We start from the raw sequence: 144,179 nt of genomic DNA on the forward strand, positions 1-144,179 counted from the left end.
CACTATGGGGCCTATTCATCATAACTAAACTTTCTCTGGAGGTATTTAGGTTTAGAACTCGCATGGAGTTCTAACTAATTACCGGAGTAATTCATCATTCCTCCTCCCTATAACTATCTACTCCGAAAAGCTGTAATTTTTGCGATGACAGCTTTTCAGGAAATAGATAGTTATCCCTGTCTACACTAACTTATCGCAGCTGGAAGCAGTGCTGCACATGCGCTGTTACATCTGTAAAACCAGCGCATGCGCAGCACTGCCTACAGATGCGGTAAGTTGGTGTCCCCCCCTCCGCTCACCTGCCCCCACCCGCTCACCTCCCCCCCGTCCAGCACTTACCAGCCCGCGCAGCAGCCTCCCGCTCCGTGTGCTATGCTGTCAAGTGGTCTCCCAACAGCACACAGTACTGTTTAGCAAAAAATAAAAAAATTTCTAAACTTTATTGTGTTCTGCTGGGAGAACACATGACAGCATAGCAGACGGAGCCAGAGGAGAGAGCAGAGCGCCGGAGGGAGATGCCGGGGGACCAGCCCAAGCTGACATAGTTAAGTGTTACCTGCTAAGGAGCAGAGAGGACCCACAAGTACAAACCCTGAGGACCCATCCCCACTTCCTAAAAGGAAACAATAGTTTCCAATTTGAGGGGTCTATTTACTAAGCCGTGGATGGAGATAAAGTAAATGGGGATAAAGTTCCAACCAACCAGCTCCTGTCATTTTTCAAACACAGCCTGTAACATGGCAGTTAGGAGCTGGTTGGCTGGTACTTTATCTCTGTTCACTTTATCTCCATCCAAGGCTTAGTAAATAGATCCCACAGTATTTGCTGACAAAGTTTACATTTCAGCATACTTCCCATAAAAAATTTAATTTGTTTATTTATTTATTTACACTAAAACTGTTTTTTAGCAATGTTTCACACAATGGGGGGGATGCAAATGCTTGTGATGCCTGTAGCTCATGTCTAAAGTGACCAGGAGATACTTATCGAAGATTTCTGCTCTCGCCCTACTTCGGTGCTAGCAGAAATCCGCACGAAGTAGGGCTTTTGGGTGCTTTAACTGCGCCACGCCCCCAGCATTTGGGCGCCTTGACTGTCATTTTATACAGGAGTAGCCACTTTACATGGCTAGTCCCCTGCATTTTGGGCACAACATCCGTTATAAGTGATGGGTGCCCAGGAACAATTGTATAGCTCCCGCCACTTTAGACAGGAGGTGTAGCCACAATAATACAATTGAATTCCTCACATTATGTTTCAATAGGCAGAGTTTATGACAAACGTTTCAATTGTATTTTTTATTTTTAAACAATTGCCAGTGTAGCTATCCATCAAGAATCTATCCTATACAAGGTAACATTACTGTATTTTTAGTTTTGCAATAACAAAACACAAAAGAAAACTCAAACACGCCTGTCAGTTGGCAGTCTATTATTCGGGTGGATTGGTCATCAGTTTGTGGTCGGTTTGCAAACCGTTGCTAAGTAAATCTGCGGTTTGTATACTTGTAATAAAAAATTTTCAAAAATGTATTCATTTGCCCAATGTTCTACATAACATTACTTCCATTGCTTCAGTAGAGATCTGCATTCTGGAGTGCTGTTAGATTCTGTAAAGCTTTATCCCAAGTTATAACTTCCACTTTTGGTCTGCTGCATGCCAAACACATCAGACATGGCCTGACCACTTCCACATTACACAAACCAGGCACACATCGAGTCTGCCCACATCTTAAGAATGTCTCACTGACAATTTTATAAATAGAGAATTAAACAAGATACAGCCTCTACATTAGGATGGGTACACACTTGGCAATACAACTCATTCTATCTGAAAGATATATTGGTGCATCTGGCTGTGTGTACAGAAGACACGCCGTCCCGCACATACACTTGCCGCAGGGACCTCCGACACGGACATCTCAACTGGGCAGGCAAATTTAAATGCACGCAAAGTTGTGATGTCAACCCAGACACATCGAGAGACAGATTGGTAACTGTGTATTGGCTTACAAATCTCTGATCTGTCGTCAGACTGTGTACCCAGCATTAGATGAAGTCTGGAAAACTCTTTCAGTAATTCAGACAATGGAATTAGCCTGTATGAAGGTGGGTAAACACCTAGCAGATATATCCGTAGATGATGGTCGTTTATATACACTGAACGACCATCATCTTCCAGGCAACCGTGGGTTCCAATGGCCGAGAGCATGTCCGCCACCCTCCCCACGGCTGCCGCTGAATGTGCGACCGCCCCGTACACACTTGCCGATGGACAGATATGTCTGTAGATATATATCGGTCCATCGGCTGTGCAGCACAGCCAACGCGATATGTCTGTCAATGGCATCGTTCACAGACATAGTGCTGAACGGCCAATATATCTGTTAGTTTGTACCCAGCTTCAGTGTAATACACTTTCTTTTTTATGACTCTGACAAGGCTATTTGACATCTTCAGCAGAGTCTATTTGAGTACACTAACCACAGTAGGCGCTGTAAACAATTATCAATTGCCCCTGATGGACTTCATTTACACAGCACAAAACTGGCAAGGCAAACACTAGCTCAAAATGTTTTTGTATTTCTTGGACAATATTCACATAACATGTCAGTGTGTGCGCCCATCATTACACTAATTCATAAAAATTGCAGTGAGTTATTTGATAACAGTTTTAAGATGCAAATTTTCTAGAACCATAGCACGTACACAAAAACGTGTTCTTATTGTGTACCACTCTAGACAGACAATAGTTGATGATTGAGCACAGTAATTAAACAACTTTAACCAGTGTTAAAAAATAACCTATATTTATAACTGTTTTTCTTACCAAGATGTGGGACAGGCCAATAGGTATGGAGAATATAAGTGATGACAAACACAAATCTTAAAATTTATTCTTTGCTCTTACAAGTTGAAAATTAAACAGTTGGGCCGATTTTTGCTTTAAAAAAAACAAAAACAGGTGTACATAGCGTAAAAAAAATTAGTACACATTTTAATTTTTAGTAATTTACACAAATTCTGTAAGATACATAATTTACGTAAGGTACAGTACCCAATAATTTACTACAGTGATAATAATCAAGGGTGCCACTCAGACCATAGGAAAACCCTAAAATAGAGGTACTAGGCCACTACTAACTCTTTTTCATCGGGCTCTGTCAGGAGCAAGTAGCATTGTCTACTGGTTTCATGGATGCCCAGCAGTGGGCTGGTACAGTGTACCATTATGAAATTAGTAGCTGGTACACCGTACCGCCCGAACACCTTACCGCCGCGGCACCAACATTCGCTACACAGCTGAGCAAGTCACAGTGTTCGGCGGCATGATCCCTGCTCTTAGTTTTGCCTAGCTGCATGCGTGGGAACATGACTTTTTTTTGTCAAATTATTTTTAATACAGTGGTGTTTTATTTTTGTTTTTTTTTCAGCCCTGCAAAATAACATTAATTCCAACTCTACACGCATCCCAGTGGGGTGATTAAAATTTTATCGGTGGCGGCTGTCAGTGCTGGGTGTCTGACAGAGCAATTCAATTGTTGCTCTGTTTGGAAGCGAACAGCCACCAGCATCGGCATTTCTGCTCGCCCCCTCCTGAGAAGGCGAGCAGAAGTGTGCGATAAGTCTTAATTCTGGCACCTAAACGGAAGTTTGGGCACCCTTACCTGGACTTTAGGCCAGTGTAGCCGTTTTACACAGCTAAACCTGGTCTAAATTGGTGCGACAAGCGCGATAGTTAATGGGCGCCCAAAACACTTGAATTGCAACATTATGCCACATGTTCAAGGGCGGAAGGGCACAATTGCCCTGCTCCAGCACTATATGCAAATAAGCCAAAATTAAAAACTAGAACAATAAAAATATTAGTATTTGACTTACGGGAGCAACAATACAAAACATATAATATGGCATAAAAGTATTATCTCAGAGTCATATGGCCTGAGACGATGATGAGGCTGCACCAGTAATGGATTGATATAAAGTCCCCGCTCAACTTAGATGTAAAAGTAATATAGTACATATTTGAGAGGATTGAAACTGCTGTAGAGATATCACAGTTCACTATAATGCGGGATGGTGTGTCCCTCCAAAATTCATAATAAATCGTACACCTGAATAGGAATTCCAGAGGTTACAGGGTTAGTCAGATGATGTAACGGACACAAATAAGCTCATCGCTGCAGAGACGAGTATCCAGTGAGTGTCCCGGCAAAGTCCAATGGTCTGTAAGTGTGACTGATGGTAATCTTAGCCGTATGGAACGTGAAGTCCATCATGACACTGCACTCAGTGGTACATGCACGCAGCGGTACTCAGTCAGGTGAACAATGAATGGCTGGAGATGGAGATGCCTTGGTGCAGCACTCCAACCCTTTGCTAATTATTTGTTTTTCAATTCTGTATGTACATATGGTCCATATTCAATTTACCAAGTTACTTGACCCTAATGCAGTGTTCAGTTTTTGTTTAAAAGCACTGACCCTTCCCTTATGAGCAGGCCACTCTAGAATGCATCGACTCTTGAACATGCCTCTTCTCAGCTGGATGGTGGGATATAGTTTATAATCTGGGATGTCCTCAAGAAATAAGAGAATGATGGAATCGCGACTCTGCTCAATAGCTTGCCGGAGGGCATGTTGAACCTTGAATCTTATAGAAACAAAATCAAAATAATTTATTATATGCATAACAAGAGACTTACTTCATACACAGGCAGAAAGTTATCCATTTTACCAAAGGAATCTGAGTGCCATATGCTGCTGAATACATGTTGAGCTCTGGAGGCTGCTGAAGCCACAGGGGCCTCTTGGGATAATAATATAATTTGATATCTCAAAAATGGATCAAGATATTTTTGTTAAGGGAATGGATGCTGCAGAAAAGGACTCATCTTTCCCTTTCATGTATTCTTTACCTATTGCTGCTTGCTCACCATCTATATGTCCTGTACATGAGGCCTACTAAAATGGTACCTGACCTATCTCCCTCTTGCTACTGATCCTTGGACCAGGCTGTTATTCACACTCTTTGGTCCCTGTTTTATTACTTTATGCGAATATGAGAATCTGTTCAGCTATAGTGGGAAACCGGCGCCGGCCATTGATTTTACACCGGCTGCCGCAACAATCATCATTAGTATATACACTTTACACCAATCCCATTCTAGGTGCAAGAGATGCATCAGAAACAGGCTTCTCTGCCCTGTAGACACGACTCAAAACTGCAAGTTCCATTTGATACTCTTCCCACAAGTCAGGGCGATTCTGTGTGATTGCTTTGCCACCTCATAGCTCACGCCCCAAAATGCACTTTTTCGCAGACAAACAAATCCAGCCAAGTTGCGCGTTTGACTCAGAACAGGACTGACATATGCAAAACTGTGTATAATCGCTTCTGTGCATGCGCTATATGCAAAGACTTGCCATTTGCGCTCGTGAAAAGAGATCCATGGGACTCAGATTGAGCCCATGTAGGTGCAAGCGCAGAGAGTCGGGTGCCTCTAAACGGACTGGACTCACTCTGGTGAGCCAGTCCGATTCTGTGTACACATGGACTCTGATGACCAGGTACCTAAACACTAAAGCGTAGTTGCCATAGTAACATGGTAACATCACTGTGATGTCACTCCAGCAAGGACTAGCCAAATTATGGCAGAAGAGATGTAACCCAACTCCCACCCGCTCCTCAGCGGCAACATCATCACTAGTCACATTGAGATAACATTGTTGAGGCATGCCATGGTAATTACAAGTAAAAATAAATAACAATAATAAATACATAAATAAAAGAATACAACATGTAAAATAAAACATGCTCCTTCTACTGGCAGCCCCTTTCACAACTAAAAATGTCAGTGATACTTATTTTAATGCATTCTGTGTGGGGTAACAGTCATGCAAGACTGAAACACAGAATGACCGTGGCTCTAACCCTATATAAAAAAAAGGTGCGTCCACCAATTTCTCGCCTCCACCGTAAGAGAATTGAGCTTGTGCACGTGGAGGCATTTCACGTGCGTTCACTTGCAGTACTAAGAGGAAAAGTAAACTCTTAAATTTAAGCAAAGTACATTTGTTCATGGATTGTATAACTGCATTAGATCAGGAGTACTGTTCATATTTGTTATCACTATGCAAGAGGTTCCAGACAAATTAATTTAGTGATAAACTGGGGTTGCATTAACTATTTAAATATTGCTGTGGATAAAAAAAAATAATAATGGAAAATGGTAGCTTGTCTGTTATGCATACACAATGTCCAAAAATAAATAGATTACATAAACTTCTAAAAGAAAGACGAGCCATCGAAATGGATGAAACTGAATAGACATGGATATTGGTCTGATCATGTGACACCTCCTGTGATTCTGTGGCTACACTTCAACTATTGTATCATGTCTATAAGGAAATAGTTCATTGAGCATCTTCCTGATGAACCCAGGGCACTCACAGTATTGGGAAAAATACTATATATTTCTCAAACATAATAACTAAGAAATTGTATCAAAGGGTTTTGTTTCCAACAAATATTCTCAGTGTGAAGCTATGTTTACAACCCTATTTTATATTTAAACAAGTTTAATAGTCTCTAATGAGCCTATTTTCTATGCCCTTGTAATAACCTTACCACAGCAACAGAAAATTTAGATTCAACCCACAACACACTTTATCAAGTTCCCTGGGGCAGCTGAATTACACTTAGGCGATTCTAGGTCTTACCATTTTTCCATCAAGTTATCAGTTCAGGGCCCATGCATACTGGTTCACACAAGCGCAGTGGCACTGGATGTCTGTACATAGGACTTCCAGTTCCAAATTAATTTTAAAAAAATAAATAAATAAATAAATTTTAAAATAAGCAAAAAAATTATAAAATAAAAAAAAATGCTTTATTGGAACAATAAAGCATTTTTTTTTCAGTTCTGATCCCGGTTTTCAAGATCCTGAGCTGATAATAACGGTACTAGGATCTGTAACTGTCCATGGTAATTAGGGTATTTTTTTGTGGAAATCTTTAGCATAGAGATCTATTCCCTGCAGTTTTCACCAGCAGGAAGAGATGGATTTTCCCTATATAAATAGGCCTTAAAAATGTTTATATATTATGCCACTGGTTTAAATTAGTCACACTTACCTTTTACACCATTGATCTTTTAAAAAATAATGAGTGATAACAAAAATTATCTTTCTGCTTTGGTGGATGCTGTTGACTATTGATTGTAGAACTGATAATCCACCTTCGAAATCTCTTTCCTCAAAGCAGAATCTAACTTGGCAGGTCTCGTCTTCTTCAAGAGGAAGCAAATGTCGGTCCACCCAAGTCTTGTCTTTACTGGCATGAATGATATAAGCATCATAATCAAACATTCTATTACCCGGATCAATTTCTCTAAAGCCAAGAATTTTGTTTTCCAGAATACTCCAGTAAAACTTCAGTCTCCAGCCTTGGAAATGTAGAAACAAAACCAAAAACATAAAACAACTTGTAAAAGTGAAAGTGATGATAAAAACTGTTTTAAAAGGAGCAGTATCCTTGCAAGGTGAGCTATCAAATGTTTGTACTAAACCACCATGGTAATTCATGGGCGTGTTACAAACGTATTGCAGAGGTCGGCCTTGGACAGTCGTGTTGGTACTGTTAAGCCAATTTGCAAACCACATTATGCTTTCACATGTGCAATCAAATGGGTTCAAAGCCATATTTAAGCTTTTTAGGTTCCTAAAAACATTATTAAATGTTTTTTCTTCAACTGAAGTTACGAGATTCTTATGAAGATCCAATGCCACAAGTGAGCTTTGATCATCAAATAATGATGGTGGCAGTATGTATACATTATTTTCACCCATTTCCAAAATGTTTAAGCTTGAAAGTCCTTTGAAAGCATCAGCAGGTATCTCATCAAAGCCGTTGGACAACAAGTCAACTATTTCCAGCCTATTGAGTCCTTTCAAAAACAAAACAGGCCCACCAGGATTAGCTTTTTTCCACAGTCGTGCCAGGTTGTTGTGCTGCAGATTTAGAATTCTAAGATTATGAAGCCCAGCAAACATATCCTCACCTATGTTAGCAATATTGTTGTTACTAAGGTCCAAAAATGTTAGGTTCTGCAGGTAGCTAAAAGGAGATGTGCTCAGACTTTTAAATGTTAATGCTGACTTTCTGAGATATAATTTTTCAAGAGTTGGAACGGAAATAAATGAATTGCTTGTAAGAGTCAGTTGTTTGTTGTACGATAAATAAATCATTTTAATACTGCGAAGACCTTCAAATTCATGTCCCGTAAATTCTTGGTCAATCCTGTTCAGGCCTAAATCAAGCACTTGAAGATGTTCCAGATAGGAAAAGGCTCTATATTCTAGTTTAGCTAAGCTTGTTTTTGTCAGATTCAGCAATATTAATGGCGACTTCGAAAAAGATGAAAATGTGTTATTAGTAACAAATGGAAGAGTACATTCACTGAAGCTTACATTCTTTAAGCTGGTCAGACCTGTAAAAGTGAGTTCTGTAAGGGCAAGGTCTTTATTATTTTCAAAATTTAAGTACTCCAGGTTTTTGAGCCACTGGAATGAGAAGTCATCAATTCTATGGTCTTTTGAACTACTGAAAAAGTTTTTTAAGTTCAAGGACTGAACACTGACTAAACCCTTAAATGTTCCGGAAATTAGATGACTGACTTGATTTTCCTCCAAGTTTAAAATTTTCAAATGTGGCAAATAAATAAAGGAATCATTATCAATCTGGGACATGCTGTTTTTGGAGATATCCAAACTTGTTAGATTTGTGGCTGATAGCCCTTTCAATGTTGTATTGTGTATCTTTGAAAGTTGACTGTTAAGTAGAATAAGGACTTCAATTTTAGTGCTGACTAATTCTGAGCAAAGTTGTTCTGTCAGCTTAGGCCCAAGTGTCATGTTAGCCATTACAAGTGTGCGAAGATTTCCTAGTTGCTGAAAACAGTCTTGTTGAATCTAAGAGGAAAAGAGAACGAGTTAATAAAATGCACGGGGCAAACATATGGATTTTTTGTGCATTTATTTCAGTTAATATTAAGGGGTCTATTCTTGATGTTAATTATCGGGGCCCGAACGGAGCAGTGACACTAGTGCGCTTGCAAGACCTACAGGTTACGCATGTGCACAAGAGCCCCGACATCTAGCAGAAGGAGCTGGACAGGGGTGGAGGGATCCGAAAGGATTCCTCTTTGCAACCCAGGAACTACTTCCCATAGGGAAGGAGCGGGTTGTGAGCCCAGAACGGGAGCACTTGCCATCTGAAGATGGTGAATGCTCCCGCACTCATGCTCCGAAAATATTGTATTTTCTGAGCTTGATGAATTCTGTCCCCATACTATAGGGACAGCGGGCCATTCTGCAAGAGGAAGGTAAGCAGGAGATATCTGTGATACTAGTGTATGGGGACAGCGGGCCATTCCGCAAGAGGAAGGTAAGCAGGAGATATCTGTGATACTAGTGTATGGGGACAGCGGGCCATTCTGCAAGAGGAAGGTAAGCAGGAGATATCTGTGATACTAGTGTATGGGGACAGCGTGCCATTCCGCAAGAGGAAGGTAAGCAGGAGATATCTGTGATACAGTATCTGCTGCTTTACCTTCTTGATGAATGGCCCGATAGAAATGAAGTGATGATGAATAGGCCCCATAGAAAGAAAGCTATAATAAAACCACAACCATTAATGAGAACAGTGATGCAATAATATTGTGAATAAATTATATGGGGTCAATATATAGAAGTGCCAATTTGCGGTACTCGCGGCGAGGTTGCATGACTTTTCTACAAATGTGCATGAAAAAAAATGGTGGAAAAATGATAGTAAGCAGCATTTTGGGGTATTAGCTCAGCAATGATAGAGCGTTATCAGATAGACTGGAGCTGATGCGGAGTTGCGGAGCATATCTGCACTGAAGTATAGGCGATGCAGAGGCGTAGTGGAAAAGGCTTAACTGGGCTGTAATGGGGTGTTCTCAGGTAGGAAAAGTCCAGTAATTGTGTGTTGATGAAGCTGCAGGCTATGCAGAATTAGTAAGTGTAAATGTTTCCAGGTGTATCTTTTGCACCTAGTATACTACCAGTGCAGCTGCGCACTGATGCTGCTGACTGGCATGGAACAAGCGGATAGGGGGTGGGTACATAGCAAGATGGGTTCATTCTTGCATGCATGCACTAAGGCCCTCATTCAGAGGCGGTCGGAGGATGCAAGCGGTCGCTCAGAAACTGGGCGGCCGCTTGCATCCTGACCGGCCGCCTCTGTTTCAGTCGTTAGAGCTGTGGATGTAAATCCACAGCCTAACGACCGCTAGGGTGATGGTCGCGATGGTCATAGACCATCGTGGCTTACGACGAGACCCTAGGGTAGGGTCTCACTTGTCGTAAGCCCCGGAGAGCTTCTGGCTCTGTCAGAGCCGGAAGCTCTCCACTGATCTCCCCCAAACGGCAGGCGTTCCCATGGGAACGCCTCCATTTGGGCTGCCACCCCCCGGCCCGCCTTCCAAACGGGGCGAGCTGTCAAACAACATCGACAGCTCGCCCCCTTTGGAAAGAGACCCGCTACGACCAGCGCTGTCGGTCGTAGCGGGTCTCACGCATGCGCACGAAGGAGCCGGCTACTTCGTGCGCATGCGTGAGACCCGCTACGACCGACAGTGACGGTCGTAGCGGGTCTCACGCATGCGCACGAAGGAGCCGGCTCCCTCGTGCGCATGCGCACTGGAAAAACATTGAGGCGGCCGTGCGGTCGTAGACCGTACGGCCGCCTCTGAATGAAGCCCTAAATGTGGGAGCATATACACCCAAATATCATCCAACTCTGAGCCAGACCCAATCTCCTTGAGTTAAACCAGCATTACTAGTTTATTTACAACCATATTATTATGGGGGTAGATGTACTAAGCTTTGGAGAGTGATAAACTACCAGCCACTCAGCTCCTAACTGTCATCTTGCAGTCTGTGTTTGAAAAATGAAAGGAGTTGTTTGGTTGGTAGTTTATCATTCTCAACAGCTTAGTACATCTGCCCCTTAGTCCTATTATGCCTAAATGTATCCATCTTCTGCTGGTAAGCAATACAATAAAATCTACTGAGAACAACATTTCAAGCAATAAAATACATTCATAAAGATTTAGATGCTGATACTTCTGAGCACACCAAGCCGGAAATGTACTCCAATATGTGCAAAAATTGAAGTGGTGTACTCAGACTTCCTTATAATACATTACTTCAAGTCATCCGCATCCTAATGAGCTCGGTCACAGATTCCAAGGCCCCATTAACATTCTGAAAAGAATAAAAGATCTTTTGTTTTTGTCTGTGTGAAACGCTACCGTACAATATGTACATCTGCCAACTGTAGCCTCAGGAACACTATTACTTCCCTGTGCTGCGATAATGGGAATGAGGTGCTGTCTAGCTGTCAGCAGAATTTCCAATGTCCCCTGTGTAACTCCCCTAGCAGTGCACATACTGCACATCCAATTATTTAGCTGGGACTCCAAGTATCAGTATTCCATTGCAATGGGATCCCAAAAGAGGCACTTCCCAACAAGGGTTGGGTATGGGACACTGGCACTCGGGATCCCAGCAGGCAAAATCCCGACGCCGGCATCCCGATACGGTTAGGATACCCACACCTGTCGGATGGTACCCTAACCCTCCCCGGGGCCTAACCTCCCCCCTAGTGCCTTAACCTTTCCTCCCCCTTCCTTCAACCTAAACCTCCCCCTTAATGCCTAACCGTCCCTCTAGTGCCTAACCCCTAACCCCACAGCTAACCCCGCGATTTACCTTTGGGATGCTGGTAGTTGGGATGGCGGCTCCGGGATTGTGACAGGTGTCGGGATTCCGGTGCAGGTATTCTAAGCACCAGCATCCCACATGCCAGGATATTATCCTCATCCCCCCAACAGAATATATTGCACATTTGGTGATTAGGAGGATCCCAAATAAAAGGCCATGTGTCCTCATTTGGGTCCTTGACCAACAGTACAATGCACTGGCCCAGTCTACAACTTGTCCTGATCCTTGTCATTGGGAAGCTGCAGAATAAGAAATGTATAGTTAAAGAGCAGCTAAACCTAAAATGAAAATTGACTAGTACAGAGCATCTGTTAATGACATGTACAATATATCTGTAGCAGCTTTATTACCCTGGCAGAACAAATAACCACAATCTACTCTATTATTTAGTTCTGATATGTTCCTGGAACGGTTTCTCTAATTTGTCCCTGACTTGATGGCGATTGTAGGGTTCCAGGTTCTGTGACCGTAGTATTGCCATGTAGAGGTGCACCAGCTCAGCAGCAAAGTGTCCGTGGAAACGATTTTAAAATATTAGCAAATGTATCAAATATATTTGCTAACAATTTTAGTTTCCAGGAGCAATATGAGCCGACTTATATATATATGGTTTAATTGTCCTCTAATAATTACTGCAAACAAACTGTATATTAAGTCCTTTTTCAGGCAAGGGCATACATGTGGTAGACCCATTTTATCATCAATTATTTGTTCAGTGTTACTAATGTCACGTTCAACAATTTCTCAACCCGAAATAAGGCAGGGTGTGTAACAGATGACATGGTGGAAATGTGATGCACTGTTACACATGAGCAAACAGTGTGAAACTGAAGATTTCTCAGTATATCATGTAGTAAAAAAGCTGGATTTTATCATTACCACGTCACAGTGCAAACACGAGTTACTTAGCTCCCTTGTTCATATTTTTCAGGAAGGTTCCTCTTTGGTCTCACTTCTACAGGCATTTTCCCATTGCTCAGAGGTTTGATGCTCCCCTTACACGCTGTAGTCAGGGTTATGAGGGTGAAAGAGTTAAGTCACAGTGCTATCTAACTGCACATTTGGACCTCCTGATTCAGGTCTTAAGTAGCGTCCTCACGTGCATGTTGTCAGGTGGAATGACAGGGCTGAGGCTGCACATACTGTATGTTGGTATCTCAGGATATTTCAGTGGCATAAGGTGTGGGGACAAAGGAACGGTCACCACTCCCTTCATGATCTTTAGGAGTGCTATACATAACAGGTTGTTTAGGTGGAGTGAGAGTAAGATTATATGCCTGCAGCAGGTAAGACCTGTTGCACAAGTAGGTTCACTGTTCTCTCTCCTACAACAGCTGTTTCTTAGCTATATCAGCAGCTCTTCCGGAGTACAATGGTCTCTCGGTAAATCTCTCTTGGTATTAGACAGTGCAGCACGGAAAGGTAGACCAGTTGGATGAGAGGTTACATTATTTAATAATGGTGTCGTACAGAGGTGTCCACATACATCTATCCTCCCCGCGCTATCGTGGGCACCGTGTGACTCAAAAGCGCTGAGCGTATTTTTGTGAAAAATGTTCCCTTCATATGCATCTTATTTGCAGAACGATGTGAATAGAATGCTAATTAAAATGATATTTATTCAGCATGCCTATAGTCTGTGTGCCACTGCGGGTGTATCTGCATTACAGTGTCAGCAGCTAGAAGCAGCAAGGGGTTCAGCTATGTAATGCACTGAAGGACTAGTTTACAAAAATAATAACAGAATCTTTATTTCATCCATTAAAACAAATTTTCACTACAAATCTAATTTCCAAACCATCTAAATATAATAATGAAAGTCAGGGCCGGCTCCAGGTGTTGCCACATCCTGCGCAAGTTCCGGACTGCGGCGCCCGGTTATCCTGCACATGGCAAAGTTGCGCTCCCCTAAAGGGGTGTGGTCTACTTTTCATCAGCCACACCCCCTTAATGGCATATTTGGGGGGCGTGCCCATATGGCACGCCTCCCATTTAACGTCAGGCTGGGGGCGAGCCCAGCACTCCTTCAGTAGCTGGGCTGCCCCCAGCACCCTCCCTGCGCTGATAGGCGCGGCATCAATTCAGATTCTCTGGGGTCCGGCACCACTGCGGCGATGGGGTGCCCAACCTTCCGACCCAAAAAATGGGACTGTCCCGCTGAAATCAGGATGGTTGGGAGGGGTGCACCCTCTATGTTCGACTGCGCCACTTGGACGTGCCTTGAGCCGGCCCTGATGAAAGTGGTGTAGAAGTAAGAAATTTGTGATGAAAAGATGCTGTTTGTGTATACCTCATATTATAAATCTATCTGTAATGTTGTTAATAGCATTTAGAGGGGGGGGCACGGTTGTCTAGAAGCCCCCTACAGGTGTGTCCTCATACACGATTGCCGCGGTCAAACAGCCCTACTCTGTGCGCCAGGTACCGTGCGACATGGCTTGCATTAAGCATCATTTTCGAATACGCTTCCTAATCGCAATGTGATGTGACAGAAACGCTTAATGAGACTGCACTAATTAATTTGATGTGTGACACTTGTATATCTGTGTGTAACGGAGTCTAAATCTGTGTACAAAGTTTTACCATGCATCAGCCTCAGCTTTTTTTTCACGTCAAGTTCCCCTTTGCTTCATCTGCGATTGTACATATTTATGCGACTGTACATATTTATAACTAATTTCTGTGCGGGTAAAGTCGCAGCCCGGCGTCTCTGTTTCGCTGCATCTGCGGTGCCAATAAGATGCAAATTTTAAGAAAAAGTTGCGCGGCATGGCGTACTGAGGATTGGTGAATGAGGACACATATATATATATATATATATATATATATATACATACACACACACACACACACACATACATACATACATACACTACCTTGCAATTGGCCAAATCGCGGCTATAGAAGAGGGCAAAGCTTGGTTGAAAATGGGCAATTTCAGTAAGCAACTGGAAACAGGTCTGGGTGAGTCGATCTACATGTCTATATGTTGGCAGCTACTGTATGTACTGCTAAAGGTAAGCCAGTGGGGGGGTGGGTTAAAAAGTGGGAAAAGAGAAGCAGTCAGTAAGAGGCATGAGATGGCAATGATAGGGGATTAAATTCTATGTTAATAAGGGGAATGAATAGTCAGACAATAGCATGAAAGGCGATGGTAATATGTCTATAGTCACATCTTGAACACAAATGTAACCCCTCCTCTAGAAATCCTGCCTTGTCCCTGATGGGATGTAGTCAGCATCTCGGCGTGCAGGATGCCGATGGTCTAAATACCAGCGCCGGAATCCCGACAACATCAGAATCCCGACAACCCAAAGCTAAGTATCGGGGGTTAGGAATTAGGGTTAGGTTTAGGGGGCAGGTAGGGAGATTTTAGGTTTAGGCAATAGAGGGTGCGGGAAGGGGGAAGAGATTAGGGTAAGGCATCGCGGAGGGAGGGTAAGTGGTAGTATACTTACCTACCACTGTCGGTATTCTGACCGCCGGGAACTCCAACCCTCCCTGACTAGAGCTATAACTCGCTCACCCTTAGGACTTTCCCTTAAACGACCTATGTAATATTGCTGATATTAACGTTACTAGAGCTCACTAATTTCTGTGTGCTGTTCTCTGTAAGTTCACTTGCTTACTATTCCCATACCCTTGCATATTTATCACAATCCCCTTATTATTCACCTATGATGTAAGAAAAGGCATTCATCTAAGTAGCCACTTGCTTTCTCTTGGGGCCCTAACTAACAGCTTCTGTCCATGACATATAGCGATTTCATTAGTTCATATATAGTGATGTATAAGAGAAACGACTGATCTGAATAGCTGAAATCTCCCTCTGTAAAGTGTTGCGGAAAAATGTGTGCGCTATATGAATAAATGCTAATAAATAAAATAAATCTATGTTAATGTCGAGGCAAATTTTTTAATAGACCTGTTCTAAAACAACAAATTATTTAATTAATAATTAGTTGGTTTCAGTGATCCCTCTTTGTTAATGCCTTGTTAAGATGTATCGCTGCGACACTTGACAAATAAGCTCCACCCAAAAATAACCGATAATACCAGTGAAATAACCAGCTACATATATCGCTTTTCAATCCCTGGGGCGGACACAGGTCTTTTTTCATGACGCTTCCCCCTTTCCCAGCTCATACATAAATTACAGTATATTATTACTAAATGGACTGCTCTTTACCTTGCATACTGTCACCACTGTCATGGGAGGAATGGGGTTGCTGAATATAAATACACAGGTTATATTGCATGAAAGTGCAAAAGCGGCTTTTTTTTTTGCCTGAGCCTGTAGGAGGACCAGGTGTTTTCCAGATGTCTCCTGAGGCTCAGGCATCCACGCTTACTTATCTGAACACGAAAGCAGCTGCACAGTCATTTCTACATACTGCTGACATTCTTTGTCCTTTCAGGAATAGACTTCTGACACCTCTGCACCCAACAGGGTGTAAGTGCCAGCACTTGGTCTCTCACACCAGGCAATGGTCAGGTACATTGTTGATAGTCATTTAAAAAGAGATTTAACAATACACAAGTTTGACGCTACTGCAGCTACAGTATAACACTATAACGCATTAAACCAATTCTCACCATTTTCACAGGGTTAGATGAAAGATCAAGTTTCTGCACAGTGCTGTTGTTGCCAAGAAATGATAGCGCCTCCTTCTGTAATTCTGTTATCATATTGTGGGAAAACAGAAGTTCAAAAAGATTCAACAACTGTTCCTTGTCTCCTAGAGCAGTAGATGTCATTTTATTTTGAGATACATCCAGAATTTGCAAACTCTACAGAGACAAAAATCATATAAATCAGACTAACTGATAACCAGACAAGACAATTCTACAACTGAAACATAGTGTATATTTATTTACCTGTAGATTTTCAAATGGGTTCCCAGTAATTTCCCTGATTCCATTTGAACTCAAGTGCAGCTCTACAAGGCTTTGGCAGGAGGAGAAGCCCTTCTCAGGAATCCTGACAAACTCATTGTGCTGCAGATTTAGAATTTTCAGCAATGGTAATTTTTGACACAATTCCGTTTCCAGAATGTGTAGTGTGTTATAACCAACATCCAGGTGTTCTAGTTTGTCGTATCTTGAGAGATTAGCTGCAGGCAGTCTCTTCAGTCTGTTATGGGAGAGGTCTAGCGCTTTAATACTGGCTGGGAGATCAGGTGGGATTACAGACAATTCCCTGTGACTGCAGTCGGCTTTTTCTAGAGTGACCGTACAGCCATTTTCAGCCATAACACATAATGCACCTATTACATATGCAAAACACAGCAAGTGTGCTAGAGAAAAATATGCAGTTTTCATTTTAATTTTGAATTTTTAAAAAAAAAAGTTTAAGAAGGTCAGTAAAACAATATCAAGTTCAAAAATATAAAGTTTCAATGAAAATAATGCTTGTAAAATATAATAGAAAATAGCCACATGTAAGTAAGGGCACCTCCACCGAAGCACAGGAAATTTTACATTTAGATTTGTGATTACAAGGCAGGAGATACTTTAAATGATACTGAAGCAGATTGTGATCATTTGCTGGATCCCCAATATGACATAATATTTTTTCAACCGTACGACTGAAAATGGATTCCTCTACTGCAAGGAAATGTATCAACCAACTTAATTCTTCAAATGTTAAGTTGCATTACTGGCAAGTGGTAGAATATTTCAGTTTGCCTTTTAAAATTGGCTGGAGAGGAGATGTGTGGGTCACAATCTCTTGTGGGCTGCTGCTGTGGTAGAGTGATTTCACTTTAGCTGATTTTGACCAGGAGAGCTAGGTGGAATATGTCTGTGTTGTGATCATCTGGTTGGATCTTCTATGGTTGGATTTGATCCTCGGGTTGAGTCCGGTAAGCTGACTGCAGTAGATAAAAAGTTAGAGGAGGTTAATTATAAATTACAATAATTAGAAACCATATCAAGTGAGAAAAAATAGGATACAGTGTAAAGTGCTGTAAATGGGGTCATAGAATAGAACTAAAGGAATAAAAATAGCACAGAAATCTGCCCCCGGGGGGTATATTTACAAAAGGCCGATTTTTGGTTGATTTTGTATTTCAGGGTCTAAATCATACAATTAGTAACAGATGATTTTTTGACATTGTTTAAAAAAGATGTAAAAAATCATCTGTTAGTAAATGTGTGATTTAGATCCTGAAACACAAAATCGACCAAAAAGTAAATATACCCCTGGGACTCACTGAAGTATTCCCATTGAAAAAACTGCAGCCAGCCTCTACCCATCCAGAAATGACTGATAACAGAGAACAATAGCTGAGATTCAGCTACACAGCCAGTGTTGATGTAATGTGGAATATCTAATCATACTTGCCTAACCTTAAAATGCCAGGAATCACGACATTGTATAGCGGTGGAAGGGATGAGATTTTTACAAATATATCCATTAATAGTTTCTTATATATAAAATCAATATGGAATCATTTAGGTTAGCTGCAAGCTCGTCTGAGTTCAGAGTTTGCAGCCAATACAAAGTGCAAACACTATATGACCTGGCAAGCTCTATTTCTACATTGCCTGCTACAGTTAGGCCATGACACGCAGCTCACACATCTCAATCAGGTTGTGTGTTTTACATGTGCCCCCTGCAGAACAAAAAAGAAATATCAAGGTGTTGTTTTTGCACGCAGTACTGTAGCTGGATTTCTTCCTAACTGTAAACCAGCCACTTTGTTGTAAAGCTTTTCAAAGTTGCTGTGTCTTCGGCAGTTTCATCTGCTGGATTTAAAGTGACAATCATATTAAATACACAACCAGGCATTGCACTTAGTACATTTACTCCTTTGTGTTCTGGGGTTAGTGGCCCTTTAAAGCATTGCATCAGGCACATCCATCTGAATCACAGAGGGCCTTCAGCATGGATCACAATTCTGCATATACGCACGCACCGCAGCTGTTAATATCAGCAGTGCTATTTAAATGTTTGCATTCACATTGCGTACGCAGCCTGACATAAGGACGCTCACTTCCCCTTACCCACATCCATATACTAGGGGAACATTGGGGAAAAATCGGTAACATTGGACCCATACGCAGTTAAGGAAGCCAAGACCTCACTCAGGAATTGCTTACTCCTGTGCACGCTATAAGTCTTCAGTCTGCGTCTGGTAGCGCAGTGGCTAATTTATGCACACCCCTGCAACGGCATTGAGACGCACTGGCACGCCTGCGTTCAACTTACCACCCACAAATGGCACTTCCTGTCAATCACTCTGTAAAGTGTCTGTGCAGCCTCTGCGTACGCAGTTCTGACTGGAGCGTCTGGCTCGCGCACTGTGATGCTGCCTGATGTTCTGCGCTGCTATACCAGTCAGCGGTAGTGGGGGCAGTCACTGACCTGGCCCATACTTGCCTACACTCCCGATGCTCCCAATTCTTCATGTAGCCTCCTGCACCCCTGAAAGAGTAGGCAGATCTCCCGCATCCTGCCCACTTCCTAGTTAAGTGGGCAGGATGGGCAGACTTTACTAGGAAATCACAGGTCTGTCGGTAGGGGGCGAGCTAAAATAAATTTAGCTCCGCCCCCTCCTCACAGACCCACGAATCGCTGCCTTTTCCTGTGGTAGGGCGGGGCCTAATGACACCCCTCGAAGATGTTTGCAGAATCTCCTCTCCGGGCTGCTTCCATAAGGAGTTCTGTAAAGTCAGCAAGAATGACCTGGAACCCCTCCAACCAGCCCGGATAAGTAGTACAAACTCCTCCCCCTCTCGCCATCCCTGCGAGGAACATCCAGGTGTTAGACACATAGCAGTCAATATAGCTCGCACCCAATCGTCCGTGCCAGTAAGTGCTGCTATATGCCGCACTTGCAGTATTTTTGTTTGCAGCCCTGCATAAAATTCCACAAGTCTGGGGAGAGATTGGGCTGCGTGGAGAACAGAGTTCAGCTGCCATATTTCTACATTGTTGTAACGGCAACTCTCCCCCCTCGCATGTAAATGGATCGACTCTTTAGGGAATTAAGTGTTTTAGGCACCTCTGCCCCCATGCATCACAGCAGGACCCCAAAAAGCTGGAAGATACAGTGACATGATAACTGGTGTATACTCTGTAAAGGGGCCTATCCATTAGCAGATGTATTTCTGAGAGATGAAAGACAAAAGATATCTATTGAAAATTCTGGTGGCTGTGCTGAACAATATCCGTCATGTACATGACAGATTTTGGCAAAAGACGAACGATATCGCATGACATCATTCAGGGAGTGGATTTTTTTCTCTCTAGTGCTTTGTAGCTGCTGCTAATATCGTTCGTCATTCACCGCATATAAACTACCAGATATTTCTAATATCTGGCAGCGATATGCGATAATTGACCAACATGTTGGAGAGATGAAAGATTCAATTTATCGGCCGCGGGAGTGCGTATCTGTCATCGTTCGGGGCCTGTCCATAGCAGATAAATTGAACAATATATCATTCTATCGTTCAATTTATCTGCTAATGGATAGGCCCCTTAAGAGAGATTATCTGGGTTTAGTGATCAGTCTGTGACATTGCATGCTATTATGTGTTACCAGTTTCTAGTTGATTCAAAATAATAATAAAAAAATATCATTAAAGTAAAAAAAAAAAAAAAAGGGAATTTGAGGTAAATTCCCCGAAAACACCTGTTTTCGGGGGTTTACCTCAAATACTAAGTATCCCCCGGATGTGTGAAGGAGGGACCGCAGCAGGTATCTCCGATACCTGCTGCGATCCCTCCATTGCTGCTGGCAGCCGCCTCCCCCATAGGTTTCTATGGGGGGTGCGATGCTGCCAAATGTATGAATATCGGGAATGCGAAGCATTCACGATATTGGAACCAGTAGCTAAAGCCATCTGAAGATAGCGTTAGCCGCTGTAGCCTATGGGGACTTACCACATGTCAGCCGGCGGAGGGATCTCCCAGATCCCTCCGCCAGCAATGGGCGCCGCTTATGTGCAGACCGCGGGACTGTGCATGCGCAGCAGCCTCTGGCCACATAGCAGGAATGGGCTCCTTTAGGACCCCGTCACCCTGCATGTGCCGGATCATACATTCGGCCGCTATGATCGCATTTTGCGATGCGATCATGGGCGGTACCCTACCCTCCAACATGACCGGTTCCATTAGGTACAAACACTCTGCTCCTGGACTTCCCACCGAATGTATGATTGCCGCCACCTGTGCTGAACTAGGTAATAGATGAGACAGAAACTATGCAGCTGACAGTAAATAGGGGGGCAGAAACTGGTGAAGGGTGAACTTAACTTTCACCCTTACCTTCAGCAGGTTTCTTAGTGACCAGTGTGGCAGCAGCACTTTCCTGCTTCACAGCGCTAGCAGGCGAAGCAGGAGCGGCATTACTCACGGTATGTGGAGTGTTAGTAAATAGAGTATCATATAAGAGAACCGCATTGCAATAACCTACCTTCCAACATGACTTCTTCCATTAGGTACAAGAGGGAAGTCCAGGAGCAGAGCATATTGTACCTAATGGAACGGGTCATGTTGGAAGGTCTGCGGTACTGCATGCCCTGATCGCATTGCAAAATGCGATCATTAATAAATTAATAAATGGGCCCCTCTGTCTCCCTGTAATTGTTAGAATATAACATAACACAATTGTAAAGCGCAACGGAATATGCTGCGCTATATAAGAAACTGTTAATAAATAACCTTAAACATTACTAAGAAAACATGAGGATTATCGTTTTGTCAATTTTTGATTTTTCTTAAATTGTAATATGTGAGAAATATCTATGTATAATTCATTCTATTCTTGAACCATTTTTGCAAACACTTGTTTATTGTGTATTTATTGCTTGTATATATAGTGGCATCTAAAAACACTTAGAAATTATATTCATTATTGTTTTGCTCTGCAGATATTGGGGGTAGCCAAGAGGGATCCAGGTCTACAATGATTGAGAACCACTGATATAGATTTTGAAGGTGAATTAAAGTTTCCATTGCGCTGCAGAGTCACATGGACTGGTAAATGCATTAACAAATGGTTACTCACAAATCAGTACTGAGCCGTGTTATTGCACTCTGTGCACTGAGAGAACCCCCTCCCCCTATTCCCAGGACCAGTCTGTTTGTTAGAAAGTCAATGTTCATGCATTTCGCCCTGGCACTCAAAACCAACCTAGCCCTATTTTATAATTATATATAATGCACTGGATATCTGGTGAGAAGCAGGTTTACACATATCTACAGTACAGTAACTGACTAAAACATTGAGAAAATCAAATTAATGTTGTAGAAACTTACAGATCCTGTTCATGGGTGAAGAATTCTGTACAAAGTTTGCAGGAGCAGCAGTATAAAAGAAAGCACAGTGACAATGACTGAGCAAGTACATTAACGGCAGGCGGAGGCCCAGGAGCTGGCAGAGCTTACTTACATCATGCTGGAGTGAGGCTCTCCCTCTGATAGGGAGTGGTTACACTGTGTTCTGCAGCTGCATATGAAACTGCTTCCAGGGCTCAATCTAATTAAGAACTGAAGCCCAATTGCACACAGGGATTACATTTACACGTTTAATGTGCATGCAGCATCGGTAATGTAAGTATTCCTGAATGGCTACAAAACATTACTAAATCACATCAACATGATGAGATATATAGTGATATTTTCCGGTAGCTGTTTCATTATGTACTGTACATGACTAGAACCCTTGACGAGGAGCGTTTGCTTCATTTTGATACAGTTTGGGGGTTGGGACCAGGAATCATGCATCCCCCACTGCCTGTGCTCTGTTAAGTATTTTTTATGCACTATTTTTGCACTTTATATGGACAATTGAATTTGTTACACTTACTGCATCATTAAAATTAAGTAAGTATTGACCCTGAACAAATGGAGTGCAGATCTGTCTTTTATCATGTCTCAATATGTTGAGCTGGAAAAGGAACCAGAGCCGTAACAAGACTTTTTGGTGCCCTGTGCCAAATAGAGCATTGGCGCCCCCCTCATTTTTCAAAGGGACATAAAGCACCCAAAAAAGGGCCATGGGTTCATGAGGAAGGGCCAGGGAAGAGATAGGAGAGGCCAGGAGATGCTGGGGATGAAATAAGGGTTAGGTCTAGACAATACAGGGCTGATGGCCCTGTGACGTCACACCCACGTGACTTGGCCTGAAAGGGGGAGGGGTGGGGATAGTAACGGGGGACCAAAAGTGTCCCCTCGCGGGCTCGCTACGCTCGCCATGCTTCGGGCACGGTGGCTCGCTGCGGTCGCCACAAATATATATTCCCCCTCTATGCCCTAGTGGATGGTAACGCAGGAGCGGTCCAGCCTCCTGCAGCGGTCACGTGGTGTCTACGTCACTGAGGTCCTTTCTCCAACTTGGAAATAGCAGCAACCATGAAATAAGAGGAAGCTACAAGCAAGAATGATAATAAACAGAAATTTGACAGGCCCAAACAGTGCCCCCTGACCTGTGGTGCCCTGTGCGATAGCACCGGCCGCACTACCCTAGCTACGGCCTTGAAAGGAACATATATATATATATAAAATGTCCTGACTACTGGTTCACTAACTTATCAATGTCCAGCCCAAACCCCTGGACCTAGAATCATCAATCATAATTGGGGAGTATATACCTCCCCCTGTGCAATGTCCTGCCTGGCTGTCTCATAGTGGCTGCAGCACAGTTCAATATTCAAGCACCAACTCACCCCAAGTGTTGCCAAACATCACTGGCAGATGGTGTGGCTCGCCTATTTGTATAGTGAGGGAAGGAAATGTGTTACTACACAGGTATGGGAGGGGAATGTGTTTGTACAGGTGTGAGGAAAATGTGTTACAACAGCAGTGAGAAGGGAATGTGTTATTGTACAGACGAGGGAGGGGAATGTGTTACTACACAGGTGTGAGAGGTGAATGTCAAATGTATTACTACGAGGTAAGGGAAGGGAATATGTTGCAACAAGGGCGAGGGAGGGTAATGTGTTACTACAGGGGTGAGCGGGGATAATGTGTTACTACTGGTGTGTGCAAGGGATTGTATTTCTACTCAAGTGAGGGAGGGGAATGTTGAATGTGTTACAACACGGGCGAGGGAGGGAAATTACGGAGGTGTGGGAGTGGAATGTGTTAGTACACAGGTGAGGGAGGGAATGCATCACTCTAGAGGTGAAGTGTTGTTGGAGTGGTGAGACGGAAATGGAAACAGTAAATATCTAAGGTCTACCCGGATGAAACCAGGTACATCAGCTTATATATATATATATATATATATATATATACGGTATATTATTATTATTTATATGGCGCCACAAGTGTTCCGCAGCACCTTACAAAGTACATAAACAAATAGGTTGACTTACAGAGACTTACAGTACAATACAGGACATGGATAATATACTGTACATTGCTACATAAGTGACCATAATACCCAGATAAGCAACAGAGCAAAGCAACCAAGTGTTAGGTGCCCCAGTGGGGAGTAAGAAGTAGCTGAAAGTAGAGTAAGGAGAAGCACAAGAGGGTAGAGAGCCCTGCTCATAAGAGCTTAAATTCTAAAGGGCAGGGCCAAATATTAAAAATATTCTTTAATAAATCCACAGCAGTTGTCACAATAGGTCATCAATATTCATGATTGTAATCCATAGTCTGCCAAAAACAAGTAAGTTGTCTGTCAACGTTACGGTTAAATTATTAACCTTTCTAAAGATTGGCACAAATACGCAATTCGCATATAATGCACAATACAATGTTTCACATTACAGCTAAAAAAAATGAACAAAAATAACACAATAAGTCAGAGTATATAAAATAAGCATCAATAAATAGACAAAAATATTGGAAATAGTGACACCGTCTATCAGGCTCTAACTTTAATCATCAAACAACACATATTATAAGTCTCTCTGAGATAGGGTCTCATAATACCCTTACCCAAGCACCCTGTGGGGTGGCCACAGAAACACTACAAAGATTGATTTAGGTATTTGGATCATAGTCACTGATCCATATAGTAAATAAAAAATATACACCATTATACATAAAATGTATCTCATATCCGCAGAGACAAGTATCAATATGGTATACCCAAATAATTATATGCAGACCTGTGCTACCAGACAGAGCGCACCTATAACTGACATACGCCATCTGTACTGTTTACCTCGTCCAGCTTACCAGACATGCCGCTCGGCCCCCCTGTTGTGTGGGAGCAGTGGCGGTTCTAGGGGTGGGCTAACAGGGCTGTCGCCCCTAGAGGACACCACTGAGTCCCCAGAAGGTAAAAAAAAATAATCCCATAATAAAAAAAAAAACCCAGCGCCGGATATTTGTTATCAGCAGGCACCCGGCTCCCTCCCTGCAGCAGCAGCCAAAGCTCACTCCAGAGCTCCGGCTCCCACATAAAGCACTATGGGAGGGATGTCTTGACGTCTTTCCCATAGATCCGTGGTGGAGCCGTGGTCGGACCGGACGGCAGCGGACGCAGGAGCGGGCCTAAGGTAAGTATTGTGTTTGTATTTTTTATTTTTCAGAAGGAAGGCATGGGGGCATGTCTATAAGGGGGCATTACTACTGGGGGCATGTCTATAAGGGGGCATTACTACTGGGGGCATGTCTATAAGGGACATTACTACTGGGGACATGTCTATAGGGGGGCTTTACTACTGGGAGCATGTCTATAAGGGGGCATTACTACTGGGGACATGTCTACAAGGGGGCATTACTACTGGGGGCACTACTATAGGGGGCACTAATGGGAGCATTACAACTTTGGGCACTACTATAGGGGCATTCCTACTGTGGGCACTAATATAGGGGGCATTATTACTGGGGCACTACTAATGTGGCCACTACTATAGGGGCACTACTACTGTGGGCATTGTATTAGGGGCACTACTACTCAGTACTGTGGGTCTTGCGTATAAGGGGCACTACTGTGTGTCATAACATGAATAAGGGACTAATGTGTGGCGTAATTTGAATTGGGGATACTGTATTATAAAGGGAATTACTGTGTGTGGCACAATGTAATATACAGGGCATTACTGCATGTGGCATAATGTGTTTATAAAGGGCATTACTGCACATGGCAATTATTCGCCATGAGGGGAGAGCTTGGGGGAAGCCCAGCACCTTCATAAGTGCTGGGCACGCCCCACAGTGTGAATTGGGGGTGTTCCGCAAGGACACGCCCCCTTTCCGGAAGCGCGTGTGCTTTCAGTGCGCGCATAGAAAAGTCATCTCCAACAATTTTTTTTTTTTTTTTTTTGGGGGGGGGGCGCAACTGTGAACTTTCGCCCTGAGCTCCACAATGTCTAGAACTGGCCCTGTGTGGGAGACACCAGCAGCACGTGTGTGCATAGAATACTGGCCGCCCCGCTAACCGCTCATGTACCAATCAGAGGGGAAGTGGTCACGGTGCTCATCATTACTCAGCCCGGCTCCCACATGTCACGGGATAACCGGAAGTTGTCCGGCGAGTGAGCATAGGAACAGGCTGGACGCGTTATAGCATATATGGGAATGGGTGGTTCCTGCTAACAATACCTCCCCTAATCATATGGTCACTTAATAGTACAACTCCAAGGCAGAAGTCCAAAAAGTAAACTAGCCATATATGACCCAAGCAATTCAATCACACTATAGGTCCATCTTTAAAAGTATAGAGCCTGAGCTACACAGAAGCAAATTGCAATCAATGACATATATATAATAATGCAAGGCAGTCTCACTCTCTGGACTTGAAAAAAAGAGGTCTCACTCCAGTCACTAGCAGTCAACGTTTCGAGTTTTAATAACAACTCGTCATCAGGACATAAAGAAACATACAATGTGTTCATACCTTTATACCCCTTCCCTCATTGCGTGTGCCGCCAAACTGACCCACTTCCGGGTCAGTTTGGTCAAATCTGATATCACTGAGCTTGTCAATACATCAAGGAATATCCAAAGAAAAAGTGGAGGTTGCCACAAATGTATTGGTTGCATCACATGCAGCCATATGATTTGTGGTAAATATTTTGTGTATATTTTGCACAGTTGAAGGCTATGATGTCAGTACAACACACTTGAATTCCGCCCATAAAGGTGAGGAGCAGCTTTAGCATATATATACACACAAGTTTTATATTGCATAATTTTACTGTGTACATAAATCTGAGTATATATGTTGCTAACAAATGCTAGCTTATTAAATCCAATATAGAACATTCAATAGGGAAAATTTAACAAGTCTCACTAAAATAGGTTCACAGAAGTATGTGAAATAGACTTGTGAAATAACTTAATACAATCATGGAAAATTATCTATAGGAGCCGAGCTATGTCAATGAAAAATCATAAAGCGGAAAGAGGTAGCGAGAAAGATCCAGGGGGCTCTGTCTAAGCCAACCCAGTGATTGTGGAGATTCTTCCCCCTATTAAGGAGACACCTGTGTGCAATAATTAATATTGTATACTTTTTTTTTGTTTAAATATAAAATTGACATATTATTTTATATGTGGTTATATTCATTGATGGTTATATAAACAAAAAAAAAAGAAATAGCCAGGAAACACAGAGGTCAGTAATATAGTGTAGGGTATAGAGAGGTCAGTAATGTAGTGTAGGGTATAGAGGGGTCTGTAATGTAGTGCAGAGTATAGAGGGGTCAGTAATGTAATGTAGGGTATAGAGGGGTCAGTAATGTAGTTTAGGGTATAGAGTAGGGGTGAGCGGGTTCAGATTTCCAAAATCCGAACCCCCCAAGACCCCCCCTGATCCGAGCCGGGAACCAAGTCAGACTCGGGTTTTCCCGCCTAGCTCGGAACTGAAATCGAGGCAAAACATCATCATCCCGCTGTCTCGGGTTTTGGTTTCTATAAAGGCCCCGCGATCGCCGTAATTTTTCTTTCCGGCTGTGAGTGAGGAGGGAGCTGGAGCTCAGTGTGTTAGACGGACTAGTCTGACTCTGTTATAAAAAAATAATAATAATAAAGTACGGCTGGCTACTGTGAAGAGGGAGGAAGGGAACTGTTGCTGACCCTGACCATAGGGGCTGGCTGGCTGGCTACTGTTTTTAAATCTTATAAAACATATTCATAATTTCATATACAATACATAGGGGATGGCTGGCTACTGTTGTCCTTGTCCATATAGGGGTTGGCTGTTGTCCTGTCCATAGGGGCTGGCTGGCTGTAGTGCTGCTGTGTTGTCCAGGGGCTGCCCTGTCTGCTATAGGGGTACACTCATACAGATAATTTTTTATAGGGGGTGCCCTGTCTGCTGTAGGGGTACACTCATACAAATAATTTTTACAAATGCTGTTCTGTTTGTTGTGGTGTAGGCCACTGTACTTCTTCAATTTTTACAGGTGCTATCCTGTGTGGTGCAGGGCTACGCTGCCCAAAAATTCCCAAGGTGGGTGTTATAGCAAGACACTTTGAAGGCTGTAACTTTGAACTGCTTTATAGAAAACATGTGAATGAAACCTTTCCACACTGCAGGACATGATGGAGAAATCCCTTGAAGTTCAACACCTAGAGCATCTTTTTTCATGTTCTCTGAGGCCTCTCCTGACTGTGAAGAAAGATTCTCCACACTGTAGTCTTCCATTGTGACTTTTAATGGTGATTTCAATGTTGTCCACTGGCTGAGATCCATCCCATCTGAGGGTTGGGTTTTCCCCGTGAAAATGAGACAATTCACATCCAGAAGGTGACTCTTATGTTTAGCTGTGGTGTCAGTCTCTCTTTTGGCAGAATTTGCACAATCTTGGGGGCACCATGATGAATCAGACAGATCCTCCAGAGTAAACATCTGATCTGGTGTTGTATCTATTTGTTTTAAACCTTTGTGTGTGGGTTTAGTCATCTGCCGCTTGTGGTGGAGCTCTTTTTCTGCTTTCTCAATGATTTCCAGACACAAAACTTAAACCTTAAACTGAAATGTTGCAGTTAATACTCTGTTCCGCTTGTTCACATATTTAAGTAATATGGTTAAGTGGACAGTGGGAACAACGGCAATTTCAAGACCACTAACTAACTGTTTTTTTTAATGTCCCTGTACAGGTTGGGAAATTCCTTTACAGAACAGAAGGTTTGTAAAGGATTATCTAAGGCAATTGTTTATTTATTTTTGGAAAGCACGCTTCCTGTTCCTGGGATGAAAAAAATCCACTCCCAGCAAGCAGGCATGGCGCTCAAGAAAGAATTCCCAAGAAAGACACAACGTAAGACTTAAACCTTAAATCTGAAATGTTGCATTTAATGCTCTGTTCCGCTTGTTCACATATCTAATATGGTTAAGTGGACAGTGGGAACAACAGCAGTTTGAAGGTCACTAACTAACTCTTCTTTTTTTAATGTCCCTGTACAGGTTGGGAAATGCCTTTACAGAAGGTTTGCAAAGGATTATTTAAGTCAATTGATTTTGGAAGCACTCTTCCTGGGATGAAAATCCACTCCTAGCCACAGAAGCAGGCACAGGATTCTCAAGAAAGACACAAGGTAAGCCTTAAATCAGGTCCTCGAGAGCTCGCGTTTAACAGACAACCTAGCTGGTGCACAGGTGTATTCCTTACTCAGCACCATATTTGAAAAGATCCACAGGTGGAGTTAATTATTTATTACAGTTGTTATTCTGTGAGGAGACCTGGAAAACGTGCACTGTTGGTAGCTCTCAAGGACCAGGGTTGGCTACCCCTGCCTTAAAACATAGATTTTACACTTGTCCACATATCTGTGCTGGTTAAGTGGCACTTTGAGGCCACTAACTATGGTATGTTATGTCCCTGTACAGGTTGGGAAATGCCTTTAGAAGGTTTGCAAAGGATTATATAAGTCAATTGTTTATTTGTTTTTGGAAAGCACTCTTCCTGGTCCCCTTCTGGGATGAGAAAATCAACTCCCAGCAGCAGCAGCAGCCATGCTCAAGGAGTCTTCTGTGGCAAGGCTGCTGCCCGAAAAATAAATAAATAAAACAATTTTTTTTGTGTGCGTGTTAGCCACACCTGTCACTGTCATCGGCACACCTGCCATGACATCTTGCCTCTGTAGAGCCACTTTGTGCAAGGACAGATTAATTGCCAGCTTGTTTTGTGGGGGCCCAAATGAACCAATCATTTCAGCCACAGTCATGTGACAGACCCTGGCGCTGAAATGATTGGTTTGTTAAAGTGTGCATGTCCTGTTTATACAACATAAGGGTGGCTGGGAGGGTCCAAGGACAATTCCATCTTGCACCTCTTTTTTTCTTTACATTATGTACTGTTTGGGGCCTAGTTTTTCAAACTACCATCCTGTCTGCCACTGCAGTGTCACTCCTAGATGGGCCACGTGTTTGTGCCGCACACTCGTGTCGCTTAGCATAGTCATCCAGCTACCTCTGTGCAACCTATTGGCCTAAAAACAATATTGTGAGGTGTTCAGAATAGACTGGAAATGAGTGGAAATTAATGTTATTGAGGTTAATAGTAGCGTAGGAACAAAAAAAAAAACAGATTCTGTGACTTTAGCTGTTTCTATGCTTTTTTCCAACAAAGGGCACGATTCTATTTAGCGCGATGTAAATAGCGCCGGGAGTGAGCTCCCGGAGCTATTCAATACACCGAGCTGCCAAGTCCGACTAATGATTTGATTCTATTTAGCGCGATGTAAATAGCGCCGGGAGTGAGCTCCCGGAGCTATTCAATACACCGAGCTGCCAAGTCCGACTAATGATTTCTTCTCTCATCCCTCCGGGGATGAGAGAAGAAATCCGACAAAAGTCCCGTCGCGAGGCTGTTTTCTGCCCTTCGCGCCTGGAAAACAGCCTCGCGCCGGGAAGTTAGGTCGGGGAATGCCCGGTATCGCGCCTAAACACTCTGTTTAAGGCGCGATAACGAGCCTTCCCCGACCTAACATCGCGATGAATTGTATAGCTCCGGGAGCTATCTCCCAGCGCTATTTACATTGCGTTGAATAGAATCGTGCCCAAAATACAGATCCAAAACCCAAAACTAGAGATGAGCGGGTTCGGTTTCCAGAGATCCGAACCCACCCAAATTTAGCAGATCCGAGTCGGATCCAAGCCGGCTCGGATGTTTCCAACTTACTCGGATCTCTTAAATTGAGGCAAAACCATAGAGATGAAATATCGCAGTTCGCGAGCTTTCGTCTCTATAATCGGTGTAGTATATAAGGGACCGTGCAACAGACGCCATTTCACTCCAGCTGTGGAGACTGAACAGGGAGGGTGGGTAGTGCAGGGCTGGGGAGGTGCTGGTGCTGTCTGCTGTGTCCTGGGCTGGTGACTGCTGACCCATTCTGGGCTGGTGCTGTGACAGCGCTCACTGTGCTGTCTGCTGTGTCCATCTGGGCTGTTGCTGATCCATCTGGGGCTGTCTGTGCTTTCTGCTGTGTCCTGGGCTGGTATTTTTCATGTCTGCTGTGTCCATCTGGGCTGGTGCAGAACTGCAGATACATCTGGGCTGGTGCTGTGTCCATCTGGGCCCAAGTTCTAGACTCAAAAAAAGAAAAAAAATATATATATAGTCAAAAAAAAAATCAAAGTGTCTTTTAGATTTTTTTGTGTACGTGCGTGTTAGGCTTAACTGCTGTACCGCACAAGATCCAGCCAGCAACGCAAGTTGCAACCTAGTGCTGCCCGACTCCAGTCGTGCTAAAAAAAAAAAATCAAAGTGTCTTTTATATTTTTCTGTGTGTATGTGTGCGTGCGTGTTAGGCTTAACCGCAGTACCGCACAAGATCCAGCCAGCAACGCAAGTTGCAACCTAGTGCTGCCCGACTCCAGTCGTGATCAATTTGTGCTCTGGGCCCTAGTTCTGGAGCTGAAAAAAAAATTAAAATAATTTTTTTTATTTTTTTTTATAATAATTGTCTGTGTGTCTGTGCGTGTTAGGCTAGCAAGTCGGCAACGCAAGCTAGTGCTGCCCGACTCCAGTCATCACCAATCTGTGCTCTGGGCCCAAGTTCTGGACCTGAAAATAAAAAATAGTGGCCATTGTATATTTTTTTCTGTGTGCGCACGACTGCACGTGTGTGAATTTTGTAACCGCACCTTGGCTACACTATTGGTGCTTGTGACACTGATTCAAGACCGCAGAAAATATGGAGGGCTGTCACATGACAGGAGAGCAAGGCCAAGAACCACATGTTGTAGCTGCCACCAGCAGTCATCATGATAATGCAAAGCCGTCAACTTCCTTGTCCTCTATGAAGGCCCATGCCTTCAATCCTCAAGAGTATCCCAACCATCATCTTTGCACAGTCCTCAACTCTATTAATAATTATATCAATCAGTTTTGAACCAGCAAACAGGATGCAAAATTTTGGCCATTTAACTAGATGAAAAAATCAATATTGTGAGCTGTGAGGTAACCAAAATTGACTGGAAACGAGTGGAAATAAATGTTATTGAAGTTATTAATACTGTAGGAATGAAAAAATGCACATTTTATGTGATTTTAGCTGTTTTTTTTTTTTTTTTTTTAAGAAAAAAATCCAGATCCAAAGCATGTGTTTACATGTGCAATTTATCTGCTTTGATCAGCTGACCATTAGAGGTCACCTGAAGTTTGCCATAATCAGACAAACTATTTCTTTAGGTGCATACACACACAACGATTGAGTTAATGAACGACTTTAATAAACGATTTTCTACTTCAGGGTCCATAGGGTATCCACAGGATACCTTGGGGTATAGGTGTGACGTCAGTCGCTGGGCACCATAGAGTTAAGCTTTTCAGCCTCCCAGGATGCACTAGGGTCCCCCTCCTATACCCCGCCCCCGAGCCAAGGCACCTCAGTTTAGTTTGGTGCCCGGCCGGCGTCGGGTGCACCTGTCGGAGTGGGGGCTAGAAGAGCCCCTGAAGCTTTCTTCAGTGCAGCTGTGGCTGCACATCTGGATGTACAGCATGGACAGTCAGTCCTGATGTCCATGCTGTCTTCCCTACACCCCCGCCGGTACCAGAACGCCGGTACCGATCCGGGGATGCTGGTGAGCATCTGGGGTCACAGCTAGCGGTGACCCCAGATGTTCCGGACCATGGCCGGATCCAAGGGGGACAAAGGTAAGCAGCGGGGTCCCGCGGTGGGTCCCCGCTGGTCACATGGTCCTAAGTCCCCAGGCAGGGGGCTCCCTGGGGACTGGCTGCAGCGTGGAGCCAGACGACCAACCTGCGCTTTCCACTACCCCCTGGGACAGCGGACCGCAGCAGAGCGGTAGCGCTGCGGCATCCCAGGGGTTAAATGCATGCCAGGGGAGCGCGCCTTCCCTGTCTCACAGTCGGCGCCTCCCCCGCTGCACACAGCCCTCTCTGCATGCTGCCGACTGGTCCTGTGGCAGCGCTCCTCCCCCAGGCCAGCCTCCTCTCTGCTCCTCGGCGGCCATCTTCTCCAGAACGCATGGTGAACGCTGCTGGAAGCGCTGGACGGAAGCATCGTGGTCTGGGTCCCCCCGCATACCTCTCCTCCGCTGTGGCTCAGGTCTGTGTATGCAGCGCTGTGTCCTACCAGGCCCTGTGTCTGTGTAGTTGAGTGATCAGCGCTGTTAGTGCAGGAATTGTTATTTCTCTGCATTGTATGTGACTGTGCTAGCGCTGCCTGTAACTTTTCTTCTCTAAACTGTCAGCTTTATTACTGTCCCTGTTCTTTCTGCTAAAGCCCTTGCGGTGCGGTGCTGCAGGGTGGTCTCTCGCCTATTTAATACTTAATTGGTGAGAGTGGTCACATACGTGGTGCCATCATGTCTGAAAGTGATTTTCCCCTTCGGCTACAGTGTACTACGTGCAAAGTACCGTTAGCGGAGGGGGAGGGTAGCGCGGAGGGCCTTTGCCGGCAGTGTTTGTCCATGGCGCGGCCTATTACGGTTACAGCACCGGTACAGGAGCCGCCCTGGGCTTGTTTCGCTCAGGCGTTAACAGCTTTAGTGGGCCAGTTAGCTCCGCAGCCCGCGTTTACTCCGATGGGTTTGTCCCAGCAGTCTGTGGTGTCGCCACCCATGCAGGGGTTCCCACGACAATTGGTGGTACCCCACAGTCTCCCTATTTCCCCGCTCCCGGGTTCTCAGGAGCCAGCGTGGGTTAACTCCCTGACGAGTTCTGTACAGCACTTGTCGGATGTGTTGCAAGGGGAGTCTGTGATGCGGCCTCATAAAAGGCCGGTGGCGTCTCTGTCCGCTCCTTATGAGGATGACGAAGGGACGTCTGATGATGGGGAGATTCTGGATCCTTACGATCAGGAACCTCTCCATACTAAGGACGCTGATGCTAAGTCCAAAGTATATATTCCTGGACTTATTCGGGCGGTCCGCACAGCCTTGGTGATTGAGGACGAAGTTCCCCCAGCGGCTAAATCTAAGTATGCCTTTTTCAAAGATGTGAAGGGCGATGCCACAGTCTTTCCTCTTTCGGGTCAGTTGGTGGACCATTTAGAGGAGGCGTGGAAACAGCCTGGCAAGCGATACCAGCCGCAGAGACGCCTGGCGGTGGCTTATCCGTTCGCGGATAATTATTTTGCTAAGTGGGAATCCCCTCCACAGGTGGATTCTCACGTGACCCGTCTTGTCCGTAGTGCCACATTGCCGATGCCATCCATGTCCTCCCTTAAGGATGCTACGGACCGCAAGGTAGAAATCTGCCTGAAGTCCGCTTATTCCCTTGCAGGGGGGGCAGCACGGCCGGCTATGGCCATTTGCTGGGTTGCCAGAGCGATGGAGCGCTGGGCGGATTCATTAGAGGCTTCTTTTGAATCCGACTGTCCGGCCGAACAGGCAGAGTTGATTGGCAATCTCCGTGATTCGGCCACCTACATCAACGAGGCGGCTCTAGACATTAGTACTCTGGTGTCTAGAATTTCTTCAGCAGCGGTAGCTGCTCGTCGCACCTTGTGGCTGCGATCCTGGAAGGCGGACGCAGATTCCAAGAAAGGTCTGGAAGCGTTGCCATTTACCGGAGAAGTTCTCTTCGGTCCGGATCTGGATAAGATTGTGGCCACGCTGGCGGCAGCCAAATCTGCTTGTCTCCCGTCGGCCACTGCTCCTTCTGGTTCTGGACCATCGTCCTTTCGGTCATCTAGGGCCCAGGGCAGGCCCAAACCACAGTCGTTTCCTCGACAGGCTGGCTCTAAGAAATCGGTCAAGCCCCGGAAGCAGGCATGGAGTACCAGACGTCCGGCCCCCAAGCCAGATGACAAGCCTGCGGCCTGACGGTCCGGGCCTCCCTTTGGGGGATCCCAGGGTGGGAGGCCGCCTGCTACAGTTCGCCCAGTGTTGGTCGACCACTACGACAGACACTTGGGTTCTGGAGGTGGTTTCCCACGGATACGCCCTCTCCTTCCGGCACAGACCCCCGGCTCGCTTCTTCACCACGGGTCTACCATCAGACTGGAACAAGGCTACGGAGCTGCGGAAGGTATTGCACACTATGCTCCAGGCTGGAGTTATAGTGCCTGTTCCATTCTCCCAGAGGGGCCAGGGTTTCTATTCAAATCTATTTTTGGTACAGAAACCCAATGGGTCATATCGTCCGATTCTCAACCTCAAAGCGCTCAACAGGTCTTTGCGGGTCCCGAAGTTTCGGATGGAGACACTACGGTCCATCATTCTGGCGCTGGAACCTGGGGACTACAAGGTGTCATTGGACATACAGGACGCTTACCTGCATGTCCCTATTCTTTCCGCCATCAACAGTTCCTCAGGTTTGCAATCCGCAGCGACCACTTCCAGTTTCGGGCGTTACCTTTTGGCCTGGCAACAGCACCACGTGTTTTCACCAAGGTGATGGCGGTCATGGCGGCTTCTCTGCGGCTGCAGGGAGTCCGCATGTTGCCGTATTTGGACGACCTGTTATTGGTGGCAGGATCTCCAGAGCTCCTGTTACGCCACTTGGACCTGACCATTGCACTGCTGCAACGGCACGGCTGGCTAATCAACTGGCAGAAGTCCACTCTAATCCCGTCTCGGAGGATTCTGCATCTTGGAGCCTTATTGGACTCGGGACAGCAAAGGATCTTCGTGACGGAGGACAAGATCTCTGCTTTACAGTCAAGGGTGCGCAGTTGCCTGCACAGCCGCCGGGTGTCCTTACACTCGGCGATGAGGTTACTGGGCTCCATGGTGTCGGTGTTCGACATGGTGGAATACGCCCACTTTCACTCCAGACCTCTGCAGCACCTGATCCTGTCCAAGTGGAACGGGCTGCCTCAGTCTCTGAAGTCCCAGACGATTGTGCTCACCCCGGAGGTTCGCCTGTCCCTTGCGTGGTGGTTACAGACGATCCACCTCAACAAGGGACGTCCGTTCTGGGTTCCAAATTGGGTCCTGTTGACAACGGACGCCAGTCTTCGAGGCTGGGGAGCAGTTTCGGGTCCACACTTGTTCCAGGGCAGGTGGACGCCGACAGAAGCGGAGCTTCCAATAAATATCTTGGAACTCCGTGCGGTCTTCAATGCTCTCCAGCAGGCACAGCGGTTTCTCCAGGGTCGCCCGGTGCAGGTCCAGTCGGACAACGCTACCACCGTGGCCTACATAAACAGGCAAGGAGGAACTCGCAGTCGGGCCGCTCTCGTAGAGGTCTCTCGGATCCTGGTTTGGGCGGAGTGCAATCTTCCGGCCATATCAGCGGTCTTCATCCCGGGAGTGCTCAATTGGGAGGCGGACTTTCTAAGTCGCCAAGACGTTCATCCGGGGGAATGGTCCCTGCACCCGGACGTTTTTCAACTACTGGTGGACAGGTGGGGTCTTCCAGAAATCGACCTCATGGCGTCCCGGCACAACAACAAGTTGCCGGTGTACGGGTCTCGCACAAGAGACGAAGGGGCGTCTCTGGTGGATGCTCTGTCCGTCCGGTGGACGTTCCGGTTCGCATACCTGTTCCCTCCGGTCTCCCTTCTTCCACGGGTAATCCGGAAATTCAAACAGGAAGGAGGGACGCTCCTGTTGATAACTCCCGCGTGGCCCAGACGGCACTGGTTCTCAGACCTTCAGGGTCTGTCCGTGGACAGTCCTCTGCGGTTACCGATACGACCGGACCTTCTGTCTCAGGGTCCTTGCCTTCACCCGGACCTGACTCGGCTGTCTTTGACGGCGTGGCTGTTGAGACGGCCATGCTGAGGTCCCGGGGGTTTTCCAGCTCTGTGGTGCGTACCATGTTACGAGCTCGGAAACCGTCTTCCGCGAGGATATACCATCGCGTGTGGCATACGTTCTTCCAGTGGTGTCGACCGAGAGGTTATGCACCGCGGGAGTTTCGTCTGTCTCGGATTCTCGCCTTCCTGCAAGCGGGACTAGATCATGGGCTTTGCCTTGCTTCTTTGAAGGTACAGGTTTCGGCCCTATCTGTCTGGTTTCACCGTAGGATTGCTACAATCCCGGATGTGCGCACCTTTATGCAGGGTGTTCTCCGCATTCAGCCGCCCTTTGTTCCACCTGTGGCGCCTTGGGATTTGGCTGTGGTCCTGAGGGCTCTCCAAGGACCGCCGTTTGAACCACTGGGCTCAGTGGATCTTAAATGGCTAACAGCTAAGACTGTTTTCCTTCTGGCCATTGCTTCGGCCAGACGTGTTTCTGAGTTAGGGGCTCTTTCTTGTAGACCGCCTTTCTTGGTTTTTCATGGGAACAGGGCAGTGCTCCGCACTCGGCCCGAGTTTCTTCCCAAAGTTGTTTCCCAGTTTCATGTTAACGAGGAAATAGTTGTTCCAGCCTTTAACTCACCGGGTCTTTCTGTGGGTGAGGCCTCTTTGGATGTTGTGCGGGCCTTAAGGACTTATGTTGACCGCACTTCTTCGTTTAGGAAGTCGGACGCTTTGTTTGTCCTCTATGGCTTCCGTAAAAAGGGTTGGCCTGCTTCAAAGCAAACTTTGGCAGCCTGGATCCGTATGGCTATTTCTGAAGCTTATCTTCATGAAGGCCTACCGGTCCCACCTTCTCTGAAGGCTCATTCCACTAGGTCTGTGGGTCCTTCGTGGGCAGCTCGACGTGGTGCCTCGGCAGTTCAGATCTGCAAGGCTGCTACGTGGTCCTCTGTCCATACCTTCGTGAGGTATTACAGGTTTGACACCTTCGCCTCTCAGGATGCTTCCTTCGGGCGGCGGATTCTCCTTTCTGCACAGGAGCGTCCCCACCCTTAAAGGATACTGCTTTGGGACATCCCCAAGGTATCCTGTGGATACCCTATGGACCCTGAAGTAGAAAATATGAGATATGGTAAGAACTTACCCTTGTTATCTCTATTTCTACGAAGTCCATAGGGTTCCACAGGACTCCCGCCCTGTCGCACCTGTGCTGCAGATGGGCTTTGCTCTGGTCACCGGTTTTCCGTCTCCCTCTGGTGAGAATGTGATTCTTGTATGTGTCCAGATCTTTTTTCCTCTCTCTTCCTTCTCCTCCTCCGGCCTATGGCTTGATAACTAACTGAGGTGCCTTGGCTCGGGGGCGGGGTATAGGAGGGGGACCCTAGTGCATCCTGGGAGGCTGAAAAGCTTAACTCTATGGTGCCCAGCGACTGACGTCACACCTATACCCCAAGGTATCCTGTGGAACCCTATGGACTTCGTAGAAATAGAGATAACAAGGGTAAGTTCTTACCATATCTCATATTTTCTCCCTTGTAAAAATGAACTAAAATCGTTTACTAAAGTTGTTCATTTACTATGTTCATTTAAATGTAATGAACGATTTTTATGAACTACAAACGATTTTTGCATATTAACTTAGTCTGACTGAACTACAAACGTGAACGCGCATGAACAATAACCGTTCATCATTTGACTCAGAAAGTGAACGATTTTTTGAACGATTATCGTTAAACGATATCGTTTAACGATAATCGTTCAAAAAATCGTTGTGTGTGTATGCACCTTTTAGAATTAGAAGGGTCATCTGTGGCCCTTGGGTCAGCTGCATGTTGAAAGATATGTGATATGTATAACAGTTAATCAAACAGTTGAACAAACTTTGAAAAACATTTGAGACCAGTTTATATCAACTAAGGGCCTGATTCAGACCCACTCGCGAGCGGCTGTCCGCTCGCAAGTGGGTCGATGTTCTGGACTGAGCATGCGCCAGACGCGACGAGCGAAGGAAAGTCCTTCGCTCGTTGTGTCTGATCAAAGGGGGCGTGCAGTCGATGTTGATTGACAGCACGTCCCCTTTGGTAGGCGTGCCGGGGGCGTGCCTCCCGTCAGAAGCCGGCCCACTGACATCACTAGTGATGTCAGTGGGATTGATTTTGGCTCTGATAGAGCCAAAATCACTCCGGAGCTTGCGGTTGAAAACCTCAACCGCAGGCTCCGGCTCGCAGTTTCGATGGTCGCGATGGTCACTACCATCGCGGCCATCAAAATGCACGCTCGTATAGCCTGTGGGTGGTGACCCACAGCTATACGAGTGTCCAGGAGGACGCTCCATTTTCATGGAGGCCGGCCCTCATTCAGAGCGTGTGCTCTGCTCAGAGCGTACGGCTCTGAATGAGGGCCTAAATTTGTCATTGTTTTATGTGTTTGCTGAACATGGTTTGGACTACGGGATGCACTAACAAAACTCTTAGGGCCGTATTCAATTAGTTTTGCACCCGCAATACTTTTTCACATGCCGGACTTTTCGCTTACATCGCGTGTTTTGCATGTGGAAAAGTATCTGGCACGCTCCCGCTATTCGCCGTATTCAGAAAGGGCGCGAAAACGGCACTGAAACGGAAACTGAAACAGGCGAAAAGTCCTGTCAAAAATAAGGAACTCAGCCTGACACCCCCAAAAAGATGCACTAACATTGGGGATCACTATAGATGCCCCCAATTAGCCCTAATGAAAGTATTTGGGGTGCTTAAGTTGTGCCAATTGGTGACAATTAGCGCATTAACACAAGTGGTGAGGAATAGCATTAAGCAGTATTTTTATGTGAAAATAATTACTCCCAGCAAATTTCGGGTACTTCAAAATTGGTGCTAGCATATATTTAAGTTGATAAAGTGAAGTTTTAAATTACGTTAAATATCCACCTGCCGCAAGCACCTGCAATCGGAAAAACACCTGGGGCATACTTGGGGACCACCAGAAGTCTATTTCGCTAGTTTTTAAGTTTGTCCCCCAACTTTGCACTTTTTCACCACCAAAATTAAAGTACTTTTTTGGGGTGTTCTAAAAGTCCTTTTTAAGTTTTTTTTTTACACAGTTTATCTTTGGGGGACTGTCCCAAGGGTGCAGGGGGGTATCCCGAAGTCTGCACCCCAAAACCGCAATTCTGCACTTTTTTCCGCCTGCTATTCATAGGCGAAACTTTTCCGCTGATTACATTGCATTGACTTTTCGCGTACGCGAAAAGTCTTTGGAATTGAATACGGTGGAAACTTTCCGCCTGGCGAAATTACATCATCTGCGATAATTTTCCGAAGATTTGGACTTTTCGCCTCTAATTGAATACGGCCCTTAGAGCTATGTATGCAAATGCTAGGATCTGTGCTGATAAATTATTCAGAATTAACTGCAATAGTAACAAGGTATGATCTGGATATTGTGCCGATTACGGAGTCATATCCTGGATACTCTCATTAGCTGGAACTTGGTGACCTGGCCGTGAGTATATCCTCCCCATCTACCCCATCTGTGTCACACCTGTTTGTCTGCCCCTCCCCTTTACAATGTAAGCTCTTACAAGCAGGGCCCTCTACCCTCTTGTGCTTCTCGCTACTTCATCTACTTCTTACTCCACACTAGGGCATCTAACACTTGGTTGCTTAAGCTCTGCTGCTTATGTGGGTGTTATGGTCGTTAATGTGGCAATGTATATTATCCATGTCCTTGTCCTGTAATGTATTGTATTGTTCTGTAAGTCTTTGGGCACCTATTTGTTTTACATACATTGTAAGGCACTGCACCATATAAATAAATGATAATAATAATACTTTTATATGCATTGTATGTGTATTCTTTTTAATGGAAACCTTAGTTTATTTGCAGATTAAGACTGCAGGGTGCCATAGGGTAGCAATGGTGCCGTCACATTCACACCCCCGTTTTCATAGACCATCCCCTGACACCACCCACAAACGGCACTATCTGTCACTCCAATGAGCGCTCAGTCTGTGTACTTTGAGCGCCTGATTCCTGATCACTAAGACTGGCTTGCGCACACGCACTGTGGCTTATACGCATGCGCAGAATGTGAAAATTGGCCAGCTACGAGCGAACGCCGCGTTGCGTCTGGGTCTAAATCAGGCCCTATGTTCATTATCATCTTTACTAACAGATGCACTGCATATGTATATACATTTTAGATTTACAAGTGTCAGAATATAATTATATGTATAATAAATGTTATTTATTTTATGCATGTGGGCATATTTTCAGGTCATTTATGATCAATGTTTCGTTCTTCATCAGTGCTGTCTATCTAGTTAATTAGTTTCTCCTTTGGTTTGCTACCATATTTGACAGCTGCAGGGGGTTAATTGATTTCTTTGTGAATTCATTGAGCGTCGGAGGCTAATTAGTTTAGGAGATGTATAGGAGACTATCTTGTTTTGTCATTTTTAAATTGGTGTATTAAGAATCACTGTATGTGTTCTGCAAGTATGTTCTATACAGCACTGCGTTTAAATGGTTTCTGTATGTGTACAACTAACAATATCTGATTTGGGGCAATATTAATACCCCTTTTCCACCAAAATTCCGGGTCTGACCCGTAGTTGGAACAGGGAGCCTGTTTCAGACCCGGCACGCCCACCTTTGGTGGGCGTGACGGGGGCGTGGCTGCCCAGACAGAGGCGTTCCCATGGGAACGCCTACCGTCTGGGGCCGGCCCCACTGACATCACTAGTGATGTCAGTGGGAGTGATTTTGGCTCTGATAGAGCCAAAAGCAGTCCAGGGCTTGTGGCAGCGAGACCCTACCGCAAGGGTCTCGTCGCAAGCCCGATGGTCGCAATGGTCTTGACCATCGCGACCATCATTTTGGCCGCTCACTATAGCTGTGGGTGGTCACCCACAGCTATGCGAGCGGCCTCCTGGCCGCTCCAAAGAGTAAGAGGGCCGGCCGTGATTCAGAGCGAGCGCTCTGTCAGAGCGTCCAGCTCTGAATCAGGGCCTGGGTTCCTATCCGGATCAGACCCAGAATTTAGACGGCGCCGACTCGGGATATTCCCGAGTCGGCACCGCTCACACCGCAGTCGGGTCTGCATGGACACGGCTTTTCCGGCGTGAAAGTGGACGCTTGGAGATGACGTCATCTCCAAGCGCCACTGAAGCTGGACCAATCGGCCGGCTTGCGGCGTACTGCAGGTCATCAAGACCCGGAGTGCGCCGTACACACAGCAGGATTTCACTGGCTACGCCCGTGTTAAACCCTGCTATTTCCCTGAGTTGGATTGCCGGGTCACTCAACCCGGCGATCCAACCCTCACCCCTTTTACACCAAGGAGCTGCCCGGGTTAACCCTGCAATAACCCAGGTTTTAGCTCCGATGTAAAAAGGGTATTACTGAGCTGCTTTGTCTGATATGCCTCAAAATTAATAATGTCTCTTAATTTGAAAGTCTGCTTATTAGAGCTAAGCAATGAAAATGGCGGTAATATAGTGTTTCCACACATGTGCAGAGCCCGGCCCATCCCACAAGTCATTATCATTAGCGAGTGTGCATTGGCACCTTCCCTATATGACTCCTAAGAGGCATATATGTACATAATTGATGGACCATGCAGCATTACTGAACATTGAGACTGTCCCTTGCCATCATAGTTCCGAGTCTCTGGTCATAAGGTTTGATATGCTAAAAGTGCGTGCGAGTCTGTACATGTTCACTTCTGAGCATGTGCAGAGCAATGTACCGCAAGATATGGCTGGGGTCACAGAAGGGGTCTGGCTGGAGACACCACACCCCTTGTTTGAGTGGCGATGCCCCTTTTTTGGAGCGTGTGCCTGCGGCGTGTGTAAAAGTTACCTCTTCCCTATCAGGCACCCTGCAGCTCTAGAAACAGTGGCACAATATCTGATATGGTGCCAAAACTGGGACCACTCATTACCAGATCTCTAGTTTCGCCTACGGTTAGCAAGTAATTAAAGCTAAAGTTTAGCTCTTACAGCAAATTTGGGTAATAGGCTATTGGAGAGGTCGCCACTTGCCAATGCTAATGCTTAGTGTGGGAGTCTATGTCACAATCCTGGCCAGGGGCTGGCTTGCAACTTTTAGCCTGAGGGGCAAATGCATGCAGGCGGCCCTGGCAGAGGAGTAGCGTGTAGCCAGGGTGCCCGAAAGAACGTGAGTGCTACGGCGCCCCCCCCTCAAGTGTTCTAGGGAGGAGGCGGGTCCATATGGGATTAATGTAAGGTAAAAATAAAGATTAGGGGCAGCCCCCTGTCGTAGTGCCCATATGCAGTGCCACCCTGTGCCACAGGAGGACACCCTTATGCAGGCCTCAAGTAGTGCCCCCAGTAGTGATCCCCCCTATGCAGTGCCCCTTGTGCCCCCAGTAGTAAGCCCCTTATATAGTGCCCCCAGTAGTGGTAACCCTTATGCAGTGCCCCTTAAATAGTGGCCCCAGTTGTAGTCTTCCCCCTATGCAGTACCCCCACTATTGCCCTTTATATAGAGCCCCCAGCAGTGGTCCCTCGATGCAGTGCCCCCAGTGGTAGTCCCCTCCCCCCTATGTAGTGCCCCTAGTAGTAGTCCCCTCCCCCCTATGCAATGCCCCTAGTAGTAGTCCCCTCCCCTTGTAGTGCCCCTAGTAGTAGTCCCTCCCCTTGTAGTGCCCCCCATAGTAGTCCCCCCCTTGTAGTGCCCCCAGTAGTAGTATTCCCCCCCTTGTAGTGCCCCCAGTAGTATTCCCACCCTTGTAGTGCTCCCAGTAGTCCCCCCCTTGTAGTGCTCACAGGAGTCCCCGCCTTGTACTGCCCCCAGTAGTATTCCCCCCTGTAGTGCTTCCAGTAGTCCCCCCCTTGTAGTGCTCCAAGGAGTCCCCCCCTTGTAGTGCCCCCAGTAGTATTCCCCCCTTGTAGTGCTCCCAGTAGTCCCCCCCCCTTGTAGTGCTCCCAGGAGTCCCCCCTTGTAGTGCCCCCAGTAGTATTCCCCCCCTGTAGTGCTCCCAGTAGTCCCCCCCCCTTGTAGTGCTCCCAGGAGTCCCCCCCTTGTAGTGCCCCCAGTAGTATTCCCCCCCCCCTGTAGTGCTCCCAGTAGTCCCCCCTTGTAGTGCTCCCAGGAGTCCCCCCCTTGTAGTGCCCCCAGTAGTACTCCCAGTAGTCCCCCCTTGTAGTGCTCCCAGGAGTCCCCCCCGTAAACCCCAGTAGCCCCCCCATGTAGTGCTCCCAGTAGTCCCCCCCTTGTAGTGCTCCCAGGAGTCCCCCCCTTGTAGTGCCCCCAGTAGTATTCCCCCCTTGTAGTGCTCCCAGGAGTCCCCCCTTGTAGTGCCCCCAGTAGCCCCCCCTCTAGTGCTCCCAGTAGTCCCCCCCTTGTAGTGCTCCCAGTAGACCCCCCCTTGTAGTGCTCCCAGTAGTCCCAGTCCCCCCCCCGCAGCAGAGACATAATAAAAAACAAAAAACACTTACCTGATAACCGCTCCTGGTCCCGCCGCCGAGATCAGCTCCCGCCGCTTTGCATTATGGGAGTGACGCGTCACTCCCATTACCCACTGCTGGAGCCGGAAGATGTCCGGCTCTGGCAGTGGGAGCAGCAGCCGATGAGAGTCTATCTGACTCTCATCAGCTGCTAAAGCAAACACACAGCTGCCGGCTCCGGCGGCTGTGTGTTTGTGCTGTGTAGCGCTGACCGAACTCTGTCCGGTCAGCGCTACACACGTGGTGCAGTCTGTGTCACAGTGACACAGTCTGCACCGCGGCCCGCATGACGCTGCGGCCCGGGGGTCACATGGCACCCTGCCCCCCGGCCCAGCCCGCCACTGATCCTGGCTAGTTTTTACCTTTTGTGACTTACCTCTGCCAGCTGCTCCATGGATCTGTGTTTGTAATTCTCCTGGGACATCTGCTCTGGCTGAATCATGCTGGCTGTGTGTGCAGACTACTCTCCTCCCCACACTGATTAATCACCTGGACCCTGTTCTGTCTGTGAGCATTGCTAGTCTTAATTGGAATCACAGGTGTGGTCCTGATTCTCAAGGGCTGCAGAGATGATTACTCCCTCTGCATGTTGTGCCTTGCTCCACTCAGAATGCCACTGCCAGACCACCTGTCTGTATCCACCAATCGCTGCCAGACTCTAGGTATATAGATCCTCCTCTAATAGCACTCAGTGCTTGAACATCTAGTTACGTTCCGTGGTGTACTACTTGTGCTATAGCTGTACCTCTGTGTACCAGTATGTCCCAGGCTCCTGCTGGTTCCTAGACAAGTGCTATCCGTAAGCCTGCTGCGCTCAGCTATCCACGCTACCATTTCTCACCCACGGCTCCCAGGCCGCACCAGGTAGCTTCCACGCTACTATCTCTCACCTACGGCTCCCAGGCCGCTCCAAGTAGCTTCCACGCTACCAGCTTCTCCACACGGCTCCCGGGCCACACCAAGTAGCTTCCACGCTACCATCTCTCACCTATGGATCCCAGGCCGCTCCAAGTAGCTTCCACACTACCATCTCTCACCAACGGCTCCCAAGCCGCTCCACGTGGCCACCCAGCTACCAGCGTCTACCCACGGCTATCCAGCCGCTCCACGTAGCCACCAAGCTACCAACGTCTACCCACGGCCTCCCAAGCCACAACAAGCAGCTTCTACGCCACCATCCGTCTGCAAGCCCGTCTACTAGTAACCCGACCACCTCAGTCAGCCTACCTGCCGGTCCCAGTCCAGTCCCTCCAAGTTCCTTCTGGTCTCATTCCTACGTCTCAAGTTTCCAGTTCCAGTCACTCATCACCAAAGGCAGTTCTCACTGCTACCCACTTCTTCTAATAAAAGAGCTATTCATGTTACCCATGGTTCCAGTCCAGCCGGCCTCCAGTGATTCCAGTTCATCACCTGATACAGGTAACTCTCTAGCCCCAACTGTGACAGTATGTTCAAGCCTAACGATGGTGGCGGATCAAGCACCTAATCCTGGATCAAGTGCTTTCCGTAACCTAATCACTCGTTTGGATTCACAGGAGGCGGTACAGCATCAAGTACTACAGCTTCTGCAAATTCTGACTAACCAGCTAGATGATACCCAAATCTTACCTGAACCCCTAACTACTTTCCATCAACTGCTGGAACAGCTACAGGCTCTACTCAGCAAAATTTTTCAGATTATTCCTGAATTTCTTATAGCTACCTCTGTCTCAACTAAAAACTCTTTCTTGGAATCTCTAAGAACCAAAGATCCTTCCATGCCAAGTAAAGTGAGACATCGAAGTTACCCGCGCTCCAAGCTCTCTGTGGCTGAACGCCAGCGGCGTAAAGTTTTGTATCTCTGTCGATATTGTGGATCTTCTGACCACTTTATCAAAGACTGTTCCCTTTGCAAATCCAGCAGTGGTTCCAGGTGTCAACGTCTCAGTGCCTGTTCCGGTCCCGTCCCAGATTCTGCCTGTTCCGGTTCCGTCCCAGATTCTGCCTGTTCCGGTCCCGTCCCAGATTCTGCCTGTTCCGGTCCCGTCCCGGATTCTGCCTGTTCCGGTCCCGTCCCGGATTCTGCCTGTTCCGGTCCCGTCCCGGATTCTGCCTGTTCCGGTCCCGTCCCGGATTCTGCCTGTTCCGGTCCCGTCCCGGATTCTGCCTGTTCCGGTCCCGTCCCGGATTCTGCCTGTTCCGGTCCCGTCCCGGATTCTATGTGTTCCGGTCCCGTCCCGGATTCTGCGTGTTCCGGTCCCAGCCCGGATTCTGTCTATTCCGGTCCCAGCCCGGATTCTGCCTGTTCCGGTAGGGAACTCTAGTTGGCAACCCCAGGAGGGGTCTCCAGAGTCTCAACCCCAGGAGGGTCCTTAAGTCTCGTAACCCAAGAAGGGGTTTTGAGTCACTCACCCCAGGAGGAAGTCTCTGTCCTCGCATCCCAAAAGGGGGGTTCATGTTCCATACCCCAACAGGAAAAGTCGAGTCAGCTTCCCCAGAAGGGGATTTTGGGTCCCATAGTCCAACAGGCAGTGTCAAGTTCTGTACTCCAGGAGGGGACCTTAAGTCTCTCACCCCAGGAGAGGGTTACAAGAATTATGCCCCAGGTGGGGATCTCAAGTCTCATGCCCCAGGAGGGGGTCTCAAGTCTCGTAACCCAAGAAGGGGTTTTGAGTCACTTACCCCAGGAGGAAGTCTCTGTCCTCGCATCCCAAAAGGGGGGTTCATGTTCCATACCCCAAAAGGAAAAATCGAGTCAGCTTCCCCAGAAGGGGATTTTGGGTCCCATAGTCCAACAGGCAGTGTCAAGTTCTGTACTCCAGGAGGGGACCTTAAGTCTCTCACCCCAGGAGAGGGTTACAAGAATTATGCCCCAGGTGGGGATCTCAAGTCTCATACCCCAGGAGGGGGTTTCAAGTCTCGCACCCCAGGAGGGGGTCTCAAGTCGTGCACCCCAGGAGGGGGTCTCAAGTCGTGCACCCCAGGAGGGGGTCTCAAGTCGTGCACCCCAGGAGGGGGTCTCAAGTCGTGCACCCCAGGAGGGGGTCTCAAGTCGTGCACCCCAGGAGGGGGTCTCAAGTCGTGCACCACAGGAGGGGGTCTCAAGTCGTGCACCCCAGGAGGGGGTCTCAAGTCTCGCACCCCAGGAGGGGGCCTCAAGTTGCACACCCCAGGTGGAGGTCTCAAGTTGCGCACCCCAGGATGGGGTTTCTAGTGCTATTCCCCAGGAGGGGAATTCAAGTGCCTCATTCCAGATGGGGATCTCAAGTCTCGTACCCCAGGAGGGGGTTTCAAGTCTCGCACCCCAGGAGGGGGTCTCAAGTCTCGCACCCCAGGAAGGGGTCTCAAGTCACGCACCCCAGGAGGGGGTCTCAAGTCTCATGCCTCAGGAGGGGGTTTCAAGTTCCAGTTATCAGGGAGAAGAGTCTTATACTACAAAATCTGATCCTGGTTCCTGTTCAACATCTCCTGCTAATATTGTTCCAGAGGATGACAGTTCCTGTAGTCTGTTCTCAGCCTCGATTGTTGAAGCTGCTGTCTCTGGCTCCTCAGGACTCCTTCCAGTTCCTTTAGTTAGTCCAAGTACCGAACAGCTGTCAACTTCAGTTTTTTTGACTCCTCATCAATCGGAGCATCCTCAAGTCTCTTCCAGCCCTGCACCTGAGTGTGCTCCACAATCTTCGAACACACAAACTTCATCGGATACTCCAGGATGCATATATTTCGATGGGGACTTATCGCAATACTTTGCATTACTGAAGCATTATGCTGCAATCATGGAAGCAGATCCAGCTTGTGGTATCACTCCTACCAACTTTACTAAATACCTTTTCGCTTCTTTTAGAGGTAAGGCGTTGGACTGGGCCAACCCTTTCATCGAGTCAAAAGATCCTGAGCTTCTAAGTATAAAAACTTTCAGTGAAGCTGTTATTAAAGAATTTGCTCCTATGTGTCCGTCTCCAGATACCTGTTCTGGTAAATATTCTAAAGTTATTTCAGCACCTTCAGATATTAAACTCGCATACACTGCTGTACTCCCTTCTCAAAATCATATGGTACAGGATCAATCAGTCCGAAAGAAGAAGACTCAAAGAACTTTTAGAGACCAACAACATGATACCATGAGAGTTGGTTGTGTTTCCCTCTACCCATCTTCAGAGTCCTCTAGGTTTTCAAGTCATGTTAACTCCTCTGATCTTCCGTTGGACATGGATTCTGATTCTGAATTCGATCCTGTGCATGACAATACTCCTTTCCTCGACAACCATTTGGTATCAGACCATCTGCCATTTGACCCTGTCCTTTCCAGTCATGTATTTCCACAGGACTTACCAGAGATCCCATGTCTGTTGATTGGCACAAAATGATCTCGCAGCAGAAAGAAGAATCGACGAAGGTCTTGAATCATCCCCTTTGAAGAATTTCCACTCCTGGTATCCCAATAATGTAGAATTAAGAAGATGTCTAAAGAGATGTTTCTAGAGTGATGGTGTCCCTATGTTTGAAGCTCCTGTAATGTCATGTTTGGAAGAAAGTTTTTCAGTTTCCTGGGTGTCTCATTTTTTCATGTTCGCCTATGTATTTATTTGGGTGTTCGGAGTCCACCCTTGAAGAGGGGGGTACTGTCACAATCCTGGCTAGTTTTTACCTTTTGTGACTTACCTCTGCCAGCTGCTCCATGGATCTGTGTTTGTAATTCTCCTGGGACATCTGCTCTGGCTGAATCATGCTGGTTGTGTGTGCAGACTACTCTCCTCCCCACACTGACTAATCACCTGGACCCTGCTCTGTCTGTGAGCATTGCTAGTCTTAATTGGAATCACAGGTGTGGTCCTGATTTTCAAGGGCTGCAGAGATGATTACTCCCTCTGCATGTTGTGCCTTGCTCCACTCAGAATGCCACTGCCAGACCACCTGTCTGTATCCACCAATCGCTGCCAGACTCTAGGTATATAGATCCTCCTCTAATAGCACTCAGTGCTTGAACATCTAGTTACGTTCCATGGTGTACTACTTGTGCTATAGCTGTACCTCTGTGTACCAGTATGTCCCAGGCTCCTGCTGGTTCCTAGACAAGTGCTATCCGTATGCCTGCTGCGCTCAGCTATCCACGCTACCATTTCTCACCCACGGCTCCCAGGCCGCACCAGGTAGCTTCCACGCTACCATCTCTCACCTACGGCTCCCAGGCCGCTCCAAGTAGCTTCCACGCTACCAGCTTCTCCACACGGCTCCCAGGCCGCACCAAGTAGCTTCCACGCTACCATCTCTCACCTACGGCTCCCAGGCCGCTCCAAGTAGCTTCCACACTACCATCTCTCACCAACGGCTCCCAAGCCACTCCACGTAGCCACCCAGCTACCAGTGTCTACCCACGGCTATCCAGCCGCTCCAAGTAGCCACCCAGTTACCAGCGTCTACCCACGGCTATCCAGCCGCTCCACGTAGCCACCCAGCTACCAGCGTCTACCCACGGCTATCCAGCCGCTCCACGTAGCCACCCAGCTACCAGCATCTACCCGCGGCTATCCAGCCGCTCCACGTAGCCACCCAGCTACCAGTGTCTACCCACGGCTATCCAGCCGCTCCAAGTAGCCACCCAGCTACCAGTGTCTACCCACGGCTATCCAGCCGCTCCAAGTAGCCACCCAGTTACCAGCGTCTACCCACGGCTATCCAGCCGCTCCACGTAGCCACCCAGCTACCAGCGTCTACCCACGGCTATCCAGCCACTCCACGTAGCCACCCAGCTACCAGCGTCTACCCACGGCTTTCCAGCCGCTCCACGTAGCCACCAAGCTACCAACGTCTACCCACGGCCTCCCAAGCCACAACAAGTAGCTTCTACGCTACCATCCGTCTGCAACCCCATCTACTAGTAACCCGACCAGCTCAGTCAGCCTACCTGCCGGTCCCAGTCCGGTCCCTCCAAGTTCCTTCTGGTCTCATTCCTACGTCTCAAGTTTCCAGTTCCAGTCACTCATCACCAAAGGCAGTTCTCACTGCTACCCACTTCTTCTAATAAAAGAGCTATTCATGTTACCCATGGTTCCAGTCCAGCCGGCCTCCAGTGATTCCAGTTCATCACCTGATACAGGTAACTCTCTAGCCCCAACTGTGACAGTCTATTTTTATGATTTAGTCCATGTGGAGGCAGCAAATGGGGCACTGTTTACTGTACACAATTTACAGCCTATTTGAGCCTTTGTGCAGATTTGTTTGTATGTATTTTGTACATGTTACATACATTGGGTGGTGAAATCTAAAGATAATAATAATTACCTTGTAAAGGTATACAACCTCTGCATTAGTTATGTTCAAAGGGAGCTGTCTTACATTGTATGGGGTATCTATCTCAGAGTGTTCTCTGATGAGACAATCTTAGGTGGCTAATGTCCCGACAGTGGGCCTGTGTTAGCTTTGTGAAAATAATTTGCAGCACAAGAGGGAGTTTTTTTATTTTCAGTTTTTGACAGTTTTTCCCTAAATTTGCCAATATGAGGGGCCTGTTCATCATACCTTAAAAATCGATGGAGGTAATTAGGTTTAGAACTCGCATGGAGTTCTACCTAATTACCGAAGGAATTCATCATTCCTCCTCTCCATCAGTATTTATTCCGAAAAGCTGTCATTTCTGCGATGACAGCTTTTCGGGAAATAGATACTTTTCCCTCTCTACTCTAACTTACCGCAGCTGGAAACAGTGCTGCGCATGCGCTGTTACATTCGTAAACCCAGCGTATGCGCAGCACTACCTACAGCGGCGGTAAGTTTGTGTTTTGTTGATTTGAGCACATTTAACTGTGAGTAAGTGTATACAGAGAAAAACAGATTGCAGTATGCACTGTGCCGGCCCTGTCCCTCTAATCCTGTGATGTCACGTCTACATGGCAGGTCTGCTACATGGCAGTGTTCTGGGAAGTAGAGCACTGCCTGGAGCGTCCTAGGTGGCCCTGCAGTAGTGCTACCGACAACCCACATGCAGGTGCCGTGGGGCAGCGATGGTGACGTCCCCAGGGCCCTGCACCCTGTGCGATGGCACTGCTCACACACCATTGTTACGGCCCGAGTGCATATGCATTTGGATGTAGAATATTACAAAATTCACAGAAGACCAAAGTGTGACTAGAGCATTACAACATTCATAGGGTAGACCAAAATGTAACCAATAATAGAAGTAGAGCAATTATGTGACCACTTTGAAAACCAATCAGAGCCTGCAAACAATCACTGGGGGAATACAATTCAACGCGAATTGAATAGCGCCGGACGGGGAATCCCGGAGCTATTCAATGCAATGCGCTGTTATGTCAGAGAATGCCAGATCTCGCAATTTAACAAGGGTGTTAAAGGAGTGAGAACCAGCATCTCTGACTAAAGTGCCGGGCGTGCGGTTGTTAGCGGCGCGCTAAGCAGTAATACAGCTGCGAACCCGGCACTTTTGTCGGATTTTTCCTCACATCCCCAGGGGGGTGCAAGAAGAAATCATTTGCCTGCTCAAACAGCGCGGTGTATTGAATAACTTAAAGAGCTCCCTCCCGTGGCTATTAATCATTGCACTGAATTAAATTCCCCCCACAGAGTCAAGTTGGGTACACACTACAGTATAAGATCTTGCCCAATGAGGCTAATAACTAGATTGATTCAAACCAATCAAGATGATCCTGAAAACAGCCAATGTATAGTGTACACACTACTCAATAATCGATTAGCTCCGTCCTTTCAATTCCAAATTGTCTCGGCAAAAATATAGTGTCTCCTTACACACTGTCGCATAAATATGCTTTTCAAGGTGGAAAATGCTAATGAATTATAATAATGGGCTTCATTGAATGGACAACACAAGAAGAAGAAGCACAATATTCACCATTACGGTATTACTCTTGTATTGTGTAGAAGCTAATTATATAGTGTGCTGTTGCACTCTTTTATTGATACTGTTGATTTTACTTTGGTACTTACACCTGACAGAATGGATTGTGAACATGTTGTTGCTGCCTATTTGGTCACTACAGTCAGCTTCCTGCAAGCTCAGAAGAGGAGGTGTAGAAGAGCCTTTTCAATAGGAGCTGCTGGACCAAGGACTGACTACTGATGAGAGAGTCCTTGTCACATATGCCCCATTACACCAGATTCAAGAAAATAATCTGATGACTACAGGAATTTCCTGTGAATAGATGATCCCACCTTGCAGGAGCTGCTGCTACTTTTCCCTCCCTTCATAGAGAGGATTATTTTTATTTTAACTATTATAATTTAATTACGTAGGCAAGCATAAAGAAATCACAAAGCACAGTAAGAGCTGTCCTTTGTGAATGACAACTTCTGGGTCAGTGCCAGAGGGATCAGTATGATCCCCCCAGCCTGGCCCTAACCTCCCGGGGGGGTGCCTAACCCTAAGTCTCCCCCGGGAGCTCTAAACCTAACCCTCTCCCGCGCGGCTGTCCGCGCACGGCGCTCGGCACCCCTTCGGACGGGATGCCGGGCGCCGGTCTCCCGGTGTAGGTAAAATGACAGGCTGTCATTTTAACTCTTGCCGGGATTAAGCAGTCGGGAAGCTGGCAGTCGGCATTGCGTCCGTCGGCTTCCCGACTGCTTCCTGTGCCAGAAGTCCCTCTGGCATCCTTCTGCGTATGTGCAGAGGACACACGTATCGTGGGGAGTGCTGGGAGGGATCCAATTGGATAGCTCTCATATTTCTTTGCGATTAGAAGCCATAGGCATCCAAGCATTCCGGGGATTGGTGCATATGAGAAATGTCGTCAAACCTCAGAAAATGCAATTTTCGGGGGTTGACCGCATCTCTGGCTTTGTTGCATCTCACCCCAGTGGTGCATCAGCATGACACCAGCTCTAGCACTGGGAAAGGCAAACGTGTGTAATTAATTCTTTGGGTACAGTTGCACAAGAAGTTGCAGAGTTTGGTGATGTATACACAAGGTGATATTTATACTTGTAATAATGGCAGGCTGCACCAGGAAATGCAGGTTTGTATAGAAATAGTAAACATATTGGGCATAAAGGTGAGAGTCTGAGCACTGAAAATCACTGGTCACTGCTACGATGGGTTCACATAGATTTAATCCACAGTAAGAAAATTGTCCTGAGTGGAAGGATGTAGGTTTGTGGAGGTGCTCCATTGAGAGTCTAAAAAGTTTATCTAAACAACAAGGAGAATTTATGTCCGAGTATGAGTTAAAACTTTTTTTTTATTAATGAAATCTAAGAACGTCCATATCTGGACTAAACACATACATACTGTATATAACAAACATTAACATCAAAATGTATAAATAAAATCGCTTAGCTAGTGATTTCAAAACAAAAAGTTACCTAGATCAGGAGAACTCAAAACATGTTGGCAGGGCTGCCAAGAGAAATCCTGGGCCCCCGGTACATCAAGTTCCCGGGGCCCCCCCAGCCATACACCGCACGTGAAATTTTCCCCAACTATTGGAGGGGGAGACAGGGCAAGATCTTATTGGTCGCACCGCATAGCAGCCGGATTAGTGTTCCCTCTAGACCGCGGGCAGAGCAGGGAGTTGAGGGTGCAAGCAGGGAGTCTCTGCAATCGTCTTGGGCGCTTGAGCTGCCGAAAAGGGAGTGTAGTCGGCTTGGGAGGGGGCGTGTCCTTGTGACAAATCGTCACACTCTGGGGCAAGCTCCACCCTCACTGCAACTTTTCGCACCCACAGGACACTGCAGCCCATGGATGGGGAAGGCACAGGGCAGGCTGTTTTAGCGGGGCACCCCAAAAAGGGCAAGGTGCATTTTGCCCTTTTAGAATCGGGTAGCCTACTGGGAACAGTACCAGATACTGCTGTGCATCTCAGCTGTCATTGGTTGTAGAGTGCATCCCCTAAGACCCCATTATTTCGCGACAGTAGGTCCTCCACTGTAATTTTGGGGTACAGGATGTGCTAATATATATATATATATATATATATATATATGTTGCTATGAACCGGCACTCCACTGTATTTAATGAAAAGGTGCTCCTGTGCCCTCTGCAGAAATGTAGATAAGTGAAGTCAATCAGCGGCACTAGGAGACTCTGTAGAAGTTTCTTTAATGTGACACATTACATCACACCACCAACGTTTCGGGGCTCACATGATGGTAAGGTGTCACATTAAAGAAAACTTCTACAGAGTCTCCTAGTGCCGCTGATTGACTTCACACACACACACACACACACACACACATATATATATATATATATATATATATATATAAAACACATATTTTGCTATAGATATCCTACCTATCTATATTAAATATATATATATATATATATATATATATATATATATATTAATTACACACACATCACTAATATATGTATATATTTATATATGTATATATATATATATATATATATATATATATAAAACTCACATATTTTGCTATAGATATACCTATCTATACTATATATTATGTGTATATATATATATATATATATATATATATATATTACACAAGGATGGATGCATTTAGATTTATAAAAGAAAAAATATACAAAATGCAGCACCATCTGTTTCACTCACAGTTACTGGCACACTCCTCGGCTCTTCCCTCAGTCACACCAGTCTCACACCACACACAGAGCCCAGGATAACAGCCCAGGCTTCCTTTCGGTTGTGTCTCCCAGTCCCCGCCCGCATCCCAGAGCCTGGTGAAGAGTGAGAGTCTCGTGAGATGATGATATCATCATCTCGCGTGGCTCTCACTCTTCAACAGGCTCAGGAACAATTAGCTCCGCAGCGGCGTGGTGGCTGTGAGTTAGTTATGAGCAAGATTAACACTAGATTAACACAAGTTAGTGTGAACAAGATTCCCTAACTACGCCCCCCCCCCCCCCAGCCACAACTGCCGCCCGCCGCCAGCGGAGATGTAATAGTGGTGATCGCTTCTTTTTATATATATGTATATATATATAAAATAACGGCTGCTGGTGTGTGCTGCAGCCCGGGCCCCCTGGCATGGCCGGGCCCGGGTAATCAGTACCCGCTCCCCCCCTCTCGGCGCCCCTGCATGTTGGCGTAGTATTCATAGAAGTGTTTTGAGTGTTGCCAGTTTAATAAGGTGTTGGCTATTGCCCCTTTAAGTTTAGCTGGTCTTATGCAGCCAATGAATGTTCATGGGGAGTGGACATGGGGTATTTAATGGAGTGATGTATGGAAATCTGTCTCTTTGTTCCAGTTTTTTTCCAGGACAGAGAAATGCATTTCAGTCTATTATCCTTCATACTCTCTCAGTGCTTTCAATTTCAATTCTTCTCCCTTTTGTCTTGCATGTCACCCAGGCAGCAGGGCTGCAGCTGAGGCCATCGACCCTGCCTGTGCCTCATTGGTAGGGAGGTGGGTGGCACGGCCTTCGTATACCAGTTTGTAATAGGCCCGGGGTCGCAGCCTTCATTGTGTCGGTGGGCGGAGCCGTGGCTGGGGAGCTTGCTGCTGGCTCCGCCTCCGTATTTGAGGATCAGCAACAGGCAGTGGTAGCTACCGACGAAAATCCGAGTCACGCTAAGCCCCGCTGTGCCCTGTCCAGTAGCAGCCCTGGGGTCACGGCCATTGTTATATCAGGAGGTGGACCAGCGGCTCAGCAGCTTTCCGTTAGCTCCGCCTCTAGGTTTGTGAATCAGCGGCAGGCAGCAGTCGCTGCCACCATTGATCACGTGCAATCTAGGCCCGTCACGTGCTCACACGTCAGGCCCGCGCATTGGGTGTGTTGTGGCCACAAGTCGCGGCAGAAATGTTAATGAGGGGAGGGCTGCTACTGCACGCTCTAGATGCAGAAGGTAGCCCTCCTCAGTGCCCCCTGCTACCCCAACATTATCAGGGTCACTCAGGGGTTCTCTCAGGCCGCCCCTGTCCCTCCTCTCAGTCAGGCAGTATTGCTGCCCGTGGCCACATGTTCTGCAGCACCTGCATCCATAGTTGTCCCCACGGCTTTAGCTGTGGGGCACAGTGGTACTCAGGTGGGTGACAGGGTTAGGCCCACAAGGTCCGTATGCTTTGCGGCTGTGGGCTGAGGGTTTGACCCGTCGGCGCCTGTGTCGTCCATTGGGCTTTCCTCCCTGCATAGAGCTAGATGGTCCTGTTTACAGCGGGCTCAGTTTCTCACTAGGTGTCTGTCCACCCAGGCCATCTCAGTTATACCTACATTGCCTCCGTTAGTCCCGCATTGCTGGCCTGTTCCTCGGACTCTAGCGAAACCATGACTGCCCTACGTACGCTGGTGTCTTTGGCAGACGTGCTGACTCCTTTGTTGTCAGCGACATTGGTCTCTCCGGGTGCTCTTGCAACACTGTCCTCGTCTCCGCCCTCTCAGGTTCCTGCGCAGTTGGGCCCTTTGGCTCCTTTCTGCATTGGGCATCCAGGCCCCCATTCTCTCGCCTTCTCCGAATTCTCCTACATCTGTACCTGTTATGTCTCTCGTAGCCCCAATGTCTGCTGGTGTTGCAGCTTTTCCCGCAGGTACGACTTCCACATCCATGTTTGTTGAGCCTGCTGGTGCCTATTTCGGTCCTCCTGGTAAGTCTATTGCGCCTGTTCGTAAGAGTGGTTAGTGGGCATGTTCTTCATCCTCTCCGTCCAGCTCATACACTGATAGCTCAGGGGATAGGGGCGGGAAACAGTCACATAGATGCCACCACCATCCCCGCCATCGGTCTAGGAGGTCACACTCCTCTAGCGAGGATGGTTTGGTTTCCCCGGGGGTGTCTAAAGGTTGAGTGGTGCACTGTGATAAATACGGCTGTGCTTAGTGGGCTGCGTCAGAGGATCCATGACAAGATTCATAAGGGAAAATATGTTAATGTTTTTTAGGGATGAGCAGGTTAGGATTTCTGAAATCCGAACCCCCCCGAGCCTCCCCGATCCGAGTCAGGCATCGGCGCCATTTCTCACTCCGGCTGTCTACAGTGAAGAGGGAGGATGGGAGCTAGGGCTGGCTGGGCTGTGTTGTGCTGCTGTTGTCTTTAAGGGCTGTGTCCACTCAGTCCATAGGGGCTGACTGGGCTGTGTTGTGCTGCTGTTGTCCATAGGGGCTGGCTGGGCTGTGTTGTGCTGCTGTCATAGGGGCTGGCTGGGCTGTGTTGTACAGTCAGTTGTCCATAGGGGCTGTGTCCACTCCAAAGTCTATAGGGGCTGGCTGGACTGCGGTGTGCAGTGTCCCATAAAGGCTGTAGTCCCAGAGGGGTGCTGTAGTGTTGTCCAGGGGGTGATCTGTGCATGAGGGTTGCTCCCCCAAAGTGCACTCCAAAAAAAAATTATTTTTTTTTTCTGTGTTTGTGAATTGTGTGCACAGTAGCCGCACGTGCATCAACAAAGGAGCGCCAAGCGTGCGCCTGTGTCATAAGTAAAGGGCTGGCTGGCTCGTCTGTTAAAGGGTGGTGTAACCCCCAAAGTGCACTCCAAACAAAATAAAAAATTATTTTCTGTGTTTGTGAATTGTGTGCACTGTGGCTGCACGTGCATCAACAAAGGAGCAGCGCCAAGCATATGCCTGTGTCCCATAAGTAAAGGGCCGGCTGGCTCATCTCTTATAGGGTGGTGTAAGCCCACAAAGTGCACTCCAACAAAAAAAACACATTTTCTTCTGTGTTTGTGAATTGTGTGCACTATACATGCATCCTCAAAGCAGCAGCGCCAAGCATGCGTCTGTCTGTGAAAGGGTGGTGTAATCCTCAAAGTGCGCTCCAACAAAAATAAAATAATCTTTTTTTCTGTGTTTGTGTGTGAAATGTATGCACAGTAGCCGCACCTGCATCCTCAAAGCAGCAGCGACAAGCGTGCTTCTGTCCGTTAAACCCCAAAGTGCGCTCCACAAAAAATAAAAAATTCTTTTTTTTACGTCTTTGTGAACTGTGTGGGCTGTAGCCGCACCTGCATCCTCAAAGCAGTAGCGACAAGCGTGCGTCTGTCTTTTAAAGGGTGGTGTAACTCCCAAAGTGCGCTCCAACAAAAATAAAATAATCTTTTTTTTCTGTCTTTGTGAATTGTGTGCACTGTAGCTGCACGTGCATCAACAAAGGAGCAGCGCCAAGCGTGCGCCTGTGTCCCATAAGTAAAGAGCCGGCTGGTTCATTTCTTAAAGGGTGGTGTAACCCACAAAGTGCACTAGTCTGCAACAAAAATAAAAAATTATTTTCTGTGTTTGTGTGCGCCTTAGCCGCACGTATATATCAATATAACATAAATGGAGGACCAAACTTTCTCCGATAAAAATAAAATAGGGAAAGATCAAGAACCACTTCCTCCTAGTGCTGAAGCTGCTGCCACTAGTCATGACATAGACGATAACATGCCTTCAACGTCGTCTGCCAAGGCCGATGCCCCCATTGTCATAGCAGAGGGCATATACAATCCCAAATGACAATGTTCAGGAAAATGACCTTAAAAAAAATATTGAAATCATCTGAGGAGAAACATAAACTTGACAAATATGCCATTTACGACACGGAGTGGCAAGGAACGGCTAACGTCTTTCCCTATGTTAATGACTAGTGGTTCAGCTTCATAAGACGATGTAAGCCCTCCTCCCGCTAAAAAAAATCAAACAGGTTAAGCTGGCAAAAGCACAGCGAAGAACTGTGCGTTCTAAGAAGATATCACAAATCCCCAAGGAGAGTCCAAGTGTGGTGGCGGTTGCGATGCCTGACCTTCCCAGCGCTGGACGGGAAGAGGTGGCTCTTTCCACCATTTGCACGCCCTCTGCAAGTGCTGAAAGGAGCACCTACAGTCCATTTGCTGATATGCAAATTGAAGATGTCACTGTTGAAGTACAACAGGATGAGGATACTGGTGTAGCTGGCGCTGAGGAGGAAGTTGGCGAGGCGGATTCTGATGGTGATGTGGTTTGTTTAAATCAGGCTCCGGGGGGAGACAGTTGTTGTCCATGGGATGAAAAAGCCTGTCACGGTCATGCCTGGGCAGAAGACCAAACATTCCACCTCTTTGGTCTGGCAATATTTCTATCCAAATCCGGACAACAACTGTCTTGCCATATGTACCATATGTAAAGGTGAAATAAGTAGGGGTAGGGACGTTAACCACCTAGGAACATCCTCCCTTATACGGCACCTGCAGCGCATTCATAAAAAGTTACTGTCAAGTTCAGAAACTTTGGCTAAGACCGTAAGCAGTCCAGGGACACCTAAATCCCTTCGTCCTGTTGTTTCCAAGTGCCTGCAAACCACACCGTCAACTCCCTCCTCGTCAATTTCCTCCTTAGTCAGGATCGGAAGTATTCCTGCAGGCCATGTCACTGGCATGACTGACTCTCCTATCCGGGATTCCTCCGGAGGATCCTGCATTGCTACGCATACTGCTGCCGCTGCTGCTGTTGCTGCTGGGAGTCGTTCATCATCCCAGAGAGGAAGTAGGGACACCACTACTTTTACTAAACAATTGACCCTCCAACAGTCCTTAGCGAGGAGGATGAAGTACGACAGCAGTCATCCTGAAGCAAAACGTATAACCGAGGCCTTGACTGCTATGTTGGTGTTAGACGTGGTCCGGTATCCGCCATTAGTGCAGTGGGATTTAGACAATTGATGGAGGTAGTGTGTCCCCAGTTCCAAATCCCGTCTAGATTCCACTTCACTAGGCAGGCGATACCGAGACTGTACAGAGACGTCAGAAAAAGTGTCCTCAGTGTCCTGAAAAATGCGGTTGTACCCAATGTCCACTTAACCACTGACATGTGGACAAGTGGAACAGGGCAGACTAAGGACTATATGACTGTGACAGCCCACTGGGTAGAGGTATCACCTTACGCAGCAACAACAGCAGCGTCACCAGTAGCAGCATCTCAGAAACGCCAGCTTGTTCCAAGGCAGGCTACACTGTGTACCACCGGTTTCAGTAAGAGGCACACCGCCAACAACCTCTTAGAGAAACTGAGGGAAATCATCGCCCAGTGGCTTACCCCACTTAGACTCTCCTGGGGATTTGTGATATCTGAAAACGCCACCAATATTGTGCGAGCATTACATCTGGGCAAATTCCAGCACGTCCCAGTTTTGCTCACACAATAAATTTGGTGGTGTAGAATTTTCTGAAAAGCGGCAGGGGCGTGCAGGAGACGCTTTTCGTGGCCCGAAAAATTTCTGGCCACTTTCGCCATTCAGCGACTGCGTGCTGAAGACTGGAGATCCAGCAAACACTCTTGAACCTGCCCCGCCATCACCTGAAGCAAGAGGTTGTGACGCGGTGGAGCTCAACCCTCTATATGCTTCAGAGGATGGAGGAGCAGCAAAGGCCATTCAAGCCTATACATCCACCTAAGACATAGGCAAAGGAGGGGGTATGCACCTGACTCAAGCGCAGTGGAGAATGATTTCCGTGTTGTGCAAGGTTCTCCAGCCCTTTGAACTTGCCACACATGAAGTCAGTTCAGACACTGCCAGCTTGAGTCAGGTCATTCCCTCATCATGCTTTTGCAGAAGCAGCTGGAGAAAGTGAAGGAGTAGCTAAGACGGAGCCATTCCGCTCGGCATGTGGGACTTGTGGATGAAGCCCTTCATTCGCTTTGCCAGGATTCCAGGGTGGTCAATCTGTTGAAATCAGACCACTACATTTTGGGCACCGTGCTCGATCCTAGGTTTAAAGCCTATGTGGTGTCTCTCTTTCCGGCCGAACACAAGCCTGCAGAGGTGCAAAAACCTGCTGGTGAAAACGCTGTCAGCTGAAGCGGAACGTCACGTCAACAGCTCCTTCTTCATTTTCTCCCGCACCTGGGGCTGCCAGGAAAAAACTTAGGTATCCTAAGCAACCCGCTGGCGGTGATGCAGGGCAAGCAGGACCAAGTTTGGACATCTGGTCCGGACTGAAGGACCTGGCAACAATTTCTGACATGTCTACTGTCACTGCATATGATACTGTTACCATTGACAGAATGGTGGAGGATTACATCGGTGACAGCATCCAAGTAGGCATGTCAGACAGTCCGTACCTGTACTGGCAGGAAAAAGAGGCAATTTGGAGGCCCCTGTACAAACTGGCTCTATTTTACCTGAGTTGCCCCCCCCCCCTCCAGTGTGTACTCCTAAAGAGTGTTTAGTGCAGCCGGGAAGGCGTAGGAGGTTGCTTCCACAAAATGTGGAGAAGATGATGTTCATAAAAATTAATTATCAACTCTTCCAGGGAGACCAGCCTCCAGAACGTACAGAGGGACCTGTGGTGGTGGATTCCAGTGGGGACGAGTTAATACTCTGTGAGGATGTACACAACACTGAAGAGGGTGAAGAATCAGTGGATGAGGAGGATGAGGACGACATCTTGCCTCCGTAGAGCCAGTTTGTGCAGGGACAGATTAATTGCCAGCTTGTTTTGTGGGGGCCCAAACGAACCAATCATTTCAGCCACAGTCGTGTGGCAGACCCTGGCGCTGAAGTGATTGGTTTGTTAAAGTGTGCATGTCCTGTTTATACAACATAAGGTTGGGTGGGAGGGCCCAAGGACAATTCCATCTTGCACCTCTTTTTTTGTTTGCATTATGTACTGTTTGGGGCCTAGTTTTTCAAACTGCCATCCTGTCTGCCACTGCAGTGTCACTCCTAGATGGGCCACGTGTTTGTGCCACCCACTTGTGTCGCTTAGCATAGTCATCCAGCTACCTCGATGCAACCTTTTGGACATAAAAACACTATTGTGAGGTGTTCAGTGTTCAGAATAGACTGGAAATTAGTGGAAATTAAGGTTATTGAGGTTAATAATAGCACAGAAATTCTGTGATTTTAGCTGTTTTTATGCTTTTTTTTCCAAAAATACAGATCCAAAACACAAAACCCAGAACCCAAAACACGGAAGGGTGGTTTTGGCAAAACCAATCCAAATCCAAAACACGAAGAAAGATCCAGATCCAAAACCAAAACACAAAACACGAAAAGTGGCCAGTGCACACCCCTAATGTTTTTACCCTGACGGGAAAAGATATGAAGGATTTCAGGGCGGCTAAACACCTCGGGGATATGGGGGAGGAGGCGTTGCTCATATCTGAATTGGCAGGCGGGTTTCTTTATATTTGTGGCATGCTATCTGTAATCCCGCCCGCAGGAACACTTGAAGGTCATCAGGTATCTTCACTTGCTGCATTCTATGTCCCATTCTGTGAGTAACTCCTCCTGGAGGACATATGATGAGGAATTCTGACATAAACACTCAGGACCATTGATTTTGGCTGCAAGGACGTGGAGGTCTGGCTGGAGGTGACTCAGTTGCCCCCACCCCTTCGGTACCTCCCCCTAGGAGTCCTCAAACTCCCTTTCGTGCATACCCCCCCCCCTATCGCTTAGCACTGGTCGGTGCTATGCCTTCAGTGGTTCCAGCTGCACAGCTTGCCTTTGATGTGGGGGGCCTCACCCTGCAAAGGATTGCTTCCTTGCCAAGTCTGGTTCCGCCCCCGGCCGTCCAGCTACCTACATAAGGCGACAACCCCTATATCTAAGAATCGTCCCCAAGAAGGAACCGGGTAAATTTAGACTCATTCAGCTCCTGTCTTACCCACAGGGATCCTTGGTCAATGACACTATTCCTTCGGAATTGTGTTGTGTGCAGTATCAGTCCTTTGACCAGGCTTTGGAGCTTGTACAGGCATCTTGCCCTGGGTCCTTGTTGGCTAAGATAGATGTTGATGTGGCATTCTGCCTGGTGCCACTACACCTGGATTCTTTTAGACTCATGGGGTTTGCCTGCGGAACGGTTTCTATGTAGACAAATGCTTGCCTATGGACTGTTCCATATTGTGTACCTTTTTTGAGCGTTTCTGCACATTCCTGCATTGGTGTGTTGTTGTTGGTACAGGAGAGGCCGGGGTGGCCCACTACCTCGACGATTTCCTGTGTATTGGCCAGCTGATTACCCCTGCTGCGGTAACCTATTTTCAATGCAGTAATTGTTTGAATTTTTGGGGGGTCCGTGTTGCGTGTGAAAAAACGATAGGTCCAGTGACACAGCTCTCCTTCCTGGGTATTTAGATCAATACTTTGGTGGGTTACTGTTGTCTCCCCATGGACAAATTGAATAGGTTGTGCGGGTCTATTGTGGTTGCGTTAGGCATGGGTAAACTCACCCTGCGTCAGGTGCAGTCCATGCTTTGATTTTTTCCACTTTGCCTGCAGTGTAATTCCCATGGGCAGGATCTTTTGCCAGAAATTGGAAAGGTCTATTGCTGGAGTTCTTCACCCTCATTATTGTTGTGTTGTGGGTCACTGAGCTCACTGACTATGGAGAATGCATGGATGGATGCTTGATTTTATGCTAGCAATGGGTGTATCTGAAATGGGCAAACACACTAATGTCCCATACTTTTGGCTATGTATTGTATGTATTATAACTAGAGGTGTATGGGGTAAAATTGGCAGTATTTGCCAAAATTTTCATTAACAACATACTTGAAACCCCTTATTTTTGCAGTAAGAGGATGCTGTCAGCATGTCGGCGGTCACAATGTCTACATTAATAACATTAACAGTACAATGTTGACAGTTATGATATCAACATTGTTAAAATATGCGAAATGTCGCCATGTTCACAATATCGACAACGTAAATGTCTACAAATGAAATGTGGACATTAGGGTCAGGGTTTGGATTAGGGCTAGGATTGCGGCTAGGGACATACTTACAACACTTGTAAAACTGTGACTAAAGCTGCAACCTCCGAAACATTAACCACAGTTGCAGTGGCGCTGTAAGAGAGGACGGGGCCCGTGTGCAGGTTCTGATCGGGCCCCCACCTCTCCGGCGGTGCAGTAGACCCTGGCATTGTGACAGAGTCTACTGCGCATGTCCAGGTCTCCGGGAACATGGCGCCCGCATCGCGTTCCCGAGACATGTCTACTGAGCATGCGCAAATCACCAGGAAAAAGGCCACCGCAATTTCTGCAGGGCTGCAGCCGACGGAGAGGTAAATATAGCACCACACACCTTGCACCCATTATACAGTAAATACGCCCCTGTGCAGCCGGAGGGTTAGGATACTTCCTGCCACAACAGCTGCATCATAGCACCGCCTATTGTCCACATTGTTAGCGTGCCGACATTTCATCAGTGTCAACATTCTCAATATCTGCTGAACATATTTGACATGTTATATGTCGATTTTATGACCATGTCAACATTCTCATATTGGACGGGATGTACTAAGCTAAAAAATGTAGTAAAACCCAGACAATGCAATTTTCATTGTTATACTGCATTACTCATACTCCGGAATGCGATATTATTGTCGGTATGTATGGCATCGCAGATGCGATGCTTGGTACATCCTATCCATCGACATGAGGAATGTCAACATATCAACAAAATGTACCAGATCGCTTTTTCACACCATTGCAGTCAAGTCAGCATAGCTAATGGCAAAATTTAAGAATATGAACTTAAATAAATCCAATGAGGATTATTAAAAAAAAAAATGCAATAAAAAAAGTGTACATAATGATAATACTTTTTTGGAACTAACATTTGGAGAGTCTGTGAATTTGATAGTAATTAGATTTTTTTCCCCCCAATACATGTTTGTTGTGCCTTATTTGTGAAATAGAGATAATGCTGTAATTTAGCCTGTGTGTCTCAAATGCTACACTAAGAAAAAAAATAAACAATAATGTTATGCAAGGCTTATGTACATTGATGGACAAAGACTTTTATGTTTTTTCATCTAATAGCACACTGTGAAACTGCGTACCAGTAAATGATAATGAGCATGCTTTATCACAGCCAAACACTAGGTGGCGAAATTTGCTAACAAACAATTACACATTCGCACTTATTAAAAGAGCATGCTAAGTACATTTAGAATGTATTTTCACTTATTTGTGCAAAAGAGTTTTAAATCAAATAGGAAGATTTATAACAAATTATTTTTTCCTTTAAATGAACACTTCAAATAATATAATTTTTTTTTAAAATTTTTATGGAAAATGTGGCATATATAATTGCACAGATCATTCTGATAAGCTGGTATATGAGTCACCAGGAAGGTTCCATGTAACACCAAGGGCTCCATTTAAGAAAGAGACATAGGGCCTGATTCAGAGCCGGACGCAATTAGCGCTCGCTCGTCCAAAAAATAGGGGTGGCTATTCAAATGAACCGTTCGCTCTTTGCTGCCTGTTCACCCCTCTAGGTCTGAACGAGCAAACAAAACTTCCGGTCGTTTTTTGGATAAATACGCCCCCTGGCCGCTCGCATCCTACGTCATGTCTGCTATTTATTAGATTAATCGAGTACATCGACCAGCGTATGAACTGCTCGCTATTCTTGTGGTTGGTTTTTGCTACCACAATCTTGCGAGCAGTTCTGGCTATAAAATAACCCAGTGACGTGGTCAATGACGCTGCTGTTTTAATTATGCACACCCATAAAACGCCCGTTTTGACCTTTAAGCACGCCTGCGTTCTGATCTCCACTCCCCATTTTCAAGCACCTTCCCCTGTTACCATCCACATACGCCTCTTTCTGTCACTCAAAGTAGCATGCATTCACTATTTAGCGAACAAATGATTTTCGGCCGTACTGACTGGTTCGCGCATGCGTATTACGATCCGTACGCATGCGCAGTTGGGCAAACATCGCTCGGAATGAGCGTACTGCCGCTTACGAGCGGCTCTGACTCAAGCCCCTAGCCCCTTTAGCACTCTTGTCCGCTATTAACAAACAAAGCTTAGCTGACCGCAGGTTGTCACTATAGATGACGTTAGTGATGTGATCCCCATTGAAAGCAACAGCTTTCCAGGCTTTGCTGAGTCCATGCTGGGTGGAAGCGCAATGGGCATAGGTAGACTACTGCCGTGTTTGCACATTAGTGAACAACCATCACCAGCAGTGGTAGACTGCCCTAAGCTGGGCAGAGGACATTGCTGGACCTCGCAGGACTGGTAAGTAATGTTAAATACCAGTGGCACAGACGTTAGTATCACTGTGATACTGACTGAAGTATGCTGCTAGGAATTAGTATCGGTAATAAATGGAGCCCCAAATCTTATATACTGTACATCAGAACTACTTGTGGATAAATGCAGTGCAATTTTTGTCACAGATTTGAGGAGATGTTATAGTAACTTGTCAGTTTAAAAAGGTAACACATCCCACTGCAGAGGGAATAGTCACTAATACCCCTTTCACACCGGAGCTAAAACCCGGGTTATTGCAGGGTTAACCCGGGCAGCTCCCTGCTGTAAATGGGGAGAGGGTTGGATCGCCGGGTCGAGTGACCCGGCAATCCAACCCAAGTAACTAGCAGGGTTTAACATGGGAGTAACCCGTGAAACCCTGCTGTGAGAACAGCGCACTCTGGGTCACGATGACCTGGAGTGCACTGCTAGCCGGCCGATTGGTCATCTCCAAGCGTCCACTTTCACGCCGGGAAAGCCGGGTCTATGCAGACCTGACTCCAGTGTGAGCGGCGCCAACTCGAGAATATCCCGAGTCGGCGCCGGCTAAATTCCGGGTCTGATCCGGATAGGAACTCTGGCCCTCATTCAGAGCCGTACGCTCTGAACAGAGCGCACGCTCTGCATGAGGGCCGGGCTCTTTTTTCATGGAGCGTCCTCCTGGACGCTCGTATAGCTGTGGGTCACCACCCACAGGCTATACGAGCGTGCATTTTGATGGCCGCGATGGTCGTGACCATCGCGACCATCGAAACTGCGAGCCGGAGCCTGCGGTTGAGGTTTTCAACCGCAAGCTCCGGAGTGATTTTGGCTCTATCAGAGCCAAAATCACTCCCACTGACATCACTAGTGATGTCAGTGGGCCGGCTTCTGACGGGAGGCGTTCCCGTGGGAACGCCCCCGTCAGGGAGGCACGCCCCCGGCACGCCCACCAAAGGGGGCGTGCTGTCAATCAACATTGACAGCACGCCCCCTTTGATCGGACACAACGAGCGAAGGAAAGTCCTTCGCTCGTCGTGTCTGGCGCATGCGCACGACGGAGCTCCCTCCGTCGTGCGCATGCTCAGTGCAGACCATCGACCCACTTGCGAGCGTACAGCCGCTCGCGAGTGGGTCTGAATCAGGCCCTCTGTTCCAACTCCGGGTCAGACCCGGAATTTTGGTGGAAAAAGGGGTATTATACACACTGAAGCCCCAGCTCTGACCCGTGTCTGACCTGGGATACAGAACATGGGTTGAAGGCAAGCTGGGACTTCAGATGACTTACCCCGTTCAGACTGCCGGTTGGACCAGGGTTATTCCTGGTTTGTCGCCGTTCACACAGGACACTTTCATATGATGTTATCTCCAAGTGTTCCTAAGCTGGTCAACTAGCAGCCTTTTAGGCATGATCCGAGTCATACCTTTCACACCACCACCTGGGTTGGATACGGGAATAACCCTGCTCGCTACCCAGGTAGCGGACCCAGTATGCACGACCCAGGTTGACCCTTTCACACTGAGCCAAGTTCCTGGTCTCACTGGCTTGCCTCGGCAATAACCCGGGTTCTCTGCGCCGTGTGAAAGGGATATAAATGGGAGAAAAGCAGCTTTCAGCTATATCCCCATAAAGACAGGTCATTTTTCAGCATGCTTTTTCCTGATGTCTGTATTTTGAAATGCAATGTCAAAGGGGGGCTCCTGATCTCATCAAAGCGTGGACAGACTCCTTTCATTCTCTATTTTGTGGGCTCCCAGAATAAAAGAATGGGACTAAATTGTGGTCCAATTTACCAGACCTGAACAACATAGGCCGTGGCCTACCTGTCCCTGCAGTGCATCCATTGTATTATTATTAATATGGCACCACAAGTGTTCCGCAGCGCCTTACAAAGTACATAAACAAATAGGTGACCAGCGACTTACAGTACAAAACTATGCAGGACAAAGACATGAATAAAACACATTGCTACACGCAAATAAGCAACATTGTAGCAAGCGCCGGCACTGCTTAGGGGTGCTAACCACTAGAGGGCGCCTTTGAGTCCTCCTACCAGAACCTACCCTCCAACATGACCCGTTCCATTAGGTACAGAATGCTCTGCTGCTGGACTTCCCACCTAATGTATGATTGTAGTCACCTGTGTTGAACTAGGTAACTGATGAGACAGGTGTTTCACCACAGGTGGCTGCAATCATACATTAAGAGGGAAGTCCAGGAGCCGAGCATTTTGTATCTAATGGAACGGGTCATGTTGGAGGGTCTGCCAGAAGCCTGAATGATGTCTCTGATCGATGGAGACATCATACATCTACATGCTGCCGGCAGCAACTGCGGGGGCTAGCAGGTTCTGCCACTTCTTTCCCCTGCTCTGAGCTAGCCTCATGTGCTGTGCAGCTGTCCAGACTGTTAATCTAGGACAGGTCAGTTCCCGTCCCTGCTGTTTCCTCCTCTCCCCTTCCCTCACTCGAGTCCCAGCTAGCCAGAGTAGCTCCGCCCCCATGATGAAACAGTCTCTGAGATAGGGATGGGCATGCCTTGAAAAAGAGCCAAGAAGCGCTTGAAACGCGTTGGATGAACTGTGCCAGGACCTAGTGGAAAAACCACCTACCTGACTGGAGTTGATTTTGGGGCCTTTGCAGTATACTCCGGAGCTGCCTTGCATTGTTTTCCACCTGTGGCTCCAATACCTATGCTGGGTAGGATCTCTCCATTCATGTTTACATTTGGATTGTTGCACTTGCTCAGAATTATTTAGAAGTGCTAATTTGGATTTTGTCACTTCAAGATCTTATTGATTGTATTCTTGCACCTTATATTATTCATTTTAGAAGTGCTCAATTGAATGCTTTTTCTTTTTATTTCATTTTAAATGATCTACTCACACCATTGTTTATGGAATTTTATATGATTGTTTTTACCTTATGTCACAATTAAATCTCTTTTCATAAATACCATTATTTATGTATGGGGTACTTTTTGTCAGCGCCATAAGGGTCAGTTATTTATATAGCTGATGTGGATGTGTCTGTGAGCTGGGGCGGAGGGTTGGGGAAAGCAGGGGGGGCATTGTGAACCTTTGCCTAGGGCGCCATGAAACCTTGCGACAGCCCTGATTGTAGCTTCTCATCCTGCTCCCACACAAGTGGTGTCCCATTATACAGCCCAGTAGGCTCCTTAACATCACGAAGAGTTAAGTTCCATTTTTTGTGGTCATATTGGGAGATCCTACTTCTCTTCACCGGAGATTAGCTGGCCTACCTGCTAGGGCCTGACTGGGATAGGGATGGACATCGGATAGCCGATGGTTAGCAATCATCGATGTTCCTGATTTGATAGAAATACTTTTTCCATTGAATACAGGATTTGCGATGGCTGCCAGCCATTAGATGCTGCTTCTGATGCCCATCCAATGGCTGAAGGTTTGAATAGTGTTGAGAACACCCAGCGATGTCAACACAGCTCTACTTCTGTGTGCATGCGCAAAGCTCTGGGTGGTTCTGAGTATGCGCGCAGTATAACCATCGATGATTATACCATCGTAAGATGCAATGGCCACTAGGCATGGTTTGACCATACACTGCTGAGTATCTGGTGTCCATCCCTAAACAAAGCATCAAGGAGCCACCTTGGGACCTAGGGCCGGATTCAGCTTGAGTAGCAGGTCTGCATTCGCACTCACCTGGTCGATGTTTTCGTTCTGCGCATGCGTATGCACCAAAGTGCACGTGCGCGAAGCAGCTGCTACGATCATGAATGTGAACCAGCAGCTGCGATCGCGAATGTGAATGCAGCGGATACACAGAGACACAAGAGAATGTGTGACAGCAAGTGCCGTTTGGGGGTGGTGACGGGGGATGGTCGGTGGGACGCAGGTGTGCCTGTGCGTTTGAACACCGTTGCAGGAGCATGCATAATTAAGCCCCAGCGACAGCATACACAGCCAGAGCTCTGCATGACGACAGGAAGCTTTACAGGTTGTGAGGCATGTCAAGCTCAACCACAACCCTGCGTATGGGTCCGATGTTACTTGATGTTACAGATGTTTTCGCTGACTTGTGGATGTATGTAATGGGAAGTGGGCGGCTTTATAAGCTGGGGGTCATCTTGGTATAATGCTTTGATCGCATCACGATTGCATTCATTTGCATATTTTCAGAGCGAGTGGGTGCGTGCGATTGCAGACTTGCGATCCGTGCTGAATTAGGCCCCTAGTCCTCTTGAATTGCTACTATAACAGCACACAGGAGAGTGATTCTGCATTTGGTCAATGAACTGTAAACTGTAGACCTCATTCAGACCCACTCGCAAGCGCTGAGCGCTCGCAAGGGGGTCGATGTTGAGGCCCTGTGCACGCGCCCGCGACTGCACTGCGCGTGCGCAAGCCCTGGAGCGAGAAAGAAATTCTCTCGCTCCGGGGCTCACTACAAAAGGGACGGCTGTCGATGGTGATCGACAGCTTGCACCGTTTTGTAGGCGGAGTGGGGGGGTGGCTGGCCAAACGGAGGCATTCCCGAAGGAACGCCTGCCGAAAGCTCACTGGGGCTTGCGGCAGACGAGACCCTACCACAAGGGTCTCGTCGCAAGCCCCGATGGTCGCGATGGTCGCGATGGTCACCCACAGCTTAGCGAGCAGCCAGGAGGACGATTTTCAAAAGAAAGCAGCCGCCCTCATTCAGAGCGAGCGCTCGCATTTGCAAGCGGCTCTGAATAAGGTCCTGCATATATCAGAAGCCAGATACTATTTCCCCTGGCATCTCCTAGCTATACCTGCTCAAAATAGTATTTCACATGCCTGACTGTTTCTATAGCACTTGGTATCAAAAGATACTGGGCCTGATTCAGACCCGCTCGCAAGCGGGTCGATGGTGGCCCAGTGCGCACGCGCGGCGTGCACACCGTGGACCTCATTCAGAGTCGGTCGAAGCGGCCGCACAGTCGTATTGAAAAAGGGGCCGGATATGCAAATGATACACACGCATGTTGCGTCCCTAAGGTTGGATTGTTAGCTGGCCGACCAAGGGGTGGATGCGGTCGGATCGCTAAAAATACGCCCACATCTCGTACGCATAGTGCGTCATCTCCGGCTACATAAGGATTAATCGTGAGCATCGTATGCCATCGGAACTGGTCGTAGAGCTAAAGGTTGACCTGACCCTCTCTTAAGCTCTACGATCATGTCAGTGTAAAACCTCCCATGTCACATGTGCCATGACACTACTTTGTTAATTACGCACTCCCATAAAACGCTGTTCGCATAATGAGTCACGCCTGCGTTCGGATCTCCACACCCCCGTTTTCAAGCACCTTCCCATGTTACCACCCACAAACGCCGCAATCTGTCACTCAAACTACCGACCTGGCTGTGTTCAAGGAGAGAGAAATTTCTGATCGTAGCCGCTAGTTTGCGCATTGCGAACTTTACGCATGCGCAGTATAGCGAACATCGGTGGCGTACGACCGTGCGGCCGCTTCGACCAACTCTGAATGAGGTCCAGTGTGTGTGCGAGCTGTCATTACAAAAGGGGCGGCTGTCGATGTTGATCCACAGCTCGCCCCATTTTGTAGGCGTGGCGGGGGGTGGCTGAGCAAACGGAGGCGTTCCTGCAGCACTAGTGATGTCAGTAGGTGGACTTCCTGCTCTAATAGTGCAGGAAGTCCACTGGGGCAACGAGATCCTACCGCAAGGGTTTCGTCACAAGCCCGATGGTCGCGATGGTCTTGACCATCGTGACCATCATCATGGCCGCTCGCATAAGCTGTGGGTGGTAACCCACAGCTATGCGAGCGGCCAAGAGGCCGCACCGAAAAAAAAAACACATGCCCTGATTCAGAGCGAGCGCACGTTTTTTGCGAGCGTCTCTGAATCAGGCCCACTGTGTGTTGGACTCACCAATCACCCTCTACATTGCAGGACACAGCAGTAGTCAGATTATCCACGGCCTCTTCCCACCAATTCATAACATGGTGCCATGTTGATAGCTGCAGGTCCAGCCTCAAGGTACTGTAATTGAATCCTAAAAAAAACTAACTGCACCCACCAAGTCCTATTAACGTAAAAGTTAAACCAGGGATGTGTGCCGGACCATTTTTGCTGGATTTGGCTTTGATTCATCATCTGGCTTTGGATTTGCCAAAATCACGGCAGACTGGTTTTGGATTTGGATTTTTTACAAAAATGTACAAAAAAAAGCTAAAATCACATAAGTTGGGCTTTTTTTATTGTTCCTTGAGTATTATTAACCTTTATAACAATTTTCAGTCATTTACAGTCAATTTAGCCCACCTCACAGCTCATAATATTGCTTTCACCATTGTTGGCCAAAGGTTGCAGTGAGCTGACTGGTTACTAAGCGATAGAGCAGCGGCACAGACACCGCAGTTTAAAGCACATCTATGAAACATTGCCACACAGCAGTGGTAGAAATGAAAGGTAGTACAAGATGGAATTGTCCTTGGGAAATGGGGTATGGCCAGCAGAGTCACAGTACTTGTATACATAGGGCCTGATTCAGACCCGCTCGCAAGCGGGTCGATGGCCGGGCAGTGCGCACGCGAGCCCCTGAGCGAGCGAGAAATCACTTGCTCCAGCGCTCGCATCCAAAAGGGGCATCTGTCGATGTTGATCCCGAAGGAATGCCAGCCATTTGGGGGCGGCCCTACTGACATCACGAGTGATGTCAGTAGTGAGCTTCCGGCTCTATTAGAGCCGGAAGCTCACTGGGGCTAGCGGCAGTTGAGACCTTACCACAAGGGTCTCGTCGCAAGCCCAATGGTCGCGACCATCACCTGGCCGCTCACAAAAGCTGTGGGTGGTCACCCACAGCTTAGCAAGCGGCCAGGAGGCTGGACCCGTAAAAAAAAAAAAAAAAGCTGCCCTGTTTCAGAGTGAGCGCTCTGAAAGAGCGTCCGGCTCTGAATCAGGGCCATAGTGCACTACGGTCCAAAGAGTCACAGGACCTCATTCAGAGTCGGTCAAAGCGGCCGCACGGTCATACGGAAAAAGGGTCCGGATATGCAAATGATTCCCTCGCAAGTTGCGTCCCTAAGTTCGGATCGGTAGCTGGCCGACCAAGGGGAGGAAGCGGCCGGATTTAAAAAAAATATGCCCCCTTCTCGTACGCATTGTACATCATCTCCGGGCATATAAGGATTAATCGAGACCATCGGGAACCATCGGAACTGGTCGTAGAGCTTAAGGTTGACCATACCCTCTCTTAAGCTCTACGATCATGTCAGTGTAAAAACCTCCCATGTCACATGTGCCATGACGCTACTTTGTTAATTATGAACTCCCATAAACCGTATGCACTCCCATAAAACGCCGTTTGCATAATTAGGCACGCCTGCGTTCGGATCTCCACTCCCCCGTTTTCAAGCACCTTCCCCTGTTACCACCCACAAACGCCTCAATCTGTCACTCAAACTACCGACCTGGCTGTGTTCAAGGAGAGAGAAATTTCTGATCATAGCAGCTAGTTTGCGCACGCGCATTGCGAACTTTACGCATGCGCAGTATAGCGAATATTGGTGGCGTACGACCGTACGGCCGCTTCGACCGACTCTGAATGAGGTCCACAGTGCTTGTATACACAGAGGGCTACTGCCAAAGGAGTCACGGTGCTTGTATACACAGAGGGCTACTGCCCAAGGAGTTACGGTGCTTGTATACACAGAGGGCTACTGCCCAAGGAGTCGCAGTGCTTTTACACACAGAGGGCTACTGCCCAAGGAGTCACGGTGCTTGTATACACAGAGGGCTACTGCCCAAGGAGTTACAGTGCTTGTATACACAGTGGGTTAAGGCCCAAGGAGTTACGGTGCTTGTATACACAGAGGGCTACGGCACAAGGAGTCACAGTGATTTTATACACAGAGGGCTACTGCCCAAGGAGGCACGGTGCTTTTATATACAGAGGGCTACGGCCCAAAGAGTCATGGTGCTTGTATAAACAGAGGGCCCAAGGAGTCATGGTGCTTTTATACACAGAGGGCTACTGCCCAAGGAGTCGTGGTGCTTTTATACACAGAGAGCTACTGCCCAAGGAGTAACAGTGCTTTTATACACAGAGGGATACTGCCCTAGGAGTCACAGTGCTTGTATACACAGTGTGCTAAGGCCCAAGGAGTCACGGTGCTTGTATACACAGAGGGCTACGGCCCAATGAGTCATGGTGCTTTTATACACAGAGGGCTACTGTCCAAAAAGTCATGCTGCTTTTATACACAGAGGGCTACTGCCCAAGGAGTCACGGTGCTTGTATACACAGTGGACTAAGGGTCCAATTCAGAGTCACTCGCAAGCGGCTCGATGTTAATGCCCTGCGCATGCACTGCGTCTGGCGTGCGCATGCGCGAGCCCCGCTGAGCGACTGAAGTTCAGTCACTACGGTGCTCGCAACAAGATGGGGCGGCTATCGATGTTGATTGACAGCTCGCCCCGTTTTGTGGGGGGTGGCCAGACAAACGCAGGTGTTCCTAGTGTTTGTTGGGAGGGGTTACTGACATCACTAGTGATGTCAGTAGTGGACTTCCTGCTGTATTAGAGCAGGAAGTCCATTCGGGCTTGCCGAAGCTAGACCCTACCCCAGGTATACCCGATGGTCGCAAGCTGTGGGTGGTCTCCCACAGCTTTGCGAGTGGCCGGAGAAAAAAAATATAAATACGCCCACATTCAGGACCTCATTCAGAGTCGGTCGAAGCGGCCGCACGGTCGTACGCCACCGATGTTTACTATACTGCGCATGCGTAAAGTTCGCAATGCGCATGCGCAAACTAGCCGCTACAATCAGAAATTTCTCTCTCCTTGAACACCGCCAAGTCGGTAGTTTGAGTGACAGATTGCGGCGTTTGTGGGTGTTAACATGGGAAGGTGCTTGAAAACGGGGGTGTGGAGATCCGAACGCAGGCGTGCCTCATTATGCGAACGGCGTTTTATGGGAGTGCATAATTAACAAAGTAGTGTCATGGCACACGTGACAGGGGAGGTTTTACACTGACATGATCGTAGAGCTTAAGAGAGGGTCAGGTCAACCTTTAGCTCTACGACCAGTTCCGATGGCATACGATGCTCGCGATTAATCCTTATGTAGCCAGAGATGACGCACTATGCGTACGAGATGTGGGCGTATTTTTAGCGATCCGACCGCATCCACCCCTTGGTCGGCCAGTTAACGATCTGACCTTAGGGACGCAACATGCATCATTTGCATATCCGGACCCTTTTTCTATACGACCGTGCGGCCGCTTCGACCAACTCAAAATGAGGTCCTCAGAGCGAGCGCCCGCCAGCAGCGAGCGGCTCTGAATGAGGTCCTAAGGCCCAAGGAGTTACGGTGCTTGTATAAACTGAGGGCTACGGCCCAAGGAGTCACAGTGCTTTTATACACAGAGGGCTAAGGCCCAAGGAGTCACGGTGCCTGTATACACAGTGGGCTACAGCACCAAAAAATAAGTTGTTGTTTTTTTTAAAAAAACTTTTAACTTTCTTGCAAGTTTTGTTTGCTTTTTAAACTTTTTTTTTTGTACACACAGCCACTTGTGAGTCTCGACAATTTAATCAGCAGAGTATAGCGCAGCATATATCAGTGTGCAGTGTGCCCCCTATACACAGACACTTTGCCAGTACAGCCACTTGTAAGTCTGGACACAGTCACTTTAATCAGCAGAGTATCACGCAGCATACATCAGGGTGCAGTGTGCCCCTTACACAGTCCCTTTGCCAGCACAGCCACTTGTGAGTCCCTGTACACAGCCAGTGAGTATCACTATCAGCAGAGCAGTGCGCAGAGTGTGGGAGTGAAATGGCGCCAAGTCCTGCTCTCTGTGCCTTATGTAGAGGCGAACTCTTGCGAGAGTCCGATGTCAGGAGGATGACATTCGGCCTCGCAGTGGGATCCGAGTCAGGGTGGAACACCCGAGCCACAGATTCCAAACTGCTCATCCCTAAATTAAACAGTTAAACAGGTTAATTACAGATATTGTATGTCCACATATACCTTACTTCCATGCGCAACAGGTCGCTTTAAACATAACGCATGAGCGCCGCGTGACTCGTAGCGTCGAGCATCTTTTCATGCAACCTTTTCCTTCAAATGGGTCTTAATTCGCATTTGAAGGAAAAGGAGATGTGATAATGTAACGTAGCAATTCGCATACAGATGCACCCCCTGTTGCACACAGAATATCGGCATGCCACATATAATTTTAATCAACAAAAGCTGCTTGAGCGTCCTATTTGCATCAGTTTACAAATAAGATGCATTAGAAGGTAAAAAGTTGCACAAATAGATGGTAGGTGCTACTGAGTCACGCCGCGGCATGGCGCGACTAGACGTGCTGTTTAACGCACAAGGCAGTAAAATCATACTTACCAACATCTGAGATTCCCTTCTTGGGAGAAGCCCGGGGAGGAGAAGCAGGTGGACTGTGTTGGGGCGGGACCGGATGAGTTGCGTCGTTATGCCCTGCCCCCTCACAGGAATTTGCAGCGAACGCCGGATATTTAATTAAGGGGCAGGGCTAAATGATGCCGCCTACTCACAGACCCACAGATCCCGGCGATATTCTCCCCATTCTGCCCACTTCACTAGGAAGTGGGCAGAATGCAGGCGAAGTGCCTACACTTCAAGGGGTGAGAGGGGTTACCCGAAAAATCATGAGCCCTCCGCAGGTAGCGGGAGGGTAGCAATTACGAGTTCACTGGGTGCCGTTTTCACTGATTTCTAATTGAATATGGGGAATATGGGGACATGGAAAACCAGCGATGACGGCGAAAAGTCCGGCATGCGAAAAGTTCAGGACTTTTCGCACCTATTTGAATATGCCCCTTAGAGTGAATATCCCTTATGCTGTTTCACCCCATACACCTTCAACCTTAACTTCAGTGCCTCATCAGTGTGCCTGATTCAGAGCTGCTCGCTCTGAATCAGGGCCGGGCTTTTTTTTTTTTTGGAGCGGCCTCTTGGCCACTCGCATAGCTATTGGTAACCACCCAAAGCTATAGCGAGCAGCCATGATGATGGTCGTGATGGTCAAGACCATCGCGACCATCGGGCTTGCGACGAGACCCTTGTGGTAGGGTTTCGTTCATCGCAAGCCCCAGAGAGCTTTCGATTCTGACAGAGCCGGAAGCTCTCCACTGACTTCACTTGTGATGAAAGTGTGATGTCAATGGGGCCGCCCCCAAACGGCAAGCGTTCCCTCGGCGTTGCCTCCGTTTGGGCAGCCACCCCCCCGGCCCGCCCACCAAAGGGGGCAAGCTGTCACTCAACATCGACAGCTCGCCCCCTTTGGTGCGAGACCCGGAGCGACGGATTGCCCGTCGCTAGCCGGGTCTCGCGCATGCGCACGACGGAGCCGGCTCCGTCGTGCGCATGCGCTGTGGGCCACCATCGACCCAGTTGCGAGCGCTCAGCGCTTGCGACCGGGTCTGAATCAGGCCCAGTGTCAGGTAGCTCCTTTTTTATACATAAAATGCTTGGGTCATATATTCTGCTGCTTGCAATTGTCTCATCTACCACAAGAGGGTACCAAAATTTCAGCTTTTTCTACATGAAGGGCCCCATTTAATAACGAGACATAATCCCTTCAGCACTCGTTAAATCGGTCATGTCCTCCTTTCAATATTTAACAAACAGTGATAAACTAAGATTAACACTCTTTGTCACTGTATAGCTTACACCATCTGTAGATGATGAGAGCAATACGGTCTGGCAATGGGGACCAAAGAAACAGCCTTTTCCAGGCTTTGCTATGGCCTGGAAATGAGGTGCCGCGTGACCTCCGGCATCTGAGGTAAACACAAAAACAAAAAGCAGCACTGTTTTTTTTATTTCAAACACAACTTTATTGACAAAGACTACAACAGACAAGCAGGGACTAGTAAAGACAGAAGAGAGGAGTTACCTGCAGACGGGGGGCGCGATGCGGCGCTGGAGATGCAGGACACGGTAAGTGTAAAAAAAATCTTGGTAACATCCGAGGCACTTATCTCTGCCATGGGAGTCTATGGTAGCGCCATAAGAACCCTCAGAAATAGCACTAGAAACAGAACATAACAGAAAATCCATTATTACATATCAAAAGGCGCTATGTACTTGGATTTTCTATGCCTCTGAGCTCTTTTCACCCTTAACTCCTGTTAGTAAATAGACCCATCAGTTCAGTTATTTCTTAAGCGTACAAACAGGGCCATTGCTAATTGCTAGGGTGTTCAGAGCCTCCCTGCAAACTACAAATATGTTCTCTTGGAAAATTTACTAAGGTGAGAGTTTTTTGAAGTGGAGATGTTGCTTATAACAACCAATCAGATTTTATTTAACATTTAACTAGTAGCACCTTCTAGAAGATTGCTAGAATCTAATTGGTTGCTATGGGCAACATCTCCGCTACTAAAAACTCTCTTTAGTAAATGTACCCCCTATACTGACATCATGAACACTCTGAGGAAATAGATTTGGACACCAATCCTCTGTCATATCCAGGATTCAGCTCTTACATTGCAGTCGGACACTTTAAATGTGCAGGAGCAAATTGCTCGATGTGTAATATGTCTGACTGCAAAGTGTGAGTTGATGGGTTTGAGTTCTGGTTGTGACAGCATTTTGAAATGTGTTTAGTTAAGGAGAATCTTCATATAATTAGAATTCACAGGTCTCCTTCACAAGAGCAAATAGCTCAATGTGTAAAGTTCCTGACTGCAAAGTTTGAAGTGTTGGGTTCAAGTCGTGGGTAGGGCAGTATATTGAAATGTGTAAGATTAACAAGAATCTTCATCTAGATCAAATTGAAAGGCATCCTTTGCAGGAACAAATAACTCCATGTGTAAGATGTCTGACTGCAAAGTGTGAGGTGGTAGGTTTAAGTCCTGGGGTATGACAGTATTTTTAAATGTGTTAAATTAAGGAGAATGTGACTGAAGTGGTGATGGCCTAGGAGAAGGGGAGGAGTGGATAAATTTGCTAACATTCGATTTTGCATTTTGAGTGATTTGGCATTCGATTGTATTCGATTTTGCATTTGGTATTTACTAAAGGCCAAATCGAATTTAAAATTGAATTTAAAAAATAATTTTTCTCACATCGAACTCAAATTGACCATCGGAAAAACATCGGTACTTTTTTATAGACCAACACACAAATACCTTATTTACTATTATTCAATTTGAAATCGACCAACAAATTAACCAACGAATCAAACTTCAAATCGCAAAATGAATAGACCTGCTTCATGCTTTCGATTTGAGCATGAGCAGGTCAGATTAACACAGATGCATGCATGTATCTTACTGTAAATAGCTTGTAAATAATGATTGGTTATAACTTAAGTGTGTGGTTCGCGTTTGTTGTTTTTTTGTTTTAAGAAGACCATGGATGCCTACTTTGGACCGAAGAGGACCGAACCACGCATAGGAGAAGGTGAGCATGTTTTTTTTATCCACAGGTACCCTATGGAATATCTACTGGAGAAGGGGACCGATGCTACAGGGATACATAGGTGAGTATGAGCGTGTGCATGTGTGTGTACATGTGTGAGTACATGTATGTTTATTAAAATGATACTGTGTACGGTGTGTGTTTCCTGGTTTTTTTTTTAATATTGCTTTTGCAGTGGAATTACAGGAACCAGTGGGCCCTTAATGCCCCGCATGCTGGTACTTGTGGTTCTCCAAGTACCAGCATGCGGGGGAGGCTTGCTGGGACCTGCAGTTCCACAACAAAAGACAATATTTCAAACTATATAAAATGCACTACATTTACACTATCGACCAGCCACCCACCGCCCAGGGGTGGCAGGGATAGCCTCGGGCTAGCAACCTAGGCTAGGGGTGCCCTGGAGAGGGGGACCCCTTTATTGGGGGTCCCCAACTCCCCAGAGATCCCTGGCCTGGGCTGACTAGCGGTCAAGACTGATGCTGCGGCTGGGGGACCCAGTGATAGGGTTCCTCTGGCTGTGGCATCAGTCCCCCACTAGAAAGGGTCCGGTGCTGGTTCTGGAGCTTACAGGGGAACCCTACGCAATTTTTTCCCCTGTAATTCTAGAACCAGGACTGGTTCCCAGAGCTCAGTGCTGGTTGTACTAAGTACAGTGGAGCCCTACGTATTTTTTCCCTGTACTTCGACAACCAGGACTGGCTATGAAAAGTCCGGGGCTGGTTCTCTTTTTGGGGGTGCCCCACGTAATTTTTTTTTCTACATTTAACTATTTATAAGCTTGTTACAGTAAGATAATGAGCAGTGTGCCCACCCCCACTCCCTCCTATAAACCGCCTGGAAGTTTCTAGGACCATTCCTTTATTTGGAGCCTTATTGGTTCATATAGTTTTTAGTTGTAATCTTTCTCCCTCTGCTATCAGCCCCTCCCACTCCACGAAGAACACTGTAAAACACTCATGGACTGGCAATAGTACCGGTACATACAAGGCTTATCCCTTGGGTGTTTTTTGAGATTTGGAGCCTGATTCAGAGGTGAGTGTCGGACACAAGCGGCTGATGTTTTCAGACTGCGCAAAAGTCCCGATAGTTATTGCTAGAAACCACAATTTGGATGCAGAGAGAGGCGATTTCAGTGAGCGTTCCTCGGGGGTAACAAAGGGATGGGTAGCCAGACACGGGGTGTGCTATGGTCAGCGACTGCTTTTGCAGCAGTTGCACTGTTCAGATGGACATTCTGCGCCTATATAGGGCTATGGTGAGACTGATGTGGGGCCGATGATGCGGGTTAATATGCAAAGCGTTGGATTAGCACTGCAGCTGTTGGGCATATGTGTGCAAATCCCATCGGCTGCTTTATTAGCATATACACGCAGTCGTGCTGCGCATAAGTTGCAGTCATGGCTGAATTGGCATCCATCTCTGAATCACGCCTTTTATCTCTATGGCTCCTATTTACAAATGCAGTTGTAGTGTGATATTTTTGCCTAAACTCACATTGTGACTTTAGGGAATTTCATAGGAATGTATAAAAAATCCCTTCTTGCAGGGACAGAGCTTGCGATAAAGCTGTGTCCCATACGAAACACCCCTATTGCCACTGACTCCCTTTCCCATCTGTCTCCCCTACCTTTGTGGCTGCTGCCCTAGCACCCCTGCTCCTGGTTCACACTTACCTGCATTGGGGGCCGAGCGGTGACCTCCCTTGACCGACCGATCAGCTGATGCTGCAGTCAGCTGAAATGCAGGAAAGTGCCCGCCGGCACTTTAATGCATCTCAGCTGGCAGCAGTCATCAGCTGATAGGCCGGTCAGAGGGGGTCATCAATCGCTGGTTCCGGTGCAGGTAAGTGTGTATTTTTTTTTTTTTTTAAACTATTGGTTTTTTGTTATATTGATCAGCTTGTAGTGTATTTAGGGCCTGATCATAATTGGGCTTGTGCAAGTGCAATTGCGACCTTGCAGATATGGTAAGAGGCATCACGCTTTCTGTACATTGCTTATCCAAGCTGCATTGTCCGATGGAGATCCTGGCTTCTTCCCTCCCCCGCAAAGGCGGTGACACGCCTCCATTTCAGGAAACGGAGGGCATCGCGCGCCCCCTCCCCGCCCACAAACGGCAGCAGACTGTCAATCACTGACAGTCTGCTGCCAGTCTGCGAGCAAGTTAGCATGACCAATTCTGCACATTCACAAACATTGAGAATCTGCGTTCAGACCCTTAGACCACTAACCTAATCACTGGGGCCGGCTCCCGACTCTGCTCTGTCTGTCAGAGCCGAGCAGGATTCGGGGAAGCTGGCGTTATTATCACAGGGCTTTCCCACTTATTTTTTTTTTACAATTAATTTTTAGCAAATGTTAGACAGATCGCATTTCCATTGTGAGGTATCAGCTGACACCAATTAGGGTGTGTGGCTGCAGCTATTCGACGCAGAAGCGGTTCCAAGTGCTGATAGAAGGAGCTCGGTGGTGGCAGCATCGTTACACGCCCACGGCACAATGGGCGGAGTCAGTGACAAGCAGTCACTGACGGTAAGCGGGAATCCCCAATGCCCCAAGTTCCAGTGGGGATCGAAACCCCAATCTATGATCGGGAGTCGGCAAGAGGCCATCCGGGCACACTTGGCAAACCGTAGCATATGGAGCTTACAAACATCAGGGGAGATTGATCGCAGCCACACAGTGCTAATGTGGGTGGGACCCCTTCTGTCCGGGAATGGCACTCCAATCCCAGCATTGCTCTCCTGATTGCAGCCCTGCTAGACGTGGTCTTTAATGTTGGTCTGCAGAATGATTTCAGGGGGTGATTCAACTGCAGATGCAGTGGCAGGGTTTCCTGATTATAGGGAATTTGCGCATGTGTCTGAACCAAACTGCGCATGTGTAGTATTGGCAGTGGCGGGCTGGGCCGGGGGGCAGTGTGCCATGTGCCCCCTGGGCCGCGGGCAGTCTGTGTCTCTGTGACACAGACTGCACCGCGTGTGTAGCGCTGACCGGACGGAGTTTGGTCAGCGCTACACAAGTGACAAACACACAGCCGCCGGCTCCGGCAGCTGTGTGTTTGTTGTAAGCAGCAGCCAATGAGAGTCTGTCAGACTCTCATTAGCTGCTGCTGCACCCACTGCAGGAGCCGCTCCATCTTCCGGCTCCCGCAGTGGGCAATGGGAGAGGCGTCATGACATCATATGACGTCTCTCACATAATGCCCGGGAAGGACAGACGGAGGAGCGGATGGCGACGGTGGGAGCGGGGATTCAGGTAAATGTTTTTTGTTTGTTTTTTTACTACGTGTGTCTACTGGGGGGGAGGCTGGCACTACAAGGGGGAGACCACTACTGGGGGCACCACAAGGGGGGAACCACTACTGGCGGCACTGCAAGGGGGGACTACTACTAATGGGGGCAATACAAGGGGGGGACTACTACTACTGGGGGCACTACAAGGGGGGGGACTACTGGTGGCACTACAAAGGGGGAACCACTACTGGACTGGGGACACTACAAGAGGGAGGGAGTACTACTGGGGGCACTACAAGAGGGAGACCACTACTTGGGGTACTACAAGGGGAAGCTCACTACTGGGGGCACTACAAGGGGGGACTACTACTGGGGATTGTAACTGGGGGCACTTCAAGGGGGGGACTACTACGGGGGGCACTACAAGGGGGGGACTACTATTACAAGGGAGGACTACTACTACTAGGGGCACTGCATAGGGGGGAGGGGACTACTACTAGGGGCACTACATAGGGGGGAGGGGACTACCACTGGGGCACTGCATCGAGGGACCACTGCTGGGGGCTCTATAAAAAGGGCAATACTGGGGGTGCTGCATAGGGGGGAGACTACAACTGGGGCCACTATTTAAGGGGCACTGCATAAGGTTTACCACTATTGGGGGCACTGCATGGGGTGTGGACTGCTACTGGAGGCACTATATAAGGAGCACTGCATAGGGGGTACCACTAATGGGGTCACTATATAAGGGGCTTACTACTGGGAGCACAAGGGGCACTGGACAGGGGGGACCACTACTGGGGGCACTACTGGAGGCCTGCATAAGGGGATCCTCTCCTGGGGCACAGGGGGGCTCTGCATATGGGCACCACGATGGGGCTGTTCCTAATCTTTATTTTTACTTTACATTAATCCCATATGGACCCGCCTCCTCCCTGGAACACTTGAGTGTCTGCTCATTGACTATAGTGCATTAACCTGCTGTTTAGGTTGTATGAATATATCACTCTGTTATTGTGATGTATAAATCCCACCAGTAATTAGTAATGCTGTCTCACAGCACTGGGTTCTTGGGTTTGTTTCCAACAACAAGTTTGTATGTCAACCCTTCGTTTGTGTGGGTGTCCTCTGGTTTCCTCCCACAATCCCAAAAAATACTAGTAGGTTAATTGGCTTCTGACAAAAATTAACCCTAGTGTGTATGTGTGTGTGCATGTGGTAAGGAATATAGATAGAAAGCTCCACTGGGGAAGGAACTGATGTGAATAACTAAATATTCTCTGTAGAGTGCTGTACAATATATGTGCACTATATAAATAATGCTTAATAAGTAAATACATTATTAAATGCTATCATGCACTTACATTGGTAAAAGATCAAGACGTATATACATTTGTTATTGCTACAGGAATTTGCAGATATTAAGGTTTATCATTGTCCATTCATCTCAGAAATAAATGATTGCATTACTGGTGTGCTTGCTGACTTCTGCGCCCCATTACAAGCAAGCAAGTCTCAGGACAACCATTGACTTTACAATTTAATATATAGATTATCAAGTCATTGTCATCTGCAATGTCAGCAAGTAAGAGAGAAGACAATTCAACTTGTATTGATCTGCGTACAACAATTGCTTCCTTGAAATACCATAACCTTTAAATTGTTAAAAAGAAAACCTTTTCTAGGGTTCAGCTGAAATAATCTATGAGTAATTCCAATGTTCTCGTCTATATTTCTAGAGCGTTTGTCCCAATAAATGCAATTTACAAACTCTGCATTGGAATTCTGTAGCCATAAGTAATGACTTTCCGTAATCCAAAAATGGCAGAAGATGTTGCAGCCCGAGTTCCTGTAACTGGTTATTTGCAGGGATTCCAGATATTCAGGATTAAAATGATATAAAAACAATGTATAAAAGATAAATTGTAAAGAGGACTTTGCAAGCTTACGGGAAGAGTAGGAGAGTGTGGGCTGAATGTGTGGGCCGTGTGAAGGCTAAATTGGTTGAAAGTGTGTTAGTTAGAAAAAGTATCATTGACATTTAGTAGAGAGCTAAGATGAGTCAGGAAAAGCTTCACGGATAAGCAGAGATTTGAATAATTATTTAGTAAAAATTCCGAAATTGAGTAGACAATTAACCGTGTTTTTCGCTGTATTTCGCTATGTAGATTTTTCCTTATTCATAAAAGAAATGCTGAGACAGTCTACTTGAAAAGGACCTGTCCGGGCGGAGAGAAAACTGGCCTGCTGTGTGCTTCTTTAGCCATCCATTGCAATCTTATCTTTATTAATACCGGACCTGCACAGCCCCCATTGATACCTATGGGGTCAACAGGAATGTAACAAACTAAATTTAAATGCTGGAGAAAACCCTATTTGTGCTTTTATTAATGAACTCCTCAGTGTTGAGACAACTCGAGAAAGTCTGGTCATATTTGAGCAGAGTTCCAGAAAAGATATGCAGAAGAGGTGCAGCTCTAGAGAAGTTCTACATATTCATGAAAGATTTAAGAAAATGGCATGAGAGAATTAAAGTACAGTAGGTGGCAGTGGTATAACAACACGAGCCACATTAGTTGCAACTGAGACTGGGCACCAGAGAAACAGACCACAATTCATATGCATACCTACTAGACACTTTCTGGAATCTGTTTAGCAAAATAGAAATGGGATCGGTGCCACTAAGTTGTGTTCCAATCTGCGACCTAAGGAGAAGGGTCTCCTAACAAGACCCTAGGGGAGGTCTGTAAAAAGAAAAGTACTCTCCAGCGCTGATAGGAACACTTACAAAATGTATTTTGTGTTCAAAAAGTACTTTTACTTTTTGGAATCTATTATGTCAATAAACATGTCCCTCTCCCTCAATGACTGCTGCCAGGCTGGGAAGTGGGGCTTGTGTTTTCAACAGATGCAAGACTTCAACCCCAAAACCTTGATGAGTCTCTGCGGAGCCTCCAGGTATAGAATAGCCTCTCAGATCATAGAAATCCTTACAATGCTAAGTGATTCTCTCTGATCATAACGAAGTGCATACTGTAGTTCTGCATGGATCCAGAACATCATATTGTCATATGGTGGTTTAGAGCAAATGTGGAGGCACCAAGGAGACAGTAAGACAGAAGATCAGGCAACAACCTTGGTGCAGAGCTTCAAATGCTCTCTAAGTACCCACCTACCAATCCACAGCTTAACCTCTCCCTATCCCTCTTATACCTCCCTGGTGTCATGAGTGCCTTCCGTACCCTTGAGCCTACAAAGCCAACTTGCCGAGGAGTGCTTCAGCTATAACAGCCCCCTTTCCCGGAACTACTATCATTCACTGGTACTTGGTTGCCACCATGACTTCTACTCTAAGCAGGATAAGCTCAAGATCACAGCCATATATTTAAAGGGAACAGGGCAATTCAAAAAGACTAACTAAACTTAAAACTATATACAGAAAACAGCCAGCCAGATCCAAAGCATAGCACTGGTTATTTCCAATGAAGAGTATGCTAGCAAAATGCGCAGATAATTACACAGCAAATAATTGCTGGACAGATCTTTCAAATAGCACAGGTTTTTTACCACAGTAGTGTATTAATGATAAGTAACAGATTTTCTGAATGCACAGGTAATTGCACTACTAGAGAAATACTAGACCAGTGGTTCCCAAACTCGATCCTTAGGACCCCACATAGTTCACATTTTCCAGGTCACCTAGCAGGTGTACAGGTGTATTCATTACTCACTGTAGCATGTTAAAAAATCCACAGGTGGAGCTAATTATTTCACTTGTGATTCTGTGAGGAGACCTGGAAACATGCACTGTTTGGGGTCCTAAGGACAGAGTTTGAGAACCTGTGTGCTAGACAGTTCTATTGCATAGCACAAGTATTTTCCACAGTGGAGAATTGCGGACAAGTAACAGATTTTTCTAATGTACAGGTAATTGCACTGTGGAGAAATACTGGACAGTTCTTTCAAATAGCACAGATAATTTCCACAGTGGAGAACTGCGAACAGGTAATTCTGAAAAGCACAAATAACTTGCACAGCAGCAAGATATTGAGTAGCTGTATTGAATAGCTCTATACCTAACTGTACATACTCCTCCATCCTGGGTACCACAATTAAATTTGATAGTGTCCAGTAGATGTTGTACTACAGGTGACAATCCATCCTTGGGCATAATGGGGTAGATGTATGAAGCCCAGAAACGGTATCAGCGCACGTTATGTGCGCTGATACCGCTTCTCCCCGATGTATGATCGGGGGTCTGGGTGGTAAATGACAGGGGCGCTGTGCGCCCCTGTCATTATCGGCGCTGCTATCTACAAGATAGCACCACCGAGCTGCAGGGCCATGTACGAACGGTCATACCGCATGACTGTTTGGCCGGCTGTAGCTGTCGTTATCGACAGTTACAGCCTAGCGCTAGCCTATCCCCACAGCAGGGACAGCGCTGTCCCTGCTGCCGGCTCCAGGCTGCACGCAGGGATCTCGCGATATTTGCGAGATCCCGCGCATGCTCAGTGGAGATGGCCGGGACAGAGACACAGGGCATCAGCACTAGGCTGATGCGCTGCTGTCTCTAGCGGTTAGCGCCGGAGGGGGGAGTTAACGCTCCCCCTCTCCGGCCGATGAGATGTTCTTACATCTCATCGGTAGTGCTTCCTGCTGCGTCTCGGTAAAGAGGCGAAGCAGGAAGCGTTATTGCGGCACTTAACGTGCCGCTTTCATACATCTACCCCAATAGCTCTTATCATTGTCCTATATATCAGCTGTCTTGATTCTACAGCATCAAGTTTTCACCACAATAGTGAAGTGTCCCTTTATCCTCTAGTCAGGGATATTAAATAGATTACAGGTAGCCAAGCTCTGCTGTTATACTCATGCTCCCTAGCTTCGCAGTCATGGCGGGTCGATAGTTTTAGCCTCAGGCTTATATTGACGCTCCAGAATGTCTTTGTTGACGGGTGCAGCAGAGAGCTCTCCGCTACTGCATCTGTCAGGACATAATAAAGAAAAGGTCAGGACAAGGGTTGTAAGCGTGTGGACGCTTATCGTGGTACTTATGACACCATTCAAAAGCCTGCGCCGGTTACACTTTGAAAATACTGTAGGGGGAACATTTGGCATATATATAAGCAGGTCGGCATTTTACAAATATCATTTATAGTTCCTGAGAGATTTAAGAACATCATATTTATTCTCATGAGCCTTGTAATGTAGGGCAGATTCACATTCACTGCACTTCTTTCTGTAAAATCTAAAAAACTGGCATGGAATATAACAGTCATGAAAATAGCTTGCATTTGTGGTGTGGCATATACCGCCAATTAGCCAAAGGAAATTACTATTAATTGCTTAATAAATATTGATATACAGATTTTGGCTTTGATCACATTCATTTTTAGATATCTTATAGTTTTTTATGTATGTTTTTAAGAATTACTGTATATAGGGTACAGAGCAAGATGAAATAACAGCATAAAAATAAAACACATACATATACATACAGTTGTAACGTGGTTATATGTTGTATTTCGTACAGTTTAGTAACCCAATTCTAAAACATGCTTTCACAATGGCATGACTAGGCACTGGACAGGTGAAAAAAAAACTAAAAAAAATGAACACTTGTTTTTAAAACTTATACAGTCTATTCAAACATGTGATGCAAAAGTATTTTATGCCAAAAGATGGTACATCAGTATTATATAGTATCAGCTTTTGCTGACTGGTATTTGACATAATGGGGGGAATTAAATTTTTTTGGGGCGTCTTATCAAATAGGCGTCTATCAGAGCAATTCAATTGTTTCTCTGATAGACGCACATTAGTGTTTAACGCGCACAGAAGCACCAGGTTTAGAGGCTCAAAACAGCTAAACCCGACTAAACTCCTGGTTTGGGTGACTAAAGTCCTTGTTTGGGCATCTAAAGTCCTCAGGATGCTGCGAAAAAAAACGTGTCTGCCACAGCAATTGGGTGTCTATCACACAAACAATTGAATTGCTCTGATAGACACCCATTACTTAAGACACCCAAAAAAACAATTGAATTCACCCCAATGTCTCTCAAAGAGAATAATATAGTACAGCATATACTGACAGCTTATATTTACACAGCTATGCAATGCAATCCTAAAATAGCATTAGCTATACCCAGCGTTGTACACCAGTGAAGCCATTATAACAACTACAGTATATGAATATGCGGACATCAGTCGTGTATGCACATTTCCCAATACCTTTTGCAAGCAGATAAGCATATTGGGGGTGATGCAGTTACACGCTCAAATCTAAATGTGAATATTTGCCCATATGCTCAGTTGCGTGCACTTATGTGACTGGGCTTCCCTTATAAATCCACTTGCTAACATAGCTGTCATCATTATCAGTGCTCATTTACACCATACATAGCTCCATATACATAAACTCTACATGGCTCCGCGTACACCCAACTCTACATAGCTATGCATATTCCCAACTCTACATAGCTCCATATACACCCAACTCTATATACTGTAGCTCCATATACACCCAACTCTATATACTGTAGCTCCACATACACCCAACTCTACATATTGTAGCTCCTCATGCACCCATCTCTACATAGCTCGGCATACACCCAACTCTACATAGTTCCATATACACCCAACTCTATATACTGTAGCTCCATATACACCCAACTCTACATAGGTCTGCAACTCTGCATACACCCAACTCTACATATTGTAGCTCCTCATGCACCCAACTCTACATAGCTCGGCATGCACCCAACTCTACATAGCTCCATATACACCCAACTCTATATACTGTAGCTCCATATACACCCAACTCTACATAGGTCTGCAATTCTGCATACACCCAACTCTACATATTGTAGCTCCTCATGCACCCAACTCTACATAGCTCAGCATACACCCAACTCTACATATTGTAGCTCCTCATGCATCCAACTCTACATAGCTCGGCATACACCCAACTCTACATATTGTAGCTCCTCATGCACCCAACTCTACATAGCTCGGCATACACCCAACTCTACATAGCTCCATATACACCCAACTCTATATACTGTAGCTCCATATACACCCAACTCTACATAGGTCTGCAATTCTGCATACACCCAACTCTACATATTGTAGCTCCTCATGCACCCAACTCTACATAGCTCGGCATACACCCAACTCTACATAGCTCCATATACACCCAACTCTATATACTGTAGCTCCACATACACCCAACTCTACATATTGTAGCTCCTCATGCACCCAACTCTACATAGCTCGGCATACGCCCAACTCTACATAGCTCCATATACACCAAACTCTACATAATGTAGCTCCACATACACCCGACTCTACATAGCTCCTCATACACCCAACTCTACATACTACACTTCCTGTCAATCACTCTGCGATGGGTCTGCGTAGTCACTGTGATTGCAGTCCCGATTGCAGTGGCTGGTTCGCGCACACACATTGCGATGCATACGCATGCACTGAACGCAACAATCGGCCGAGTTGCGATCCTTGCTGAAATAGGGGCTGAAATAGACTCCTCAAAGAGCTGGTATATCAGATGTGTCACTTACACTTCATATATTTTACCTTATAGAGTGAATTAAATTAATTCACATTCTAATTCAATCTATGAATTGACTAATCTGTTCTCCTCTCATTTAGAAATCATTAGAGCATCCTAAAATATTATGCACTGCCTGCCATGTTTAACAGTGTGGTATCTAATGAAATATTATAGCCTAATTCAAATATAATGCAGAGTAAGGATTGTTTAGTTTGAATAATTCAAGTGTAACATTTAACTTCGGTGAAGAATCTACCCCTTTAAATGGATTAGACAACCATGTATAATTGTATAGTCTAGAGTTTTTAATCATCTCAGTATATCCCGTTGTTTCCATCTGCTGTGTCTAGGAATGGCAGTCACCTGACCAGCACTGACTGTGTTAAACAGATGTCAGAGTCGTATCTCCTTAGGATTACCAGGCTGCTATTCTTACACTATCTATTTTATCTTGTTTAACGTTGCTTGGTACGCATGGAACCTAGGGAAACTAATATTAGTCGTGTCACATGAATAATGCAAAAATTACTGAAGATGGCCTGCTGCTTATTTTTAATATGTATTACAATTTATATTCATGCAAACGGAAGTGTATTAAATTCTCAGAGACGGTAATTGAAAAAATATCTCTGCCTAAAAAGATTTTAAAAGGCTAGGAGAAAAATCTTTTTAATTTATTTAATAAATATTGAGTGAGTTTAGTAACTCTTTCCAGGCTGGTCAGTAACCGCATTAAGTGTATGGAAAGTATCCACAGCGCAAACAGTCCTCAATAAATTGTATCCATAGTTTTCAATATCCATAGCAATATTAATTAAAATAGAAACATAGAATTTGACAGCAGATAAGAACCATTTGGCCCATATAGTCTGCCCATTTAGGGTTAGCTTATTAGGGTTAGGGGTTAGGGGTTTGGTTAGGGTTGGGGGTTAAGGTAGGTTGTTAGGGAGTTAGGGTTGTTTGGGTATAAGTGTTAGGGTATTAGAGTTAGGGGTTAGTGTTAGGGACCAAGGGTATTAGGGTTAGTGGTTTGTTAGTCAGGGGTTAAGTTAAAGTTTATTCGAGACAATTAATTGTCGAAGCTTAAATTGCTATATTGAAATGTATTATTAAAAGTTTTCGCTGTGGACAGAGAACTGAAGCTGTTTAACTTTTTTCTAATGGGGGGAGGGGAATAAATTCTCTCAATTAAAGAGACAGCACTGGTGTGCACATCACACGGCCTGTGCAAAGCATGACAGGCACAAGGAGACCTGGGACAGAACTAAAACTGTAGCAAATCCCCAACGTCTCTTCACTACCTTCAACTCCCTCCTCCGCCCACCCCCTCCTCGCCTCCCCTCCTCGCTCTCTGCCCTTGACTTTGCTACCTACTTTACATTTAAAATTGACTCCATACGTCAGGACATCATATCCCACCAGTCCCCCTGCTATCCACCTCCTTTCTTCCCAGATCACCCCTCTCCTTCCATTTTACCGGCTCTAACTTTCTTCTCCCCTGTATCTGGAGAGGAAGTCATGTCCCTCATCCAGTCCTCCCCCCCCCCTTCCACCTCCCCCCTTGACCCTATCCCTTCACGTCTCCTCCGCTACCTCTCTCCTTCTGCCTGCTCCCATCTTGCCCACCTCCTTAATCTCTCCCTATTGTCAGGCACTGTCCCGGCTGCATTCAAACATGCCCTTGTCTCCCCCATACTAAAAAAAACCCCTACCCTTGATCCTAACACTCTCTCCAACTACCGTCCCATCTCTCTCCTCCCTTTTGCCTCCAAGCTTCTTGAGCATGTTGTTTACAAGCGCCTTACCACCTTTCTTTCCTCTCACTCCCTCCTTGACCCTGTTCTCTCCACTCCACTGAAACTGCCCTCACTAAAGTCAGCAATGACCTCCTTGCTGCTAAATCCAAGGGCCACTACTCTATGCTCATTCTCTTTGACCTTTCTGCTGCTTTCGACACTGTGGACCACCCTCTCCTTCTGCAAATCCTTCACTCCCTTGGTCTACATGATACTGCCCTCTCCTGGCTATCCTCCTACCTCTCTGACCAATCCTTCTCTGTCTCCTCTCATGGCTCCTCTTCTCCCCCACAGCCTCTTACAGTAGGTGTTCCCCAAGGTTCTGTTCTTGGACCTCTCCTTTTCTCACTCTATACATCCTCACTAGGTGAACTCATCAGCTCTTTTGACCTCCAATATCATCTCTATGCTGATGATACTCAGATCTACCTTTCCTCCCCTGACCTCTTTCCCTCTCTCTTCACTTGTGTCTCCAACTGTCTCTCGGCCATCTCTTCCTGGATGTCCCAGCGATTTCTTAAACTTAATATGTCTAAGACTGAGCTAATCATCTTCCCTCCCCCCTATATAACCACACTTCCCACAATTTCCTTATCAATTGATGGCACAACTATCTCCTCTAGCCCTAAAGTGCGCTGTCTTGGAGTTATCCTGGACTCCTCCATCTCCCTCAAACCACATATCCAGAATCTCTCATAGTCCTGTCGTTTTCATCTTAAAAATATTTCCAAGATTAGACCCTTTCTCATCCCTTCTCTCCCCTCTCCAGTCTGTCCTCAATGCTGCTGCTGCTCAGCTCATCTTCCTCTCAGAATGCTCTGCATCTGCCTCCCCTCTCCTACAAGCTCTCCACTGGCTCCCCTTCCCTTTTAGAACCCAATTTAAGTTTCTCACACTCACTTACAAAGCCCTCAGCCATTCCTCTCCCATTTACATCTCTGATCTCATCTCCCTTCACTCTCCTGTCCGCCCTCTTTGTTCAACAAATGCATGCCTCCTTTCATGCCAATTGATTACTTCCTCCCACTCCCGCCTCCAAGATTTTGCCCGCGCTGCTTCCCACCTTTGGAACTCTCTCCCGCTTCCCATCAGACTCTCCACCTCTCTTCAATCCTTCAAACGGGCTCTCAAGACCCACTATTTCATCAAAGCCTTTCAGCTCTCATCTTAACTTGCTGCTACATACTCCTCTCTCCCTGCCTACCCCATCTGTGTCACCCCTGTCTGTCTGTCCCTCCCCCTTAGAATCTAAGCCCCTATGAGCAGGGCCCTCTACCCTCTTGTGCTTCTCCTTACTCTACCTTCATCTACTTCTTAGTCTCTACCAGGGCACCTAACACTTGGTTGCTTTGCATTGTTGCTTATCTGGGTGTTATGGTCGCGAATGCAGCAATGTATATTATCCATGTCCTGTATTGTATTGTACTGTACTATAAGTCACTGTAAATCAATCTATTTATGTACTTTGTAAGGCGCTGCGGAACACTTGTGGCGGCATATAAATAAACAATAATAATAATAATTATATGGCACTTACTGCGATGCTCTCTGTATTATATGGCACTCACTACAATGTTCTATGTTTTATATGGCTGTCATTGCGATGTTCTTTGTAGTGTACGGTGTTAACTTGGATGTTTGGTGTATTACAGATGTGTCCTCACTCGTCTTTGTTGCAGTCACGCCAAACGGGATCGGTATTAATGACCGCCGGACGAGAGGCTAGCGGTCAAAATCCCGACACCGGCAGGTCTAACAGCGGAGATCCCGGCGGAGGTGAGTAAACTACCTAACCCTCCTTTAGGGGTGCCTAACCCTAACCTCCCCCCTTAGTGCCTAACCCTGACCCCCCCTCCCCGCACCATAAACCTAACCCTCCCTGAGGGGTGCCTAACATTAACCTTCCCCCAGGGGGTGCATAACCCTAACCCCCCTTCCCCTAGCCTGACCCTGAGGTTTAGGGTGTCTGCAGGAAGGTGCAGTTATGGTTAGGCTGAGGAAAGGTGGTTAGGGTTAGGATACTTACCTGTCAGGATTCTGACTGTCGGGATGCCACTCTCAGTATTCTGACTGCCGCAGACCCTCCAACATGACCCGTTCCATTAGGTAAAAAAAATGCTCTGCTCCTGGACTTCCCTCTTAATATAAGATTGCAGCCACCTGTGTTACTTGAAACACCTTTCTCATCAGTTAACTAGTTCAACACATCATGGAAAAAACAAACAATACAATATGAACAGCGCTATGTTGACTAAAAGGTATTGAATTATTAAATTGACATATGATCATTAGTATTCCTGCATCAAGATATGATACCCATAAGCAGCAGATACTGTAAACATGAATATGTTTAGCATTGGAGAGTGAAGACTATATGGCTTGATTGAAAGAAAGAACCCTCAGTGTCACCCTAACCCTCCACCCAGTGCGTAACCCTAAACCTAACCCTAATAATTACCGTTGGGATGTCAGCGGTCGGGATTCAGATCACCTGCATCCTGACCGCTGCGAGGCCAACTACATCCTCTCACAGCACAGAGGCCATGTATTATGAGTTATGGCCAATCTGTGTGTTGTTTCTATGCCCCCCATGTTCATTTGGTGCGAACACAGTGCGTGTATAAGCTCACAGGCGTACGCCGCGTGCCATGCATGGTGCGATTAGATGTATTACTACAGGGGAGAGAGCGGAGCGTGCGATTTATTGTTATTATCGAGGCCATCTGGGATGTGTTACTATAGTAGTCAGGGAAGAGGGAGTAATGTGTTATTAGAGGGGGGGTGTTAAATACAACAGAGGTGACAGAGGCCAAATATGTATAGGGGAGGGGCACGGCTTGCTCATTTTGTAATGTGGCCACACCCACTACATGGGGTGGCCATGACACCTCTGATGTTGAGATACAGTAAAGAGTGTTTCTATTTTCTATAGTAAATTTGATGAATTATACATGTTTAAGCAAGTGAGGTTTTATAGCGAGCCCTGCAAATGAGTATTATCTACAAATCATTGGAGTATATTTATAATGGGTGCTGGGCCCTCCTGTAAAACACCTCCTGCACCCATTATAAATTAAAACCCCATTTATGTAGTGTCACAAAATAGTCTTCTTACAGCACGCCGGAGCCCGGCTCCTTGTTACCGTGTCTGACAGTGCTGGTCTGCCGGGGCAGAGGTGGCTCTAATCAGAACCCATTGCTGTGAAAATCTTCCTCGCTGCCAGTGGTCCGCTGCGGAGACTAACAGCATCATCTGCTGCATGTGGCTCTGGCTACAAGTGGCTGCTGCTTTCTAGGGACTTGAGCGCCATTTTGTTTGAAATGTAAAGTGATAGCCTGTCTGTACACTTTTAAGCCACGCCTCCCGGTCTAATCCAAATGCATACACTAATATTTTCTTCTAACGCAAATCTGGCACTGATGTTATCCTTGTAGATCTGGACTCATTTTGAGATGCATCTGACTCAGCATACTGCACAAACTGCTTATTTTTATCAGGTGTGTTTTAAGTCTTTTTAATACAAGGTGGATCTAACTCTACAGAAGGCCCAATGCAACTAAAACAAGTGAAGAGCATGGTAGCATAAATAACAGTGCTCTATTATGGTGGCAGAGACTGGAGGTGATCACAGATCAGTGGGGATGCACAGCTGTACAGTGTGTGTAGGCATAACCTGTGTCTTACAGAATTATTGTGGACTGTGGTTGCTTGGTGGAAATAGTCCACAGTAACATTATATACTGTATATAACCCAACTGAGGTGGAACTCCCTGCATGCCATGTCTTTGGTTGTTATGGTATTCTGGGACATAGGATTTTACAGCACAGACATATTTACTAGTTTTTTTATTGTTATGATTTATATTAGAGATGACCGGTTCGGTTCTGCTAAAAACAAAAAGACCCGAACTTTGGGGTCTTGACTCGAACTGAGTCCTAGCTTGCGTCCATTGGGGGGTTTTGAGTAGAACCGGGTCCTGGCTCGGGTCTTCCCACAAGTCAGATCTCTGATCTAAAAACCAGATCTCCTGTGTTTTTGATTGCAAGTAAGTCCCTCTCTCAAGATTTCAGGTGCAAACAAATTTACAAAATTGACTGGAAATTACTGGAAATTAATGTTATTGATGTTAATGTAGGAACAAAAACAGGTCCAAGTTACATAATTTTAGCTGTTTTTATCAATTTGTTAAGTAAAACTAAAACCAAACCAGAACACTTTAGGGTGGTTTTGCCAAAACCAAAACACGGGGGGCTGTCCACTTCTCTAATTAATATACTGGTTATATACATCAGTAAAAAAAAAATCATATTCTTTAAGCTCTTTGGGACTGAAGAATGGGGCATACACCAGATTGTGTAACATAAATTATGCACAACTTCATATCAAGTCCTTTATATATAGCTAAAAAACAACACTACTCTTTCTGTTAAGATCAAAAGAACATACAATTTTTTTTTTAATTATCACATAAAAATAGCACATAAAAGATGATTTTTTTCAACACATGAAACATGCCTGTAATGTCTGTTTAACACCATTTGAAATGTGCAGTTGTTAAGTGTTAGTTTCACATAGGGGTGAGCGGGTTCAGATTTCTGAAATCTGAACCCCCCCCCGAGACCCCCCGATCCGAGGCCGATCCGAGTCAGGCTCGACTTTTCCCGCCTGACTCGGATCTGAAATCGAGGCAAAACGTCATCATCCCGCCTTCCGGGTCTCGCGGGTTTTGGATCCTATATAAGGTACCCGCGTCGGCGCCATTTTCTCACTCGGCTGTGGACAGTGAAGAGGGAGGGTAGGAGTTAGGGCTGGCTGGGCTGTGTAGTGTTGTGCTGTGCTGCTGTTGTCCATAGGGGCTGTGTCCACTCCTCCAAAGTCCATAGGGGCTGGCTGTGTTGTGCTGTGCTGCTGTTGTCCATAGGGGCTGTGTCCACTCCTCCAAAGTCCATAGGGGCTGGCTGGACTGTGTTGTGCAGTCAGTTGTCCATAAGGGCTGTGTCCACTCCAAAGTCCTGTGCAGTGTCCCAGTCCTAAAGGGGTCCTGTAGTGTTGTCCAGGGGGTGCTCTGTCTATCAGAGGTGCTCCCCCCAAGTGCAAAAAAAATAAATATTTTTTTGTGTTTGTGAATTGTGTGCACTGTGGCTGCACGTGCATCAACAAAGGAGCAGCGCCAAGCGTGCGAATGTGTCCCATAAGTAAAGGGCCGGCTGGCTTGTCCGTTAAAGGGTGCTGTAACCCCCAAAGGGCACTCCAAACAAAATAAAAAAATATATTTTTTTGTGTTTGTGAATTGTGTGCGCAGTAGCCGCAAGTGCATCAACAAAGTAGTGCCAAGCGTGCGCCTGTGTCATAAGCAAAGGGCCGGCTGGCTTGACCATTAAAGGGTGCTGTAACCCCCATAGGGCACTCCAAACAAAATAAAAAAATATTTTCTGTGTTTGTGAATTGTGTGCACTGTGGCTGCACGTGCATCAACAAAGGAGCAGCGCCAAGCGTGCGTCTGTCTGTTAAAGAGTGGTGTAACCCCAAAAGTGCACTCCAACAAAAATAAAACATTTTCTTCTGTGTTTGTGAATTGTCTGCACTGTACGTGCATCCTCAAAGCAGCAGAGCCAAGCGTTCGTCTGTCTGTTAAAAGGTGGTGTAACCCCCAAAGTGCGCTCCACAAAGAATAAAAAATTCTTCTTTTTTTTCTGTCTTTGTGAATTGTGTGGGCTGTAGCTGCACGTGCATCAACAAAGGAGCAGCGCCAAGCGTGCGTCTGTGTCCCATAAGTAAAGAGCCGGCTGGCTCATTTCTTAAAGGGTGGTGTAACCCACAAAGTGCACTAGTCTCAAACAAAAATAAAAAATTATTTTCTGTGTTTGTGTGCGCCTTAGCCGCACGTATATATCAATATAACATAAATGGAGGACCAAACTTTTTCCGATAAAAATAAAATAGGGAAAGATCAAGAACCACTTCCTCCTAGTGCTGAAGCTGCTGCCACTAGTCATGACATAGACGATAACATGCCTTCAACGTCGTCTGCCAAGGCCGATGCCCAATGTCATAGTAGAGGGCACATACAATCCCAAATGACAAAGTTCAGGAAAATTACCTTGAAAAAAACATTTAAATCATCTGAGGAGAAACGTAAACTTGCCAATATGCCATTTACGACACGGAGTGGCAAGGAACGGCTAAGGTCTTTCCCTATGTTCATGACTAGTGGTTCAGCTTCACATGACGATGGAAGCCCTCCTCCCGCTAAAAAAAAAATCAAACGAGTTAAGCTGGCAAAAGCACAGCGAAGAACTGTGCATTCTAAGAAGATATCAAAAATCCTCAAGGAGAGTCCAAGTGTGGTGGCGGTTGCGATGCCTGACCTTCCCAGCACTGGACGGGAAGAGGTGGCTCTTTCCACCATTTGCACGCCCCCTGCAAGTGCTGAAAGGAGCACCCACAGTCCACTTGCTGATATGCAAATTGAAGATGTCACTGTTGAAGTACAACAGGATGAGGATACTGGTGTAGCTGGCGCTGAGGAGGAAGTTGGCGAGGAGGATTCTGATGGTGATGTGGTTTGTTTAAATCAGGCTCCAGGGGAGACAGTTGTTGTCCGTGGGATGAAAAAGCCCATCACGGTCATGCCTGGGCAGAAGACCAAACATTCCACCTCTTTGGTCTGGCAATATTTCTATCCAAATCCGGACAACAACTCTCTTGCCATATGTACCATATGTAAAGGTGAAATAAGTAGGGGTAGGGACGTTAACCACCTAGGAACATCCTCCCTTATACGGCACCTGCAGCGCGTTCATAAAAAGTTACTGTCAAGTTCAGAAACTTTGGCTAAGACCGTGAGCAGTCCAGGGACACCTAAATCCCGTTGTCCTGTTGTATGCAAGCGCCTGCAAACCACACCGTCAACTCCCTCCTCGTCAATTTCCTCCTTAGTCAGGATGGAAAGTAGTCCTGCAGGCCATGTCACTGGCATGACTGACTCTCCTATCCGGGATTCCTCTGGAGGATCCTGCTGCCGCTGCTGCTGTTGCTGCTGCTGGGAGTCGTTCATCATCCCAGAGAGGAAGTAGGAACACCACTACTTTTACTAAACAATTGACCCTCCAACAGTCCTTAGCGAGGAGGATGAATTACGACAGCAGTCATCCTGAAGCAAAACGTATAACTGAGGCCTTGACTGCTATGTTGGTGTTAGACGTGCGTCCGGTATCTGCCATTAGTGCAGTGGGATTTAGACAATTGATGGAGGTAGTGTGTCCCCGGTTCCAAATCCCGTCTAGATTCCACTTCACTAGGCAGGCGATACCGAGACTGTACAGAAACATCAGAAAAAGTGTCCTCAGTGTCCTGAAAAATGCCATTGTACCCAATGTCCACTTAACCACGGACATGTGGACAAGTGGAACAGGGCAGACTAAGGACTATATGACTGTGACAGCCCACTGGGTAGCTGTTGCTGCGTAAGGTGATACAACAGCAGCGTCACCAGTAGCAGCATCTCAGAAACGCCAGCTCGTTCCATGGCAGGCTACGCTGTGTATCACCGGTTTCAATAAGAGGCACACCGCCGACAACCTCTTAGAGAAACTGAGGGAAATCATCGCCCAGTGGCTTACCCCACTTAGACTCTCCTGGGGATTTGTGATATCTGACAACGCAACCAATATTGTGCGGGCATTACATCTGGGCAAATTCCAGCACATCCCATGTTTTGCTCAAACAATAAACTTGGTGGTGCAGAATTTTCTGAAAAGCGACAGGGGCGTGCAGGAGATGCTTTGGGTGGCCCGAAAAATTTCTGGCCACTTTCGCCATTCAGTGACTGCGTGCCGAAGACTGGAGCGCCAGCAAACACTCTTGAACTGCCCCGCCATCACCTGAAGCAAGAGGTTGTGACGCAGTGGAACTCAACCCTCTATATGCTTCAGAGGATGGAGGAGCAGCAAAAGGCCATTCAAGCCTATACATCCACCTATGACATAGGCAAAGGAGGGGTATGCACCTGACTCAAGCGCAGTGGAGAATGATTTCCGTGTTGTGCAAGGTTCTCCAGCCCTTTGAACTTGCCACACGTGAAGTCAGTTCAGACACTGCCAGCTTGAGTCAGGTCATTCCCCCTCATCAGGCTTTTGCAGAAGCAGCTGGAGAAAGTGAAGGAGGAGCTAAGATGGAGCGATTCCGCTCGGCATGTGGGACTTGTGGATGAAGCCCTTCATTCGCTTTGCCAGGATTCCAGGGTGGTCAATCTGTTGAAATCAGACCACTACATTTTGGCCACCGTGCTCGATCCTGGGTTTAAAGCCTATGTGGTGTCTCTCTTTCCGGCCGACACAAGCCTGCAGAGGTGCAAAGACCTGCTGGTGAAAACACTGTCAGCTGAAGCGGAACGTGACACGTCAACAGCTCCTTCTTCATTTTCTCCCGCAACTGGGGCTGCCAGGAAAAAACTTAGGTATCCTAAGCAACCCGCTGGTGGTGATGCAGGGCAGACAGGACCAAGTTTGGACATCTGGTCCGGACTGAAGGACCTGGCAACAATTTCTGACATGTCTACTGTCACTTCATATGATACTGTCACCATTGACAGAATGGTGGAGGATTACATCGGTGACAGCATCCAAGTAGGCATGTCAGACAGTCCGTACCTGTACTGGCAGGAAAAAGAGGCAATTTGGAGGCCCCTGTACAAACTGGCTCTATTTTACCTGAGTTGCCCCCCCTCCAGTGTGTACTCCGAAAGAGTGTTTAGTGCAGCCGGGAACCTTGTCAATGAAAGGCGTAGGAGGTTGCTTCTACAAAATGTGGAGAAGATTATGTTCATAAAAATGAATGATCAACTCTTCCAGGGAGACCAGCCTCCAGAACGTACAGAGGGACCTGTGGTGGTGGATTCCAGCGGGGATGAATTAATACTCTGTGAGGATGAGGATGTACACAACACTGAAGAGGGTGAGGAATCGGTGGATGAGGAGGATGAGGATGAGATCTTGCCTCCGTAGAGCCAGTTTGTGCAGGGACAGATTAATTGCCAGCTTGTTTTGTGGGGGCCCAAACGAACCAATCATTTCAGCCACAGTCATGTGGCAGACCCTGGCGCTGAAATGATTGGTTTGTTAAAGTGTGCATGTCCTGTTTATACAACATAAGGGTGGGTGGGAGGGCCCAAGGACAATTCCATCTTGCACCTCTTTTTTTTCTTTGCATTATGTACTGTTTGGGGCCTAGTTTTTCAAACTGCCATCCTGTCTACCACTGCAGTGCCACTCCTAGATGGGCCACGTGTTTGTGCCGCCCACTCGTGTCGCTTAGCATAGCCTTTTGGATATAAAAACACTATTGTGAGGTGTGAGGTGTTCAGAATAGACTGGAAATGAGTGAAAATTAAGGTTATTGAGGTTAATAATAGCATAGGAGCAGAAAAACCAACACATTCTGTGATTTTAGCTGTTTTTATTCTTTTTTTTTTTTTTAAAATACAGATCCAAAACCCAAAACACGGAAGGGTGTTTTTGGCAAAACCAATCCAGATCCAAACCACGAAGAAAGATCCAGATCCAAAACCAAAACACAAAACACGAAAAGTGGCCGGTGCACACCCCTAGTTTCACGTGCAAGACCCGACTTCATCCCTTCATAGGCTGTCCATGCCCTCTTCAGCCAAGTACCACACATGCAATTATGTGAACCCCTGCCATTGGTTCCTTGATCTGGCTCTGGCCTATTACTCCAATCTGACAATGATTCTATTTTATGTTGCTGGTAGTTTGTTCTGAGGCTACAGTCTTAGCATGTATATGTACTGTACTGTACTGTTATTTCCATTAGTTGGTTAAGTTGAAAACAGCATTGGCTCAGCATAAGCATGAGGGGCTGTGAATTCAGGAAACAGACCTATATAAGGATACACTGTATTTGTCTGGCACTGTTCAAGGAAAGGTTAATAATAACACTAATAATAATAATAATAATAATAATGTCACCCGTCGTAATCATTGTAATTAGAGAGATACTAAGATACTAATATAATAAGTAGCTTATATGGTTGCTGCATTTTTAACTCTGATAAATGTAATCCATAGCACTGTTGTGTCACTCTAATAATAGATAATAGTAGCCTTGTACAATATTCTGCTCAGGAATGTGGTATTTAAGGAATGTTCCTCCCTGTAGACAGCTATTTCTTCTACATTTACATAGAGACTCTATAGTGGTTTTCCTGGTACTCACACTCTAAAACAAAAGCTATTGTGTTATCAGGGAGAGAAAAAATAACACCATTATCTGAGGCTATAAATGGTCTTCAACACACAACTGGATGGGAATATATCTACCTGTGCCATATAATGGGAATTCACCCATCGAACAGTTCCGAAGTAAGTGATTGTGCCCGCTCAGTTGATGCTATACTGTGAAACATACATTTGTGTTTTGGGAATTAAATCCTATTTCCTTCCTTTGAGACCTAGCAAAGGGAATGTTTCCATTGTATAGCTCTGGCCTGCAGTCATTTTATAAATTGTTTTCATTAAATTGAGTTTTTTGTCCACTGGTTTTTCTTCTATTGTAAAGTTAGTTGTTATTGATTAACTGTTCATTAGAAAGAGTCCCGGAATGGACAATTTTTAATCCAGACAAGCAAAGGGAGATGTCATTATTTAATTGCAGAAAAGAATTTACAGTGGGAATCCTTTCAATGCTCAGCATGTGATTGCACAAATTCCTTTTTCAAGCACATTTCCTATTTAATATGCCATGGATTTACACCGTGGTAATAGACTAACAGGCTGAGGTTATTAGTTATTCATGTTAAAAAACAAGTTATTATTTAAACTTCATTTAATATAGTATAAACATCTGTCACCACAATCTTCCAGCACCAGACTGACAGCAGTATGACTCCCAATAGTCCTGATTAGGAAATAATGATACATTAGGCTACACAAGCACAAGTCACAATTGCTTGGTGGAGATATTATAAATGCATGTTTTAAGCATAACAAATAAATGAAAAGTACGCTACTATGATCCAACTTGATTATGCCATCCCATTTAAAGAGACATAATTGAGATGCCCCTTCCTGGAGAGGAAGAAATACACAGAGCTGTAACTAGTCTTTTTAGTGCTCTGTGCCAGAGAGTGCACCTGAAAAAGGACCATGGCCTCATGGGGAAGGGCCAGGGAAGAGATAGGGGAGGCCAGGAGATGCTGGGGATAAAAGAAGAGGAAGCTACAAGTGAGAATGATAATAAACAGAAAAATTGACAGGCCCGAATAGCGCCCCCTGCCCTGTGGTGCCCAGTGCCATGCCACATGTCGCACTACCCTAGTTACGGCCCTGGAAATACACTTAACATATGATTGGATAACATTGTGCTTTATTATTAAGTATGCTTACTACGAGGCTACATTACCATTCAGTACTCACAGTGGACACAATGGAGACAGCTGCATAGTGAGATAGGAGCATTACCAAGTGACCCTCCTAGTGACACCATCATTAGTGATTATCTGCAACAGATTTACAAACCACTGTGTTGGATGCCCAAAAGTTTCCAACCCAGCTGACCCTCTTGGTATGCAGTTTTTACATTCTAACTGCTGTATTGCAGCAGCGTAGAAGGGCTCCAGAGCACCCTGTGCCAGCCCCACCCCTAATCACATGAAATCATGATGTCACACAGAGGGTGCGAGGCCATCGGCACTGGCAACTGCAGCACTTTCCAGAGCGTCCTGGGAATGCTCTGAGCGGCTGCACAGACTGCAGGTTGCCTGCCTGGAGAATCCAGAAGCAAGGGCCGTGGGGCAGCAATGGTGCGGTGACACCGGTCGGACACCTCTAGTTTCAACACTGCTGTATGGTATAATGTATGGTATATGTATCCAACCTTTTTTTGAACACACATATGGGGTACATGTACCAAGCCTTGGAGAAAGATAAACTAGAGAAGATGGACAAAGCAACCAATCAGCTTCTAACTGTCATTAATCTAGCACAATCTTTAAAATGACAGTAGCTGGTTGGTTGCTTTGGACAACTTCTCAATACATCTTCCCCAAAGTAATTACTGTTCTATTCAAAGCGAACAAAAATGGTCAGATTGGGTATAAATATTCCTACCTCTGTGATCAACTTAACACCGACTCCTGAATCAACTGTATATATTTCAGGACCAGGCGTTAATTAAAACACGTTTTTACCTTTGGAGAAATCTTGATGCCTTTATATACAATGTAAAAAAGAATCAGATCTCTTACCACATCTACAGACAACAAACGTAAGCAATCTGCCTGAGCCAAACAAGGTCTATTCCTACTCTGGTGGATTCAGACTGTCACAAAGCTGTATTTTCTGTCATGAAAAAGATTACTAATGCTATAATAGGGTGTCACCAAAGCACAGGTAAAGGACATTAGCAACATCCCTGTCTGTATAAGCCATTGGTACAGTAGCCAAAATGATAATGTGGGTGTTAGAACTTTTGTGGGTAAATCCATAAAGTTACTTTATATGTTTATAAATAGAGTGTAATGAAAATTATATAATACAAAAACCTAATAGTCACAAATACTGTAGATCAGGACATGCTGGGATGTGTAGTTCAACAGCAGCTGGAGGGTCACTTATTGCCCACCCCTGCAGTGGATACATGTCTGCTTATAATGTGAATAAAATGTTATTAAAACATAATAGGAAAAAAATAGTATACTGGTATAACTAAGCAATATATCACAGAATCCTAGGTAAATGAAAGACCCACTATGTATAAAAGTTCTAAAACAAATCACATAAATCACATCCCTAATCAATGATATGCAACAGAACAACCAGATTGAATTGAGTCTCCGTTTAAAATGACGAATATATTTCTGGTCATAAGGAACTCTTACAAATCACTGTGTATATATTACACCTTCAAGGTCATATTGTGGCAGCAGGTTCAACATATCCATTTAAAAACAAGGTCCAGCCACCCATTGTTAACTCTATCTTAGCAATGAGACCTCACAGGTCGTAGCTTCAGCCTAAGGTATTATAATCCAAAAGAGTAGATCTTAGAGACAAAACACTGATGTCGTAGCAATCTCACTATTTAATAGTCAGTTTCATTAGAACCTTCATTTACATGGTTCTTCTTTGATGAGTGTACTGTACATAATATCTGGTACTGGCCAAAACATAGCCCCTCACACATTTCCTGCTTATGGACTGTATTGTTGTCTTCTCAAGAACCCTGATGTGGGCTAAAATAAGAATGCTACAAACACAAACGTTCTTTTCATGTGTATTTTATTGCGTTATGATGAAATACATGTCCAGTGTGTCTGGGGAGTTACCTGGAGCTAACAAGTCTTCCCAGAAGTTCCAAGGTCCAATGCTGCTACTAAGGTAGGTCAGAAGCATTGTTGAAGCTCTCATCTATAAAATCACATTAATGTAATGGGGAAAGGCATCAACAACCTGTTTGTACAAGACAGGGGTAGTAGCAGATAAGAGAGCAGCACTGGGCCATTGGGCAAGGCGTTGGATCAAGGGAATGCTGCATCTCTGGAAAGTAGCACTACTGCATCTATTTTATCATAATGAAAATACACCCGGAATGGAATTGTAAGCAAATTTTTCATTTTATAATAGTTAATGGTTTTTGTGATAAACAATTTTGTAATTCAAATATTTACCATTTTCATAGATGGATCATAAGCGTAATATCATAATCTGTGAGCCTCCAAAACCATATTGAGTTTATTAGTACAGAGTGTAATGGATCTTGTACATCCCATTATATATCAGAACAAATTTTCATTGAGATAATTATATAACATTACATTTATTTGAATATTTTTAGCAGGATAAGTTTTATGTGGCTTCCTCCTAATCTGTATGACCCAGTGGTAATTTCTTTCCATTTGATACATTTTGGTGGAAATTTATTCATAATCTTTGTGACAATACAAATGAGCTTTTCGTCTTATACATGAGGAGCTGTGACAATATGAGGTGACAAAGACATGACTAGCATTCCATAATTACACTGAAAACATGTATTACGCTGAATGTGAGAAGTGCAAACGTCTTCTTCACCAATGCTGGGGGGATTTGTGTTCTAAGATTGACTGAGATAATAAACAACATATGTCATACGCAAAATAATTCCCTTATTAAAAGATAAAACCTCTTTAAACTAGATAATTCTACTGTGATTTGATATATATTTACCATGTGTGATTTAGCATTCAATGAATTCTCGCAAACTCTTTATTTTATGTACATGCATACCAAGCCCATTCTCCATTACTCTTATAACTTCTATTGCCATTTTTTTTATCTTATCTGTATAGACATGGACTGACCTTACCTGATTAGACCTTTAAGTCATTGAATGTCAGGAGGTCACACAAGACTGTGCCTTATTGGTGAAGAGATGGGAGGGTTTCCATTATTGACCCATTGATCAGTGCTAACTTGTATTTATAGTAGTAGTATTAGTTTTATGTATTGGTTATGAAGAGTTGTTTTTTATGTATTGGTTTTATAGTATAGTATTGGTTTTATAGTATTGGTTTTATGAAGAGTATTTTTGTTATGTTTTTCACTTTTTCTTTTGTGAGCGACTTATTTTAAGATGAGATTGAGGTTAAATAATAAACACAGGTCACTGAATATATAGAATTACTAACAAAGTTGTAACTCTAGAAATCTCCTATTCCAAAAAGTGAAAACTGGAAACCCATCAATGCTCACACAACCATGATCATTGGCCCATGATTGGTAAGAGAGCAGCATCATCAGGTACCAAAATTGCCAGGAGTCCTTTTACCAGCGGTTTACCCATTTAAGCCATATATGACAATGTGGATTAGATTAAGTATTAACCACTTATTTTGTTCAAAAATGTTTCTATGGGTTGGCATACCTTTGAAATATCTATTAAAGTGATATCAAGCTTGTACATGATGTATCACAAAAGGAACCCATCAGCCGGCTGAAAGCCAATGAGTTTCTTGTTAGAGGCAATAGCTCTTAGTCCTGCTTCCAGTTTTGTTCCTGAAGAAGAGGAAGACCATCGATAGTAGTAATGTATCCAGTATTTCTTCATGGATGTTCCCAGACACCACAACAAATGCTCCCAGAGACCATGTCACATGCTCCGTAGAGATGTCATCGAAAGTGGAGGAGGTCACCATATTGTTCTGCCAGAAATGTGTCAGCTTCAGCATCAGGCTAGATATAGGGTGTTCAGTTACTAAGGAACTGATTATTACTAGCGAACATAAAGTTGTCAGTTTTCATTGTTGCTCTTGGAAATAATCAAAGTAGCAGAAACAGAATTCACAGGATTCAAATATGTACTGTAGTGCAAACAGTGCAGCACTGATTGACATAACACTTTATGAATAATTGTCTTCAATTTTATAGACGGTGAGTGTTATTTATTTCTTTCTTTACTTAATACATTTTTATTAAAGAAAGCGGCAGTACATGTTATATACAACAACAATCTAAATTACAGTATAGTATTCAATAAAGTACTATATTTAGTGTAACTTCAAAAAGAAAAAGAAATACAGAACGAGAGGGAGGGGAAAACAATTAGGAAATAGAAAATACCATCAGTACATCTATAAAAATAAAGGATAGTACAGGAAAGAACAATACAAAAACAATTAGAACCCTAATCCCCTATGTCATAGAGAGAAAATGGACTTCAATTAAGGGAGAGTCGAATTTGAAGAAAGGCAGTTAGCATAATAATTAGACCATGAGAGCTATTTAAAAAATGGGGGACAAGAGGGACATAGAATACTTGAAACCTATCGTTTCCATTTCATAACTACGACGAATCGTAGAAATACATTTTGGTAATAAGGGAGGGTCAGGTCTTTTCCAATATTGGGCCAGAGCTGCTCTTCTGGCGATGAAGGTATGTCTAATCACGTATTTGTTATGTTATTGGACTGACAGGGGGAAGTAGTGCAATAGTGCTACTTCAGGCAGACGTGGAAAGGTTTCCGAGGTGACCTGTTTCATCAGATTGAAAAACCTCGGTCCAAAGTGGTCGTATCACAGGACATGACCAAAAAATATGGATCAAGGTACCTTCCAACTCACAATTCCCCCAGCAGAATTTAAATGAATCTAGTCAAACGGAATGTAATGTAGCTGGAGTATGATATAAACCATGTATAAGTCTAAACAGCATTTTGGAAGGGTTTATACATTTGGACATTTTAAAGATGTTTTCAAACAACGTAATCCAATTCTCTTCAGTAAGGGAGATTTGAAGTTCTGTCTCCCATTTAGTTTGAATCTCTTAACTTCTTGTCTCCAAAGAGGATAGAAAAGTTTTATACCACATAGAGATATCGCTTTTATGATTCAATGAAGAGAGTTTGGAAGTTATGTAGGAGGGGGGAATTTGGAAAATATCTAATGTCTAATTTGAAGATATTTGTAAAAGTTGTTGGAGGGAAGGGAATATTGTTCCTGAAGCTAGAGGAGTGACGTAAGATGTTTGTTCCTATATAGATCCTGGACTGTCACTATTTCCCATTCTGATCATGTATATAGAGATAAATTGGGAATTCATTTTGAAACTGCTAATATAGAAATGGAAGAGGTTTGGAGAGAGACTGTAGGGTATATTTACTAACGTCAGAGTTTTTAGAAATAGATGTTGCCTATAGCAACCAATCAGATTCTACATAACATTTAACTAGCACCTTTTATAAGATAATAACTAAAATCTGATTGGTTGCTATGGGCAACATCTCCACATCTAAAAACTCTCACTTTAGTAAATTTACCCCTGTGAGTGTTATTTCTGAAACATTAAGATATCTAACTGCCTTCTACATCTGTAATGCAACCAGTGTGGTGGGCTTGAAATAAACATCCCCATATGCTTATAACGTATGTATAAACTAAAGTCTGTAAGATAACATTATACGTGAAAATGAGTCTTTCTTATCTATTATAATGTCTGTGTACCTTGTAGAAATTGGGCCGCAACATACAAATTGATGGTGCTTATTATTAAAAAATAAATGTTGGTGCGTATTGTTAACAAATTGTTGGTGCGTATTATTAACAACTAGATCTACAATTTACAAATCAAATCACTTTATTTATAACTTGCCATTCATTTTCCATTAGTTTCTAGATAAAACTGTATCTAGTTGAGTCAGCAGCGGAGGGCAACAGTTTATTATTTGTAAATGAGTACAATAACCTCTCTGTACCACTGTGTGTGGTCCAAAAGCCATTCTCAAATCACTTTGAAATTCTCTATCAAACCTAGCTCTGTGTTTCACATCTCGCATGCTAGGCTGCGTTTCAGCTGCAAATATACCTGAAAAGAAGTTTATATGTTTGGAACATGCAGAGTGTTGGAAATATGCATGGAATATACTTTTAGATTGGTTTAGTGGTCGCAAGAGCTGCTTAAATGTTTGTTGCTTGAAACAGCTATAAAATGTATTACTTTGTTCTACAAAATTAATTACAAAAAATAAAAAATTAATGGAGAGGAAAGCATGTAAAAAATGTCTGCTTACTGTGAGTAAAACATTCACTAAAGTTTAATACATTTATTCAATGTACCGACCAGTACTATGTAGCCCTGCTGCTTGATTTAATGTTGGGATAAATTGATATAAAAATATGTATGTGCTGTGCATTCAATATACAAGCAGGGTGAGTAATCTAACGTTTCAGTGTCTTTAATTCACTCTGTCATCAGAGATATAAAAATACTGTAGGCAAAAAAAAACATATTACCTTACCTTGACCCTGCTGAACACCAAATGCACAATTCTGGCATCGGGACCTCTGTCTGCATGGTTCTAATAGATGGTGTCACCACGTGACACATAACCAAGACAACATACCATACCTAAATTAGTTGGTTTTGGAAGCACAGTTATGTAGGAAAAACCATGTGCCAGTTTAATGAACTGATAGCCCTTCGTAGATTGGCCATCTGAGCTGCCCTTAATACTGGCTCCATTAAAAAAAACTGTTGCCAAACATTTTTGCCAAGCTTGGCTACTTTAGGCTACAGGATTAATGGCAGGAACGCCTCCGTTTGTCCAGCCCCCCCCCCTCCCCGCCTACAAAACGGGGCGAGCTGTCGATCAACATCGACAGCCGCCCCGTTTGTAGCGAGCCCCGGAGTGAGTGAATTTCTAACTCGCTCCAGGGCTAGCGCACGCGTGTGGCATGCAGGGTGCGTGTGCAGTGCCCCACCATCGACCCACTTGCGAGCGCATAGCGCTTGCTAGCGGGTCTGAATGAGGGCCCATGTCTTCTGTTTAACTCTAAAGTGATAGCAACTGAGCGCTGGGATAGACCAGTGGGGAAGACTTTGGTGTAGTTGATCAGCTTAACAAATGTTGTAACAATTGAAACTAGCGTTCTCTGAGCCTGATTCAGCACGGATCGCAATTGCAACTGCGTACGCAGATCGAGCGATTGTTAGCCTTTGCGCATGCGTATAAGCTGCACTGCGCATGCGCAGCGATTGCACTGTGCTTACGGATGCAAATAGGACTCCATCCCAGAGTGAGTGACAGGCCGTGAGCATTTGGGGGTGGTGATGGGGGAGTGGTTGCAGAAACACAGGCGTGCCTGTCCGTTGGAACGCCGTTGCATGGGCATGCTTAAATTAGCCACTGCGATTGCCTATGCAGCTTGAGCACTCACTGCATGCGACGAGACTTGCAAATTCTGAGACAGTTAAAAAATATATAGATCTGCAATGCACACACTTATGGCTTCATTCTATGGAAACACAAAAAAGAGCCTTAACCAAAACCCCAATAATAATCCACTTAATATAAATAGTGTCCCACAATGGTGCTGCCAAAGGTAAATCAAGTATCAGAGTCACCGCGGGATGATGTCCTTTTGCTAAACACGTTTCAGACTTTCCCCTTCATCAGAAGCATAAGGACATTGTCTCCCAGGACCCCTTTAAATACCCCCATCAATCAGAAATCATCTGTCCCCGTTGTGACCGTATGCTACTGTCCGTGTCCCGGAAGTGTGTCACCGGAAGTGATGTAATGTGTTCGATTCACGGCCACCGCTACAATTACTTCCTGCCAATGACATAAGAATTGTAATTTAACAAGAAAAGAATGGTTAGCATTGAGATCTTTTAATGTGATAAAGATCTAATAATAAAGCCGGCCAACAAAAGTGGAGCGGTGGTCCTTATGGATAAAGGGGATTATATAGCAGAATATGATAAACAACTTAATGATGGGAATACATACAGTAAACTAAAAACTGATCCTACATCCAGAATAGCAAAAGCTTTTATTAATTTAATGGATAACTCTTTGGAAAAAGGAGTAATCACCAAAGCTAAATCTGAATATATTAATTGAAACATCCATCAATCCCGACGATTTATGTTTTACCCAAGATCCATAAGGACCCCTCCACCCACCTATTGGTGCCTGTCAGGCACCAATAGTATCACATCTAACCTATCTGCGGTTGTGGATTATTATCTACAACCAATAGTAAAGAGTACTAAGGCCTAATTAAAAGACAAAAGGTGATATGTTAAATAAATTGGATAATATTAATTGGAATAATAAAAATATATCTTAGTAAGTGCAGATGTCTCCACATTATATACTATACGGCGATGGGCACCAGGTTCGCACCTAGCTATGCTAATCTCTTCATGTCATACTGGGAAGATCAAGTGGTTTGTCATGGAGAGGAGCTGGGGGCTGTCCTGGTGCTTTTTCGTTGTTATATTGATGACGTTTTCTTTGTGTGGGAAAATACAATGGAAGAATTAAAATATTTCTGTGAATCTCTAAATAGTAATAATTTTATTATAAATTTGTCCTTTTTAACTAGTTTTTAACTGAAATTGTCTTTTTAGATCTTGTTTTATATATTAAAGAGGGAAAACTAAAATATACAGGAAACCCACTGGCTCCAATAGGTTCATAGAACGATCCAGTCATCATCATGAAAATTGGCTGGATGGAATTACATTCAGCCAATTTTTGAGGGTTAAACGCAATTGTACAGAGTCTGATATTTGTAAGACAAAAATTATGGAGATGGGAAATCGTTTTTTGGAAAAAGGTTACTCCAAAGAAAGTATTTTAAAAGAGAGTAGATACGATTTAAAGGAAAGATTTAATATCAGGGGACAAAAAAAAGTTAAGAGATCAGAAAGAGAAAATACAATGGTCATTTATAAGTAAGTTCCATTCTCAACAAAGAGAGATTGAGTTTATTTTCAAGGAACATTGGAAAATTCTTAAACAAGGTCCGATTATATTGTAGGTAAAGAATTACCTGAGAAACCAGGTTTCATATATAGGAGAGCACTTTCATTGAGGGATAAGCTTGTCCGTAGTGCAATAGAAACTCCCAAAGGAGTAGTATACAGAGCCAAGGGTTAAATCGGTGTGGGATATGTGCAATATGTAGAACAATAAAAGGAAATAGTAAAATAAAAGAGTTCACAGTGAAAAATATCAGCTATCCAATAAAGGATTTCAAAAAATGTGTAACTCAAAAAATATTGTATATGCCTTGGAATGCCAATGTGGATTGGTATATATTGGCAAGACAAGTAGATGTTTAAAAATAAGATTGGCAGAACATTTGTATAACCTTGGGAATGGGGTCTTGAAACGTACATAATTCCAATCCATGTTTTCTAAAAGCCTTCTGGGGTATCCAACAGATAAATCCTACCTGGCAGTGTTAAAATATATATTTATAGATTAAAAACCTTGGTTCCACACAGATTAAACACGGATTTTGAAATATAATGGTTTTTATAGAATATACATTTTTTTAATCTTGTTATTGGGGAACCTCTTATAATTTTTTCTACTTCTTCCTCACCTCTTTTAATTACATTTTATTGTAAATTTCAGGTATATATTTGTATTTTCATGTGTAACTAATTGTGGTTTTACATATTTTTGGATCAACAAATGTACCATCATTATGTTGGATATAAATAGAATATCATCCCTTGGACATCCGGATAGTACCCTGATATATATGGAAGACAAATGATCTACTTCCGCATTCCGGGAAACAGCTTGGAACACATTTTGCAACGCTGATGACATTTCCAGTTATGCACATCCACGTGTTAATCATTGCCAGGAAAAAATGGCAGCGGTGGCCGTGAATGGAACATATAACATCACATCTGGTGAACAGTGGCGTAGTAGGGTATTTGGTGCCCAGGGGAAAATGGAGCCCCCCCTCTCCCATTTGCGCACCCCAAAGGTACGTGCAATGAAAAATTGGGCGTGGTTACATACCACAAGGGGCGTGGCCACTGAAAAATGGGGCATTTCAACATGACACACACCCCTTTCTCGTCACTCTGGGAACATTCATTTCCATTACATATGCACCTTAATGCCCCAAGTAGTAAGGCCCCTCTTGCAATGCCCACTGTAGTAGTGCCCCTTATACAATGTCCCCAGTAGCAGTGCCCCATGTAGTAGTGCCCTTTATACAGTGCCCCCAGTGGTGCACCCTTATACAGAGCTTCCAGTAGTGCACCCTTATACAGTGCCCCTAATGGAGTGCCCCCAGTAGTGCACCTTATACTGTTCCCCCCTATGCAGTGCCCCTTATACAGTCCCCCCTATGCAGTGCCCCTTATACAGTCCCCCCTATGCAGTAGTAGTGGTCCCACTTATGCAGGCCCCAAGTAGTGTTCCTTATACAGTACCCACAGTATGCAGTGCCCCCAGTAGTTGTCCCTCTTATGCAGGTCCCCAGTAGTGCCCCTTGTACAGTACCCCAGTATGCAGGCCCCCAGTAGCAGGGCCGGCTTTTGGGGTGTTCGACCAGTGCAGTTGAACAGGGGCACCACGCTATAGAGGGTGCACCCCTCCCAACATCCCGATTTCAGCAGTACAGCACCTCTGTCCCGTGGGTGGTCTGGTTGGGAGGTTGGCACTGCCGCAGCTGTATGGCGGTGCCGGACCCCGGAGTAGCTAAATGGATGCGCAGCATTCATTCAGTGCCGGGAGAGGGCTGTGGAAAGCCCAGCTAGTGACGGAGTGCTGGGCTCACCCCCAGCCTGACATTACACGGGAGGTGTGCCACGTGGGCACGCCCCCAAATGATGTCATTTAGGGGGCATGACATATGGTAATTAGACCATGCCCTCATTTTCAGACTAGTGTGCGATTTAGAGGACTTCGTCACAGGGAGTGGCTACCCCTGGAGCCAACCCTGGCCAGAAGTGCCCCTTATACAGTACCACCAGTATGCAGTGCCCCCAGTAGTGGTCCCTCTTATGCAGGCCCCCAGTAGTGCCCCTTATACAGTACCCCCAGTAGTGGTCCCCCTTATGCAGGCCCCCTGTAGTGCCCCTTACACATATACATACACACTCAAAACACTCACTGACTTACCTGAATCCCCGCTCCTGCCACGCCACTGTCTGCTTCTCCGTCCTCCCGCTTGAGACCGGTCAGACCTGCTGTAATTGTGCATGATGGGCCAATGTTTTTTGATGTTGCCGATGTATACGCAGGACTGCGAGGTATCTTGGATATGAGAAAGCAGCAGTGGGCGTTTCCATGCTGGCTACATTAGCATATTTCCACAGCTCATTGCGTGTGATTATGCAGCTGTGATCGCAATTGCGATCCGCGCTGAGTCAGGCCCTCTGTTTATAAAGTATATAGAATACAGCTTGGAGTCTCTCTAATGTATATGGTGAGTGCAGAGCTTATTTTTCTTTAAACAATGTTTTCACATACCACATGCATCCAAGATAGAAGAGAGGTGAGTGTAGTGGATCAAGCCTTCCTGTCCTACAGTCTGTCTGATATCGCCCTTTCCTTTGCTGTTCTGACCCTGCTGCTCCGTCCTGACCGACATCACCCCCCATCGCTCCGTCCCAAACGACACATTACCCCGTTGCTCCAGTCCAGCTGTCCCCACCCGGTTCCTCCTCTTCTAGGTGTGTCTCCCTCATAGTGGGAGCCGTTGAGGTGAGCGCCCAGACTTCCACTGCACACACAATGAGGGAACAGGACAGGCCTTACACAATTATTATATAGATACAGTATATTACAGTGATTAAGAGAAAATGTAGAAGTGGTTTTATGGGAAAGGCAATTAAGCAGCCGCTATTCCTGCCAGTGTCTTGTCTGTTTTATACTCACCCTTCCCTCCATGTCTGCCTGTCCTGCCTTTCCCTCCTCCTATACCTTGAAACCCGCTACGTTGCCCCTCATACCTTGGGCCTGATTCTGAGTCAGATGCAGAAGTGCACTCATCAGCATTTACTGGCGGTCACCTGACTGTGACTTTATGCAAATGTAGCTACAGACTCCTTCCCCTGTGTACATCCCTGTGCAAGGACTGAGACAACCACTTTCAGCAATGTAACATCTCCAGGGCGTCAAGTGGTTCTATAATTTGGGGAGAGGGGGGAAGCTTCAGGGATCAGCCTCCTGCTATTAGTTAGTAAAATGTGTATACTAGGTGATAGTGATTTAATGCTAGAAATATGTATTTATTTTTATCTTGGAAATGTCTTATCTTTTAATAGGTATTGTAATTCAACATCACACAGACAGTAGTTGTTGTACACAGGTGTGTGTCAATTTTAAGAAAATGAATCAGCCTAGATGTATAACAATGTAAGACTCCTGGGTATTGTCCATGCCTTTCAGCACCATTGTGCACTACTGGCTTCTAGTTACATACAGAGTAACTCGCCGTATATGACAAAAAGCCACATTACCACTGAGATTACACAGAGCTGGGGACAGAAGGTGCTCTGTGCAGAGTAAAACAATCTCCTCAGGGTGGCAGGAGAATTTGGCACATCGACCTCAACTGATTTAAGAAATGGTGGGAATTGGCTTAAACTCAGATTTTATCTCTTATGTCAAAGATTTTTAGGGACTTTTTTTTTAAGGTGGAATTTTAAGTATAAAAGTCTCATTCTGTCCGTAACTGAGAGATAATCTTACAGATGGGCTTAAAGGGAGGTTGTAATTCAAATACATTCTGGTAAAAGAAGGAAATTGCTCACAGTGCCAGTATAATACTTATCTATAATGTAATTGAGACCATTTTATCCCTTTCAGTGTTTAAAGTAAAAGGTTTTGCTTGTCATAAAGTGATGTAAAATAATTTTCTGTGTGCACAGGATGTTATTCATGGTTATATATTCAATTGTTTTTGTTTTGAAATAAAGCTTGTTACTGCAATTGTATAACAGGGCTCTGCCAATGGCTGTGATAGCTCCATAACACACTTGTACAGATAACAGACATCCCATAGGGCACAGCTAGTGTGGGCGGTGGCTACAGGAACTGGCAGTTACAATGTCAAAAGCAGTTTCGCTTGGGATTTGTAATTTTTTTTACAGTATGTTTACAAAGAATGATGTGGCATTGACATAATAGACCATTACAACTTGCCATATAATTTATTAAACCTTCTGTGGTTTGGCCATTCAGGAACCTACGACCATTTAAAAGAGGACATTTATTACAGCTGTGCTGGTGTCCAATACTAATTAAAGTACATCAAATAAGTTGCTATATATTAATATAAAATATATATATACAGTATATTTTATAAATTATCCATGACGCTTGCTTGAGACTTAGGGGTCAATCCAATTAGGTGCAAATTGCGAGGTGCGAGTTTCTATTCTCTCTTCGAATTCGCATAGCGAATTAATTTTGCAATCCGATTAGCAACTCGCACTAAATCAGTCAGACTGAATTTGCATCATTCTATTCGCACCTCCCTGAGGGTGAGAGATGGAAACTCTATTTTAAGGTTAAAATGTTAGGATACCGTGCTGAACCCCTTGGACACCCACCACACACACACTCACACACACACACACACGATGACCGATTAGGCAATTGGAAGTTTCCAATTAGGGTAATTAGTCCAATAATTACATGTCACTATTTGGGGGGGGGAATTGTTCTCAAATTACCCCAAAATCTACTTTTTCATTAGTTTAGGCACCCCAAATTTAATTACGATATTTTTTTAATTGGAAAATAATTGTTTCTTCTATAATTTTTTTAAAAAGAAATTTCAAGGTGCCATCAAAGTACCCAAAAATCACTTTTTTCCCTACTTTTTTATGCATTTTTTGTTTAATTTGTTTTAAAAATAAAAGCACAAAGCAGCCACTTGACACCAATTAAAAACCTACAGTACCTCCCTAATGCCCACAAACAGCCTTCTATATTGTCCTGCTAACAAAATTATCCATTTCGGGGGGTCCCTGATGGTCTCCCCACTTTTTCATGCACTTCTCTCATCTCATTTGGCAGTCAAATAGGCATTTTTAATTGGATTGGGGAATTTTCGGGACCGCGCTTTGGTGCGAAGTCTGCCAGTTTCTAGAAACAAACTCGCACCTAATTGGATTGGCCCCTTAAGGTCTAGGCTACTGCACTCAGGGCCTGGCAATATTGGAACTCTTAGACAGCCTCATAAATACACTGGTGAGTCTAGAGTTCCAACAACATGCATTGATTTGTGTAACAAAATAGCAGCGTTTACAAATGAGTAAAAGTTGTCACAGAGTGTGAGCTAAGGACCTCATTCAGAGCCGCTCGCTAGATGCAATCGCTCGCCCCAAGCGTATGCAAATCAGCTAAGTGACGGCATGGCAGGTGCTTGCTCGGAAAGGCATAGGCACTCCCACTTTGTGTTGGTGAGCGATCACTTTGTGTCTATAAACACCCATTAGCGTCTGTTGAGATGCCCACTAGTGCACGTCATCTCCAGGAAGAGTCTTAAAACATTGGTACATTGAGGACGGAAGCGTTCGCAGCGCTTGTGGCTGCCTTACCTTACCGCAAGCACTGCGAGGAATTCAGGAGCTTATTCAGAGTCGGTCGTGAGCGCTGAGTGCTCACAACTGACTCGATGTTGCCCCACAGCGCATGCGCATGACGGAGCCAGCTCCGTCGTGCGCATGTGCGAGACCCGGCTAAGGACGGGCGCTCCGTCTTTAGGGGTCTCGTAGCAGACGGGGCTAGCTGTCGATGTTGAGTGAAAGCTCGCCTCGTTTGCTGGGCGGGCCGGGGGCAGGCCTGGCCAAACGGAAGCGTTCCAGTCGGAACGCTTGCCATTTGGGGGTGGCCCCACTGACATCATTGCTGATTTCAGTGGGGAACTTCCTGCCTGAACAGAGCAGGAAGCTCCCTGGGGCTTGCAAGTGCCCATACCCTACCCTAGGGTCTGGTCGTAAGCCCCGATGGTCGTGATGGTCTTGACCATCGCGACCATCACCCATGTCGGTCGTTAGAGCTGTGGGTATTAACCCACAGCTTAATGATCGACAAGGAGGTGGCCGTTCAGGATGCAAGCGGCCGCCCTGATTCAGAGGGACCGCTTGCATCTAACAGCCGCCTCTGAATGAGGCCCTCAGTGTAAAAAGCAGGCATGTGACGTGTACTATGACGCTGGCTGATAATTATGCATGCCTATGAAACGGCGTTGAAACACTCAGGCACGCCTGCGTTTGCATCTCCACTCCCCTGTTATTAGTGTCCTGTCCCTGTTATCACCCACAAACAGCCTCTCCTGTCACTTATTACACTGGGCCGTCTTTGCAGTAATAGTTCGCGCATGTGCACGCTTCGTTCTGCGTACGAGCGAGCGCCCATTTGTGAACAGGTCTGAATGAGCTCCTAAGTACAGAGCAGGTGCGCTGTTATTCTGGTTTTATGGAGTGCAAGGTAAGAATTCATTTTGCAGAATAATATTAAAGATATGAGATTAAGGAGTGGAGAGAATGCATTTTGTAGGGGTGGCCCTTGGAAGACATATCCACTTGGAATTTGAGCCTTCCAGGCAAACTTTGGCTAATAATTGGCTTCATTAGCTCACTTTCCTCAATATGAAAACAGTTTAAAAAAATTAAGTGTTACATGTAATGAAGGCAGTCCTGATGTCCCCAAAGACTTAGGATTTATTTGAGCTATAAATTAGGCTAAACAAAGCTTAATTCAGTGAAGTGAGCACTTCTAGAGGGATCGGTATGAAATACCAACAGTCGGGATCCTGGTGGTCAGAATCCCAACGCCGGGATCCCGACAGGGTTAACATACCGACACTTGTTGGACGGTATGCTAACTCTCCCCCCCTCCCTATCCTAACCCTCCCTCTTTGGTGCCTAACCCTAACCTCCTCCTCTTGTGCCTGAATCTAACTTCCCCCTCCCTGCACCCTAAACCTAACCCTCCCCCCTTGGTGCCTAACCCCTAAACCTAACCCCACCCACCCCGCTACTTACCTTCGGCATCTGATGGCGCTGGGATTCTGACCGGTGCCGGTATTCCAGCGCCAGTAATGTAAGCGCCGGTGTCCCGACCTCCGGGATGCCGAACTCATCCCCTTTTAGAGTGTCAGGAGGCTCTGATATAATATCTACATTTGCCCAGTGCATCTCTTCATATATTATCATCTCCTCGCATACTGTATGTGTACTAGCACATTGTGACCAGGGGAAGGAAATCACACGTGTGCACTTTGAAGTGTACTGGGCAGACCACACAGACACACTTGACAAAACCAATTGACAACCAGTGCTTATCCACATCCATTGTAAATGAGATGCAGACACTGTGGGCCGAAAACCTTTGAAGGAAGCTGCAAAAGTTCATATTAATAGCAAGGGGAGACTGAATGTATAATGGAGAACTTACTATTTTTACTAACAATGTTTGTCTGTATGTTGTAAAGTAGTGTACCATGTACAATGTGTAGCAGCATGTAGATATACATATATAAAGTTATTCTGTTCAACAAATGAGCCTCATGGGTGTTTGGCCATTTCTATTGGACGAAAATATTTTAAGGGCTTGTAAACTTTTGAACAAAATCCCCTGTTAGGGTTCTACCTATGTACTCTTACATGGACCACTCCTAATCATGAATACCTGGCAGTCCAGCTGTGCAGACCAAAAGGACTCAATCTAACACAACTATATAAGGAGATAGAATGGAGTTGTGCAGTATATATACTGCACCTGGTTGGATTGGCTACAGCTCTTGTCCCATCAGGAGCCTCATGCGCTATACACCTGCCTGTATTTATAAGAGTTGTCCATGAGGTTCTTTACAGACATGTGCTTTGATAGTTAATGCCTCCACCTTCAATTGCTTAAACAAGTTACATAATGACATGTAGTCAGTCTCTGAAAGTAACAAATAGGTACAGCTTTAAAATGAAGAGCACAAAGAGAAACTGTTCATCTCAGGCTCAGGGAGGAAGCAATCATACCAGGGAGGAAGTAATCATAATGTATGTTCAAACAGTTCCCACAAAGCACCCATTTATCATGTTAATGTTGATGTTGCAATTGTGTGTTATTTCCTAAAGTGTTTCACTGCAAAAACAGTACAGCAGAAACCGCTATTTTCCCAGAACAAATGCACTCTACAGACTCACAACGCTTTGCTCTGACTCATTACGCCATATAAAGGAATCATAACAAAAAGATGCTATGTAAAAACGTAAACATTAGTAGTTTTCAACAACTTGTAATGCTGTGTGAATCATTGATGGACTGCAGCTGTTTCTCTTCTATTGTCCCAACAGTCTTTCACTAGCTGTAAACTGTAAACGGTCTATGTACTAAGCCTTGGAGAGAGATATAGTGGATGGAGACGTTCCCGGAGATCTGTGGATGTGCAGAAGAAGCTGGTACAGTGTAAGGGTCTCCTGCAGAATGTGCTGGCACAAGAGGAGTGGGCCCCCTCCTATCCTAAATCACTCCCGGTGCAGGTCTATAAAAGAAATGTAGAGAAATAGCTCTGCTGTACTGTATACCGTATCTTTGTATTATACTGTAACAGCACGCTGCAATATATTTTGAAATGTATATAAAATGTGATATTTTCATTGGAGATAGCTCCCAGGCAATCACTGAATGCTGTTGCTTTTATGTGGAGTCTGTACTGAATACCAAGGCTTCAGTTAAGGAAATGTCTAGTTGCAGAAATTCACCTAGTACTGTAGCAGACCTGATGCCATTTTGCACATCTTAGATACTGTACTCAATGTGTAAAATGATGACTTCCTGGAAAAACCCTAACTCACATTACCTCCATATTTCCCAGTCACTTCTTCGAGTACTTCCTCCCCCTTCAAACTAAATTTTTATCTCCACCTCTAAAGGTTAGTAACTAACTAATTTATTGGGTAGTACATCTCTCCATTTCATCATCCTTGTGTAAAGACTCTGATGAAGCCAGCTTCCCAAGTGTATGTCGCAACTCACGGATAGATAATAGATGCTAGCCCGTACTTTGGGATTGACGAGACCCAGAACTGAGGTGCAGAGTCTAACGTGCTGGCAGTAATCACCAGGGATCCTCGCACGGAGGTTTGGACACCTGCGTCCGACATGCACATTGCGGCCCTCAGACTAGGTGTTCTAGTACAGGTGTTGGTGTACTCTGGACTGGAGAAGAGAACGATGAAGGCGTCATCAAAGATCAGGCAATATCAGAGCCATGGTCAGAACCGGAATACCAAGCGCAGTGACAGGAAGTCAGGTCACAAACAAGTCAAGGGTCAGATCGAGCAGATGGAATCCTGGGCTATGAACGCTGGAGTAAGGTAATGGAGCCTATACTCTGGCACAGGAGTGCACCCTAAGTCTCTCTTATATAGGGGAAGGTTGAATTGGCGCCTCCTGTGACGTCACTAGGAGGTGTGCTTGGCCCTTTAAATTCTACTGGTCAGTGTGTTCACCTCTAGGGGGAACCGTAGCCACCTGCATTCACAGCTGCATCAACCCAGTGGGGAGACGCCGGAAGCAACAAATTAGCATTGGGCGCCGGGGACTCCCCACCCACTGCCAATCCGGACCCCAGTGCTGCCGGACCTGGTAAGTAATGCCCAGTGTCCGGCACACTGTGACAGTGTATTAGTTAATTGATAACTAATAAATAATATTTTGTATAAAATCAATATAACTGTGAAAGCTGTGTACATGATGTTGATTATACTAAGATTTATTTTTCTACTTTTCTTAGACTTTAATAATTATAACTAAATAAATGTATTTAAGATGGCGTCTGCGCAAAAGAGAAATTCCACTTTTACCCAGTATTTTGATAAGTAGAAATACCACAGTGCCCGGCAAAGGACAATTAGTCAATTAAAGACTGTTGCTAGGCTGTTTGATATATTCATAACAATATCTCTTTCTGAGCGGGATGTACTAACGATTAAATGTACTAACGGTAAAATGCGGTCAAAACTCCTAAAAACCTCCTAAAAACTGCAGATTTTGGAGGTTTGCCACATTCCCCATCTGTATCAAACTCTGGAAAGCAAAACTTTCCAGAGTTGTACCCGATAGGCAATGCCTTAAATAGCTGGCCCTGCCAATAGAAGACTATTGGCGTCTTTGCATAAAATTCCCCTGAGAGGGATCTGAATGACTCCTCTTTGAAACCCCCCCCCTCCCCCTCTGGCTTGCACATGCGCATTGTTATCAGAAGAGCTGGCTTTGCGTTTATATTCACAATTATTCATGCATGTGACGTTAATCAACATCGCTATGCATGCAATAAATGGCGGGATGTATCTCCTGCAATATGCAATAAACATGTCCTTTTTCCACCCCTATCCTCCACCTCTAGTCTCCTCCACTTGCTGTTCCCCCTTTCTTCTCTCCTCAGTCTTCCTTCCAACCATCTGATAGAGAATATTTTTTGTCCATTCACATCAGTCCCTGCCCCAGTGGAGCAATCTATGTTCATTTTTAGTTGGGAGTCAATTAACCTACAGTACCAGTATATTTTTGGAGTGTGGAAGGAAACCCACACTGGCACAGGGAAAATATACAAACTCCACGCAGTTAAGGCCGTAGTGGAAATTGATTTCATGACCTCAGTGCTGTGAGGCAGTAATGCTAACCATTACACTGTCTGTGCTGCCCAAACAGGAGGGAGTAGCTGCCTTTTATCGTCCCCCTGGCTTTAGCTCAAAATTTCTCAATAACTTTGTTTCCTGGCTCTTAATCTTCAAATGGGCTCTCAAGACCCATTTCTTGCTCAAAGCTTTCCAGTGCTCATCCTAACCCACTGCTCCATGCTACTTTCTCCGTGCTGCAGAACCTTTGTGGCGCCATATAAATAAAGGATAATAATAGTAGCGGTGATGTTGCCCAAATTTTTGTACAAAAAACGAACTTGAAGAAGAGAATGAAAAAGTGGGGAAACCATCCTGAACCCCATAAATGTGACAACTGAGACAGCAGAACCATATAGAAGGCTGTTAGTGGCCATAATTTGATAGCGGCTGAAAAATGATAGACGGCTAATGTATTTCATCATTCTAGCATTTTGGGGTACAGGAAAATGTTTGTACAGTGATTTTGCAGTATTTTTATAGAAGTTTGTAAAAAATCAGAATAAACGCTTTTAGCTCCTATCTGCATGTTCGAAAACCCTTCTCCCATCAATACAACACCTCACCATTGCCAGGAGGCAGCAAAGCAAGAAATGGGGTCAAACCCCCAAAACTGCATTTTTGGGGGTTTGACCGCATTTTTCATATGCACCAAGCCCCAGAATGTGATGCATTCCAGGGCTTGGATGTGGTACCAAATAGAAGCCTATGGGCTTTCATTCACGGCTTCCCCCCTGGGAGGGATCCAATTGGATTTTCCCAGCACCCTTTCTGTGCACAACCTTCTGTGTAGAAGGACACCAGAGGGACTTCTGGGTCATAGACTTGGAAGTCCCTCATTCACTAAGGACAGTTCTTACCGAGAAAGCTGTTCTTTGTGATTTTTTTCATGCATACCGGCGTAATTAACGCTGACATGCATGCGAAGAGTGGCCCACATCAGTGGCGTCACAAGGTGGGTGCGGGGGGTGCGGCCTGCACCCGAGTGTAACGCGCTGAGGGGTGACACCAAGGTGCAGACTCCCTCTCAGTGACAGGAGCCATGTACTGCACTATAGTATTCAGTGCAGGGCTCGGCTCCTAACATTGTGAGGGAGCCGGTACTGCAACCACAACGTAGTCCGCACCTCCCCTCCTGCACCCTCCTACCAGTAGAACTTAAAGAACGGGAACACGGGGTTTGTGCCGCGAGGCCATGCCCCTTCCCATGATGCCATGCCCCGTTCCATGAGGCCACGCCCCCTCTTGCACAAACAATGGCCCTCCCCGCCCCGGGTGACACCACGGGGAGGGAAGCCACTGCCCCACATCACTGAGTTAACTTTGATTGAGCTTATTAGAGAAATTCACTTGAAAACTGACATGTTTTTATTGGCCAAATGATGCTATGTAATCTCCTCCCAAGTTCATGATTATTCATTGGGATATACCAGAGGTGTCCTGACATTTTTTACATAAGATAAGGTTTTTCCCTCCTGTCCACCTGCACAGGGATTGCACATAAAACCCCCCACAAATTTCTTCTGATAAAGTAATGCGAGCTTGCAATTGAATCGCAACTGAAATTCGCGGTGAGAGTCTGCCACGAGAACGGCTTGCAGGACCCTACTTGCACCTAATGGAATTCCCTCCATAGTTTGTTATTCTGTCATTATATCCTGTTGCTGTTTAATATGGACACGTTTATTGTAACATCAGATGTTTCAAATTTAACAATCCTGTTGCTTCTTCTCTGTGTAAACTCATCCCCTATGTTATTATCTCTCTATGGAAAACCAACTAACAAAAACTAGCACTGCACATACAACACAATACATAAGATTCATCACTAAATCTCCAAAGCTATGTTTGTATTTTCACTTTGAAAATTCTGAATAGATAGCAGCTTCTTACATTACATTTTAGTTTACCTGACTCTTATTTATTTCTTAATTATTCTTTACCCATTTATTTAAGGCTTCTAGCCTTGTTCTAGTAGCTGAAGATCGTGCAAGCCCTGAGCCAGGGACACCAGACCTGCGGAAGCTGCAAGGAGTTCTGTTTAGCGGATATTGGAGATCTTAGGGCTGGTTCTGAGATAGGAGCAAAACAGAAAAAAGCAGATAACTTTGCTACACTGCAGGTGGGGCAATTTGGCAAATGTAAAGCATACAGATAGATTTATGCTGGATATACACTTAGCGATATATCGCTTGATTCTATCAATGAGCGATATATCACGAGTGCTTTGGCAGGTGTGTACACACAATATGTCCGTGAACGACATTGTTCACAGACATATCAAGTCTGCCATGCCGCACAGCCGATGCAGTGTAAACATGAAAAATAAAGCTGTCCAGCATATGTGTGCTACATACAAAAGGTACAGGATCCTGAAGGTCAGGATGCCAACAGTCACAATACCAACAGCGGTATCCCAACAGTCAGAATCCCGACAGATTTTTGTAAGTATCATAACCCTTACCCTCCCCTTAACCCACCCTTCCCACAGCCTAACCCTAACCCTTCTTTCTGACAGCCTAACCCTAACTCTCCCTCTAAAGCCGCATACTCACTAGATAATAAATTGAACGATAACGTTCATCGCGTTCAATATCGTCCAGTGTGTATGCAAGATATACTTAGATCGTTAGCAATGTCTTTCATATCCAGTACTTGCAGGGCAACCGGACAACATTGTCAGGCTCTGCAAGTTCGGGGATGAGGGAGGATGCCGTCACTGAATGATTTTGTTCAGTGTGTATGCTCAATGTCATTAACGGCATTGAGCCCGGCAGTGCAGGGGAAACACTTAACGATATCGCTCATGGAGCATATTGTTAATTGTGTGCCTTTAGTCTCCCCCTAAACCTAATACTTACCTCTGCAATCTGTTGGTATAGTGACTGTTGGGATGCTGACTACATCCCACAAAAGCAGCCAGTATTTACCCTGCATGCAAAAATAAATAATGTATTTGCACCCCTTGCATTGCAAAATGCTCTGCCCAGGTGCAAAATTATTCCTGTTTTTGTTTGATCCCAATTCAGGGGTATATTTACTAAAGGCCAGTTTTGCTGTCTAATTAAAACCAACGAGCATAGACGGCGGATTACAGTCTAAAAACACAGTATTTACTATGCACCAGTTTTGACTGGCATTTACATCCACCAGCATTACCCTGTGGCTGATTATAGGATTTGTTTTATAAACATGGTTTAAAAGTTGTTAATTGTTTTTAAAAAAATGGTGCGGGGTCCCCCCAAAATCATTAACCAGTTTTTGGCCCCTGAGCCTAGACTGGTATTGGAAAATAGGGGGGTGGAACAGCGTGGGGCTACCCCTATTTTCCAATAACCAGCATCAGGCTTTAACAACTGGAAGGGGGGTAGGGGTGCTGATGCTATAACAGGGAGACACACAGAGTGGGGACCCCTAGCCATAACAGCCCCAAAGTGGTCAGTCTAGGGATGGGATCCCTACAGAAGTACGAACCCCCAAAATAAATAGGGTCCACCCTCCCCAAGGACAATCAGCCGCTGGCAGTTATACACAGTGTTCCATATGTAGAAAGTTTCTATAATTGCCATACTGTGGTCATGAATAGAGGGAAAGAGTCAGGCAGCCTATGCCAACAGCTGACATTGGCCCTCATTCAGAGCCATTCGCTATTTGCGGTCGTTCGTTCAAAAACAAGGGGTGGCTATGCAAATGATCCGTTCGCACATTGCAGTCTGTTCACACCTCTAAGTCTGAACGAGCGAGCAAAACATACGCTCTTTTATTTCTTAAAAACGACCCCTGGCCGCTCGCACCATACGTCATGTCCGCTATTTATTAGATTAATCGAGTACATCGAACAGGATATGAACTGCTCGCTATTCTTGTGGTTGGTTTTTTCAACCGCTATTTTGCGAGCAGTTCTGAGTTAAAAAAAAACAAGTGACGTGGTCATTGACGCTGCTATATTAATTATGCACACCCATAAAACGCCCGTTTTGACCTTTAAGCACGCCTGCGAACGGATCTCCAATCCCCGTTTTCAAGCACCTTCCCCTGTTACCACCCACATACGCCTCATTCTGTCACTCAAAATAGCAGGCACTCGCTATATTGCGTACAAATGATTTTCGGCCGCACTGACTGGTTCGCGCATGCGTACTAAAAACTGTACGCATGCGCAGATGTGCGAACATCGCTCGGAACGAGCGTACTGCCGCTAGCGAGTGGCTCTGAATGAGGGCCATTGTCTTTTTGCATTGCAAACAGAGCGCATATGCATTCATCCGCAAGAGTAACTCTAATTCCCCTCTTACCTAATTACATTTTGTTGACATTTGGCCTGTTCTCTGTATGAAAAATAAAGTTTTTAATTATCCTTACATTTTAATTTTGTCATAGGATAAGGTTTGGATATTGTAATCTCCTTTGGGGTGGCACATCTTGTATGATCTGTTACACTTGCATTAAACTGATTATTTTCTTAACCTTAGTCAGTTGCATTAATTTGTATTCTTAGCCTGTAGTGTCCTTGAAATGAGCACAAACCGACACAATGTGTGTTCAAACCTACACTCTAATCCTATGTTTTATCTCAATAAGGAGAGCTTTTGGATTTTTAGAATTTTGTTTATTATACTTCATTTTTTTTGTTTTGTTTTGTTTTTTGCTTTGATCTACTTCTCACCATATCTACAGATAGTGTGGAGGCTCAGAATAATGTAAATTCCTAGCACAGTCCTGCTAGCACACTTAGAGCTGTCACAGTATGCCCCTGTCACAGGATTCCTTCTGACTGAGGATACAAAACATGATATGACCTGTGTGTTTGGCACTGCATAATGCATGATATCATCTTGGCAAATGGCTCACAAACAGGGACTGACTGCACTGGTCTCACAATACTCATATAAATTAAGAGAATAAAATTTTTTACCCTTTCTTTTACTTAGTTGTTAACATTGTAACTAATTGATTTCCTAATTTTTTTATTATATTGTAATTATGTATTTAATTAATTAACATAGTAAAAATTAACTATACAGTATTGTTAATGCAAAAAAACAACAACTATTGTCTTTATCGAATAGTGTTAGAACTAAGGACCTCATTCAGAGTCTCTCGCTAGGGCACGCTCACTCGCTGGGAGCGATATTCGCACATCTGCGCATGCGTATAATTCGCAGTGCGCGTGCGCAAGTCATTCATTACGATCTGATTATGATAGCTCGCAAGCCACTTTCAGGTTGCTGCTCTGAGTGACAGATAGTTCCGTTTGTGGGTGGTAACAGGGGAAGATGTTTGTGAACGGGGGAGTGGTTGTGCGAACGCAGGTGTGTCTGACCTTCATAATGGCATTTAATGGGTGTGCATAATTAGGAAAGTAGCGTCATTGCACACGTGACTTGGTTGTTTTTTAGCCTGAACTACCCCAAGCGCTGCGAGCAGCTCCGATGGCCCTCGATGTTCACGATTAATCAGACTCTTCCCGGAGATGACGTGTGCTGCGAGTGACAGGAGGAGGTTTTATAGTCCAGCGTACGCTAACTGCCGTCACTCACTAAGACATATAGGGCATCCTTACAGCGCAAAGAGCGATCGCTTGATTTGCATACCCGGCCCCTTTTTGGAAGCGAGCGATCGCATCTTGCGAGTAGCTCTGAATGAGGTCCTAAGCGTACTATTGTTCACGGGCTGAATACTTTGATCATTCTTTATTAGCAATTATTTATATAGTGCACAATATTCCGCAGCGCTTTACAGAGAATATTCACATCAGTCCCTGCCATACTGGAGCTTACAATCTCTGGGCCTAATTCAGACCCGCTCGCGAGCGCAGGACGCTCGCAAGCGGGTCGATGGTGCCCTAATGCGCATGCGCACGACGGAGGGAGCTCCGTCGTGCGCATGCGCGAGACCCGCACAGCGACAGCCAAGCTGTCGTTATGGGTCTCGCACCAAAGGGGGCGTGCTGTCGATGGTGACTGACAGCACGCCCCCTTTGGTGAGTGTGCCGGGGGCGTGGCTGCCAGACGGAGGCATTCCCATGGGAACGCCTAGTGGGAGTGATTTTGGTTCTGATAGAGCCAAAATCACTCCTGGGCTTGCGGCCATGAGACCCTACCGCAGGGTCTCGTCGCAAGCACGATGGTCGCGATGGTCTTGACCATCGCGACCATCATCATGGCCGCTTGCTATAGTTGTGGGTAGGAGGGCCCTGATTCAGAGCGAGCGCTCTGGTCAGAGCGTCCGTCTCTGAATCAGGCTCTCTATTCCCTACCACAGGTACACACATATATACTGTACAAGTGTATGCTAAGACTGTGCTTCCAGCTCTTCACCAGGACAGGCTCCAGCAATAGAATTATGCTAAATTCACGTATTTTCACATTGTGAATTTATTCACTTTTATATCATCTTATCCGCAATAAAAAAAGTGTTTTTAGTTCTTCAGATACATAAATGTATTAAAAAAACACCATAACACAACTCATAGGGCCAAATGTAATAGGGTGAGAGTTTAGAAAATTAGAGTTTTCTCACACTTTTTAAACTCGGCCAATGTACAGTAATAGAGTCCGAGAAAAAAGCAACAGAGCGAACTTGTAAAAACTCTAACGATTTAAACTCTCATCCAGATGTTTTCCCATTTTGAAGATAAAACTCGACCAATGTGAGAGGTTACTGCTAAACTCTCACACTTTCTATACTCTCACCCTATTACATTGGCCCATGGTCTTGCAGGCAAAATATAAAACTGGAGCAGGCCGCATACATAAAATAATATATGGCTAATATATGTACTGTACATCCACTGTAACAGTACTACTCCTACTATTGGTAATAGTAATATATACAGCAGAATGGTTAGTATTGCTACCTCACGGCTAAATTCTGGCCAGGGCCCTGGCTGTGGGGTGTGTCAGAGGTGGATGCAGAGAAGCTATCGGGTGCAAATGGCCAATGGTTTCCCTCTGTGCAAGTGTCCAAGCTGCACTATACATGCATCCTGATAGTTACCACATAGACACACAGATCACAATTGCATGGCATTTCTTGGTGGTAACTAGGAAGGATGTGGGTCCCAGAAGAGGGCATGTTGCGGATGTGTCGGTGTCAGCTTTGCACTGACACCTGTCCTAATGTTCAGTTGGACATGCTGCTCCTGCCATGAGGCAGGTGCAATGTCTGATGGTCTGGCTGATAGTGCAACAATAGTGCATCTTTGTATGCACATCGACAGATTTGCGCTGCAGCCGGTGGGCATCTCAATAGGATGCGTATTGGCCACGGAATTAGAATATATATGCAGTAGTGACCGCTGCTACAACTGTGCCCACCTCTGAATCACCCCATGCTTACCTGGGTTAGTGTGTGCTATTTAAGTTGCAAGCTGCAATATAGCAGGGACTGACATGGAGCATGAAATAGTCTCTGTACAGCACTGTGTAATATAATATAATATAGTATATAGTAATAAGTTAAAATAATGTAAAAGTCCACATGTTACCATGGGGATTATGCAATAAAACACAGATATAAAACCTATACCCTCTGTATCCATGTTTGTCAGAATCGGAGCTTGCATAGGGGCATCATATAATAAATAAAATACCGAACACTGAAAAACAAGGGCAGTGGAAACTCACAGTCAGGGGAAGAGGTATTTCAGCAATGAGAAATAATGGACTGAATGATCAAACACTCTGCAATTATGTTTGAAAGGCACTTTGGGTTAACTTATTAATATGTATGGGCCGCAGTACATTTTACATTGACAGTTACCATTAGTACAATACGTAGACCTAACACACTGGTTCTCACTTACTTACTGCATTAAATATCAGACATAATGTATATCTTTACCTGTCAATGCGGCAAGGGTGACATTGATTAACACTTGCTCTACAATGTTGACCTTGTCATCACACACTTATAGTGTCCTTCAAACAATAATTTGATAGTGATTTATAGAATATGATTAGACACATACACATATGAAAACCTTGTAGTTGATGTAAATAAAACTGTGAGCTACAAAAATCTTATTATACAATGCAGTCAATGTAGTCAAAATTATTAAAAGCACACAGAATATGCAGTGCATACTACATTCACTGATTGTGTGTGACAGTTTACCTGACTCCTCGGATCATTGAAAGAGCCAAGGAGTCATAAGGCAGCCCCGCCCCCAACTATCCATGCCTGCCCCCTAGTTACAGCAGCGTTATCAGCACAGCAGGCAGCTGCCCCCTGCTGTGGACCACTGTCCCTTCTGGATTCCTGGTAAAAGTTTTGTTGGACTGCGCTCTTCTGTGTAGGTAGGCGGGAAGGTGTGTTATATTGATGGTGTTGGTGTGGGAAGTTGTGGGGTGTGGGAAGTGCTGCACCTTTATGCAGGAGTACCGGGTCCTGTTATGGGTAACTGGAAGAAGGGGAAAGGTGCACTCTTCCTGTGATGGTGAGGGTGTTGTATGTTGTGGTGTCGAGAATGTGGTGGGTGGTTGTGGTGGGTGGTGTGATAAATTAAAGAAAGAGAAAAAATGGATAGGGGCCAAATCTTTTATTGAGGCAGGCACAATGCTACTCCTAATGGGGATGGAGGGGTCGAGATGGGGTGATGGTGGGGTGCGGGTGAGACTTTGGGTGGGGAGGTGGGTGGACCCTTTCAGGGGGCTCCTATCCGTGCGGTTCAGTGACCGGCATGTCTCCCCTGCTGAACCTGTGGTCGACAGTCTTCAGAGTCTCTGGTGGTGTGCTTGGGGGGGATGAGGGTTCAGAGTTTGTGTACCCAGGCGGTGTCCCGCATGGTGGTGGTTTGTCCCAAAGAGTACTTACCTACTGGAAGGATTTAAAGTTCGTGGGTGATCGGTGTGGCCATGTTGCAGAGTGAGTGTTGTACGGTTGATGCTTGGATGAGCTTCTCTGGTGGGTCGTTGAACCGTGGGGGGCGGTGGAGTGGACCACTGGGCCGTGGTAATGTTCAGTGGGTGTGCATGCCCTCGTCATGTGCTTGGTGCTTAATCCCTTATGGCTACTTGGTTGCAGTCCAGAGCTCGCTGTCGGCAGTGGGGATAGGTGGATCTTGCAGAAGCACAATGCTGGAATGTGTGTGATCGTGGCACCTGCGAGTGGAGCACAATACACCGTCCTCTGATGTCTGTGCCCACATGTGCTGGCTGGTCCGGGACCTGGGGCCGGTCTGTGGATTATGTATGACCGGAGGTCGCGGCCGTGGTGTGCCTCTGGGTACACAGGGAGGTGGGTCTGGTGCAGGTCCCCGGTGGCTGGTGGTGCCGCAGTGGTGCTGGCCGAGCTGGGGCTGGTTATTCACAACCGTGGGTGGCTGCTGTGGGGGAATGGAGAGGGGGTTGCGCAGTCCCATGGTGTGGGACGGGCACCGGGTGGTGGGGAAAGAGCTGTGGCTGAGCTAGGCTGTTTCTGGGGTGTCTCCAATGCGTTTCAGCAGAGGTCTGCCTTTTTCAAGGAGGTGGTAGGTGAACAATGCTTGTGTGGATGTTATATACTGCACTTCTGGGTCTGAGCGGCGGTCACATGACTCCGGTAGCCAATGGTGGGCTTGTGGTGATCACATGGGGCTGGCGTGGATGCTTGGATGGAGGCTTTGTGGGGACGCGAGGTGAGGTTGGCTCTGAGTAATGGGCTTATGACGTGGCAGGGGAACCCCGGGGTGGGACGTGTGGGAGCCAATGGTGGAGAGTGTGTGATCCCGTAGTGTTTGTAGTGATGACGTGTCTGGGGATTGGTAGTCGAGTAACTAATAATGTAATGGCTGGATAATCAGCATTTATGTTTGTGTATAGTGCGGTGGTTGTGGGGATGTTTGCGCTCGGGTTGTGGTGATGCTGTGTCGAGCGTGCTGGAATGTGGGGTCCGTGTTGTGAGGCAGCGATTGGTGTCATGCGGTTGGGTGTGGGGAGATCTGATGTGGGAGGGATGTGTGTAACGTCGGGAGTGTTTACGAGTGCTGTTGATGTGGTCATGGGGTAATGTGTGTGTTTGTGTACTAGTCACTGTATGAGGGATGATGATGAATCAGACCAGTCTAGTGGGGGCTGTGAGTGTGTGTGTTAGAGCCAGTCCAAAGATGTGTGTTATGAGATGGTGTGCGGGTTTGGACACATGTAGGATTGGGTTTGTGTTTGTGTGTGGGTCCTGGTTGGGGGTTGTATGCGTGGATCTGTCTGTGTTTGAGGGTGGGTGGAAATGGATGTGTGGATGATGCAGGAGGCTGTGATGGACGTGGTTCTGTGTGCTGTGTTAAGGGTGTGTGTGGTGTGGTGTTGTACTTGGTCAGGTGTGGGGGGGGGTTTGTGTGTTGGGTGAATATGGTCATGGTGGATCTAAAAGGGGTGGGGGGGCTGGGGATTGTGGGTGGGTATGTGGTGACGAGTTTGAGTGCAGATGGCGGGGTTTGTGGGGGGGGGCTGGGGGGGTGTTGTGGTGTGGTGGCGTGGGATGGTGGCCTGGTGGAGTCAGGGTGTGTAATGTTGGGGTAGATCTAAGCGGCTGAAGGTGGACTTATTTGGTTATGACTGATTTCACTTCATTATCAATGTTGAGTACTTTGGGTGTCAGTGTTTTGAGTGTAAAGATCCCCCTGAGTTCCTCTTTATTGAGGATTCTGGTGTGGTCGTCTCCCCTCCAGTGTTTCTTTATGTGTCTGATGCCTGTGAATCTGATGCCCAGGGTGTTGCTTTGGTGGTGTTCTTTGAAATGTATGGGTATTTTGTGGTTGTCTGTCTATTTCGTGATGTTTCTGAGGTGTTCTGCGATTCTGATTTTGAGTGGTCTGATGGTCCTTCCTATGTATTGCTTGTTGCAGGGGCATTGTATTAGGTAGATGACGTTGGTGGTGTTGCATGTGACATGTTCCTTTATTTTGTATGTTTCTCCTGTTTGTGTTGATGTGAATGATGTGGTGGGTGTAGTGCTCCTGTATTTCAGGGATGTGCAATTTGCACATGTTCCACAGTGGAAAAAACCTTCTGTGAGTTTTGAGTTGTTTAAGGTGCTCTGTGTCAGGTTTGGGGGTGGGATGTGGTTGAACACCAATTTGTTATGGATGTTGGGGGCTTCTCTGTAAATTACTTTGGGTCTTGCAGGTAGGATGTCAGTGAATTGTTCGTCTTTCAGTAACATGTGCCAATGTCTGTTGATAATTTTCTTTATGTTTGTTGCGTGGGTATTGTATTGTGCGAAGAATGGAATGTGGTTCTGTGTGTCATTTTTTGTAGTCTAGGAGCGGTTTCCTGTCTTCTTGTCCTATCTGTGTGAGGTTGAGTTCTAGCTTGTCCAGTTTGCATGCTTTGTCTACGAATTGTTATTTGAGGGTGTTGGCTTGTTCCTGGTAATCTTTGAGTCTCGTGCAGTTGTGTCTAATGCGTTTAAATCGTCCTGTGGGGAATGTTACCTTGTCCTGTGGGGATGTTACCAGTAGGTAAGTACTCTTTGGGACAATCCACAAACATGCGGGACGCCGCCTGGGTACACGAACTCTGAACCCACATCCCCCCCCCAAGCACACCACCAGACTCTGAAGACTGTCAACCAAAGGTCCAGCAGGGGAGACGTGCCGGTCACTGAACCGCATGGAAAGGAGCCCCCTGAAAGGGTCCACCCACCTCCCTACCCAGAATCTCACCCACACCCCACCATCACCCCATCTCGACCCCTCCATCCCCATTAGGAGTGGCATTGTGCCTGCTTCAATAAAAGATTTGGCCCCTCTCCATTTTGTCTCTTTATTTAATTTATCACACCACCCACCACAACCACCCACCACATTCTCGATACCACGACATACAACACCCTCACCATCACAGGAAGAGCCCACCTTTACCCTCCTTTCCTTCTGGCTCCCCGCACTCCGGGCCGGATTAAGCGTGGGGCGACAGCGGCAGTCGTCCCTGGGCCCCACACACAGTTGGGCCCCCACACAGGGTTGATGTGAGCCTACCAAGAACAGGTGCCAGCAGCACCTGTACCCGGGAGGAGGCTCTGCAGCTGTGGCAATTCTACTGCATGCCGCAGCAGAGTCAGTACTGCTGCATCAGCTTTCTAAGAGGGAGAGGGGGCCACCTGCTTCACACTAACGCATGACCCCCGACAAACTTATTCCCCCCTTACTGCCTGCATTGAGGCGGACCCAATATGACTAGCCCTGCCCCCCGTGACGTATGCCGCGATTCGCAGGAATATGGGGGTGGGTCTTACCGTATTGGCTCCGTCCCCAATGCGGGCAGTGTAAGGGGGGGGAAGTGTGTCGGGGGTCATGCCTAATGAATCGAGGAGGTGCCCGAGTTCTTTTGCAGCCTGTACCAGCAGCAACTGCTGCATCAATAATAAGAATGTATATGTACAGCTTTAGTGTGTGTATATATGAATGTGTTATTGTATATATGTGTTAGTGTGTATACTGTGTATGTATGTGTCAATGTGTGTATATGTGTTAGTGTGGGTATGCTGTTTATGTGTATGTGTGAGTGTTTGCCCCTGTCTTCATGTGGCCTGGGGAGGGGGGGGGGGACCCTCCGTGTGGGGAGAGGCCGGGCTCTGCTCTGTGTGGCTTAAAGGGGGCCCCCACAATTTAGTTGCCCTGAGGCCCCCACATACCTTAATCTGGCACTGCCCGCACTGCAACAACTTCATAATGACTGCTGCTGCAGCACAGTGTGGATGGGGGAAGGGGAGCACAGTATGTGATGTGGAGGGGGGAAGGAAAGCACATTATGGGATGTGGAGGGGGGAAGGAGAGCATAGTATCAGATCTTTCCGTCTGATTCGGATTCCACTTCAAGGCAAAACGTCATCTTCGCAGCGTCAGATTCTTGCGGGTTTTGGATTCTATATAAGGTGCCACGGACGGGACGGGCATTTCCTTGTTAAGCACACTGCTGTATGCTGCATTTAACTCTGCTGTATAGACTGTGCTGTTGTGTATAACTATATATAGAGGGGTGCATGCCGCTGTGCTGTATTCTGCTGTATAGGCTGTGCTGCTTAGTTAATGTGTATATAAGGGAGTGCATACTGCTGTGCTGTACCCTGCTGTATATACTGTGTCTAGACTCACAAGTCACAAGTGATTGTGCTGTTTATTCAATGTGTAGTGTACAGCAGCGTGCACGCTGCTTTATGGTGTGCTGTACTCTGTTGTATTGCCTGTGCAGTGTCCAGACTCCATCAGTAACACATTCACATTAGGGATGTGCAGGCTCGGATTAGTTCGGATTTTCCCGCCAAATTCTGATTTTTCCCGCCAAAAATCGTGTCTCAGAAAGAGGCAAAACATCATCTTTCATGGACAAACATCATCATTCCTGGACAAAAGTCCATGAAAGATGATGTTTCTCCATGAAAGATGACGTTTTGCCTCTTTCTGAGACACGATTTTTGGCAGGAAAAATCAGAATTTGGCGGGAAAATCCGAACTAATCCGAGCCTGTACATCCCTAATTTACGTGCATTTAAAAGTTGAATAGAGCTGCTCCTGTGACATTAAAAAAAAAAAAATTTAAATTGTTTGTACAGTTTGGTGCGCTTTGTTTTGCTCACATGCATATATAAGCCTGTGGGTCCAATCCATGCAGGCATACAGCTGCGCCATAAAAAAAAAATTGTATTGTTTGTGCTGTTTGGTGCGCTTTGTTTTGCTCACATGTATATATAAGTTCTGTGACCCGACTCCACGCAGTTTGAATAGAGCTGCTCCTGTGACATAAATTTTTTTTATTATATAATTGTATTGTTTGTACTGTTTGGTGTGCTTTGTTTTTGCTCACCTGCACATTTAAGCCCTGTGGCTCCAGTCCACCCAAGAAAACAGCTGCACCATCAAAAAAAAAATTATTGTTTGTTCTGTTTGGTGTGCTTTATTTTGCTCAGGTGCATATATAAGCCCTGTGGCTAAAGTCCACGCAGGAATACAGCTGCGCCAAAAATCAATTTTTTTTATTGTTTGTACTGTTTGGTGCACCTTGTTTTGCACACATGCATATATAAGCCCTGTGACTCCCGTCCATGCAGGAATAGAGCTGTGACATCAAAAAAATAAATTGTATTGTTTGTACTGTTTGGTGTGATTTGTTCACTTACATATATAAGCCACTCAGTGATCTGCGCATTTCAAAATGGATAACATTCAGTTTAGAGGAGAGCAACCAAATACTGTTGCAGCTGCTGCTACCAGTCTTGATGATGACGCGACTCCGTCAACATCATCTACTAAAGCTGATGCTCAATGGCATAAAGGGTCTTAGTCAGGGCATCTAAAATAAAAAAAAAAAAAAATACAGTGCTAAAGAAAAAAAAACATCTAATAAAGGGAAAATTTGGTGTAGAAAAACATAAAATTGCCAACATGCCATTCACCACATGCAGTAGCAAGGAAAGACTGAAAGACTACTGGAAGAAAAAAAGGCAATTTGGAGGCCCTTGTACAGACTGGCTTTGCATTACCTCAGCTGCCCACCCACCAGTGAGTTTTCAGCACAGCCGGGAACCTTATCAGCGATCGGCGTAGGAGGCTACTTCCTCAAAATGTGGAAAAGATGGAAATTCCACGAGGAAGACCTTTACCGCCAATTACATAAAAAATACAGAGGTAACTACAGGGCCATAGGTGCGGTCAGTGCCATCGCACAGGTCAGGGGGCGCTGTTTGGGCCTGTCAAATTTCTGTTTATTATCATTCTTGCTTGTAGCTTCCTCTTATTTCATCCCCAGCATCTCCTGGCCTCTCCTATCTCTTCCCTGGCCCTTCCACATGAATCCATGGCCCTTTTTTGAGTGCATTATGTCCCTTTGAAAAATGAGAGGGGCGCCAATGCTCTTTCTGGCACAGGGCACCAAAGAGTCTAGTTACGGCTCTGGGTAACTGCAATGGTGGATTCTAGTGGGGATTAATTAATATTGTGTGAGGATGTACACACTGATGAGAGTGAGGAATCAGATGAGGAGAATGACCTCTTACAGTTTCACCTGTAGAGAGGTTCAACAATACTGTTAGCTGCCTTATGCCCATTGGTAGCTTGTTTTGTGGGGGCCCAAACAAACCAATCACTTGAGCCACAAGTGGCAGTCCCTTGTGCTGAAGTTATTGGCTTGTTGAACTGTGCATATCCTGTATGACATAAGAGTGGGTGGAAGGGCCCAAGGACATCCTTTCTGCCACTGCTGTGTGGAAATGTTTCATAGATGTCCTATATTTTTTACAGCCGTGCATTTGTACCGCTGCTCTGACAATTTTTTTTTTCTAAATTTCATACTGTATTTATTTTATTTAAACTAAAATCACAAATAGATATACTTGCAAAATACTGTTATGCCTTTTTCAAACTTTTTTTGTAGATACCAACCTGTTTGCCTTTTTTCTTAAACTTTCATTCCAATGTGTAACAATAGATGGGCTTGGCTTTTTTTGATCATAACAGCCATGTTTGGTCAGATGCAACTCAAGCACCAAATGGAGAGGATATTCTGTGATGGTATCTGCACATGTTCTCCCCCCTCCCTCCAGCCTTCCCATCCATAATCCCAGAACCACGATGATGAGAGATGTTTAGTACCAGGCTTTAATAGTCCCTTGGCCCCCTTCCTGTTCAGAGCTTCCTTGAAGCTGGTATTACAGAGAGAAGCCTGCCTGTGAATGAGCTGGCATTTGATGTTACATACTGCTGCTGCTGAAGATAATACACCCACCCAGTGGGCTGTCACAGTCATGTAATCTTTAGTTTGAGCACTACCGATATCTGTGTTTTAGTGGATAGTGGATAAAATGACAGTTTGTAGGTCCAGGAATAGGCAAAAAATTGATTGTTTTGGTAAAATGGAATCAAGATGGAATTTGGTAGCACAAAAACAATTAAAGTAAGTTACCCCCCTCCTATTTTTTCTTAGTCAATCAAACAGTCAAATTAACTAAGTAACTAATCAATCAATCAATCTTTATTTATTTATTTTACATAAACTAGGACAGTATGGATGGTGGTCATGGGTTCGATTCCCACCATTGCCCTAACTGTGTGGAGTTTGTATATTCTCCCCTTGCTTGCGTGGGTTTCCTCCAGATGCTTAAGTTTCATCCCACAATCCATAAACATAGTGGTAGGTTGCTTGTTAACAACAAAAAAAGTACAGTAACCCAAGTGTGCATTAGATGGGACAAGTGTTTCTTATCTGCCGTCAAATTCCCAGCTAATCCTTGTTTCTTTCTTTTACAGGAACTTAGAAGAGAAAAGGCAATGAAAGAAGAATGTTTGATCATTACCATCCCCAATGCCCTCCTTGATTAACATTTTCGGAATTAAAAAATTAAATTAACTAACAAATCAATCCTTTCTTCCTTCTGATCGAGTTCTTAATTAATGAAAACATTATTTGTTACAATCTTTGGGGTCATACAGTTTATTAAACTGTCATCCTGTCTGCCTCTGCAGTGTCACTCTGTTTGCTAGATGTGTCATGTTTAAAGTTGAACTGCCGCATGTTTGTGCCGCCCACTGCTGTCACTTAGCTTAGTCAGGCAGCTAGCTCAGTGCAACCTTTTGGCTTAACCTGGATGAAAACAATATTGTGAGCTGTGAGGTGGTCAAAATTGTCTGGAAATGAGTGGAAATGAATGTTATTGAGGTTAATAATAATCTAGCAATAAAAACAGGCTCAAATTATATGATTTTAGCTTTTTTGTAAATTTAAAAAAAAAATTCCAAAACCAAAACCAGTCACAGCATTTTCTCAAAACCAAAACCTGACGATTAATTAAAACCAAAACCAGAAAAATGGTCTGGCGCACATCTCTAATAATAATAATAATAATAATAATAATAATAATAATAATAATAATTATTCATTATGAGCTATTTGCTGTCTGCATGATGCCTCAGTGTCTGATAGCTCCATCCGCTACATTATAATTTTCACCTATTTAATGCATTTTCCTTTAGTAAGACTTTTCACTCACTGCCAACCAACTCAGGGCACAAGGCCCCCTGTTTAGCATCTGCAATATAAATCTAGCCATGTGTCAACTTTTTTAGAACTGAAACTTGCCAAAAAGTTTGGGAGACTGTCCCGTGCACATCACGTCATTACACAGATCTTTTTACATGAAGCCAAAGAAAAACATAAGCGATACGATCTTGAGGTAAAATCCATGGCAACAAGACAGAAAATAGAAACATGATTAATTTGTATAAATAAATGTTGCAACTCCTACACAGCGGGATTTTTCACACAATAATTCAGTATTAGTCTGATCTCTACTATTGAGGACTCTTCTTTATTAAATTAACGCATATTGGAAAATGGATCTCACAATGGGGCTGATTTATCAAAAAAATGTGGAAACATCCCGTTTCCATCAGAGATTGTTTATTTATTGCCATCGTTTTGCTTTTTTTTATCATCTTATGTATCATGTATTTTCGGCAAAAATAGGAATGTGATAAACCCCCTGAATTGTGTTAATTTTCACATTTTAGTTTTCTAATTAGATAATGAGAAAACAACTGCATAGTTGATTTTTTCATTTTCCGATAAAAAAAAATAACAACTGCACATGCTCTGTTTCAGGTTTGGACATGCACAGTGAATGGTAGTTGGCATTGTGCGTGAATTACAAGCGGGATTCTAGTGTTACTTCAAAATAAAAGAAATCCTTTGTTACAAGATATCCCCTTCCCTTTTAGTTTCTCCTGATTTTCCCTCCAAAAAACTGCTCCATTTCTCTATAGGACAGATATGTGCAGTACTTGTTTAATTGTTTGAACCTTATTTGTGCATCCATTTATCTGACAATAATAGCAAACGGTAATTTTAATGATAAAAAATAGAATATCAGTTATAATTAATACATTTTTTAATTGAAAAAAAATAATAAAAATAAATAAATAAATATATATATATATATATATAAATGCAGATAGTGGTAATGGCGCTGAGTCCAAAATCAGTCAGATTAATGTTTCAGTAATCCTTGACGTATGCACTCCCAAGTTTTCACAGGTGGCTGCTTTATCTCCCAACACTGTTGTTCCGACAGTACACAATTCTATAAAAATAAAAAGTGGAGAAAAGAGTGCCTCCTAGTGCAATATTTTTCAAATAATTTTTATCCACCACCAGGTGCAATCACCTCTATATAGATGGGGGTGTACCTTAGTAAGTGGAAACACCACTTATATGTCAGCACAAAAGATTTAAATGGTCCACAATTTCAGGATCCTATGTACCCCCGGTATCACAACTCCATCATGGTAAGGGGTAGAAGAAAAAAGAGAACCATAGTGTAATTCTACACACAAATTTTTATATTCCAAAAACAAGACACAAAATGAATTGCCCGTACATTAAATAAGAAAAAAAAGGCTGGTGAGGCCCTTATGAAGTTATAGAGGCAGTGAGACCTGTTAATTATACGGTTCGACAGGGGGATAGACGGAAAGAAGTGCAAATCTACCATGTAAACCTGTTAAAACCCTGGAAAGAGAGAGCTTGTCAGCTCCTTTTGGTTGCCAAGAAAACCCCAGAATGTCAGGTACCCATTGAAGTTACCCTTAATCCCCGCCAGAAACAGGAGGCGGTGAGTTTAGTAGCACGACACCAAGATGTGTTCTCTGCCATTCCGGGAAAAACCCAAATTATCCAGCATGATATAGTTACTCCTCCCAGGGTGGTAATAAAGCAGAGGATATACCGTTTACCCGAGGCAAAGTGGGCAGCAGTTAAACAGGAAGTAGAGGAGATGCTGCGCCAAGGGGTCATAGAGGAATGAAATAGCAAATGGAATAATCCCATAGATTTAGTGCCTAAGCCTTCAGGTGCTTTAAGATTCTGCAATGATTTTCGCAAATTAAATGAAGTGTTACAGTTTGATTCCTTACCGATGCCCCGGGTGGACGAGCTGGTGGAGAATTTAGCAAACAGCCAATATCTCACCACCCTAGATTTGGAAAAAGTGTATTGGCAGATTCCTTTACCTGAGGCTGCTAAGGCCAATACAGCATTCTCTACCCCAGAGGGTTTGTTTCAGTATAAAATGCTGCCGTTTGGTTTGCATGGGGCTCCTGCAACCTTCCAGAGGTCTATGAACAGGTTGCTGCGGCCTCATAAGGAATATGCAGCTGCATATCTAGATGACATAGTCATCTTTAGTCCCGACTAGTCACACCTACCAAGAGTAGAAGCAGTGTTGCAATCTTTACGGGCACATAGGTTTACCGCTAATCCTGAGAAGTGTGCCATTGGAATGGTGGAGGCAAAATATTTGGGATATATTGTAGGCAGAGGGCAGGTAAAACCTCAGCCCAGTAAGGTAGAGGCGGTCCTCACATGGCCTAAACCCAAATGTAAATCCCAGTTCAGAACATTCCTTAGCCTAGTGGGTTACTACCTCAGATTCATTCGTTATTTTGCCACTAGGGCAGCACCATTAACAGAGTTTCTTAAAAACAGTCACCAGACAAGATAGTATGGTCTAGAGCAGCCGAAGCTGCATGGCAGGATTTAAGGCGCGCCTTGTGTGCAGAACCTGTTCTGCAGACTCCTAACTTTAAAAAGCAGTTTATATTGCAGACAGATGCCTCAGTTATGAGATTGGGAGCAGCCCTTTCCCAAGTGGTAGAAGGGGAAGAGAAACCCATTCTCTACATTAGCCGGAAATTGCTGGCCAGGGAGCGCAAGTACTCAACTGTGGAGCAAGAGTTCTTGGTAATCAAGTGGGCAATGGACCCATTAAAATATTATTTGTTGGGGCGGGAGTTTTTGTTGGTTACAGATCATGCCCCTTTATAGTGGATGCACACGAACAAAGAAGTGAATGCTCGTGTAACCCACTGGTTTTTGTCTTTGCAGCCATTTAAGTTTGAGGTGCAGCATCGTCCGGGGAAACAGCACCTCAATGCTGATGACCTTTCCAGAAGGTTTGTTTGCCCCGATCCTGCAAGTAACCCTATGGTGAAGCTAGAAGAGGAAGAGGGTGAGGATGGCGAACTGTGGAAAATGGTAGAGAGCTGTGTACTTGGACGGATGGCACAAATAGATGTAGGAAAGGGAGATAGCTCGCCATGAAAGTGTTTTAGCTTCACCAGGGTGGTTGAAGCTAAGGGGGAGGAGTGTGACAGGGTCAGCATAATTCCACATGAAGTAAATATGGAATATCCAGATCTCCCAGGTTTGGCAGAGCAAAGGCATTAGGAATGTGTAATGTCCAGTTCAGGTGTTGCCTCAATCTGTCTGGAAAGGCAGCTGATTACAGACGCCTGTGTGAGGCTGGTTTAAGAACTACAGTGACACTGGGGAAACTGAGCCTGACGGTGAGATGGTCGCCCAGCTTATAGGCCCGGGGGTGACTAGTGTTAGGGGACCTGGACCTGCGAGTCCACTGAAGAAATATTGCTGTTTTGAAGAATTTGGGCCATATTCAATTAGCGGCGAAAAGTCAGTTATGAGCAATAATTTATCGCCGATGACGTCATTTTCACTTATCATAGTCAATTTCAAAGACTTTTCACAGGTGCAAAAAGTCTTTGTAAAAAAACGGGTATAAGTTTTCACCACTGGCTAGGTGGCGAAAAAAAGGTTTTGTGGTTTTGGGGTGCAGACTTAAAAAAAAGTACCCTTCACCCCTTGGAATGTCCCCTAAAAGTTATCTGTGTCACAAAAAAAAGAAAAATTAGTTTAGGGCACCCCTAAAAAAGTGGTTTAGTTTTGGTGAGAAAAAAATTAAGTTGGGGGACAAACTTAAAAACTAGCTAAATTGAATTAGGGGGGTCCCCGAGTATGCGGCAGGTGTTTTCTAGAATGCGGGTGGTTGCGGAAGGTGGATTTTTGAAGAAATTTAAAAAATCACTTTAGGGACTTCAAAATATGCTTGCACCCATTTTCATGTAACCCAAATTTGATGGGACTAGTTATTTTTAAAAAAATGTAGCTAAATGCTATTCTTCACTACCATTACAAATACGCAAAAAAACACCTGCCAACACCGTTTAAAAAGCCCAAATACCTTTAGCTGGCCAATTTGGGGGTAC

At 45.5% G+C, this 144,179-nt stretch overlaps 1 protein-coding gene and 1 long non-coding RNA gene across 3 annotated transcripts; one reads left to right on the forward strand and one right to left on the reverse strand.

Moving 5' to 3' along the window:
* Positions 1 to 2,971: 2,971 nt before the first annotated feature.
* Positions 2,972 to 22,300, reverse strand: TLR3 (toll like receptor 3). Of its 2 annotated transcripts, none has more exons than XM_088478775.1 (5): positions 22,216 to 22,300; positions 16,691 to 17,685; positions 16,409 to 16,603; positions 7,137 to 8,971; positions 2,972 to 4,652 (listed from the first exon to the last, which is right to left on the reverse strand). In XM_088478775.1, exons 2-5 carry the CDS (start codon positions 17,132 to 17,134, stop codon positions 4,424 to 4,426), a joined length of 2,703 nt encoding a protein of 900 aa, XP_088334901.1. In that variant the 5' UTR covers positions 17,135 to 17,685; positions 22,216 to 22,300; the 3' UTR covers positions 2,972 to 4,423. The 2 variants fall into 2 exon arrangements, with proteins under 2 accessions (XP_088334901.1, XP_088334900.1); XM_088478774.1 differs by lacking the exon at positions 22,216 to 22,300 and adding an exon at positions 22,083 to 22,209.
* Positions 22,301 to 22,313: 13 nt separating this feature from the next.
* Positions 22,314 to 93,917, forward strand: LOC148517395 (uncharacterized). Its single transcript, XR_015879296.1, has 4 exons — positions 22,314 to 22,376; positions 28,830 to 28,990; positions 29,137 to 29,267; positions 93,854 to 93,917. It is a non-coding gene; the product is annotated as an uncharacterized LOC148517395 (long non-coding RNA).
* The last annotated feature ends 50,262 nt before the right edge of the window (positions 93,918 to 144,179 follow it).

The sequence above is a fragment of the Taudactylus pleione genome, unplaced genomic scaffold (assembly GCF_031769625.1).
Source record: "Taudactylus pleione unplaced genomic scaffold, aTauple2 ptg000218l, whole genome shotgun sequence".
In the NCBI taxonomy this organism is placed as follows: Eukaryota; Metazoa; Chordata; class Amphibia; order Anura; family Myobatrachidae; genus Taudactylus; species Taudactylus pleione.

Excerpts from the sequence above, each read along its gene's own strand:
- TLR3 (XM_088478775.1), bottom strand. The coding sequence starts at position 17,134 with ATGAAAACTGCATATTTTTCTCTAGCACACTTGCTGTGTTTTGCATAT. Across the intron at positions 8,972-16,408 it reads CATCTAACCCTGTGAAAATG|ATTCAACAAGACTGTTTTCA; the intron begins GTGAGAATTGGT and ends TTTTCCTCTTAG. Across the intron at positions 4,653-7,136 it reads AAAGATCAATGGTGTAAAAG|ATTCAAGGTTCAACATGCCC; the intron begins GTAAGTGTGACT and ends TGTTTCTATAAG.